The sequence below is a fragment of the Solea solea genome, chromosome 1, assembly GCF_958295425.1.
Source record: "Solea solea chromosome 1, fSolSol10.1, whole genome shotgun sequence".
In the NCBI taxonomy this organism is placed as follows: Eukaryota; Metazoa; Chordata; class Actinopteri; order Pleuronectiformes; family Soleidae; genus Solea; species Solea solea.
In genome coordinates, this window is record NC_081134.1 from 14488190 (window position 1) to 14630867 (window position 142678).

At 40.3% G+C, this 142678-nt stretch overlaps 10 protein-coding genes and 1 long non-coding RNA gene across 15 annotated transcripts in view; 3 read left to right on the forward strand and 8 right to left on the reverse strand.

Annotated features, from left to right (window-relative positions):
• Window positions 1–844: 844 nt before the first annotated feature.
• On the reverse strand, window positions 845–10192 carry LOC131456321 (uncharacterized). Its single transcript, XR_009239904.1, has 3 exons — window positions 10093–10192; window positions 6546–6665; window positions 845–1130 (listed from the first exon to the last, which is right to left on the reverse strand). It is a non-coding gene; the product is annotated as an uncharacterized LOC131456321 (long non-coding RNA).
• Window positions 10193–10245: 53 nt separating this feature from the next.
• efcab14 (EF-hand calcium binding domain 14) lies at window positions 10246–16994 on the forward strand. 2 transcript variants are annotated; one of them, XM_058624558.1, is made up of 9 exons: window positions 10246–10961; window positions 11812–11957; window positions 12069–12214; window positions 12474–12572; window positions 12680–12787; window positions 14322–14474; window positions 14574–14682; window positions 14772–14903; window positions 15444–16994. In XM_058624558.1, exons 1-9 carry the CDS (start codon window positions 10786–10788, stop codon window positions 15620–15622), a joined length of 1248 nt encoding a protein of 415 aa, XP_058480541.1. In that variant the 5' UTR covers window positions 10246–10785; the 3' UTR covers window positions 15623–16994. The 2 variants fall into 2 exon arrangements, with proteins under 2 accessions (XP_058480541.1, XP_058480533.1); XM_058624550.1 differs by having other exon boundaries at window positions 10249–10961; window positions 11809–11957.
• Window positions 16995–17551: 557 nt separating this feature from the next.
• On the reverse strand, window positions 17552–19130 carry znf830 (zinc finger protein 830). Its single transcript, XM_058624573.1, has one exon. It carries the CDS (start codon window positions 18992–18994, stop codon window positions 17957–17959), a length of 1038 nt encoding a protein of 345 aa, XP_058480556.1. The 5' UTR covers window positions 18995–19130; the 3' UTR covers window positions 17552–17956.
• A 563-nt stretch (window positions 19131–19693) lies between these two features.
• LOC131456299 (ankyrin repeat domain-containing protein 13C-like) lies at window positions 19694–30518 on the forward strand. The gene is made up of 13 exons (XM_058624536.1): window positions 19694–20465; window positions 21299–21340; window positions 21958–22062; window positions 24735–24820; window positions 25037–25082; window positions 25216–25282; window positions 25468–25612; window positions 25697–25828; window positions 27061–27222; window positions 27302–27381; window positions 27547–27645; window positions 28835–28935; window positions 29064–30518. Exons 1-13 carry the CDS (start codon window positions 20090–20092, stop codon window positions 29192–29194), a joined length of 1572 nt encoding a protein of 523 aa, XP_058480519.1. The 5' UTR covers window positions 19694–20089; the 3' UTR covers window positions 29195–30518.
• Window positions 30519–33418: 2900 nt separating this feature from the next.
• LOC131462719 (serine/arginine-rich splicing factor 11-like) lies at window positions 33419–40609 on the reverse strand. The gene is made up of 12 exons (XM_058634188.1): window positions 40309–40609; window positions 39714–39847; window positions 37138–37253; window positions 36199–36276; window positions 36063–36100; window positions 35846–35979; window positions 35680–35758; window positions 35474–35587; window positions 35305–35394; window positions 35129–35212; window positions 34558–34747; window positions 33419–34464 (listed from the first exon to the last, which is right to left on the reverse strand). The coding sequence occupies exons 1-12, from the start codon at window positions 40428–40430 to the stop codon at window positions 34276–34278; spliced, it is 1368 nt and encodes a 455-aa protein (XP_058490171.1). The 5' UTR covers window positions 40431–40609; the 3' UTR covers window positions 33419–34275.
• A 1580-nt stretch (window positions 40610–42189) lies between these two features.
• Window positions 42190–46173, forward strand: rpe65a (retinoid isomerohydrolase RPE65 a). Its single transcript, XM_058634175.1, has 14 exons — window positions 42190–42413; window positions 42691–42773; window positions 42918–43068; window positions 43265–43372; window positions 43528–43669; window positions 43768–43915; window positions 44130–44211; window positions 44303–44435; window positions 44544–44683; window positions 45023–45152; window positions 45247–45361; window positions 45456–45550; window positions 45636–45747; window positions 45845–46173. Exons 1-14 carry the CDS (start codon window positions 42205–42207, stop codon window positions 45988–45990), a joined length of 1794 nt encoding a protein of 597 aa, XP_058490158.1. The 5' UTR covers window positions 42190–42204; the 3' UTR covers window positions 45991–46173.
• Window positions 46174–47320: 1147 nt separating this feature from the next.
• Window positions 47321–51599, reverse strand: LOC131470508 (RING finger protein 11-like). Of its 3 annotated transcripts, none has more exons than XM_058646397.1 (4): window positions 51489–51599; window positions 50478–50615; window positions 49635–49804; window positions 47321–48988 (listed from the first exon to the last, which is right to left on the reverse strand). In XM_058646397.1, the coding sequence occupies exons 2-4, from the start codon at window positions 50592–50594 to the stop codon at window positions 48799–48801; spliced, it is 477 nt and encodes a 158-aa protein (XP_058502380.1). In that variant the 5' UTR covers window positions 50595–50615; window positions 51489–51599; the 3' UTR covers window positions 47321–48798. The 3 variants fall into 3 exon arrangements, with proteins under 3 accessions (XP_058502380.1, XP_058502388.1, XP_058502372.1); XM_058646405.1 differs by lacking the exon at window positions 51489–51599 and adding an exon at window positions 51067–51326; XM_058646389.1 differs by lacking the exon at window positions 51489–51599 and adding an exon at window positions 50906–51320.
• Window positions 51600–52123: 524 nt separating this feature from the next.
• LOC131458505 (voltage-dependent R-type calcium channel subunit alpha-1E-like) lies at window positions 52124–92674 on the reverse strand. 2 transcript variants are annotated; one of them, XM_058627651.1, is made up of 45 exons: window positions 92550–92674; window positions 91738–91877; window positions 82151–82254; window positions 81682–81840; window positions 78472–78662; window positions 78291–78394; window positions 78080–78195; window positions 76751–76804; window positions 75855–75926; window positions 75559–75768; window positions 75331–75443; window positions 74840–74952; window positions 74595–74726; window positions 74349–74418; window positions 73825–73942; window positions 72515–72582; window positions 71964–72031; window positions 68516–69274; window positions 67501–67781; window positions 67096–67264; window positions 66869–66998; window positions 65145–65204; window positions 64935–65041; window positions 63766–63862; window positions 63517–63677; window positions 62975–63112; window positions 62274–62475; window positions 62017–62181; window positions 60652–60762; window positions 60467–60547; window positions 60096–60218; window positions 59923–59988; window positions 59338–59429; window positions 59065–59239; window positions 58849–58976; window positions 58425–58521; window positions 58209–58314; window positions 57809–57916; window positions 57619–57719; window positions 57426–57532; window positions 57229–57328; window positions 55402–55506; window positions 54931–55066; window positions 54624–54787; window positions 52124–53973 (listed from the first exon to the last, which is right to left on the reverse strand). In XM_058627651.1, exons 1-45 carry the CDS (start codon window positions 92640–92642, stop codon window positions 53458–53460), a joined length of 6510 nt encoding a protein of 2169 aa, XP_058483634.1. In that variant the 5' UTR covers window positions 92643–92674; the 3' UTR covers window positions 52124–53457. The 2 variants fall into 2 exon arrangements, with proteins under 2 accessions (XP_058483634.1, XP_058483644.1); XM_058627661.1 differs by lacking the exon at window positions 55402–55506 and having other exon boundaries at window positions 52125–53973.
• Window positions 92675–97111: 4437 nt separating this feature from the next.
• On the reverse strand, window positions 97112–106560 carry LOC131472454 (uncharacterized). The gene is made up of 3 exons (XM_058649679.1): window positions 106244–106560; window positions 102832–103264; window positions 97112–97433 (listed from the first exon to the last, which is right to left on the reverse strand). Exons 2-3 carry the CDS (start codon window positions 103224–103226, stop codon window positions 97112–97114), a joined length of 717 nt encoding a protein of 238 aa, XP_058505662.1. The 5' UTR covers window positions 103227–103264; window positions 106244–106560.
• A 3308-nt stretch (window positions 106561–109868) lies between these two features.
• Window positions 109869–125909, reverse strand: klhl14 (kelch-like family member 14). Its single transcript, XM_058648511.1, has 9 exons — window positions 125324–125909; window positions 123567–124467; window positions 121686–121807; window positions 116110–116199; window positions 115584–115662; window positions 114827–115017; window positions 113701–113859; window positions 112626–112783; window positions 109869–111540 (listed from the first exon to the last, which is right to left on the reverse strand). Exons 2-9 carry the CDS (start codon window positions 124442–124444, stop codon window positions 111400–111402), a joined length of 1818 nt encoding a protein of 605 aa, XP_058504494.1. The 5' UTR covers window positions 124445–124467; window positions 125324–125909; the 3' UTR covers window positions 109869–111399.
• A 7341-nt stretch (window positions 125910–133250) lies between these two features.
• LOC131466190 (coiled-coil domain-containing protein 178) overlaps window positions 133251–142678 on the reverse strand; it is a 20501-nt gene continuing 11073 nt past the window's right edge. The window contains exons 17-19 of the mRNA XM_058639387.1: window positions 141209–141358; window positions 136858–136992; window positions 133251–134271 (exon numbers count right to left, since the gene is read on the reverse strand). Coding sequence (XP_058495370.1) covers window positions 134146–134271; window positions 136858–136992; window positions 141209–141358 — 411 coding nt within the window. The 3' untranslated portion in view covers window positions 133251–134145. The remainder of the gene's footprint in view (window positions 134272–136857; window positions 136993–141208; window positions 141359–142678) is intronic.

Consider the following 142678-nt stretch of genomic DNA (forward strand, 5'->3'; position numbering starts at 1 on the left):
TACATTTGATAATAGAGCAAATGTGGGAATAATTAATTCTTTTATTTTTGTTGGCACATTTCTAATTCATTTGGCTATACTTTTGAGCAAATAAATTTGAGTCCCACTAAGTTTGCTAATTACTTAAATTGCAGAAGAAATTGGACCATGTTAACCTTGAGAATCACAGATTCTTTTCCTGTTGCTGTTGTTGGAAAGCGATCCAAACACATGGTTACATGTAAATTCTTTGCACATGGTGAACAACACGAGCCAGTGATTTACAAGTTGAACAAAGTCGTCTTTGATAACAACATTTCTAAAAAAAAATGTGTTTCTGTTCAACACTGTTATCCAATTCCCTCTTTAAGATATATCCAGGTTGCTATGGAAGCCCATCTCCTGCCAAGATTTAGGTGTGGAAAAGCATTTTTTTATTATTATTATTATTATTATTATTATTGTCATTATTATTATTATTATTATTATTATTATTATTATTATTATTATTGTTCAGTTTTTCTTCTTTTTTTGTTTATTCAGGATGTCCATTTTACCGCCAAAAAAAGAAAGACATTAAAATAATTTACATGCCAGTGACCCTCTGCTACGTCACGTCTGCTGCAAACACAACCTCCACAAACTAACTGAAAAGCTTCTTCTTTGTGAGTCTGAATTCACTGCAAATAACCTCCATCACGAGCCACAGGTATTCCACAACAGGACACACTTCGTCATAGTGGGTGGTTGCGCACACATTATCAGCCCTAATCCTCTTATTTCCTTTCTCCTTTTAAAAAATGTGTCTTTCCTCTCGACCTCATCAGAGGAGGCAGTATGTCTGTCCTACATGCCGAATGGCAGCTGCTGCAAGCTCACACTTCATTTTGCGGGGGCTCCATGAAGCTCAAGGTCCAGTGAAACACAAATACAGTAACACATGCTGTAGAATATGAAGAAGAAAAAAAAAAAACAGAATATCCTTTTCCATGTGCTGCTCATCTGTATTATAGGCTGAATCGCAAAAAAGATCTGGCTGACGGAGAATGCTTTGAAGGTTTTAGTCATACCCCAATGTGCTGGTTTTCTTCTCATGCGCCTCGTCAAGGTCTCTCCCTTGTGCGCATGGATCGTAGATGCTGGGCGAGGATCTGGTACAAAGAGAATTGCAGATCAACCCCAGCTTGACAGTATATGAATACAGCCAAGCACAAAGAAACTAAACAGCACTGCCTGCACCTCAACATAAGTAAAAAGCTTATTTAATTTAGCATGAAATGAGCAGAGAGGAATTTGTGCTTGTAATCATAACTGTGCATACGTTTTCCTTTTGCTTCCTTGGCATTGTGTCAGAAAGAAGAAAGAAAAAACCCAACAACACTTTGTTATTTCATAGTCATCCTTGCTCATGCTTGCAATTGTTGTTAACAGTTAAGAGTCGTATTACAACATTTATGAAAGTGGATCTACTGAGGCACGCGGCCGTGGTTTGCAGGAGTGAGCAGGCAGACAAAGCTTCGCTGAAATGAGCGACACTGCTGAGGACGCTGCTGTGATTGTGCTTGCCAGGCATGATGGCTGCAGCATCTCATAAACAGACAACCCTCCTGTGCTTTTCATTCATTGGATATCCCACAAGCGTTCAGTCAACAGTCGAAAGAAAGAAAGAAAGAAAGAAAGAAAAAAAGAAAAAAGCAGCTCATTAACGGCTGAGACTGATAAAGGGGAGCAGGGATGGAGCAAGTCAACGGGCGAACCACAAACAAACAAATAACAGCACAGTCGGGCGTTCATAGGATGTGCGTGGTGTTGGAGACCAGCTTAAAATGTGTGTTTTCTCTCTCTCCCTCTCTCTTCCAAACACAGCTGTGTCATTCTCCGCAGCTAAGATGGCTTTCTGAAGGCATAAAAAAAAATATCTATTTCTGCCACTTCATGTTTGTTTATACAGAAAGAAATGCAGAGCAGCCCAATTTCTGTCTCTCTCTCTTACACACACACACACACACACACACACACACACACACACACACACACACTCTCACAAATGTGAAAACATCTCACAATTAAAGCTGAAACACAGCTCAAATCATTTCACAAGCCTGTGTGAGTGGGGATACAATTAGACATTAGTGCGGTGTAGTTGTAACACTCTTAATTTCTCCAATCAGGTGCAGGCGGCATTAACACTGAGCAGATGTCAGTTCAAACTCCATATGTGCAAAGTCTTTGTGAATGAAACAGGCAATTTAACAGCCAGGATCCAGATATTATGAATAATGAGTCGGACATTTTTTTTTAATTCCCATACACAACACTGACACCTTTGTGACTTAGGGTCTCCTACTAATCTCAGAAAAACTGGAATTAAAAGGTGGTTAATAAGCACATGCATCTTCCAAGTACAATTTGAATTTTATAGTTTTTTTTTAATTCATGTAACTTTTACTATGAGTACTTTAGTCTCTTCTTACTCTTTATATGACCATGGTTCTTACTGTTTTAGAACTCAGCGATGACAATCTATTTCCACCGTTTCTGTAGTGCGGCATGATGACAATATAGCTTGAATTAATTCAGTGTTGAAAATAGACTTTTACTGAAACAGCTCCCTCGTTGGGAATAGAAAAGTTCTGCACTAAACTCACTTTAAAGGTATATTTGCTGTTGCCGTTATTGTTATTTGCGGTGTCTCTATATACTGCCATTTTATACTTCTACTCCAGAAACTCTTTCATTGTGCATTTCCCGTCGTAGGTGTAGAAAACAAAGCAAAATCAACAAATAGTTTTTTTTTATTATTACTTTGACTTTAATATATCCACATCTTCTTAAATAACAGCTAAAGTAAAAAATAGACTGCAGCCACACACACACACACACACACACTGGCACACACAATCCTGTTTATGCAACTGCCAATACAACTTACAAATTACAGTGTGTGGAAAAGGATGTCACATTACCCTCCACGTCTTCGAGGAAAAAAATAACTCTGTGTGTTTACGTGAAGATGCTTTTCAAACCACTCAGTGAATAAAAGACAGATGTCAGTGACGGAGGAGAGTTTGAGAAAAACTCTACCAGACATAAAGGAGATAAAGGGAGAGATATCAAAAGTGATACGACGTCAACTTGTCAATAACTTTATAAAACTGCAGCAACGGAATAGAACAAACTCTCCGTTGCTGTTACTGACAGTAATACAGAGCTGCATCTCACAGCACAAAACACATCAGCCTTTGTCACGGATGATCTTCAGGAGGGGAAGCTGTGTAAGGTGAATGTATACGGTGAAAAAAAATCACCACTGAGGAAAAGAAATCTGGACCAAGAGTAGGATTTTTTTCAGGGTAGGAAACTGTTAATACAGTGACTTATTTTCAAAAACTCCTGTTCCACCTCATAAAATAATTATCATTGTTCTAGCCTTTTCAAAGCTCCAGATATCAATGAAACCCGTTCTCTCTCTGTCCCGCTTTAATCACTCAGATGAACAGTTTTTAATCAAATCTAGAAAACTTCAATGGATGCCCCCCCGCCCCCCCTTCAAATGCTTCGCTGCTACCCTCGCCTCCATTTTCTCTTTTACTCTGCACATCAAATGTCTCTCTCTGTTCTACTTCTATTTGCTTGTGTTGTGCTTCCGGTTTCCTTTTTATTATAAAAAGAGGGAAAACGACATTATTCCCCCCCAACAAACAGAGGAAGAAGTTACCTAGTGCTCTGAAGATATTACCAAGAAAATGAAGGGCCTATTTCACAGACATGGATTAAACTAATCCCGGTCTAATACACTGAAAAAGAGAACTTGGTCTGTCTGTCTGCGAAACCAATCCTTAAATCTCATTGAATTTAAAATGTCTGATGTTTCTGCTTTACACTCAGCTCTACTACACCATATGGGAGACCTATCAATATAAATGTTTCTTAATAGCACAAAGTCATAAACATTGACATAAACATTTAAATATGTTTTCAGTGTACAAATGTACATTAAATAATAAACTCTACATTTGGTTTGAACTCCCCATATATACATATATATATCTCACTGTCTGTCCCCCCCTTCTCACGACTTTCAGTGCTTAATATATTAATCTATTCTCTTTTATCCACCACTTCAGATTATATCAGACCTCGGCTGTATCCCTGCAGTGGCAGCCTATATACAGTTAAGTGTCGCCACAGTGTGATTTCTAGCAGAGGACAGAAAAATTGATTGTTAAGCCTTGATGTTCTTGTCCGATACGTTTTCTTCCACATTTAACTGACACTTCGACACAGTGGGGGGAATTACACATAGTTGTAGGACTTGTTGTCGTCTCCCTCTCCATCTTTTGCTTTTACACAGAAAACATTTTGCCATCTCACAATAGCCGACGTAACAATAGCTTTAATTATTAACTCACATGTGACCTCACATGCATTTTGCTGCATACACACAGCTGACAGTATGTCAGTAACTAATGTTCAGTCTGAGGCCATTATGTCACCTATTTACATGCACGTGCAATTACAGGATCTCTGCACAAGATACGGCAGGAAAGATTTGAGCAGGAAAATGATCAGCGATGACCGCTGTGCTGGATATGAACATTTACATCGCTGCCATTGTGTTGAGCCAAGCCAGAGATTTTGAGCTCATCTGTCCTTGACTCAAGCGTGGCCTTTCTGCTGCACTCAAGGATTGTTTGATGTGAGAACATTGCCCCCTGCTGATTCGCTTTCATACACTATGAGAGCCTCTACAAGCTGACTGACAGAAGACATGTGTGACGCGCTCACTCAAGTTCTGCACAACAATCATGCTTTAGCGTTGACAACTTTGTGGTTTGTTGTTGTTGTTTCTATTCTCGTGTCACTCAGGAACCAGTTCCCTGTGAGTCTCATCTGTAGCAGCAAATGTGTCACATACTGGATATGTTATTGATATTGGTTTGGACTTCACACAAGCTGAAGTGGTGGGGAAAAAAATCACACAGAATAAAGTTTGAGATGCCTAAATAATTCACAAATATCACAAATAAATATTTATTGCATGCCAGAGAGAAAATACTAATTGATGCAGAGCATCAAGGCAACAGTTATTTTCAGTGCAGCATCAAAGCCCATAAAAACCTGACTCCTTATCTTAAATATTTTATTTCATGGCATTGTTGTGGCTTTAAATATTTATGACAATTAAAAAAAAACAACAACAATCAAATTAACGTTAGAAATCTCTCGTCTCGTTTGAAATCTCAGGTAGGTTTCATCAGTAACAACTGTTTTACATCAAACGCTGCTGAATCCTGATTGGCTGATGGAAGAACGTGAGATCACCTTTGCTAACTGCGGTCCAGCATTTATTTATTGTTTTATTATTTGTTTATTTATATATTTATTTATTTATCTGTCTATACATGACACAATTGTCCAATTCAACCTGCTGGGATTGGCACCAACGCCCCCACGACCCTAATGTTGAGGATAAAGCGGTAGAAGATGGGTGAATGGATAGATGGACAATAAATCAATTCAGAAATCGAAGCTTGTTAACTGAGACCCTGTTTTACCAAAAAAAACTGTCCCAATGACTTGTCTTAATATGACATGATGTTGATTGTTACAATTGACCTTGTGTTTTTATAGGACTGCAATAACAACTAATAGAGAAATAGATTATTTTCTGTCTTAATCATTATGTTTTCTTAAAGAAAAATAAAACATTCAGCGAGAGTGCAATTCCCACCAACCCATGGTGGCTTTAACTTCTTATTGATGTTCACCAAACTGATTAATTGACCCATTGTTGCAGTCAGTGGACACAAAAAAAGACGTGTGGTTCGCTGAGCAAATGCTGCTGTAATGGAAGATACATGGGTCTGACGCTGGCTACAGAAAGAAAACATCCCAGACAAATGTGAAATGGCCAAAACCAAAAGTGAACCCCATTAATCATTGATTAACAAAACTTGTTTTCAGGACTTTAATAATAAAGGGGACAGAGATGGAGTGCCGTGAGCAATGGAAAAGGAAACTGGTGCTTTACTGTAAATTATGTGTTTCCTTATAAAGCCCCAGACAGCGGCTGTCAAAGATAAAGTTCACTAGTTCAAGTATGTGTCACAGTTCTACATGCCATGTGGATCCCATTTCATCTGTCAGCCAGTAAAGTATATATTTCACGATGAAACTCTCATGTCCAACGGTTGAGTCATCCAACATAATGGTTGAAAGATGGTGAAATTACCTGGTGAGAGGAATTGGTATTCTGACAGCTTCCCTGCCTCCAACTGACGATAAGCCCTATTCTCACCATGTCTGCCTTGTTAGAAGAAAGCCTTCAATTAGCAGTCAATTCTATTCAGCATTTCCTATCTTGCCAGTACTATTTACATTCACTGCCTAACAGTTGCAGGAATCACTTCTGCGTGGTGAGAATATGAGTAACCCTGCTGTGAACAAAGTGCAAAAACAAGTGTTCTGTAGTAATCACAGTCACAGGCCTCTAATACCTGATGCTCCCTACCATGGGCTGTAAATGTGTTCAACCACAAGTTGAAGTGTCATACTTTCGGTACCTGAAAAACTGAGACTCCAGCAAAGAGATGAAACACCTCTGATGCTTTGATTTGCAGCTTCATGCTGGTAGTGGTCTGCACACACCCTCGGTGTGATGCATGTCCCCTCACCAGGTGTTCCTATAGTGAAAAGAAAACCCACTGATTTAATTTTTATGTAATTGTCGGCTCCACATCAAATGCATTAAAAAACAGCACAGCAAATGCCTTGCGGTTTAATCCAGTCAAATAACATGGTAGGCACATAAGCCTGAGGAAGCTATAATAATATTAAATTAGTATTTGTGTGGGTGGCATCACACTTATTCTTGTGAGCTGACAAGCAATGCTTTGAGAAATTATTTTCTCAGGATAATAAAACATCAGCAGTCGGCCTCATGTCTTGCAACTCAATGACCAAGCTCAAACGGAGAAGCTGAGGAGCATCTCAATTCCTTTGCGTGTTTGTAAATTGGCCCAGTGTGACGATTTTCATTTAATGTTGTTATTAATAGCGTTGTACTAAGGTACTAATAGGGGGCAGACACATAAAAGAATGTATTTTCAAAGCCATAAGCAGACCAGTGGGAGTCTGTTTTCAATGAGAAGGAGCTAAAGGCCAGATTGCTGCCACCCCCACTTCCACTCAGCCCCTGTGTCTTGCTGGGTCAGCCCAAATGCAGTGCAGGTCAGCTGGATTTCCAGAAACCCCTGCTGGACTCGGTAACTGAGACACAAAATGTAATTGATTTTTTTTTTTTTTTTTTATGTGGCGCACTTGTAAAAATTTAATGTAAACTCCAAAACAAACTGGCTAAAAGAGCACAGTGATCTGAGGGCAAAGCTGGAGATCCAACAAGACATCGGCTAATGGTGTAAAACGGCCACAGTTTACTGAGTAATTAAGTTGGAACAGCAAATCTGTGTCATTGTTATGGTTGTATTTCTATTAATCCACAGAGTAGACATTTGTTGCAGCTCTTATTAGGGCTGACAATGTGGTTTACTTGATAAACACATTAGTAAGGTTTTTCCCAATAATAATATATCACAATTAAACAAACATATGACATGTGTTAAATAACATAGACAAAAACAGTGAGGTTGAGAACAATGAACGGTGTTCCAATGTCTTGCTAGAAATGATATCAGAACTTGTTTTCATTCACTTCAGCAGAAACTGATCATATACTATGAATTCATCATAGAGTCATAACGCCACTGAGCTAAAACTTCATACACAATGTTTTTGAAATTCCTCTCAGACAAAGCTCAGATGATGGCTATTAGACAGAAACCTTGAAAAGAAATTAATTTACAGAGAAAAATGTGAAAAGATATACCATGAATAACAAAAACCTAATCATATACCTCCACTGCTGCCCATCTGAAATTAATTGCTGAATTGTGTACTAATAACCACATCAATTTGACTGGGGAAAATCAGTCTGACAGTTGCCTAATTGCTTGTCATACACTTACATTTAATTTCAATTTCATTTTCTCCAAGTGAATTCCATTAAGGGAGTCTTTGTGTACTTGCTTGCATATAAATGATGGTGTTTATTTGGGGTTCATCTTAATTCAGACAGCTCATCTATAGGGATTTTTGCACTCGCAGCCGAAGCACTGCTCTGCAGAATAAATGGGAGGAGGTAAGGATAATTGTACGTTTCAGTGAAAAAATCCAAAAAAAAAGCTAAGATTGAACTCATAAATGGAGTATCAAATAATATATATTCTCATGACTGATGTGACAAAAACACAATATACAAAACTGTCACTTGACAGCCACCAAAGGAAATGACTACAAACACTTTTATCACAGAAGCCTAGTTTCTCCTAAAATGTCTGACAAATCTGAACCAAATTTTCAGAAGTTCTGCAAAAGAAAGTGCACGAGTGTTTCCATCGACTGCATATTGGGAGTTAGTTTGTGAAGTAAAGCAGTAGATGATGCAAAAGCAGGTCAACACTAAAGTCTAAGAAGGAGCGCCATGCGAGATTTAAAAGTGTGCGATCAATTGCTGTTTCACATCTATAAATGTAGTAATATTTGCTCTGTGGTTTTCCTTTTCCACCATTTTTTTCCAGTGCAGTGAAATGTGGAGACATTTTAGTCTCTGGATTTCTGAACATCATCCTTTTTTATTCACAGAATCGGTTTCCATTCCATCTATTTTCATTTATTTTGTTATCAATACACCAACTATCCACCCCCTCAGGCATAAAAACTTTTATGCAATATTTCAAGATAACATACTTCCCATTTCTGACACTTACATACATCCATATTTCCAGTGGACTTAAGGCACTTAAGTGCAAATAAATATGTTGTTTATCATATGTTTTTTTAAGAAATACTGATGAGGGATAAAACAAAGCCATGGTGTTTATATTATACGTATTATTTTCTTTTATCTGACCTAGTATAACAGGTAATATATATATATATATAATATTGTGACATTTTATGGAAGTATCCAGTGTCAGCCGGTCGGCATACAGGCCTAATATTTCAGTATTTGCACTGAGTATTTATTTTCTGTTTTTGCCCAGCTGTAATGGCTTTAAGTTACTTGCATAACCCCAGATCTCTGAGTAGCATGAGTAAGTGTCTCACCTTGAATGTGAGACTTGAAACGAGTGCTATGAAAGAGAACCACACCACATGCGTGGTCCACACGTGTTGAAAGATATGAAAGTTCACATATGAATGAAATGAAGATTTTTGGACCTCATGTTCACATGAAAACAATAATATATAGGGCAATTATTGATCCTCATCTTGTGTGTCGATCAGTGATTCAAGGTTTGGGTGTGGGCCTCAGACGATTTTCATTGAACATATCACATCACTGCCAGAAGTGACCCACATATGATGCTAGATTTGTTTTTAATGTTTAAATCAGAGTCTAAAAGAGACTGAGGGAAACCCACCTGGACGAGGCTGATACATGCAAATGAGCATGAAGACAGGACCAATAATCCTCATGGGGACCAAAATCTGATCCTATGGAGGAAGAACTTCATTTCTGACGAACTGGTAAAATTTATAGCTAAGATTTGAATTCTCGTAGGGATAAGGTTAGGGTTTGGTGTTAACTTGTTCTGGTTAAAGATAGACATAAGACTTTTTAAATTAAAAGTGCAGTATCCCATAGAGGTAAAAAAAATAACTCGATTAACCGATTATTAATAGATTACTAAATTAATCAACTAGTCAACTATTTTCATAATCGATTAATCAGTGTTAAGCTTTTTTCATTATCAAAAAAGATTTCTGATTGTTTCAGCTTCTTCAATGTGAATATATTCTTAATTTCTTTGCTCCAGATAACAAATAAATCATTAAAAGTGAATCATTTTGGTTTGTGGACAAAACAAGACATTCGAGAACATCATCATTTCCATGTCTGACAAACACTGATCAACATTATTTTTTAACGTTTTCGTTTAGGGCCCAAACGATTACTCGATGAATCGTGAAAATAATTCATTAATTGATAATGAAAATAATCGTTAGTTGCAGCTTTAGTATCCTTAGAGGTGGTGTGTCGTATTTTACCTCTTTGTGCTCAGGTGACCGTTGTCTCACATTCCGTCCGCGTCTGTCCGGTCTATGAGGGGAGGGCGGTGTTGAGTTGCAATCATCTGCGTCAATGTCCAAAACAGAGGAAGTTGTAGCCTCACTGCACCAATCAGCTGTGGGGATATTTGGGACGCCCTGCCTCAACAATACAGGCAGCAGCTCAGAACAGCAGCAGCTTTAAATCCTGTTATATAATTTTCACAGGTCCTGTCGATCTATTCATAGACCGTTTTGTTAGAGTCCCAAAATGAGCGACTTCGCGGCGGGTAACTTTAATCCTTGCTAAGAGGAAATGGCAGCGCCATGTTAGCTTATGTTAGCTTCTTTTAGCATAGTGCCAGATGCTAGGCGAGTTAGCTAACGTAACCGCCGGCAGCTAGTCGTTTAAAGTAGTGTTACGGAATCTTTGTGGGTGAGTCGCACCATGTCGTTGAGCTATTGAATATCTTGGGGATTAGGTGTCAGTCAACAGAAGCGACCAACCGGCACAGTCCGATGTGTTTCCTATACTCGTTACCACCGTTGCCTGGTTGACATTCAAGCTATCAGGGGGAACCTGGAGTTAGCTTAACCGCTACGTCAACAACAACATCCAGCAAACTGGAAAAAACGTTGGATTTAGTCGGGTTTAAATCGGGCTCGGCGGGTTCGCTGACCCCTCAGAAAAAGATGAAGAAGAGGAAGGAGCTGAACGCCTTGATAGGACTCGGGGACAGTAAGAGAAAGAAGACAAAAAAGGGATCGGGTCACCGCCTCCTCCGAACTGAACCGCCGGACTCGGAGTCCGAATCGAGTTCAGACGACGACGAGTTCAACAATTTGAACGGCGGAGTCAACTTTGGCAAGTCAGTGAACGGGAATACGTAGGGAATAGTCACTGATGTGTAATGTCTTTAAGTAGCTGCTCAAAACTGTAATTTCTGTAGAAAACGTCATGAACGACACATAACAAGGTTTAAAATTATTCAATGATCAATTCCTACACCCCAAAAATACCCATTGGGTAATCATACATTTATTAATGTAGTTAGTGTAAGGCACACATGCTAAACACAAGGGTTTGACAGCTCTATGTCATATGTCATGCATATGATGGAATATTAGGTCTGCAGGATATTGGGTTTATCATCACATTTGAACATTTCTTCCTTGGGCAATAACTTGCACCCCCAGAAAATGTATTCAAAATCTATTCTTTACTTTAATACAAATGCTGCTGACAGACAAACAGACAAATAAACCTCTGCCAAGGCCTCTAGGTTTCCCCAGTGTCTTTGCACTACACTTTTTGTACGGTTTTGGTTTTCTTGAACATCAAACTTTAATCCATGTCCATTCATTGTGGTGGATGACCACTGCAATCAAATAATTTCTTCCTTGGGTCACAGCCTTTGTCCTTGGATATTTTTATCCAAATCTGTACTTTTTGAGATATGCTACTCACAGACAAACAAAGCCATAAACACAATCTCCTGCACAAAATACAATAATCCATCAATAGTATGCATGAGTGTTATATCATGATGTACTGTAGTTACTGTGGTATGATTATTTTTCAGTAGTAGTCACAATCCTCATGAGATGCAACAGGCCTCTAAAAATACCTTGTTCATTCATAATAAATGAGGCTGTGGATTTGTCATGTCTAACTTACTCATGTTCCTCCTTTTTTTTTTTTTTTTTTTTCTACAGAAGAAGCTACACACAGTGCTGCAGTGTGTGCTACCCCTTGTTTTTGTTCATCATACTAGCTGCTTGTGTCATGGCCTGTGCTGGACTCATTTGGATGCAGATTGCCTTGAAAGAAGATCTTGACTCCCTAAAAGAAAAGCTGCACAGCAGTAAGACTTTCTTTTCTTCATCACAAACCAACCTTGTGACAACTATACAAAGAACACAGTCATGTGTTCTTATAACCTTGCCTTTAATATACTGTATTGTTTTTGTAACAGTGGAATCCAGCCAGAAGGTGTCCTCAAGTGAAATTCCAAAACTAAGTGACGACCTGAAAAACAAGGGCAGAAAGCTTGATGACATCGAGAATGGGGACAAGGGTTTAATTAAACTCTGGTCTAACCTAACAGAAATGAATAGAAAGGTCAGTTGTCATTGTTAAACGTAATTTTGAAACATATCGTAATGTCAAGTATAAACTAGACCTTATAATTAAAACGTGTGATATATGTGATATAGTTTGTCTCATCGGCACAGCTGTTGACAACCATTATGTTGGTTTGGAAAGTTACATGGTGATATGGTAGATTGAGAGTTGCTTGTGGACATCCTGAAGGTCCATTATGTAATAAAATGGTCAAATTACCCACCCCTACATGGTGATGGTCATTTCACTCCTGCAGATCACTTTGCTGGACTCAGCTGTGAACCACTTGAAGGCCAACTTGAAATCAGCCGCTGATTTGATTAGTCTTCCCACAACAGTTGAAGAGCTTCAAAAGGTAAAAACCACGCAACATAGAATAAACAAAGGAAGGCATAGAAACTTTCCATTAACATTCTGTTTAATTTTTTTTTCCTGGCCTCATCAAATACTTTTCTTTTCCAGAGTGTTGCCACAATTGGTAGCACACTAACAAGTGTCCAGCATGATGTGAAGACAATGCAGACTGCCCTTGAAAATGAGAAGAAAGATGATGACTTTAAAAAGACAATGGTAAAAAGCCAATGATGTTTTTTTTTTTTATTATTATTATAGTTTAGTTTTAACCCTGAACACTTATTTGGTAACACAAATAAGAAAAAGCTAAATGTGACAAAGCACAAACGGATGTGAAAAGTAAATCATAACTTGCACTCCCATGGCACAGACTGGAGTCACTGTTTGTTTATCTTGATGAATCATCTCCTAATATTGCCAAACTGGTTGTGGATGGAAAGTAAACGCACTACCATTTCTAGTATTGCCGAAGAGGTTGTGCATGGAAAGTAAACACATTTATTTGCTTTTTCATATGCAGATTTTCTTGAAATCGGGTCGAAATGTTCAAAACATTTGGATGAGACTCTATTAGCATATTATGAGTGAAATTTAGGGCTGTCTTTGAATATGTTGGCAAGTGGGTGTGTATAGTATCTCTAAACGTTTGTCACAGTGATCATCACAACAGTGCGTGCATACAGTCACCTGACTTGTTTATGGTTATGTTGTTGACTGACTTTAAGGATAGGTGTGGTCTGACCACTACAGAGTACAGAGAGGTGTTGTCTGCTTTTGTTTCCAGAAGTATAGCTTTTCATTCTATTGCTTATGTCTTTCATGATATCTCTTTAATTTTTTTTTTTACCAGGTTTGTGTGCATTCACTAATTCATTCATTGGTCAGAATGAATACATTTCCAGCCTCCAGTCACTGTGATGATAAATAAATGCAGTGAGAGTGAGAGGCAGTCGATGAGAATAGCCTTAACTCAATCTGTCAGGCTGTTTGCAACTACTAAGAAGTCAATACAGTGCGTTGGCCTATTGACAAACATCAGAGGAGAATACTATGCTATGTAGTATAGAGCAGCACAAGCTTTTGTATTCTACAAGAGCACAGACGGTGGATTTTTTCATAAGTAGATGTCAAAGTTGTATTTTTGACAGCTTGTCATTTTTTCTCCTCTATGTTCTCTGCAGACATTGATAGAAGCTGTTTTTTCTCAAAATCTCTAAATTCAGGGTCAAGTTTATTTTTATAGCACATTTTAAAAACAACCCCCATCGCCCAAAGTGCTTTACATCCTTAAATAAAGTAAATAATTGTTTGTTTGAGAAGGGGTGTGTAGGAAAACAAAGTTGTACAAAGTTGATTGGCTGAATAACTTGATTTACCAGTAGTGTACTTCACCACTGTCATCTGTTCATCAAGCACGCATGAGTTTGTACTACCTGCCAGGCTTAATTTAAAAAGGTTAAGAAGGTCTTGCCATTGTTTTAGATCTTTATAATCTTTATAGATTTTTATAATCCATGGTAAAAAAGCAACAATCTATTTTGGGTGATTAGGTGCTTTATTTTAGTAAAACTAGGTCACATGGAAGACATCTGTGGAATGTTTTCTCTATTTTATCTTTCACAAGCAAGAAAATGATATAGACCAAATAATTATGCATGCGTGTGTGTACATAAATACACTGTATTTTAAACAAGAGCTATCAAAGAGTGAACTGCAATTTGCTTCACGTCATTTTTTTTTATTGTCATAGGATGTAACGGATCTGAGGAAAGCAGTTAGCGAAGCTAACAAGACAGAGGAGCAGCACCATACGTGGACCACTGAGCAGTTCCATGTTCTCCTGTCTACAGTTGCAGATCTACGTCAGAGAGTGGAGTCGTTAGAGAGCGGCTCAAAACAAACTGTGAGTCATCCCAATACTTACTGTACATTTTTGGAGCATAGCATTCAACCCTGAGAGTAAACAATACTCTTAACACTCCATCTTCCATCTGTTTTACAGGTAAATGACGATAACGCAGCAGCCAAACAGACAGTCATGAGTGAAACTACAACAACTGAGACGGCGAAAGATGCTACTACAACCGAAGCACTGCCTGAAGATGTGCCGGGTACAGTGCAGCACAAAGCAGGCTGTCACTTGATTTTTTTCCCCCCATGTTTCAATCCTGTATTCACTCAGTACATTTTATTTTCACAGAGAAATCCACGCCACAGACTGTGCCGCTCACAAGGAGACATCCACGCTTCTTAACTTCAAAACGCTCCAAGAGGAATGCTAAGACAAGATGCCAAGACAGGATCTCCCTGCCTGGTGTCAATTCTCTGAAAGGTACACACTACTGTTATAGCTTAGCATCAATTCCAACACAATATGTGTAATTCAAATACTTTACACTGTTAAGATTTGGACCTAGATCAATAAATAACATACTAGTAACCCATATACATTGGTTTTCCCCTGAAAAAAGTGGCTCAGGGGTTAGTTGTGCTTTACAGGAACAGTATGACATTGTGGCAAATAAACCTGTTTGCTTTCTTGCCAGGGGTTAGATGACAATGTAGAAATGTGTTTGGTAAATAGGAAGCTATAGTATGGTAAGTGTCTGTTGTTGTGTGGGTTAGATGTTGTTTCTTGCTAACAAATAAAAACACACACACAACCAGCATAAAGCAGCTATACTTTTTTTTACCAGGTGGTGGTAGGTTGATTACTTTTGGACTAAGCTAGAGCTGCTTGCCCGATTGCCCTGTGTGCAGAAAAGTTGTATCATTCTCCTCATCTAACAAAGCGAACAAGTGTATTTACATTATGTACTTTTGCTTAAACCTGCTTTTTGCTTCTTTAAAAAATAACTGTTTGTGTTCACAGAGTTGGAGGACATCTTCCAGCAAGCTGGGGTTGGACAAAGTTCACTCGGATTCACTCACCAGGACCTGAGGAAAGTATTTGGAACATCACTTCCTGGTGCTCAAACTTTTGACTGCTTTGACAGTGACAGGAACCAAAGGTATTCCTTAATGGAACTGAGAGCTGCTGCTGGTTTTTGAGCACATTATCACGGACAGCAGTGAACAGTATTGAAACCCAGTCGGGTCAGGGGGGTTTGGCGTTCCCTCCCTTCCACTGTAATTGCTGCACTTTTGTGAACTGAGTATTGTATCTTACTGATGTGTGCAACAGCGCTGGCATGTCCTCCTTACTCACTCCCCCTCCCCTCGGTCTGGACCCCAGCCACAAAACGTCATCTTAAATTTGAACACCAATCTGCAGAATATCGAGCTCTCATTTTAGCAAATGTATTGGTTTGTATTCATTAACTGTAAAACGTGAGTGTTGTGAATTATGTTGGGTCCTACTGTCTACTCTCTCAAACTTGCTATTATTCTCTTTTGTTTTGTTCTTTTAAACAATTGGTTTCATCTTGATGTAACACTTTTATTTATCCATCATCTTTGGAGGCTGTGAATGTCGATCTGTTGCAGATGTCACCCATCAACACCTGGTACAACTCACATGAATCTTATTTATGGAGCTCCACGTGGAAATTTTATGAATGTTTACAAATGACTACTATCAGCAGACCTTTTGTGAGACTTTGTTTTTGTTTTTAGACAGTTTCCTAACTTGTCTGAAACACAAATCTGAGTACAAGAGTTGAGGGTTTTTGTATGCTCTTTTCTAAACTAAATCTAAAGTTGCTGTTTTTGTTGTGTGTTTTTGTTGTTTCTCAGTTAGCTGTAGTAGGGGTTGTATGTTTAGTAGTGCATCTGTTGTTTCATGCGTTGTAGGGCTTTTTTTCCCACTTGTTACAATTTTTAGGCTCACAAGATTTGAAGGGCTATAAACACTTTGAATCTACCGTAAAGAATTCTGTGGTAACTTTTGAGGCATATGTAGCAATAACAAAATGACGTAGATGATGCTTGATTGGAATTGCAGTAGACAGAATGCACACCTAGCTCAGAATTTTAACAGGTAGTACAAAAAGCACTGATTATCACTCTACTTGATTCATTTTATTCCATTTTTATGGACCTAAAATTAGTGTATTATTTACATAACATGGTTGTTATACTCAAATATTGTTGTACTCTGTAAAAAATGGTGTAAATGTTTTCAACACTAATTATCTTGTATAGGGGACTGGGTTGGCAAAATTTGCTTTACGGTCTTTATCTTAAGATTGTACATTTATTATAGTTCTGTTGTGCTTTGCATGTTGCTTACATCGTAACATGAACAAATAATTTAATCTTAACATAATCAGTGACTTGTTTTTTTTTTGCAGGACAGTGGTCAGTTGAGCTCAAAATATCAAGTAGCTTTTGGCCATTGTGACTTAAATTTTGGTTCCATATGAGATTTTATGAATGTGTTTTTTGTGTGGACACCAGGTAATAAACACACTCTTGAAAGGTTTGATCTGTGCTGATGTTTTAAGATGTGAAGCCAGAGGCCTTGTGTGGTGGTTGTTGCATGTTTTAGGAGAATGCTGCACGTCCCTGGGGCTGCACAATCAATCAGAAGTTCAACATCAGCATGCACAATATTCATATGGCAAGGACTGCTTGAACTTAGATAAATAAAAATTGTTCGTCATGGGGGTTTTGTTTGGCCATGAACTTAACTTTAAGGTAAATAAGTGTGTTTTGTTTTTTAAATGTTATTATTTTATCCAAATATGGCAGACCAGCACACTTTATTTAAATCCCTTGATCATAGTTTGTCTCTATATGTGGCCCTTTGATGGACTGGCGATCTGTCCAGGGTGTACCCCGCCTTTTGCCCCATGTCAGAAGGGATTGGTACAGCGCCGCCCTGCGAACCTCATGTGGACAATAAAGTGATAGAAGGTGGATGGATGGATATTGCAACATCATCATACCCCAACTGCTTTGTGGGCAGAGAAATGGTAAGATCTGGGAGATCTCCAGCTGATGAGATATGGTTAATCAACTGCCAAAGGAGACATTGCCATTGTATTTAAATTGTTAACATTTATTTATAATATATAGAATTTTTACAGGTAATAAAGGGTGTTTTTGTTTAAAATAACAGGATTTTTTTTGAAGTTGACAAAGATTGTTTTGCTTAATAAAAAAAACATTTTGTTCAGTGTATGAATACACTGCTGTTCATTTGGGTCTGTTAGCAGGGTATCAAAAGTAAGAAGCGTTTTAACAGGCGTTTTATTTATTGCAAGTCTTATTGTATCGCATTATTAAATGTTCTTGCATTGTACTTTCTTAACAGGGTGACATTTACAAAAATGAGGCAATGAGGTTCTTTTGCTAAATGTATTTACAGACTTATGACTTATACAAAAAATATCTCTCTTAGATGTTTTGACAACATTCTGGGGGGAAAAACGTCTCAAAACTTTATGCCAGTGCCCCTTTAGCTCTCCAATCGTGGGACAAAAGTCCCAGCAGCTCCTCTTCATCCTCCTCTTCCTCCTCCATACCCTCAGTCTCCATTAGTTCCTCCTTGATGGACACATGTTTGCTTTTCACTGCATCGCGTTTGTCTCTCAGCAGCTCAACCCTCTTGTAACACGCAATCTGTTCATCGATTTCGTCGATCTGACGTTCAAAGCGTCCCTCCTCGTCGTCCTCAGCCACGATAGCATCTGACTTGGTGTTCACCTGTCTTATCTCTTTCTGAAACTCGTCCCACTCCTTGTCCATTTGATCTTTGGGTGCGTCAACGTTGCGCACTTTGGCATCTCTCACCGGGTCGTCGAAGAAGCCCTCAGGCAGCGCCTCGGCTGTGTTTTCCTTTATTTCCACGCTCTTCTCCGGCACTTCTGCCTTGAGCACGGATCCAGAGTGGGAGATAGCGGGTGTGGATGGGATGGAGCTGTCAAAGAAATCGTCTGGCAGTCCTGCAGCTTCTGCTTTTTCAGGGGGTGCGTTTGAGGTTCCTGGCTGACCTGCCTCTTCAGCATCTGCATCATCATCCTGGTCCTCGTCATATACTCCAGCCAGAAGACTCAAACCTGCAGACTTGTGAGTAGAAACAGCTGCCTTTTCACTGGGTTTCTCGAAGAAATCTCCTGGCAGCTCTGACGCAGACTGACCCTCAGCCGTCGGTGGTTTCGACTTTTTCCCTTTAACGTCCTCGCTGTCCGTTGCTTTCCTTTTCACTGGCTGGTTCTGTGGAGTCGCTGGTTGACTCTTAGCTCCCTTCAGCTCAGCAACCTTCTCTTTATGCTGTTTTCCAAGAACATGAGCCGGCCACAGCAGCTCGGACTTCACCTGCACACTGCACAGCACACAACTGAGCTGACCCACACTGTTGTATTTAGCGAACGGAGACTCGACGCGCTTCTTTTCTGTCGTTTGTCTTTGTTTTGCTCTCATCAAACGTCGTAGTTCATCTTGGTTTACGACTTTCTTGCCTTTCTTTGAGGCCGACATGATCGAAAGGACAACAAAGTATGAGCTAGCTAGCGAGCTGCTCGCTAAACGCTGAAGAAAAATTGTGTCGCATACATATGACGTCAGGGTTGCCAAGCCTGTAGTTTTCCAGCATTAAAGGCAGCTTACACTACCCAGTTATTTAAGTCCTTTGGTTTTTCTTCGTTCTCTAATTGCATTTTACAATAAGACAAAGTTGTGTTAACATACACAATATATAGTTATGTAAATATGACGATCATTTTACAGATGCACTAAATCTCTCCTGCATGTATGACATCCATTTACTGTTCAGGGCTTATGAGTGTACAGATGAGCCACAATATTAGAAGTGGTTGTGAATTAACATGAGGTGCGTCTAAACCAAGGTAGGTAATAACCACAGTATATATATAAACCCAATAAACGGTTTAGGGTACACAGGCTATGTGTGAGACGAATCATCTCAGCTAGAGCCGTGAATTGAAATATTTTTTGCCAGTGCGCTTATTATGTTTCAGGATCCTTGATTTTCTTGTCATTATTTTACTCTCGGACAAAAAAAAACACGGTAACACGTAAAAAAAGAGGAAATTCCGCGGGAATATTGCAGACCTGGCAACCCTGGATGCTATCCACTGCACGAACGAACTTGCGTTCAAACGAGAGGGAGACGCAAGATAGTCTCGCGAGAGTATGTAGCTAGCACATAAGTTAGCTCCGCAGGTTCATTGTACAGTGTGATCTTTGCCACAAAGCCGATTGAATCTATCGAAATTTTAAAACGCGTTACAGAAATGGTAAAGACAACGATGTAGTCGTTTCACGTGTGTTATTATTTAAAGCATGTGTTAATTTAGCGCGTGTCTTTTGATATGATAAGAATTATTCTCTGTTTCCATCGCCGCGCCCATCGTATACATTTTTATTGCGGGCTAGCTGGGAGCTAATGTTGACTGGAGCCGTGCAGCAGGTGTAACGTTATTTGAACACCGCAGAATAACGAGCGAAAATCGTCACGGCGCCTGATAATATCAATCATATTTTCTTGTATTGCTTATGCCGTGTTGCTCGTAGCCTGTCTACAAACTGGTAACGTACACGACCATCGCTATCATGACAGGTGAGAAGATACGCACCATGCGAAAGGACCACAACAAACCGAACAAAAATGAAGAAGTAAGGGACGCACACGACGATACCTCAAACGAGTCCATCCCTAACGGTACAAGTAACCATTTCACATCCAACAAGGCTTTTCAAAAGTCAATCAAATCCTCCGCGCTGCAGCAGCAACAGCAGCTCAATGCAAAGAACATCAATGGGAATCCGCCATCAGTTGGTACCGTTGTCAATGACAACAACAAGAATCCTATCATTTTGTCAAGTGAGGAATTGGACTTCCCCGTTCATGAATGTGTGTTCAAGGGAGACGTGCGTCGCCTCTCCTCTCTCATCAGGACCCACAGCATCTCCCAGAAAGATGTACACGGTGAGCTCCTGTTATTTTCCCGTTGCATATTAATGTGTGGTATATAATACATTTGTTACCAGAGTTGTTAATGTTTATATACTTATCTGAACTTAATAATATTCATTGTTTTATGTTGCACTGTAACATTTTATTCCTCACTTTGCATACACTCACTGGCCACGTTTGTAGGTACACAGGATACCCATTAAAGTAGTAGGAGTGACACCTATTATGATCTTCGGCTGCTGGCCCATCTGCCTCAATGTTTGATCTTTTCTTCTGCATACCTTGGTATAATGAGTGGTTATTTGTTTGGCGGCTGCTTTTCTATAATTGAGGACCAAGTTGGTCATTGTCCTCTGGCACCAACAAGACATTTCACCCAGAGAACTGCTGCGCACTGGACCATTCTCTATTAACCATAGAGACAATGGTGCATGAAAATCTCAGTAGATCCGTTTCTGGCCCCAACAACCATGCTGCATTCAAAGTCACTACAATTCTCCACCCTGCTAATGCTCAGTTACTTTGAAAGTAAACAGGTTGTCTTGTTTACATGCCTAAATGCGTTGATTTGCTGCCATCAGATTGGATATTAACAAGCAGTTGATAAGACATTCCTAAGTGGCTGGCGAGTGAAGCTGTGGAGTGTGTGCTTTGTATTTCATACTATTCCTATTCTTTTTATAGCTGTGGTGTATGTTTTTGTATTTTATGCTTGTCTTTTAGTATTATTATTATTATTTTTTTTACTCTTTAGTATGTGGCTGGCTGCTGTAACACATGTATCCATCTGTTTTTCCACACCATCTATCGCCCCACTTATTGTTTTGATGTGGTTCTCTTCTCAGGGAATACACCTCTTCACCTGGCTCTGATGCTGGGCCACAAAGGTAAATCTGAACTTTAGTGTGATTGAATAAATGTATTGAACTTGTTTTTTTTTTTTTTGTTTTTCTTAAAAGCCAAGTTGTTTAACCAAAGCAAATAAAAACCTTGTCAGAAGATCATCTATTAGGGTTAGTTTGAGCCGTGCTTTTTTTTTTTTCTTGAGTTTTTTAACATCTACAAGAAAGGGCTTTTCTTTTAGCACAGTCATTTCCGCTATTTTTGAATTGGTGTCCAGGCTGTCCACACTCCTGCAGCACTCAGCATGTCTTTTCTGACCTCTGCACTAAGATAACAGAGAATTGGTATAATAAATGTGAGGGAAAATGCACAAAAATGTCATGCAGTGTCACCAATATATGAGCAAAGAACCTTTTGTGGAGTTTGCATTCATCTTATTGGATTCACACTGTTAATTTGGCAAGATTGCAATTGTTTAGATCAGAGGGGAAATAACAAACTAATGCCTCCTAAATAATTAAGCCCTTATGTATTAGTATATTAGTATGCCTTAATAAGTCGGGAAAATACATACATTCTTGGCTTGTCATTATGAAATTATAATAATAACATGGTCAGTGTGCGTTAACTATTATCTGCATGATTTGTCCTTTTCTTTCAGAATGCGCCCTCCTCCTGCTGGCCCATAATGCACCTGTAAAGATAAAGAATGCACAGGGATGGAGTCCTTTAGCAGAAGCCATCAGCTATGGTGACAGACAAATGAGTAAGTTAGCATTGCTCTGATTCTGTATCCTTATAATATTTTTTTCTATTATGCTTACTAATGTGTTTTTAATGAAGAATTAAATGTTTATGGTTTGCAAAACAGCAACAGTTCTATTCACTGTTGGGAGTGGTAGTCAGTATATATAAAGACGCAACTGCTGTCTGGTCAGTCCTGCTAAAAAGCTAAAGGCTGGGATTTTCTCTGAGCTGTCGTCATCCAGATGGCTGGAGCGCTGCCTGAATAATGGCTTAGTGTTAACTTACAGACCGGTCAACGTGCTGCTTTTAAATCTCACGTCCACTGAGTCAGATGACATAAAAAGCACCAGCTAATACCTCTGAGATTAATTCACTTTTTCTGCCCTTTTTGATGTGTTGTATAATTCACTGAAAGGTCGAGGGTTTAAGAATCAGTGACATCTAATAGTCAAGCTTGGGATTGCACCAAACGTAGGACTTCACCGCTCAACCCCTTTCTCTTTCCCTAGAGCATCAGGGAACTAAGGTGGCCTTCACATATTAGTAAGGATGTTGGTCATCTTTGCGCATAGTAAGCTTCTGTTTCTGTGGCCAAAAAATTCAAATGGGATGAAAGTGATAATTACCGGGATCATTTTTTAGGTGGTTGAAGAATAAGTTTTGCTCTTGAGTGAATGGTGAAGATTTTCAATTTCTTAATAGATAGAAAACAACAAACACTTGCTAAACACAGAAAGCATTTGCAACATTCATACCAATTTTGTGTTGTTTCTCATGTTTGCATAGTGCATAAACCTTGCATCAGTATGCAATATACACGTTGAACTTGTTATGATCATATTTGAAGAAAATATACCATAAAAACCTAAAGTACACATCCAATGGTTTTCATTATAAAATGTTTATACACTCATACTTGTGGTTAGAATATTAAATTATTGCCAAGATACCCTTCTAAATGTTACATTCTAGATATTTGAGCTAAAACAAAAAGATGTAGAACAGGCTAAATGACAAATAAAGAGACTGAATATTTGATAATTCATCTCCGTTTCTCTTGTGACTATTGTTGGATCACTGGTTTCAGCCGTTGCTTTGTGGCTGCATCGATAACGTCCAGTAAATCATCTGCATCCTCCTCCTATATTTCCTCTCATGGAAGTTGTGAGGCCTAGCGGTTTGAGAAATGACCCCCAACCCTTGTTAGTATGCATCTCGACTCTCCGTGCCTGGTGTGGCACTGCCGGCTTGGGACTGAGACCATGAGTTTCACTTTGAGAAGGTCACATCGCTCACAAGGGTGAAGGGGAGGCAGTGAAGCAGAGAGAGGGGGCTGGGTACATTCACACGCACACACACACACCATCAGCAAGGACATGCAAAGACAGTGAAACTCCAGTGACAGCGGGGTATTTAGGTTTAGACTTTTGGATAAATAAGATGCGGCAAACGGCTGGTGATCACTCGGTGAGGAAAATAATGTGAGCTTAGTATCAAATACTTGGATTCCAGCCTTTCCACGAAACACTGCAGTCCTGTCATCATTCATCACCTTTCGCTTTTACACGTGTGCACTATGCGTCAGCAGCTCCTTGCACTCGTTGTCTGTCTGTGTGTGTGTGTGTGTGTGTGTGTGCAGTGACGGGCTGTTTGAGTGCAGTGAGGGCCTTGTCAGCACTTCTTTCCTCAGTCCAGTATTTCCCCCTGCTCAAGATAACTAGGATAATGTGCCAGATGTTTTGATTCGTTTGGTAGCGTTAAGTGTTTGCTGGTCAGTTTGAGACAGAGAGCTGAGATTCTCTAGAGCCAATCACTGATAATACCTCGCGTATCTCTCTATCAGTGAATATCTTGAGTACTTGATTGTGGATTAAGGAGCAACAGTGTCCTGGACTGATTTATGAATAAATAAACTGTATAAGTGAAAAAAAAAAAGTCAAAGTAGTTCTTCTATCTGAGAAACAGAGTGACTTATGTGTTTATTTTTAACAAAGCCATCACAATGTTTTACTGTACAAACATCACAATGCCAATTTAGTACATTAGCCAACCCTGCTGTCCACCATTATGGGTTCTTATAATATTCTGCCTTTTTACTTATTTGTCCCTAAGTATAAACATTGTCTTAAAACTTATGGCAAGCTAAAATGAGATATTATAAACTGTGTAGATGTATCAGTTATGTGCAAGTTTTATTATACGCTTTAACAAACGATGTCAAGACGCTGAGCAGCGGTCTCGTGAGTTTTTGATTTGCAGCATGTCTTATCACCTCTACAAGGTTACAGAAAGGGAGGATATACTGTATACTGTAAGTCAGCCGCTCCACAGACAAAGCAAGCTCTCGCTTTCTTCTCACAGGGGAGCTGTAGGAGATACTCGAAACATGAACCGCATGCTGTCTGCATTTGGTAAATTAGTATCGTAACAGATTAATAATTTAAGCCAGGCTGATAAATAATAATAATAATCCTTTCGAACACTTTTCTAAACCACTTTACAAAGTGCTTCACATAAAGACTATACCATTTCATTTAAACAATTTGGATATAATAGCACAGAACAACAACAACAACAACAACCACCAGTCAATGAAAGTCATTGTAGAATAATAAGGGAAAAAACTTGCAGCAAGTGTACTCTGCACCATCCAAGTCTATAGCTGACATATCTGTTCTCTTCTTTCCTCAGTCACAGCTATACTACGGAAGTTAAAGCAGCAATCCAGGGAGAGTGTGGAGGATAAGCGGCCAAAATTACTGAAAGCTCTCAGGGAGGTGAGGATCACAGCTGGCTTCTCGTTCACAGATGTTGCCGCCACAATAAAATGCCTGTGTGCAACTGCTGTTGTTCCACACCATTATATTGTATTTAAAAAAAAAAAAAGTCTCTGCGGGCTTTGATTTTGCGCTCAATGATTTCCCACTGTAACATGCTTTTTAAAAAATTAGAATCTCTCAGTTGAATTCATTTCATTTTGAACTTTCCTGTAGCTTGGTGACTTTTATTTGGAGCTACATTGGGATTTTCAAAGCTGGGGTGAGTTTGAATTTTTCACACAAACAATCAAGTTGTTGTCTTGAAGTATGTGTCATGTGTTGACTGTGTTTTTGTCTGCTGTCAGTGGAGAAAACCGAAGTCATTAACACTAATTCACTCATTTGTGTTTTAGTGCCTTTGTTGTCCCGGATGCTGCCATCAGATGCTTGTAAAATCTACAAGCAGGGCATCAATATTAGGTAAGACTTCAAGTGCAAAGTAGTAAGTTTGTTGCTATTGAGAAAATCCTAATTCACTCTGTGTGTGTGACGCAGCTACTGGTCGCCATGGTAGACATCCAGGTCGCAGGCTCCTTTTAGGTCTAAAAAGTGGGACATGACAATTTTTTCACACGCCCCCTCTCATCTCTCTCCTCCTAATTTAGACTCGACACCACTCTCATAGACTTCACCGACATGAAATGTCAGCGCGGTGATCTTAGTTTCATTTTCAAAGGCGACGCTGCACCCTCCCAGTCCTTTGTGGTGCTGGACAATGAGGCCAAAGTGTACCAAAGAATACACCACGAGGTGAGCGTTTCACACGGTGTCGTCAGCCGTTTAGTATGAATAGCGAGAAGTAACGTTCTGTGTTTTGTTTTGTTTTCCTCCAAGGAGTCAGAGATGGAGACAGAAGAGGAGGTGGATATTCTGATGAGTAGTGACGTCTACTCTGCGACTCTGTCCACCAAGTCCATCAGTTTCTCCCGCAGTCAGATTGGCTGGCTCTTTAGAGAGGATAAAACAGTAAGGCTTATGAGAACTGTGGTTTAACTATGGAGTAATTCATGTTTTTGTTTTTTTTTCCAGAAAAAAAAGATCCATGAAATGACTGACTATGTGTGAAACAGTGTAAAACAAACAAAAGTCCGGAGTTGTTAATAAAGCAAGCAAAATCATAGGGAAACCACAGATGCAGCTAATGGCCCTGGCTCGCCACGGCACGGTTAAGGTTGCATTTCCGCGGATCACTGTACGGCTGCATAAATCTGCGCTGACTTTGTTTTACACATGTCACACACGCACACACAAACAAGTGACGAGTCTAAAGCTAGTTGTTTTCAGTGGAACTAAACCACTAGAATCAGTTAAGTAAGGGTTTGTCACTAAATACACCAGACACCTATGTTAAATATTGAGATTTTAGACATTTCCCCAGTAATTGTTGAAGATTAACCCAAGTTTTTAGGATTATTCAGTATTTTTAACTGATCTACAATTCGGCTTGATATTTGTTTCGGACGTCTCTTCCTGTGATCGCACTGTGACCAATTAGAGGCCGGCAGTCTGGTGACTTCACGCTTAGTATCTACTCTGCCTCGCCAGAGCAGGTACTAAAAAAAATGACATAGTACCAGATACTATGCTAGTAGGAATGCAACTTAACCGTGCCGTGCCGAGGCAAGTAGACCCGGTGGACACGGCATAAGTGACAGGTATATGCTAATATCAAAAAGAAATCTGTTTTATCCATTGTACTCCATTGTATAATCGTACAAGCCTGTAGTGCCGTTCATGCTCAGATGAGGGTCCAACATCAGATAACCTACTTCATGTCATATTCCATTCCAGTAGCAGCAATGTCACAAAAGGAAATCAATGACTTGTTTCCATAGTTACTGTCACCTTTTCCCCTTTGGACCAAAATGACAGCACGCCACTATCTGGACTGGGAAGTGTTGTGCTAAAGGGAGCACGCACAGTCGCTGTGTATGGTCAGTAAAGTCTGTACAGAATCAAACTACAGGCGTGGACCCTGGATAGACAAGTCGACCCAAGTCCAATACGGAATAACAAAATTTACACCACGAGGACCCTTGTCGACCTCTGTGCACACACAGAGCCAAAAAGTATCTGTGTGCGCCTTTGTCATTCCATTAAAAGTACAAATTGAATTTGTTTAATAAAATTAAATGTGGCGCTTAAGATTAAAAGTTTAACTTAGCCTGAATACCTAAGACTATTCGCTTTCTGTGCAGGAGAGAGTTGGAAACTTCCTGGCAGACTTTTACGCAGTGAACGGTCTCGTGCTGGAGTCGAGAAAACGACGCGAGCACCTCAGTGAGGAGGACATCCTGAGGAACAAGGCCATCATGGAGAGCTTAAGTAAAGGGGGCAGCATCAGTGAACAGAACTTTGAGGTGAGGAAGAGTTGATTTGACTAATAATGTTAAATGTTAAAAAAGGTGCTGTGTTGGCTAATATGTTCCCACTCTGCAGCCTGTGAGGAGGCAGTCGCTCACAGCTCCAGCCCCCAACACCATTTCTTGGGAAGAATACATCACTGCAGAGCACGGAAAGTAAGCATCTGGTCTTTTCTCCTCGTTTAATTGGTCCTTACCCCGATTAAGAATTTATCAAGGGCAGCTATAAGAAGGATTCTGTAAATGTTGAATGTGAACCACCATGGATTATTAAAAAGCAAAGTCTTCTGTGTGTTTATCTTTGTCTCTTCCCACCTCCAGGCCACCTCATCTTGGAAGAGAGCTCATGTGCAAGGAAAGCAAGAAGAACTTCAAAGCTACTGTGGCCATGAGCCAGGATTTCCCTCTAGGCATCGAGTCGTAAGTACATCCTTCCTCCTCAGATCTATGTACAAGGCTTTCTGCTCGGATTGATCCCAGGTGAGTACACTCAGATACACTTGGGATCTGCAGAAGGTGGCGAGGAGATGGAATAATTCAGATCGGATAATTGGGCCAGGTGAACATGGGGCTTTCACTGAGTGAGTGGAGGAACCCCCCCTGGTGAGATGTAAACAAAATCTATTGTATTCTATATATGTGTTTTTACTTTATTATTTAATCCAACAAAGCCTTGACATTAGCTGTGTTTGTTTTGCTGAACCTGCACTTGGTGGCTTGGATAGTGCCTCATTGTTTTTGATCAGATGAGTACATGGAGATGTTAGTATCGGACATAATTATGCCAGGTTTTTAAGGCTGATTCACAGGATTCTTGCGTACAAAACACAGAGAGTGACTTTCAATGTATGGTCATGTAAAATTATGAAAGAAAGATGTTCATGAAGAGTGACCAAAATGTGAGAAAAAGGAGCCTTTTTCTTTTAAAGGATTAAATCATGTGATACTGAGTAGAAGAGGAGGGTAGGATTCAAACAGGATGTGGTTCATAATGGGTTACAGGCAGCGCTGTAAAATGTTACTGGGACATAATGTAGTACATTGCTTTATCTCCTCTACTGAATGAACCTTAATGGAGCCAGCACTAAAACCTCATCCTTTATAATCACTAATGGTTTTTTAATGTGATTTCCCCCCCACACCCCATTTGTATTGCATGCTTTGTAATGTTAAAATATCTCCCATTTAATGTTGTTTGAATGTTAAATTTACCACCGTGCTCTCCAGAACCAGAGGAGAAGTTATTTCGTATTGCACTGCATTATCTTCTATATGAAATAATTAATGAAACTAGTATTTATGTAAGTTATTTATGAGGGGGTTTTGTCTGTGAGAATGCTGACTCGATTTCAAATATTACTCTTAATGTAGCAGTGCAGTTTTTAACAATCCTTGTAAAAGGGACATTTTAAATTAAATTGAATGGAAATTAGAGCTGCAAAAAATCTAATTATGGAACCAATAAAAAAGAGTAACAATTTTTAGTTTCCACATTCTTCTCTCTATTCACTCGGGGCCTCGATTGTGCTTTGTTTTTGTTGAGATTTCAGTAAAGAAAAGATATTTGGAAGGAAACTGCACACTGACCCACTTTCTCTGCCCCCTGCAGGTTACTGAACGTGTTGGAGGTCATTGCTCCATTCAAACACTTCAACAAGCTCCGAGAGTTTGTTCAGATGAAACTCCCGCCTGGGTTTCCAGTCAAACTGGGTGAGTGTGCGTGCATGCGTGTGTGTGTGTGTGTGCGTGCGTGTGTGTGTGTGCGTGCATGTGGCTGAAGCTTCCACAGAACGATGACAAAAAATCCCAAACATTTGTTTTTCCTTCCTCTCTTGCAGACATCCCAGTCTTCCCCACCATCACAGCCACCGTCACCTTTCAGGAATTTCGCTACGACAAATTCGACGAGTCTATTTTCTCCATCCCCGCTCAGTACAAAGAAGATCCCAGCCGCTTCCCCGACCTCTGACCTGTTAATGCAAACGGGAAAGTGTAAACCAGCGAGTGTAAATATCGGGAGAGTTGTGACAACAGCGATGAGGGATCTTTTATCATTGAGCTGGTCTTATTGATCCAGTTGTTATTATCGTTATTTGCTACTATTTTACATTTTAGCAGACGGATCCAAAGCAAGTCAATGCAAGCAGATGTTGCAGAGTGCCATCTCACATGTAATAATATGCGTGTCAGCAATGGTTTGGGTTTATTTTTTTGCTTTCATTGTGCTCGCTGTTCATCTACCGAGCAGTTCCATCTCCTGCTGCTGCCGCCGCCGCTGCTGCTGTCGTCCCCTGTGAAAGCTGTCGCAGAGTTCCGTCCGGACCCTGCGTCAGCTTTTATTTATCACACGTGATATCCATGGACCGATGACTGAATCCTCATTTTTGACACTGCACTGACGCTCACCTGTAAATAAAAACTCATCTCAAAGTCAGAAAAGAAAACTAAAAAGTAGAGCGACATCCTCAAACTGAGCTAAATATTCATTTATATATATATATTATGAACTATACATATAAATATATAGATAGATAGAAACTCAAAAAAGGAGTAACACTGTGTAGCAATACATTTCCAATACTTACGAATGTTTTTAACCAGCTGGGAGAAGGTTTAGCTTAAAAAAAGAAGAAGAAAACACATTCTCAACAGTTCAGTATTGAAGCCTTTTTCCCTGTGCAGGACGCAGTCTCCTGCGTTTTCAGGTTAGCTCACGTTACCTCTTGGCTGTCTCCATGTTTGTCGTGATAGTATGAACTCTGTGCTCAGTGTGGATGAGTAACTGTGTACTGTATTAAGGGTTGTCGTGTGTGCGTTTGTGTGCGGGAGAACCCAGATGGGAATATCAGGTAAACTGTTCTTTGTTTAATACTGCACTGATATTACGTATATTTAAGGCATGCTATGGCTGTGTTGGCCCACTGGATCACATGCATCTTTGAAGGTATATTCTCATGTTTGTTATATGATCTGCAGACTTCTCGGCATTTAGATAAAAGTGAAAACTGTAACACTAACACGTTGAACACACCTTATATTGCATATAAAATCTCTCCTTGATAATGGTCTGCCTATAAATTTCCCTCGTTTTTTTGTTGTTTTGTTTGTTTGTTTAATTCAAGGAGAGTAAACTAAGCTGTGAAGTTGATCATTGCTGGATATTTCCAAAACAATGCCCACATGGAAGTTTAATCTCATCCACTAAAGTTTTCTCTGGCTTCAGCTATTATGTACTGCAACCACACCCACTCCACATCCCTTTAAATAAAGCACCAGCATCATGTTCCAACTGATTTTGTGCAAGTATAATTGAAGGCACTTTTTAAACGGGTTGTTTTTCAGCTGTCGGATAAGTTCTCCATGTTCTACATCTACGTTAAGTGTTGTTTTTAAATCCAGTTGTCACAGACACACCTCTTTATATGATCTAAAAACAAGTTTGATGGCACACACACAACTGCAGTCACTTTGTTTTCACTGCACAATACATTTTTGAGGACACACGGTGGAGTAGTGGCTAGCACTGTTGCCTTACAGCAAAAAAGACCCAGGTTGTCAAACCAAGGCTGTGTGGGTTTTCTCCAGATTTCTTCCCACAGTCCAAAACATGCAGAGGTTAATTAGAAACTCACTATAGGTTTTATGATTGTTCATGTTGGCCCTGTGATGGGACTGGTGACCTTTCACCCCATGTCAGCTTGGATTGGCTTCAGATCCCACACGACTCTCATATGGAGCACTAGACGATGAATTAATCCATGTTTGAAATATGAAACTGCAAAGTGCTTAAAGTGTACACACACACACACACACACCACCTGTATCCCGTATTCACACGTTTAATCAAATCCGCACAAAGAGGTTTAATGGTTGTTTCTTTGGGTGATTTTCATGAAATTTCATGAAAAATCTGTTAGGTGTTTGTCATTTGAAAAAATAGATATGCAGCTTTGGAAATAGGTTAATAAACCTTAGTGCGGAAACATATTACATTTCCATGGCTCTGAAAACAACACTGACAAGTTTCAATCCTTGTGTACAGATTTTTAAAGCCTGAAGATTTCCCCTTTCCTTTCCTAATTTGAAAGCTTTGTTTGCCTATAGCCACTAGCTGACCCTTGTCTTCATTTAATCTTCATTTAATCTTCATATAGATGGTTATTCTGGAAATAGCTTCAAGGAGAAAATGTTGTTTGTTTTCAGGAGATTCCAGACATCAAATAACATTATGACTGAAACTATAAGGTAAGGTACGTTAAAACAGCAGATTCAAAAAGTCTTGCACCCAGTCGCCCCATATGCACACAGTTTTACATAAAATAACATTTCAAGCTTCAAGTCTCCTGCAGGATCAAGCACCTTGTGACACTGACTCTCATTTATAACGTAGGCCACTCCCACTTGACACATGTGCTGGCAATCACAATAATTAGCCTGCACCTGTTGGGAGTGAGCAATCAGTCAAGGAGAATTTGACACTAAAAACACAAACCAATACAAAAAAATGAAAGGTTTCTAATATATGCACAGACAAGGTTTTAACATCAGTATATAATATGGCATAAAAGACATTTAACTGTACATCAAAGATGTCCATTATAAGAGACACTTTAGGTCATAGTCAATGTTCAGTCCATGTGGTGACAAGTGTTTTAAAATAGTCAATCCAAAAGTGTTCACACCTTTAAAACCTCCAAGGATATTTTTCCAGTATCAATATACCTGAGAGAGGAAATCAGATGGTTCAATTCAAAACAAATGTCCTTTATTTAAAGAACTGCCTATTGGCATATTGGTTGAGCTGGTTTTAAAACTACTGGATGTTTCAGCGTGTCTTCTATAACATGGTTGTACCTATGGGTAGTTGGTGCAGAGCAGATTAAAGGGACAATAACAAAACATTGGCATGTACTATAATCTGACCGTCAACACATGGATGTATTTAACCTGATGGTTTTCAAAAGATGCAACACATTTGATTTTTACAAAGACACTTGTTCCTGATTGAAACTGCCACTGTGGTTGTTGAAGCCAATGTAATTATACTATAATTATACTGAATCATTGTAACAGTTTCAAATATCATCATACATGCAAATCAATTCCTATAAAAAATAAAAAATCTCATGTCTAGTCAAAAACAAGTGGAGATTAGGTCTTTTTCTGGTCTTGCTGTGTGAGCAAGTGTGTGAGGCCATGTCCCGTTCTTAGTCCTGTGTTTCTTACGTCTTTGGCACCTCAAAAGCTACATTCGTGTGCATAAGTTTTTCACTATGAGTGACAGTTGTTTCAGTAGAGCATTAAAGACGTGAATTGCAGAGGTATGATTTGGTGCAGAAACATGAATGAACTATTCAGTAGCAGCACACGTTGTTGAATTTAACCTGATTCTGAAGGTTTTATCATCGCTGTACAGTAAAAATGTCTTTATGTCATGTATACTGATGTACATCTATTACAAATCTTTATTTTAAAATCTATTGGTGTCATCCGTTTCTGTTCAATTCTCCTTGACTGACCGCTGACTCACTCACAACAGGTGCAGGTTAATTGTGGTGATTGCCAGCACACCTGTCGTGGGAGTGACCTACGTTGTAAATGAGAGTCAGCGACACAATGTTTCTGGTCTTGCTGTGTGAGCAAGTGTGTGTGAGGCCATTTCCTGTTCTTAGTCCTGTGTTTTTTACATCTTTGGCACCTCAAAAGCCACATTAGTGTGCATACGTTTTTCACTGTGAGTGACAGTGGTTTCAGTTTTATTTGATATATTGATATTATGATATTAGTGACTCACATAGGCTGCTACTTTTATCCACTCCCGTTTTCAAAAAAACCTGGTAAGGTTTCACCAAAAGAATGATACAGGCTATATTTTCCATCATTTGAACAATCAAATGGGTCTCTTGTATGGCAGCCATTTTGACGGGTCACAGTAGGAACATCACAGGTGTAAATAATCAAGATAACGACAGCTGAGTTCCATTTAACTCAGTTTCTGGATGCATCTTCTGATGAATAGAACAGAGCAATAGCGAATTTGCTCAATAACACCAGTGCTTTTCCAGCTAAAACATGTCAAAATGGCTGCTGTGCAAAAGAGCCCATTAAAATCTCTAGTTTTACACCGGGTCACCATAAACCAGACAGCTCTCTGAGTAGATTTTCATTGGAAAAAGTGACACTAAAGTCTTGGTTCTTCAAATAGGCTTTATTATAAAAAAAAAAAAAGAAATCCCTGATAAAACATCAGCACTTTTAAAGAACAAGAAACAAATGTACTAACTGTTTCCAAATAAAAAATGATGGGGAAAGAAGCCTGGGCATCACACCACAAAAATGAAAGGATACAATAATATATGAAGAGAGGAAATCACAAACCGAGGAAAGCGAAGCAAGCCTACTTCCAGTTTTACAGTCAACTCAGTAGAAGCAAAACACGCATGAATGCTTTAAAGGTCCAGTGTGTTTAGGAGGGGGGAGAAATTTAATAAACACGCCGTTTTGTTGTATAATAAATTGCTTTAAAACAAAAGCTAATAAAAGGATTGTTTAGCTTTTAATATGTATGTCAGGCAAGAGCCTTTCTTTACTTTACCCACCATCTAACAAAGCCATGTGTCCACTGCTGACCTGATAGGCAAATCAGCTGGAGTGTGTGTGTTTCACGTTCTGAAGCAGAATAGTCCACATACAAAGAAGAATGACATTCTTTCTGGTATGCAAAAGCCACCGTAGTTCAGTTACGTGTGTGTGTGTGTGTGTGTGTGTGTGTGTGTGTGTGTGTGTGTGTGTGTGTGTGTGAAAAGGGAAGAGTGAGTCCTCCATTTGTTACAATTTACAGTATCGCCACCAGATGTCACCAATTCTAACACACTGTTTCTTTAAAGCAATGTGACAAAGCCAGAGAAAGACGCCTACAGTCCAGCAAACATTCTTCACATTTTAAATTTACCCCAGTAAGAAAAACAGGTTTGGTTGGGTTTTTTTTTGTAATGCATTCGCAGCCAAAGTGGAGGGTTAACGCGCGGGGGAGAAAACAGGACAGACGTCTTAGTCGCTGACGTCCATGTCCTCTTCGCGATGATCGTCGGCGCCGTTAACTTTGGTCTGCTTAGCGCGACGTGCTGTGCTGTCGTCGCGCGAGTGAGGAGACAAAGCAGAGTCGTCCGAGTCCTTCCTGTCCTCACGCTCCTTCCCGCTGTCATAACCTTGTTCTTCTTCGTCATAGTTTCTGGTGATCTGTAGAAAAGTAAGTCACATTTTAAAATGGGGAGGGGGGGGGATTACATCTCTGGCATGATGTAGACTGTCTCAAATAAAACTTTAGCCAACCTTAACATCTCCTTTATCACCATCTGACTTCCTGTCCCACTCTTTCTCTTTCTCCTTCTCTTTCTCTTTGTCTTTGTCTTTACTTTTCTTTTTCTTGCTAGTGGAGCGTTCATGTTCTTCCCGGCCGCGCTCTTTATCACTCCTGCGGTCCCTGTCCCGCTCCTTGTCCCTTTTCTTCTCCTTCTTGTGTCTGTAGAGGAGACAAAAAGTGTGAGGTGACAGAAAAAGCCCAGGATGTATCCTGTGAAAAGTGCTCCAAGAGTAAAGACAACCACTTTAATCACATCCTTAAGGGAGTTGGTCATTTTCAACCACTCTACACATGGCATTAAATTTGGTTTACATGTTTTGAGATGGTTTTAGATGTAAGAGAGCCGAGTCCCCGCCACAGATTCATAAATCAAATTTAAATAACACTAATTTGAATATTGGAATATTGCTTATATTTCCTTTCAAATATTCTATGCTATATAAATGCAAACCATTTAAAAATGCTTAACTTGTAACTTCAAAAGCACAACATGGTTTACGGTTAATATCAAACCACAGTGACATCACATGACACACCAACCTTCGAGCAGATGGAGAAACGGAGCTTCTCTTTTTAGGGGACTTCTTGGGCGATCTGCTGTTGCTGCGACTTCTCCTGTGTCTCCTGTGGAACAGAACAAGATGTAACAAAATCGTCTCCTGACCTGGAAACATAGGACTTGGTTTAGCTATTTAACTTCTTTGTGCTGAACTCACCGGCTCACGCTGTGCGACCTCCTGGCTGTGCTGTAGCTCTTGGGTGGCGTTTTGGATCTTCTTCTCCCAGTGTCCTCTCTCTTTCTATCTCTGTAAATAAATAAAGTGTTTTAAATTTTTCTGAAAAGGATGTTCATCTCATAGAGAAGCTCTCACACAGTTACTCCACCTGGATCTGCTTTGTGATCGCCTGCTTCGGTCTCTGGAGTCGGTGTGTTTTTTGCGTGGGCTTTTGGAGCGCTTCCTGCTTCTAGACTTGGATCGCCGCCTGGACCTGCTTCGCCTGCAAACAGACAATGAAACCATTTCACTTTTTTAGTATGCTGGAAGAGCATCCCCGTGACAAGCATTCACAAAGTCAACTGAAGATTTCACCTGTGTCTTGAGCGGGATCTGGACCACCTTCTTCTGGACCTCGAACGGGAACGAGAGTGTTTCTTTTTGCTCTCCTTATCTGCCGGACAGAAAAAAAACAGATAATGTTAATACAAAGTCAAAATCCTGGCAGTTAAGGAAGTTATCTTGACTCTTGTTCACTCACTTCCAGGTTCAATCGCGGCAGAAATGAGTGACTGAGCTTCTCTGACTCTCTTCATGGCCTCTTCAATTTCCTTATTAGAGGAATCAGACTTCAGGCCTGGATTGAAGTTTAAGCTTGCCGCCAGTGGATTCAGCCTAAACGTAGGAACAGTCTTTAACTGACTCATCATTTCTTTTGAGATTTCAAACAACTTGAGCCTTTATTTATACAAACTTACTTTGGATCAGTCATGAACTTTAATAGCTGATCAGCAGCCTGTGATGAGACAGTGTAAAAATTAGGTAAGGCTTCGTATTATCAATTAAACAACAACAAAACGGATTTGCAGAAATACAATAAAACACTAGTCTCACCTGAGGATTCAAGTTGGTTCCATGAAAGCCAAATGCAGCCATTGCATCCAAGTTTGGACCAAATGGGTTCCCTCCCATCTGGAAGGAAAAAAAAGACAGTGTCTGTGTCTGATTTTTATAATTAGATTAAAAATATTGGGTGTTAAAGTGCAGAAATGATCCTGATTAGGTGTGGTTGCAGATCACCTTTCGAATTCAACTTATTACACAAAAGATGACAACAACAAATAACAACGGACACATTTCAAATGTGAAAACTAAATGATCATTAACCTACTGACTCCCTTTCAGTTTTTAAAAACAACAAAATCGACACCACAAAGATATGAACCAAGTTTGTTTTGTCAACTGCTGTTAGCATGCTGTAGACAACTCATATTTTCAAATGTTATGTGGTATGACAAACAGCCAAGCCACTGACTAACAGTTATTAATATTATCAATTCATCATATGATGATTCGCTCTATTCTTTGTCAATAGAATGACTTTTGGCCCAGGTTATGTTAAATTGGTTTAAATGAAACCAGCACTAAGGGTCAGTGAAATGTCAGCAACACACATTTTAGGATTGTTACCCCTTGAAATAAAGCTGCATTTGCTGTGTGACCTCTCAGCACAGGTGAGTATGTTAGAAATGATTACCTCCAAGTTTGATAAATCACGTCATTCGAGCAGATTTTTAGGCCCAAATCTGTAAAACTAACACTTTTTTCACAACAATTTAAGATTAATTTGAAATGTTCTCCCGTTTAATGTACAAACACTCCTATGCCATTAATTTTTCTGTTGATCTACACTAACATAAAAGGTTAGTGGTGAATAATGTAAAAAAAAATAAATTGACTATCTACTATTACATCAACTCATGAATTATTATCTCTTATTATTGCCACTTCATGCAGTGAACTTTCTAATGATCAATGAGTATAAGGTCTTACATGTGCATTTTGGATTGGGTTGGGTGTTGGAAGAAGACCTCCACCAGGCAAAATTCCTGCCACAGCATTTGCTGGCGCCATCAGTGACAAAGCTTTAGCCTCATCTGGAATGGAGCCTACAGAAAAATGAAATCGGCCATTAGGAGAAAACTTCTTCACACATTAAAAACAGACAGACATGTTGGAAAAGTCTTCACACTGCATTTCTTCAAATTAGGCTCAACAAACAGGTTACCTTACAGGTCAGAAGAGTTCCCTTGATTCAACAAAATCATTGCAGTGACTTAACTATTGCTGGAATAAATCACACTACTCCAATGAACACTGCCAAGAGTATATCACCTGCACATGTGTTTTTTAAGTCATGAACCAAACGTTAGCAAGCACAGCTGCTTCTCCAGTTGGGTGTGCCCTCAATTTTCATTTAGACGTTTACTGAAACAAGCGACTCACGTTGGCGGCTTCGCTACTAAAAGCACAGAGAAAAATCGAGATACACACAAACAAAGAGAGATTTAAGGATTTGGCAAGAACACTACACAAGCTGTCAGTGTCTACTTACCGAAACACATTTCAGAGAGTAAAGTGGTAACAAACACTAAATGGCATAAACAGATGTATGGGTAAGTAGTGTGCCATTTGTACATCATTATTCTGATATCCTTACCTGCCATCTCTGCGTCAATTACCCAAACTGGACTGAATTAGACCAGGGCTGGTCTTCCAAATTTGCCTTTTATTTCTTTTTTTTTTTCTGTTTTTAATGCTCTCATATTGCATCCATCCCCAAAACTCACATAAATATGGACGTACAATCATCACAACATATAAACAAAAAAGCACACTGGAGAGAGAAAATTCTGCAGGAGACAAAACTGTTGGGTGGAATTTTCAGCAGGGCCTGGTAAACAGGACTGGCTGAGCCAGGAAAAAGAACTGTAAAACACAACAACAAAAGAAGACCACTGTTAAAATAATTGTCGTACCAACATTGTATGATGTTGGTGGCTATCTTAGACAACTCAGGATAAAAGTGAGTTTAAATGGTTATATCAGACAAGATATTTACCAATGCCACCCCCAAAAGGTCCAGTGTGTAGAATTCAGCAGATACTGAATTCAGTATATAAAATCAACTTTTTATGTAATTATTATCATCTGTAAATTAAAACTGTCCACAGTAGGTCTTCTTTCATGCTATATTTGTTTGCCATGGGTATTTACTTTGCTGCATTATGCAACTTTAACCCTTTGTGCCAATAAATTCTACATACTAGACCTTTAATTCCCATCTTCACTCATATCTTTAACAATATGTGAAACTCTTGCCATTGAACCAAAATAACTATTGTGGTTTCAATTTAACCATTAAAAGGAATAGAGCTAGGTATACTTTCATTGTCGTTAAATCCCAATTGATATCCATGCACCAAACAAATCCAACTTCATCTTAGTCAGTCTGTTAGTTGTACTCTGTCAGTGGCTAAAGCAGCTACAAACTTTGTTGGTGTCACTGATAATCCAAAAAATATAATTTCACATCAAACCTGAAAAATGGTGTATGGAATTTTTTAAATGTGGAGCAAGTATATGTACAATAAGCGCCAGCATTTATTGTGATAAACACACATCGCCCAGTGTAACATAGTGGTTCACTGATGCTCTAAATATGAGACCATTTTGAGACCATGCTTTTTGTCTTATTATAATATATAATGACATCAAGAAAATGAAGGACATATGTTAAGGAACAAAGTTTTAGCCATAAAATTCTTGCAGTTCCATTTGGCTAAGCAGCGTTCAAAAGTGTTGCAGGATAGTGCAGAATTAGCACCCATTCAGACGGAGTCCTTGATTTCTGACCTTTAGGACTGTGTTTAAAAATAAATTGGGGGGGAAAGAGGGAAAGAGAGCAGAGAAAGAATGGAGGAGACAAAAACAAGAGGGGTGGGGCTTGAATGCTTGCTGGCCTTTGCAAATGTCTACAGTCCCCTGTTGGCAGGCAGAGGACCACTTTCATCAATGAGGGGCTGCTTTTGCCTTCTTCGCTACAAAAACCACACACGCGTGCTCACATATACACACACATACACACACACACACTCGCACAAATAACAGAGAGAAGTTTAACAGAGGACAGTCCAATGTGGGGAAAAATAAAATACATATGGTTAAGAGTTTAAAACAGTTTCAAATTTGAACTGTGCAGCCCACAAGTTGAGTTCTTAAATAGCATGTAAAAGTGATTTTGTATACTGCACTTTCTACATGTCGAGCAAGTCAATGTTTTAATGACATATGCACACCTCATCAAGAAACTTGTGGTAGTGATAATACAGCATACCAGAAATCGAAAACTAGCGGTCAGCTTCTTATGAACAATATGAGAGAAAAATAAATTACCAGTATCCTTCATTTTTATCTCATAAAGCTCATATGTACATGCCAAGGTGAGTTGACTTCACAAAGGGGAGAGGTGAAATTGTTTGGACTCTTTGGCATTACCACTTTTCAGGAGTCATGGCATTCAATAGACAAAGACTTCATGTACATAAAAAAGCAATTATGACACAAACCTTCGGCAAACGGGACCACGATCAATGCTCTGTCCACAAACACAGTGTTGGTCAGATGTTGAGAAACTCCAACAGACTCTGGCTCGTGGAACTTAACAAAGCACACCCGGGACGTCACTGGCATCTGGGAATCGCTGTTGAGGAAGAAAACAGTTTTAATGTCATTGTAGTTGATTGCTATAAACGGTGTAATATTATAGTTGACATGGAGAAATAGGTTCCACATTAACTAACATTACCTGGCTACTAAAATGAAAATGAGTAATTAACCAGGTTAAATTACAACAGTATGTAAACATAATTACAGTAAATCAAAAGGGCGGTTGCAATGCATTGAAGGTAATGATGAAGATAGTGAGAACTATCAGTCATTTAATTGTCTTGAATCCCAGCAGTCTCAGTTCAGATACTGAATTATGAAGCGATTTGAATGCAACGCTGTAGCATGAGGTACAGTATGTGTGTGTGTGTACCCTTGTTAGCCACACTAGTTAGCATGGGCCTAGGTGGCCGTACCTCTTGGTAGTTTACACGATTAACAACCCACCCAGCCCGTTATCGATTGACCCAATAAACCAGCAACCAGTAAACTCACTCTGGAGGAAATAACTTCAGCTCTTCGATGGTTCCTAAGAAGCCGAACAGCGTCCTCATCTGCTCCGATGTTGTGCTCGGCGACACGTTCGTCACCTGCACTACCTTCGTAGTGTAACTCATTTTTCTCTACTACCGGCCGTTAAAACACAAACAATAACGCAAACTTAAATTCGAGTTACGCTTATAAAATAGCTATTAACCCGGTTGTTCGTCGGTAATTGGTTTGGCTATGTGTTAAATCTCAACTACAACGACGGACTGTTGCATTTCGCCGCCATGTTGAATGACTCTTGAGCAAAATGCGCATGCGCAGTAGGGATAAAAGCAAAATTCTATTTTCTGGTCTATGTATTTATAAAACATTACAGTTTATTGATGTTCTGGTTTATTTTCGCCTCATGTGACTAATCAGTGCAAAACCAGTTTTGCATACACTGGTGCGGAAGACTAATATTATGAAGGAAGATTTTTTTTATTGCAATGAGCATCCACCAGAGGGCGCCGTACACTTGTTCAATGCATAAACAAAGTTTAGATGTGCTGGACAGTACAACTCCTTCTTTTAAAAAAAATTTTTTTTCATTTATTATTGTTATTATTCTAACATTATATTTTATTACAGTTCAGATTTCAGTCAAAAACGTCCTAATCATATAGTAATATTATGCATAATCTCAAATGGTTTCCAAAACTATTGTACCTAATTTTCTAATGTAAATTATGTAAATTTATTTCATCTACACATAACAAATACATTTGTTGTTTCTTATTTGGTCATTACAAAGCAATGCACAGGTTATCAATACTGTGGAGACCCATTATGTCTAATTGTGTTGTGTTTACGGATTCAATACAAAATACTCTTTATCACATCAAGTCAGTGCAGCTCATGAGCGGTATAATGCTTTACTAACTGTACACTGTTAACTTTGTGACTGTCAATAGTGCAGCTTTCCTTTAAACTTGAAAATGCTCAGAGTAGCGCAGCTATTGTGTGTTTGAAAGCTCTACATGGCGTCGAACAGTTTATGAGTGAATTATAAGTTATTATCAAGTGTATGTAGGTCAATTCAGTTCCACGTCACTTATAATTCAACACCTGTAAAGACTGGAAGTACCACAACTCCTTTGTATTGACTGAAATGTCAATTTTTCTTCTCTGTGTTTTACATTTTTCATTCCTGGCTGGTTTTGTTTACACATGGGAGCCAAATATAGCAAAAATCTCTTTTGCACTAACCAGTTATCAAATAAATGTGGCTAATTAAAGTCGCACCACATGCCAGAGCCCTGCCACTGACCAAACGGCATCTGACGAAACACTTTCTACTAATAGTGTTTTCTCCCAGGAGAAACAATACAGCGTTTGTCTTCAGGCTACATCGAACATAATCCCTACACCTGAGGATTAGCTCTGTAGTTGCACTGAGACAAGAAAGTTCACACAATGACTTAGCTACATTCCACCTGGTTTTGTATTGTGCAATAACACAAAGTCAAGGTTCACCATTAAAAATGATTGTTTCACATATATTTATTATATCCTCACTGTATTCCTACATTATTTATAATCATCATTTATTCTAAACATAATATTTATTGTTTTCCTGGACTTTTTTTGTTGTTAAATATTTGAATATTTTACATAGTTCCTTCTATAAATTCACCACTCGAAAAATCTTAATTGTGAATAAAATAATTTTAATCCACGTGCCCTACATATGCATCAGCATTCAAATCTACTCTACACAGCACTTGGCATTACGCAGCATGACTTGAAAAAACAATCACATGTACCATTGCGACACATGTTTCTCTGTATTTAATATTCTCCACAATAAATCCGGTTTGAGAATGGTGGTCACTGAGTCGCCCGGCAAAGGATATTGGGACAATGGGATTCTTGTTCATCGTGCAACATGATTGGCCAGGAGAGAGGTTTACAGGGCAGATTTCCATGACTGTGAGGGGGACCAGACAAATAAATACCCCAAATCCACTGAGAGATCAGAAGCCTTCAGTTCAGAAGAGACCAGAGCTTTCCCAAGAGCTGCTTTGTGTGCTGCTGCTGCTGCCACAACAAGAAATAAACATGGTCAGCCGGTGAGTTTCTCATTAATTATCATTCATTCACTGATAACCAAAGGGTTTGCACATCATAGCTGAAAATTGTGAGCATTTTAAAAAGTGACGATACAGAAAATGTTGTTTTATTTTTGAATAAACGTTTTTATCTGCTGCTGAAGGACTTTAATGTTCCCGCTGACCTCTCAGGCCTTGAACTGCAAGAACTGATCCAGCTCTTAAAGCTCTGAGCCAACAGTCTCACACTGCAACAAAGGCTGCACTGTTTGTTGACGTCTTTGCTTTGTGATGGCAGATTTGAACACCCAGCTGGTGGCTACAAAAAGATTTTTGAGACATGTGAGGAATTGTCTGAGCCTCTTCCAGCATCAGTCACAGGTTTGTTTACAAGTTTAGTATTTGTCAAACTTTATTTTTTGACATTCACACTGAAACTTACCTGTAGCACAAGCGTTTCCTTTTCAGTCTCAGAACATAAATGAAATAGGTGTCATTTATCTCTGTATTATCGATGCTATACAGGAAGGATTCCTTCATTTCTGAGGGGAAGTCTTCTCCGTTTGGGACCTGGGCTTTTTGAGGTTGGAGATGAACCTTTCTATCATCTCTTTGATGGCCAGGCACTTATGCACAAATTCGACTTCAAGAATGGTCAAGTTACCTATTACAGAAAGTGAGACTTTACAGACTACCAACTAAGTATTGACATGACTTACAATAATGCAGATTGTTGTTTTCATTTTGAACCTCTTTGTGAAAACAGTTGTTGGTTACCGTGTTGTTGTTTTTTGTTGTTTTTTTACAAACTTTCAAGATATTCTAAAATAATTTTCTGATTATAGAAAATATATCTCCCCTGTCTTTTAAAGGTTTCTCAGAACAGATGCTTATGTGCGTGCCATCACAGAGAAACGTGTGGTGATCACAGAGTTTGGCACGTTTGCATATCCTGATCCCTGCAAAAACATTTTCTCAAGGTGACTGCAAAACACTCATTATCCACCATGTTAAATGCTTCCCGAAAATCCCGAGACGCAGACATATTATATCAGCATGGGCCAAAAGCAAATGGAACTGCATCAATGCATCTATTGCCCACTTTGTCAGCCCTGTATGTATATTTTGTGTGCAGGTTTTTCTCTTACTTCAAGGGCGTGGAGGTCACAGACAACTGCCTGGTGAATGTCTACCCCGTTGGTGAGGACTTTTACGCTGTTACAGAAACCAACTACATCACTAAAGTGAATCCTGACACCTTGGAGACACTGAAGAAGGTAGAAATATACCACTGAATGTTCATATATAACAATAAAAAAACAAAACAAAACTGATCTTATCTCATTTCAAACTGTTTTGGTTTTTTTCTGTGAAGGTTGATATGTGCAACTACATCAATATTAACGGAGTGACAGCCCACCCTCATATTGAGAATGACGGCACAGTGTATAACATTGGAAACTGCATGGGGAAAGGAGCAACGCTGGCCTACAACATTGTCATGATCCCACCCACACAGAAAGGTAGGCACTAATGAGGGTATCACTGGTGTGAACAGATCCACAGAGTCTCTTGGCAAATTTTATTATTTTTTATTATTATTTAGCCCAAAGGAGGTATTGAAACTGTTCTTTTGCAATTAAATAAACCTTTTCTTTAGTATTAATGTGTATAACCATTGTAAATGAAGTGTAAAAAAAAAAGAAAAAAGGATGACACTCAACTATCACAACTTAGATAAGTCTGATCCCATCGAGAAGTCCAAGGTGGTGGTGCAGTTCCCCAGTGCTGAGAGGTTCAAGCCCGCCTACGTTCACAGGTGTGTGATTTTGTCGTGAAACCCTTTGGTGTGTTATCGATGGCCCCTTTGGTAATTTTTAATGTTGTCCCTTCACTCGTTCATTTTTCAGCTTTGGCATGTCAGAAAACTATTTTGTCTTTGTGGAGACTCCGGTGAAAATCAATCTGCTGAAATTCCTGGGTGCCTGGAGCATCCGAGGATCCAACTACATGGACTGCTTTGAGTCCAACGAGAGCCAAGGAGTAAGATGTTGCAGTAGACTGACGTCCTTTGCGATTTTAAAAGTGTCAACACCTTCGAAAATCATCGGCTCATTTCCTAACATCTCTGTTTTCGTGTACTTTTCGTAGACTTTGTTCCACATTGCCAGAAAAAACCCAGGAGAATACATTGACCTGAAGTTCAAGGGGGCGGCCATTGGCATGTTTCACCACATCAACGCCTATGAGGACCAAGGATTTATTGTTTTTGACCTGTGTGCCTGGAAAGGGTGGGTGCCCGGTTTCGTTTCGTAGTGATCCAAGTAATTTCATTGTCTATTGTCAAGCTTTCTCAACCCCTCAAACTTCTAGTAAATGATCTATCTCTACAAATACATACAATACATACTCAAAATGATTATTTCACTTTTTTAAAATCACAATAAAAGCGATGACGTTATGTTATAATCAACAAAATGTGCGATCTGTAACAGAGGAAGGATAAGAAATTAATCAATAATAATTTTATGTTTCAAAATGTCACTTGTCCTTAAGTAGACTTAACACTGCAAGTGAGACCCAGATGGAGCAGTATCCATTTTACAATAACCACTCGTTTTTTCATACAGATTTGAGTTTGTTTACAACTACCTCTGGCTGGCCAACCTGAGAGCCAACTGGGAGGAGGTGAAGAAGGCAGCGATGATAGCGCCTCAGCCAGAGGTCCGCAGATACGTTATTCCCCTGGATGTGCACAAGGTGATTCACCTGTTATACTCACACAAATCAGGACACACACATTACAATCCACCCAGTCAATGGAGTCTTATTATATGCTGTCGTCTTGATTTAGGAGGAGCAAGGCAAGAACCTCATCAGCCTCCCGTACACCACCGCCACTGCAGTGATGCACTCTGATGGGACAATCTGGCTGGAGCCTGAGGTGCTGTTCTCCGGGCCTCGCCAAGGTACCAACAGAACCATTAAAAATGTATTGTTTTTGTTGGATACAGTGGCATATTGGTTTTAACCATGAATTTTTATTTTCTAATTTTTTAATAGCTCTCGAGTTCCCTCAGATCAACTACAGCAAGTATGCAGGAAAGAATTACACATACACCTACGGTCTGGGTCTCAACCATTTCATACCAGACAGGGTAAGGCCTTCAGACGCACACTATGTGAATGAGAGTGTGTAAAGCAACTTACATTAACAACTGTTTTCTTCTGCCTTGTGTGCAGATCTGCAAGTTGAACGTAAGGACTAAGGAGACCTGGGTTTGGCAAGAGCCAGACACCTACCCCTCAGAGCCTCTGTTTGTCCAGACTCCTGATGGGGTAGATGAGGACGATGGTAAGTCAGCAGCAGTAAAAAAAAAAAAGCATCTAATTTATTTCTCTGTCATCAGTGATAGATATTAGTATTAGATAACCTTGTGCTTTACCAACAGGAGTGCTGTTGACCATTGTGGCAGCTCCCGGCTCCCAGAGACCAGCTTTTCTCCTCATCCTTAATGCCAAGGATCTGTCTGAGATAGCCAGAGCAGAAGTGGAATGTGACATTCCAGTCACCTTTCATGGGATGTACAAACCCTAACACGTTACTATCTCGCAGGACGTATTTGGCCTTTGTGGGTCAAGATGTTATATAACAATTTGAGTTTGTTAGAAGTTGTATTAGTCGAGTGTCATTGTTGGTTAAATAATAGAAATGGATTTGTTCACATGTTGTCAATGATATTTCATGGTTGGAGAAATAAAAACATCTGTTCATTGGGAAGCTGGTAAGTGTCTTTCATCTCAGGTCCAGATTTGTGTAAGTGAGTCTTTCTTCAGTTAATCCTATAGTTTTTAAATCCTATAGTTTAAAAGTTTTCCTCAACCTGATCTACATTTGGCATGTTTTCTTAAAACAAGCAAGCATTTTCCCAGATGCATCAAGTCACAATTCAGTTCAACAAACGCGAGCAATGCCATTAATCCTTCAGCCAAAATTCTTCACATATTTATGGAGCTTTAACCCAAAATCTTATTATGGTGACATTTGCAAGTGACCTTGCTGTGACCGTCCTTATTGTGCTGCTCAGTGTTGTCTTGAATCTAATCTAAAAAAGAAAGGAAAAAGGAAAGAGCGTGCACCCCTAAGCTGATTAACTTTTGAAAGAAAGAAAGAAAGAAAGGAAGCAACAAAGAAAGAGAGTGTTGTTGAATACATGCAAGTGTCCATTTGGTGTGAATGGTTTTAACTTGTGTTGTCAAGGATAAAGGAGGGTTTAACATGTTTTTATAATTACACACACAGGCTCAGATGTTCTTAACAGGCAAGTTGATTCACACGTCTTCGTCCCCAGCTGATGCAAGACCATGAAACAAAGCATGAAACAGATTGTGAGATTTTCATTTTCATTTCATGACATCAAGTAGGGGTTTTTTTCCACTTCGGTTTATTTATTTATTTTTACACAAGGGCTGGTCAGCCTTCCAAAACAAACAAGAAAGAAATAAAAAAAGGTTACAGAAAGTATTAATTTTCAGAATAATGTTAAGCAGAAAAACACAGTAAGGTAGAGGCTCAATGGAAAAACGTGATATCTCCGTTCTAACTATCACACCATGAGAGGAGTCTCACACGTTGGGACAGAGGTTTGCACAGCCACACATCAGCCCTCTGTAATAGTTACATACTTGTTGCCCTAAATTAAAATGAATGAAATTGCGAAATGTGAAGAAAGGAAAAGATAAAACACAGGTAACAAGGAATGCACAACAACATCACCACCACCACCAAACCCTTCCACAAATACAAAGAAAATAAAGCAACAAACTTCATTCATTAATGTGTAACAAAAATGTGATGGATACCTAAAAACAAAAGTCACACACGTAACACGGACTCAAAGTTTAACACTCTTGAGGGTTTTTAAAAAAAAAATAGAATAGTGTGACAGTTATAGAAATACTGAATGTGTATACAGTAAATGTAGAGCGACAGCAAACTTAAAGCTAAATTAAAAACCTTAGTTAGCTGTTCTAACTCTGTCTAGAGATTTCAAGCAAAAGAATATCACTTAAAAATCTTAAAAGTATGAAAGAAATAACAATTTCTTTATTTGTTACATCCTTATTCGCTCCGTCAAGGAGGTTGTTTTGGCCATGTTTGTGCATCTTTGAGCAGCATAACTCAAACAACATAGAGGAGAATTTTCTTGGACTTCTAAGTTATGAAATGATCATATTTTGAGTGCATGGACACTGTGGGAAACTGAGAGGCATTGGCTGAGGGCTTTCTCTATTTTAACAGCATGTAACTCCCTGTGAAGCATGACGATGATTAAGTTTCATTCTGTGCAGTTTATTCAAACAAACAAACAGTGTGTTACTTTTTATCTGAAGGTGTTGGCGGGTATAATTTACAACTTTAACAGGGCCAGGCTAATTCAAGCTCTAGCTCCCTTCTTTGTTCCCACTCTCACCCCAATTTTAAACATAAAAAGCAAATTTCACAAAAACATTGAACTTCTCCTTTAACCATGAGCAAGCCTCTGTCCCTATACTAACACATAAGACACACAAGAGTCAAAAAATAAAGCCAAAAGAGCGGAGGCTCACACTACTGTTACATCAGGCTTACTTTCGATGTGGCAAGTGACGACTGACCACTGTTTTTATCAGCCATATTAACACATTTGCATCTCAAGAGATAAGAGGAATGAAATATTGATAGTGCAAGGTTGTAAGGTACATATATTAATATATTGTTTTAGATACTGTCCTATAAGTAAAGTGCAAATTTCTGGATCAGATGAAAAGTGTGCGCAAGCATTTCTAATTTTTTGACTGACTGATTCACCCGCCTATGCACAAGTGAGCCCTTTACACTTGCTGCCAGCTATTCTACACACCCTCTGGTCAAACAATCACATTAGACATCACCATTTCATCACATCAACTAAAGGCATTTTCTCAAAGACTGGTTGAAGACAAACAACGTGTCGAGGAAGTCTTTGCTATTTCCACATAAGACTTCACATTGAATCCAACAGATTTCGAGCAACACCTCTGATCATTTTGGTCAATAACATGACTAACTGGGAATAAAAATAAAATGGTGTCAGCTGAGGGAACACCAGTGAGACACTCACTCACAAATCCCACATGCTCATTGTCACGCAGCTTCTGCACATTAAACACAACTTTGCAGGGTTGACTGTTTCTCTAATGGATGTTTAAGACCAGCTCATTTAGACTTGGAGGGGGTGTAGAAGGCCAACATCAGGTGAGTAAATTTTGAACTTTTCAAAGTGCAATACAACAGCAGACCTATTTTCTCCAGCTTCTCACACTAGTTGAGGGCAGTTGTAAGGTTTGTGTAAAGGGTTGGGACTGGAGGGGCCTTCTGTCTGATCTAAGCATGGAGGGGTGAAAAATCTGTTTCGTAAGTGGAGAGCAGGGCGGCATCCACAGGCTCCATGCAACAGGGGCAGGTGAAGGATCTCATCAGCCAGTCGTCTATACAGTCCATGTGGTAGATGTGCATACAGGGCAGGAACCGGATGGGGTCCCCATAAACAAAGTCCAGCATACAGATCACACACCTGCAAACAAGTTAAGAGCATATATACACCACCATGTACCACCACACAAATCATCAAATATCAGCACTACTGTGATACTCTTGCTCCAACATCAGTGTTGTCTAAAAGACACATTACAGTTACATGGAAGTTAAAATGTATCTTTTGAATAGGAGTTTACTTTCTGTTTTCTGTCACTGATAATTGATCATGTCAAACATTTTCTGTAAACAGCTTTGTATTGTCCATGTTACCACTTTGTATAAACTTCAGCAAACTGAACCAAAACAACTGGCTAGCCACAATATTATTAATATTACTGGCATTAGACATATGGGCACTGAGAAATGTAAAATACTTCAGCTAAGTAGGTGGTATATAATGCATCCTGAGAATGGATTGCATTGATGCATGTCAAAACTTGTGGCCACATGTGTCTCCAAACCACCTCTGAATGCGGCTTTGGTGATTGAAAGAAGAAGACACTCAGAATGCATTAGGTACATTCAGACCCACGCTCAGCACTAGCTGCATGTGTTCTACTTATACTGGATATTAATATTAAGTCTGAATATTATCTAAGATGTGTGAATGAATTTGTGTGTCTCTCCTGAACTGCAGCCTTACCCTGCATATACTTAAATTGCAATAACACAAAAATGCTTACTCTCTGATCTTTTTCTCTGAGCCATCTTTATCTCCATCATAAACACCCGTCGGGAGGTGTTGGATCAGACCAATGCGCTGAGCAATGCGTATCTGCTCCTCCTCTGTCAGCTGTGAGGCCAGACGGGCCTGACTCAGTGTGGGGTGGTACACGGGCATATGAGCCTGCTCCTGGTAGCAGAGAAAACAGAGAAAAGACAAAAATGATATCAGGTTTCTTACATGTAGACAGGCATGTGATGACATGAAACACCTGCTTTAGCACTGACAACATTTGGAGTTTTTACTTTTACCATCTTTGCCAACAATCGTCCGACATGTAGCAGAAACTTCATTCATTTGTCTATTACTGATGTGAATACACTCACCAGTCACTTTATTAGGTACAGCAGTTTGACTGCCCATTAACGCAAGTGTCGCTGTGCAGTACATTAACATTGTATAGATATATATTGAAACTCTGTTACATTAAGACTGAAGAAACATTATTGACATTGCCCAGCCCTAAACACCATCTCCCTTAAATATTGTTGCTAACCTCATCAATCCCTTTATGATCACAGAGCACCCTAACTCTGATTGTTAGCTACTTCCAGCAGATTAAAACTGTGCAATGACACAAAACTCAAATAATCTCAAAATGTTCTAAAACATTCTCAAATGGTCTCCACAGTCACCAGAGCACATTTGGGATGTGGTGAATCGGCATTGTGGATGTGCAGCCTTGACAGATGCTATGCCACGAATAATTAAGACAGTTGTAAAGGCGGGGGTTCAGTCCAAACGGAACTATAGAGGTGTAGCTAATAACGTGACAGGTGCGAGTAAAGTATATGGTTGCCACCTGATACGGTGGAGGTGGTTCCAGGTCCGTCGCGTCCCAGAAACTCGCCCTACGTGACTGGGCCTCGTGAAGCAGTGAGATGTCATCTGTTGTTTGTGACTTGAGACAGTTGCCCATGTCTTCGTGTCCCCGCTCCACCTGGGCGACGTAAACACACCAAACACAGCCTGATCTTGTTGTTGCTAAAGTTGCTCTCAGTGGCTATTGTTGGTGATTTCCTTGTACTATCCCGCAAACCACGACATTACAGTTCGGAAACATTGTATGCATGTGTTAAAAAGGTTCTGCGCGTACGCTAAAGCTTTACAACAAACGTCCAAATCTAAACTGTTTTCATGTTTACACGGACAAAACAAAACAAAGAGCTCCCTTGCTAAGGATATCAAGCGGCAGAGCTAGCCACTGTTTCGCCAGACATCGATACGTACCAGTCACGCCTTTGTATGAAACTGCAATTTTCACAAAATATCAACTTTAATGGAAACTATGACGATGAAACTGAGGAGTCTGAGAACTGGACCGAAGCGACATATCTGCCTTAGAACTTCATGAATTACATCACTCAGTATGCTTCCATGCTAGCTCTTACTTAGCTCTTTCTTTGAACAATCGACATGTTAACAGTCCTTTGGATATGACGTAGGTGTTATTATGCGCCGGTGATTGGAGTATTTCTGTGACGTTGCAGCAAGCACTTTAAGGCCCGCCCCCTTCAATGTCAACAATAACAAAACGAGGAAATGTAGACTTGTGTCAAAATGACATGTGGATGTCTATAGATCATGGATGTATTATAATAGATAGAGCACCGCCCATCAAACGTCCGCAGACAACTGACGCCTGGTTACGATGGGGTTGCCAGGTTAGGTCGAGTCATTCCCCCTGTTAAGCCACACGATTAAATTTGCTCCATTATACACTTCAGATAGTAAATGTCGCATTGAGACGACTCCATTCACATATTATTATCATCATAATTTTATTTTTCATAAACTTAAAACTGTTACTCACGTTATTAAATCGCCGTTAACACGGTCATCTTTTACATTTGCTCATACGTCCGTACGTCAAAACAGCCATCTCCTAAATGTGGAGCCCGGAGCGAGCTCAACCACATCCGGTTTCTCAAAATAAAGTGTTAAAACAAACGTGCAGAAACATCTACATGAAAATAACTTGTTCGCAAAGTAAATTTCTAATATAAAAACGTTCAGTAAAGCAAACCAGAGAAATTACAGAGGTTCTAGTTCATTATATAGGACAATAGTCATTGTTGTAATGTAACTACGTACAAATACTTTATTTTAAATTACACATGGTGCTGCCCTCTTTTAGAGTTAAAGTTATAATTACAGGCATATTCTAGGCATAACATTACACTTATCTTTTAGGAATTGAAAATGCGATATTTACGTCTCAGCCAGGCAACGCTGGCCAAGTTTTTGGTACCGGTGAAAGGTGAGCTCACTTATCACTATATTGTGGGGGAAGCTTTACTATTTAGTCTTAATTACATGAATAGAAAACACCCACTACTATGTTTCAGATTGTTAGATTTATAAGGTAAAATTCCAGTGTGAAACTCCAGTGCTTGACAGTAACAAGCTCCAGCAAACTGTATGTGGCACAACAACAACACTAACCCTATACTGAGCTATCAAATAGCATACATTTAAAAGTAAAGACATTTACAGTGGCAACTTGAGGACAGCTTTATTTTGTTATATACAGCTATTGTACACATAAAAACCCACACATTATTTGCATTCCAGGAATTTATGATACAAATCTTCATATTTTTGGTTAAGTGAGTCTCACAGAATTGGCCGTCTTCAGGCAAACAAAACACACAAATCTTAAAATAATCATCTTTAAAGATTCCCTTACCTTTAAAGCTCATGAGCTGACAGTGTTCATTTTTTTCCTCTAAATGTTACAAACAGTATACTTTCTCTGTACATTATTAGTGAGTAAAAGTAATGTTAACTTATGAAGCAAAACGTGTCATGTTGTGTCTCTAGTGTTCTCTATCATCTGCAATGGTTCGTACAATATTCACAAGGAAGAACAACTGAAAGGTCATTTGTTTTCCAATTAAGCCATGTAAAATTACTTACCGAAAAAAAAAATGTTAAACATCATTGGAAAGTTCTCAATAAAAAGGTGAAAACTGGTGAAACAAAAGTAAGTTTTGAAGCATAATAAAGAACTGTTAAAGGTTTGTGGTTTGGGGGATACTTGATTTACAAAACACAGGGTAAAATAACAAATAAGCATCTTTTCTATGTTATTCTAAAACTGTATTCATATCTCACAATTTATCATATGCAATACCAAAAAAAAAAAAACAACAATGGGGAGAATCAAGCAGTTTTCCCCAGCATATTCATTCACACTGTAAAAAAATCCAGCATTATTGAGTATTAGTATCCAAATTGTCTGGTAAAGTATCAGATCATATTTTCATGATGGCTTGTTGTATTAATCTGGTCTCCTCAATGGCAGTGGTGTGGTAATCACAATGTATTTACAAAACATGTTATTTATAAGAAAAAGTAGTTACATATTCACACACCCCACAGATAAATACTGAATTAGTTAGAAACATCTCCAGAACTGAAAATATCTTATATTGACACAAATGACATATTCTCATCCATTTATGTTTATTTATATCATTTTCTGCATCCCATGACTATTTGAAATGCATTATTACTTTCTATTATCAAGTACAAGTCAGGAAATAGACCTTATGTATTGTCAGTGTTCTGTGTGAATTGGCAACTACAGTTTCAGGAAGTATTGTTCTTCTTCATTGTTTTTTGGGTTCACATTTGACCAAACATCCATAAGAGCTCATGGCCTCAAAGCTGTGTTGTAAATAGAGTCACAATAACCTTCTCTCTGTACACTGTCGTACATCTTCCTCTTCACACCTCTCTGGGATTCTCCCTCCTCTTTCATGCTGTGACTCCTTTCCCTAGCATCTGTCGTCCTCCTCTGTGTCGCTGAGAGGATCACAGCCTGCAACTGAGGCCGTCTGTGCTAGACGTTTCCGGAAGTGTCCGTTGGGGACCTGCCAGCCAGTCCGCAAACGTGGGCGGGCAGAGCTGACGGTGTTTGAGCGTCCCAGGCTGCAGGCCACAGCTGCCTCAAAGGTCAGGGTCTCAATGGGACCAGTTGGATCTGGGCTGTGGTCGTCCTCTTGCGAGGCCAGGAAAGGCTCAGATGGGTAACGTCGAGGTGGGGACTGGTGTCGGCCAGCCTCGGCCTGCCTCTCTCCTGCTCCCTCTTTGGTCTGCCAGGTGGGCTTTCTTCGCCTCATGGTCTCTGGGCTGTCCTGTTCATCCTCATCTTCACCGACAGACACTTGTGTGCGACACACGAGTGGGGAGTAGGAGATATGAGGGCGAGAGCGGGGTTGCGATAAAGGTCGTCGGCCACTGGGAGTGCTGGACTCTGAGGTTGAGGGCACTGGACTTTCTGAGCTGTTGCCCTGAGAACAAGAGTTACTTGGAGTTTATCATTACCTGCAATAACCTCCAATTAGTTTTACCTCATTAAAACTTTTGTGCTGATAGAATATGTTCACTGAATTATATGACTAAAGGCATGTTGTGGCAAGCAATGTGAACTATAAATGAATGGTGGAGTTGAAATTTGTGAAAATGGCAATAAGTTGTCAACATCATTTGAAATAATAAAACACATTTTTATACAGCCTGCCACTTTTGATTTTGGGCCATGTACACAATATTACAGACTGTACAAAATATAAAATAATCATATTATAAAGTGCTAATGAAAATAGTTTTTTAATCCAGGCACATTTTAGACATGATATGTGCTGTGTTTTATTGTCTATTTCCTCTAAATGAGATAATTTGCAGCATTGACATAATTTGCTATAGAATAAGACCTGAAACTAGTAAATGAGACATTAATCCTTAAGAAAAATGTGACTACAGTTATAAATCACATACGAATTGGCTCATTTTCGTCAAAGCAATTGTCCTGTTCAAACTGAAGGACTATGTCCATTTTTGAATATGCAGTGATTTAGTCACAGTGTTATCTGGTCACAAAGCAATAGAGTCAGGGAGTTGCAGAGACACCCTTGCTGTCATTCAGGTTTTTCTGACCTACCTGTTTATCCTGAGCGTGTGCTCTCTCTACACTGGAGGAGCGTGACGGCTGCAAGCTTCTTTCCTCTGAGTTACAGCGAGATGTGTCTGGAGAAAGGAGGTGACAGCGCTCCTTTGATCGGCCACGCTCCCTGTCGCCCTGCTTCCAGTGTTCTGACCTAGAAACTAGACATTCAGAAAAGGGCAGAATGCAAAATTACAGAATCAAAGTAACACTATTGAAGCCATTGTATCACTGCATCAGGGGTGGTGTAATTAAGAGGTAAACCCCACAAACTATATTGGTAATAATAGATGAGTAGACAAACCAGCAGCCTTGTAGCTTTTGTGACGAGGCCGATACAACCGCTCAGGACTTTTCTCCTCCTGCCAAACACCATTCACTCGCTCATCCCCCACAGTTGACACGGAACGCTTCATGGAGCCACTTGCCACCTCGGTTTGCTTGTAAAAAAACACACACACACACACACACAGACAGAAGTGCAAACACAAAACATTAAAAACATTGATAAAATGTAGATATTCCATAAAAGTGGGGCAGTGCATGTCTTTAGCAATTCATTCTTTCTCATGCTTTTATAGACTTTGCTTCATTCTGGAGATGAAAAGAAAGAAGTTGAGGTAAAATGGCAAGGCATCAACGTTCAGGGATCACAACTTGACTCCCTGCATACCAAAAGCCGACCCAAAACCTCACTGATTTAACCTTGATATCTCATGCACGTAAGGAAAAAGAGGCACCAAAGAGGAGTCCCTGTCATGGAAGATGAGAATACCTGCGACTCTACAGCCAGACGGGGCATGGAAGAGGCCCGCACACACAGGCCCTTCCCCAGTGGAAACTCCAGTGGGGCTTCAATCCCCCTTCTGCACACGCCCACCTATGTGAGTACAGAAACAAGAGAGGAGGGCAAGGAGAGACAGAGCACCAGTCAGGCCCGTCCCTGCCACGACTGCGTCTACACACGCAGGTCCAGGTCAGGTGAGAGGAGGGCAGCCATGCCATTTCATCACTGAGGTTCATCTATCATAGCCATCATCCACTCAGAAGCCATTCCAGCCAAAAAAACGGACAGATCAACAACTAGCAACAAGAAAACTTGCTTCAAAGAAGAAGAGAAGTGTGAAAGATGGAAAGAATGATAGAGACAATAAACAGTTACAGGGAAAGATGGGATCCAAATGTAGTCATGCATATTCAAGTCTTTACAGCTACACAAACAAGAGGCAGACAGCATCTCTCCATAGGTCAAACACATTCCTCTGCACACTAATATGTGATAATTTCCCCATAATCCTGTATCATTTATCAAACAGGCGATGTAGGCCAGTAAAACCAGACAGTATACAGCGACACATCAACAACTGGACAGTCCACGTCCACTATTCCAACCTCTATGGGACTAAAACACAACCAAAGATGGGCACAGAGAGTCAGCGATGCCGTGCTGCTGCAAGGCACTGAAAGTTCATCACAGCAGGGTCATTTGTTGAAACATGCTGATAATGTTTTCCTACGGTTAAATGCTTCAGAGGGAAAATTAATTGCGATTAAAATCAGTGGTTCTCAACATTTTCACTTGTGGTAAAATGTATCCTCTAAAAATTATATACTTGAGAAGTTAAAAATCATGTTTTAGTTTAAGTGATTACAGCCTTGAATCACTGCCTCAGAGTGAAATTACTGTTATATATTTGTTTTGTTGTTGAATACTCAGTGAGCTTGCTTGAATATAAGATTGTTGTGATCAAATCTTTTGGGTCCAGAGCTGGCTCAGAGCCATTTAATATTCAAGCAAATCCGAACCAATGTTTGTTTTATAGTAATTTTACCACTGAATGAGGCAGCTAAGAAAATATTACTTTGTGGCTGAAAGGTGTGGACAGGAGTAGGACATCTCATGCAACTACATATTAAAAGTCAGGCACAGCTTCTGGTTCTGTTTACTCTGGTAAGACTTGTATACCAGCAAGCACCGGACCCCTTTCCATTTGGGCTTAAGTTCTGTTTGAAACCTTGGTGCTCACAGTGAACCAGCCCACGTTCACACTAGTTATGTGGAGCAAAGGTTCCTCCACTCGATGTCATCAACAGTGGGCATTACTCGATGCACATGTGAGGAAGTAAACAATACAGTAGCAACATGGTGGATCACAAGGAGCTCCTGTGAGCTGGAATTCATCACTGCCTAGTCTTTGTTTCCGTCGCCATTTTCACCAGCATGTCTTTCCTTCTTCCTCTCATCTACAGCTTACATTGACATGCCCACTAATGATGTTCATCCTGATGGGAATCAGATTTTCCAGTTCTGAACCAATTAATGTTCAGTGCTGAACACACTTGCAGGTTCAGAATTTGGTTTGGGAAATGAAACCGTGCTGGAGCCATGGCAGAGTGAATGGGCTATATGTTTCTGGTCCATATTTAGGAGGCAAGTTCTATATTTCTGTGACCAGATGGTCTCGACCTTATTATGGCCACTGCTCCCGCACATGTGCAGTGACATGTGACATCGGGTTGTGTGTAGATGGAGAAGGGAACCACTTCTATTAACACGGTTGTGGTATCAATGTTATATGTTTGTGTTCGCCCTCTTTCTTACCAGATTCTGCTGTTGACTGGCATCAGCGTCGGAGCTCATCGGCTGCAAAAACAGCTCCTGTGGTGAGATCGGGCTCAGTGCCACAAAGCCTCCTCTGGTCCTGTATCAGGACAGAGAAAAAGACAAAACATGAATCAAACACAGAGATGCACATAAAGAGAGTAAAGAGGCATTTTTATAGAAATGTTCACACGCACAGGGCTGAACCAGCACTGTGAGCCATCAGTGGCAGAGGCTGGGTGTTGGAGAGAATGTCCTCCGGTAGTGCAGAGGCATCCAGACGCTTAAAGATCAGGCTACTCTTCTGAAATGAGAAACAAAGGTCAACAGGTCAAATAATAGCCAGAGACTTTCACCCAAGTGGCACCAGAAACTTAATAAAGAGCCAACCTGTGCTTCTAGCTGCTGCCTCAGTTTCTTAGCCTTGTTCTGTTTGAAGTAATCCATTATCATCATCGAAGCATAGATCTTCCCCACTGTCATGTCCGTATCTGTGAGCGCAGACACATTGCATTAATTGTTACTGGTTGTCCCTCAGCTGCACACTATTTCCAAGTATTTCCTCCATAGTTACTCAGACCTTTGTTGATAGGTACCAGAAGATCCAAGTTCTTTTGGGGAAGATACGGCCAAATGATACTGATCTCTTTCTGTAGTTCACTATCCAGAGCAATACGGTCTTCACCACCTGTGACAAACAGTCACATTGAGCCACTTTGACAAACACAGCACGTCATTGATGCCATTAAAGCTGAAATCATTAGTCAGATGACTAAAATGTATTGACCATTCGCTAGACAAAATACTTTAATGTCACCCCAGGCTTTAGGAAATTGGACAGAACAGTTTATTGAACAAACAATTAATCAAATATAAGAATAATCTGTGGATAAAAAAAACAACAACAAAACATAAAAATAATCATTAGTAGCTGCTCTTGCACCCATAATGTGTGAGTCATGCTTGTTAGTAACTCTAACCTCGAGCTATTTTGATGTCCAAAGCTGTGCGGATGAGTGACATCAGAGTGGAGGTGAAGTGGACGCTCATGTCCTCGTCCACAGGCATGTTCATCAACACCAACCTCTGATGGAGACAACTACTCATTAGTTATATTCACTTCAATTCAATGTACACTTACGACACATGTATATAATTTATATTTTTTGATAGATAAGGAAGCATGTGTTTAATACCTTATAGGCAATTTTTGCAGGACATTTTTTTCCCAGGCCGAGGGGTGGTGACATGTGTGTTAACATCTCGTACATGGCTGTATAGTGGATACGACCACTTCAGACAAAAAAGAAGCATTAAATGTAATGAAATGACATCAAAACTCCCACAATTCCCATTCCATTGTCTTGCTTTTCTTATTTGGTTTTTAGAAAGATGTCATTTTCGTATTTAATTACTCACACATTTAAAAAACAAACAAAACTGTGAATTACAGATACCTTTACTACATTTTAATTAAATATGCCCACTGTATATGCTCACTGCTACATAACATTTAACACCCTTTGGCTGCCTTCTGCTGGAAAATAGTGGAACGTTACTGTTGATCAGGAAGATAAACAATTAGCCTGAACGTGACAAAATGCAGCAGTAATGTCTCACCATGCCAAACGGTCATACTCCCCCCAGATACGGACAAACTCGTCCAGGTGATGGGGTCCAAGGATTGACGAGTCTCGGGTCAGGTACTCAAAGTTATCCATAATCACAGCCACAAACAGATTTAGCATCTAAAGAGGAACATCAAAGTTAGAGGAGGAACGTAGGATGAAAAAGGAGTGAGGCAGGTATATAACTGGATTTTGTTTGAGCACTGACCAGGAATGAGCTGAAGAAGATGAAGGAGACGAAGTAGCAGTAAGCAAAGTCAGTCCCGCAGCCTCCCTCATGGTCAGGAGACATGGTGAGGGGTGCGATGGAGGGGTCAGGTTCACACTCCTGACCTGACAGACAGGAGAGCATGATCTCCTGCCAGGACTCTCCTGTCGCACTCCTGGTGGTTTCAACGCACATATAAACAGCGACAAAAGAGTATGATGAATGTTAACTCAAACTACCATGAGACGGTGAACATGTTTTTGATAAGCTCACCTGAACAGAAGCATGAGTGCACCGGAAAATGTCCTAAAATTGTTGTGCTGATTGATGTGACTCTCATCATTCAGCTTGATGTTTCCAAACACCTGCAAAAAACAGGTTGGTTTAGTGAAATTATGTCAGTGAGTCGCTATTAGCTTCCACCCTCACTGATGCTAAACTTGCTGGGATCAAGTAAAACATAAGTATATACTGAAATTACTGCATTTATTTGTATTTGTATTCAATAGTGGTGGTTCACCCATGAATAAAACTAAGTGAAGCCATTTCAGTGAGAGGTTTTTAAATTTTTTGTTGTTCCTGTGACCGACACCTGTACGTTTTTGAGGTGTGGAGGGTATATTTATTTATTTTTTAAAACAAAAATATCTTGAAGAAAGCAAAAAACAATCCTTATACAACACCACCAAATTAATACCACTCACTCAAAAATTGTATACATTTAAATATGCAGGCATATCCCGATTTTCTAATGCTACACACAGGATGAATGTTTCAGAAAGTTAGTCTTACCACAGTAAAAAGCTCAAAACCTAACATTGTTATAATTCAATAAGATTATTATTAATGTAAGGATACCTGCATTCCAATAATAGCATATATGAAGAAAAGCATAGCAATGAGAAGACACACATAGGGAAGAGCCTGTGGCAGAAGAGACAACAAAGATAGGAGGTTAGAAACCACTGTTAGGACAATAATTTATTTATTTTTCATACACTGAATAGAGAATAAATAATAATATGTCTGACCTTAAACGATTGCACAAAGGTCCACAGCAGAATACGGATGGTGTAACCCTGTCTCAGCAGCTTGATCAACCTGGCTGCTCGGAAAAGCTTCAGGAAACTCATGTTGATGTTGGTGTTCACTGACTGAGAGAGAGACACACACAAATGGTTAGAGAGAGAGTGGCAGACAGAAGGGAGAGACAGGACGTGAGACACAGATGGCAAAATTCATCACAACACGACTTAAGATGTGTCTGGAGGCAGGGATCGTAACACTCGAGGGGGAACTTGTAAAGCAAGAATGGCACATTTAAAGCGTGCCGCTTGAGTTGTTTTTGTTTTTCACTGTTCTCAACAATGTGAAAACCGACGTTGTCTTGGCAGTAAGTTACCTGTAAATCCACAATTATCTCTGTGATGCTGCCAAGGACGGTGATGAAATCAAAGATATTCCAAGTATCTCGAAAGTAGTTCTGTAGGAAAGAACACAGGGAGAAAAAAACATTATTTGTTCATGTGGAGCTGACTTAATTTCTCCTTTACTATTTGACTTTTTTTTTCAAATCACAATACTCACCACCAAACCAAACGCCAGAATTTTAAGTATACACTCCATGGAGAAGAGGACGGTGAAAGCTGTGTTCAGGTGTTTCAGGACTGTATCGTATGCCGTTGGTGCTGAATGGTACTGAAGGGAAAACAAATTCATCCGTTACGTTTCGTTTTGCTCGCTAAGATATAGCACATATAATTTTTTGTTATTTGACTATTTTCCACAGAATACCTTGAGTTTATAGAATCGTAATTGTTTGTTTCACTTCATTTCATTTTGATATGAAAACACTACTGCAGAGACCAAATGAAAATGGTTCTTTGTCTTTTATATTTTTAATTATTGTCCTGTGGTGCAGAAATAACAACTCTTCTGCAAAGTTTTGTCTTGTTTGAAGTTTCACTGAGGAAATGCGTGGTCTTTGCTGTCAGGTCTGGTGTCAATCAAACACCGAAGACAAGTATAAATAAAGGGGAGCGCTGTGACAAGGATTGTCTGCTTGTTTTATCATTGAAAGGTGTTCATTTTGTGTTAATTTTCGTGCCTCCAGTCTCATACGTGGTTGTTCTGATAATAACCTTTTTTTCAAGTATATTTGAACACGCCTATAATAAATAAATCATAGTAAGCAAAGTGGGTGCTGAGATCTCAGAGTGTAATGGCATGATCTATGTTGACAAGCTGACTAATAAGACAAATAAATGACCTGATCCGGTTTATACTTCCAAGCAAGTGCACCCAAAACATCACTCCTAATCCTTCACTGCACTGAAAAACTGTGAGCATGTACAACAACAAGAACAATAGGTCAAAGAACTTTGTTAATCATCTAACTAATGTGTTTCACTGAAATGAGACATTTTTTATAACCTGAATCATCCCTTGAGACTTTTGCCACATTGCTACCTCTTTGAAGGGATGCAACTATACAACAAAGAGCTTGTTGAAAAGCAGCATTGTATGAAGTATGTTAATAATAGTCATAAAAATATAGGCAATAAAAGTTCATACTGTAGGTGTTAGATAATAACTGTCAATATAAAAGTCAGGATAAAAGATAAAAGGTAACTAAATAAATAATATATGAATAGACAAAGTCACAAGAATGCCAGTAAGAAGATGCCATGGATTCTCCTCAGACAGGCCATTCCAAAGTTGAGGGAACCTGGCAGCTAAAGCTCGGTCTAATCTGAATTTGAGCCTCACAGAAATCTAAAAAGTGAAACTCAATTTTAGACATGATCAAATGCATGAGGACGTAAGTCATTTTAGGCCAGTAACAGCAGATCAGTTCATTGTCAGCTGTTATTCGTCAGTGTTGGTGCTATAGAGTGAAAGCATATTAAACCAAAGGTTCAGCTCTACAGTAAAGACAATGTGCTTCCTTACTTTCATCATGAGGACCACAGTGTTGAGGGCGATCATGACGAGCACTGTGTACTCAAACGAGGGCGATGCCACAAAGTGCCACAGTCTGTACTGGAAGGTTTGTCGGTTCTGGGGCATGAAGCGGGTCATCGGTTTGGCACTGATGGCAAAGTCGATGCACGCCCTCTGATGGAGAGAAATGGTGATCCATGATCCTTACTTGAACACAAAAGACCATATATAATTCATCTGTGAGTGCGTGTTTCACCGCGCCACACCTCGTTCTTCTCCAGACTGCACTCCTGAATCATCTTATCACCCTGCTCCTGGAAGGTGATGATGATCAGAGCCACGAAGATGTTGACAAAGAAGAACGGAAAGACCACAAAGTAAACTACGTAGAAAGCTGACATCTCCATTCGATTTCCCCGACTTGGCCCCATGTTCTCCTCTGTTACATCAGTTGAGTGCTGCAGGACCCTAGCAGTGGAAAAGTCAGTTAGAAACTGTGGGGAAATGGGTCTTTCCAGGGATGTTTCCAGGTTCTTCCCAGAGAACCCAGAGTGGAGGGGAAAACTGAATCGTTTTGAATATTGTGATTTATTTATTTCAGAATTCTGATATGACAGAAACAGCTATTAGCAGTTGCCAATTCATCTCAAAATGGAAGGTCTGCTTATCAGAGTTATCTGTAATACAGGGTTTTAGAAGACATTTTGCAGTTTCCTTTGAAGCATTTTAATATGAAGGTTTTCCATTTGTGCTGTGTCTTGGCCCACCATTTTATTTTATTTTATTACAGCACTAGCTCAGAGAACACTGAGAAAGCAAAGACAAAAAACACTTGGTCTGATTGTGCACAAAAACAAAACATTCTGTTATGTGCCACTGTCCCATTCAATTTAGATACACATCAGACTGACTGACATGCGATGTGCATTGATTTTGGAATAAAGGTCTTGGATTAAAGTATACTTACTGAGGCCATCCCTCTCCTGTTGAGACAGTGAAAAGCGTGAGCAGGGCCCAGCAGATGTTGTCGTAATGAAACTCGTGCCTCTTCCACTCTCTCCTCTTCACCTCCTTTTTGTCTCTGCTGTAGTCGATGTAGTAGCCTCTGCGGGGGAACAGAGCAGCACATTGGGCCATTGTTTTCACTTCACTCTCCGATTAAACTGCCAATTTTAATGAAGAGGAATATATTACATCTATTATTACAATACATGTTCACGCTACACTTTATACTTATGACTGGTGAGTCTGAGCTCTTTGTATAGTGAGCTTTTTTTCATCAGGACATTTAGTCAACAAGTCAGGGTGGCTGTGGTTCAGTGGTTGAGCGGGCTGTCTTCTAACTGTAAGGTCTGGGATTTGATCCCTGCCTCCACTAGTCTCCATGCCAATGTGTTCATGGGCAAGAAACCTACACTCAAGCTACTCCTGACAACTGCACCAGCAGTGTGTGAATGGTATGACAGATGTGTGATAGAAGTGCTTCATTATGTGTTAATATTCACTTACTGGCATTCCTTCTCCGAATTCATGGAGCTGTCAGTGCAAAAGAAGAACTTCCCCTTAAACAGCTGCACCGCAATGACGGCAAAGATGAACATGAAGAGCTGGTACACGATGAGGATGTTGAAGACGTTCTTCAGTGATGTGACGACGCAGTCAAAAACAGCCTGCGAAGAAGGAACACAAGAATTATGGCCGAGAAAATCAGGTCCATGAGTTAAACACTGGAATACTGGCGAGAGGCCGATGTCATACCTTGAGTTTAGGAAGTCTTTTGATTGTTTTAAGCGGTCGCAGGACTCTCAGAACTCTGAGAGACTTTATTGTCTTGATATCTCTGCCTTTGTTGTTTCTGTGAACATTGAAATTCAGTCTTTAGGAGCATAGCTGTGGCCTTAAGGTAACACATGAGGACACACAGCAAAGACACATTTAGGAAAAAAACACAGTGAAACCAAAATATCAACAAAAAAAGTGCATATGAAAAAAACCCACAATGAAACACAGAACTGCACATTGAGTGTGTCTGTATGGAGCCCAGCAGGGATCAAAAGTTTTTTTTTTTTATATATACCTTTCCTTATTTACCTTGAGCACTTTTGCACTTTGCATGTCATTAATTCATGGTAAGGGTGTTAGGTTATTGTTGGTGAAACTTAATGCGGGCAATTAACGCCATAGCAATACAAAATAATTATCATATATGGAGGATAATAATCAGGAAACTTGAGTTCATATAATGGATAAGAAAGCAGTAAAGTGACCTTTTACTGTTGAAAAGTTATCAAAGATTTCACCCATGATACCGGTCAGGCTCTGCAGTAGAATATAAAACATGTTAAGTACAAAAGAAGAGGAAAATAAAATACACGAAAATGAAAGAAACGTGAAATATGGGAGAGGTGCATGTGACACGTTTACATTTAGTGTGACTGAAATGTTTACCCCATCACATTCCTGGTAGCCCCAATAGTGACACAAATCCCAGGAACAACAGAGAAAAAAAGTTGAGAGATCAGAGGATCACAGCTATATTCACAACAGAGAAATTAACATGTATAGTAGTACAGTCCTGCTGTACATTACAACGCACGCTGATTTATCAGAAACACTAAAGCTGTGAAAGACAACAGAAAAAAGAAACACATCATCGACATCAGTCATGACACCCATGTATAAAATTCCACCTTTTCCTCTTGTTTCAGTCTGAACATAAGTCTGTGTTACACACTCTGCACGGCCATGCACGGAGCTGCCTTCACAGAGACAGAGAAGCAGGCGGCCTTCATGTTTGTTTAGCGACTGCAATAAGTGCCTTTGAGTGAAGGTTGTTTATAACAATACCGTTTGCTCAGAAAACGATTTACTGCAGTGAGTCAGTCATTAGTCATCCACAGGCAGCACTACACAGTACAGTGACTCACGTTAGAGCAAAAGCAATCAGAGCTCCCACCACCACGATGAAGTCCAGTATGTTCCACATGTCTCGGAAATAAGAGCCGTCGTGAAGAATGAGACCCTGGTCTATCATCTGGAGGACAAACACACCCGTGTTCAAGGACATGCAAAGAGAACGCGTAACATTTTTTTCAGTGTGTCACAGGTGTTTTCCAAGACTTGTTTCATTGGCCTACCTTAATGATCATTTCAAAGGTGAACACTCCGGTGAAGACGTAGTCAAAATAACGGAGGACCTGCATTTATCACGAAAAAGAAAAGAAAAAATCGAATTTAAATAAAACAGTGCAATACAAATAGACACAATTTGGAAACACATGCTCAACATAATACACACTAATAGTCCTTTTTTTTAGCTTCAGCAGCAACTTCTGTTATTAGCATACAAATCCATATATTTTCTCTCATTATACTAACAGATATTCACACAATATACATGGATTATCAGTAGCAGGATATGAAGCACCTAATTTGGCTATTCCACTGCCACTCACTGTCTATTTCAGGCAGGACACTGTTGTCCGCAGTCAATCATTCACACTCTAATCCCTGAAGTGAAATAACACTTCTTAACTCATTTCTTGCCACACCAATGCTGCCTTACACTGCTAGCATTAGTAAATCTTTCTAGATCAGTTTTTTTTTTATTTTTTGAATTAAGAATAAATGGTAAATGATCTGTATTAATATAGTGCTTTTCTAGTCTTGATGACTCAAACTCAAAGCTGCTTTACACTCCAGTTTTTACCATTCACACCCATTCACTCACACTTTCATACAGCGCATCTAAGTGCAGCACATGTTCTAGCACTCATCTTTCATATCCATTCACACACTGCCGGAGCAGGAGCAACCCTCATCGAACCCGCAACCTTCAAGTTGAAAGACGACTCGCTCTACCGCTACCGTCGCCCAAGTCTTCACAGGCTGAATCCATGCATTTATAAACAGTGTAGGACAAAACACAGTTCTCCAATTTCCTATGTAATCCTGCCAGATGTAAAGGACTACACGGGAAATTAAGTACTACACTTCTACTCTCAGTATATATTGGGAAAACGCAAAACTCAAAATAAAAGCTCCGTAGTGCCAGGATTGCTCCAATGTTTGCTTCCTGTTATAAATATACTGGGATTATTTACTTTATGAGTGACTTTCCTCTTTTCTCTCATTCATGTTACAGGGGAAATACAGAGTAGATTTTAGTCATGTGATTCATCAACTTTACTCTTGACACTTTGGACAATACTGAGTGATGAAAATCTGAGCAGACAGAACTGCTGATTCCCTTCTTGTATGTGTGTGAAACTAAATGTGTCATGACACTTTGTTGCTGGCACAATTTTATGTCAACTTCAAACCTGTAAAATGTGTGTGTGCCTTTCTTTTATGACGTATTCATTTTTAACAATGAATACATTTGTGGATTCTATTTTTCTGGCAGACTTTGCTTTGTTGAGGACGATGACTGAGGAATTATTTGATAAGAGTTCAAACAGACAGTATATACATTTAAATGAATGGAATTAACTGGTTACTTGACATTTGCTGCACTTCTACAGGAAAGCGGTTATTAACTTTTGCAATTTGCCTTTGCGCATGATAAATCCAGTGTTAAATAACAACATTAGATAGATACGTTTTAGAAAGTTACGGAAATGTTTGGACGCAGCCTAACACTAAACTAAACTCTGATATATTCAACCATCCAGTGAGTAGCTTTGATAAACTTAATCCTAAAGGTGCCCTCATGCTTCAAATCTGAAGGTCTCTCCTAACACTATGACAGAAATGATTCACACCCATTTCAGTACTTTTTTCACTTCAGCAAAGCCTGAGAGTAAATGAGTGATTTTATCTTCTATTTCTCACTATTTGGAGAGACGTATCTGGATCTCACCTTGTTTCTGTCTGAGTTGGTGCACACAGGATCCTCAGCCGCCAGTGCAATGCTGCTCGCCACAATCACAAGCAGGATGGTCATCTCAAAGTAGCGTAGAGTGACCACATAGTGGCAAATCCTTCTGATGCTGTGGACCAAAAGAGAGGGTGTTTAATTCTTGCTTGATGAATGGCAGTAAAAATAGGAAAATTAACATTTTATCATCTGGGATTTAATGGCTTTACGGGTTGGACGCCTTGAAGATGAACATGCTGTCAGGGGCAACAGGTTTGGGTGGAATTGGAGGTTCCTCCTCCTCCTCCTCCTCATCCTCCTCCGTCTCCTCCTCCTCCTCCTCCTCCTCCTCCCTCCGTCTCTGCTCAGACTGGTAAGCCTCCAGCTCTTTACTGTTCACTGAAACAGTGACAGAGGTGCAAAAGGAGAAATAAAAAAAACAATGTTTCAGCCACTAAGACAGAGAACAATGTGAGTCACCAGAACAATGGATTCATCAAAAAAAGACAAGTGCATGTGTGGCACTCGGATGTCAGAAACACCCACACGTAGTGATGATACAAAGCGACACAGACACTATATCCCACTTCATGATGCACAGTAAAGAGTGTGTTGGCAGTGGGAAGTGAACACACCTGTCATCGGGGTGAGCTCCAGCAGCGGTTGTGCAGACATCTCGATGACAACACTTCCCTCCAGGTTGGACTTACTGTGTTTGACGGAGACTGGGCAGTGTTCAGACACCATGGCACTCACGGTATACTCAGTGGCCTCTAAGGCCGGCTCCACTGGGATGTTTTGACACAGGGACTCGTGCTGGTCTGTGTGTTTGCCTTCATCGTGCTCTGACCAGGTGCAGTCAAGAAGTGGCTCACACTGAGGAGGATCAGGGATTTCTGAGCCGGGAACAACGGCTCTGACATAGGACAGAAAACAAAATGTTTCACTTAACCACTGCACCACAGAGCAGTGGTGATATTCTATTGAATTGTAGTACATTTTTATGTTATTTGTTATATTATTTAGATAAGGTAAGACTTCAATATCCCCAAAGGGAAATTTTCTTTGCAGCAGTAATCAATATTAAGATAAAAATCATTACAACACAGATAGACAGACAAATTCAAATGGATACAAACAGCACAGGTGAATGCTGTTATAATTAATTACAATTCACAAATTAGTTAAATGGCTGACATGGCTCTTTGGGGAGGTTAAACCTCTGTCTGGAAGGGAGCATATGAAATTCAGCATGTTGCAAATGCTGAGGGTCAGAAACAATAGAGTGACTTTTTGAGATGGCTCTTGCTTCATACAAGATTTGTGGGTTCCCAACCAGTGACTTCACAGGACAGTTTGTTCAATTTGTTCCAGTTTTTGAGACTTAGAGTGCCAAATCTGCAAAGCATGAGGATTTTTTGTCTCCGACTCCTCCCTTGGAGACATATTATAATTGGATTTCTTTACAGCCAGTTTGGAGAGTGTGTGGAGGACTGTGAGCAATGAAAAAGCAATGTTTTGAGGTAGAAAGAAAAAGAAAAAATATCTATTTGGGTACTAAATAGAGACATTATACAGCAATTATATTAGAATTCATGCAGAAGTGGGGTTGCCACGAAGCCTGTAAATTGATAAATACACAAGCCTTACCTTCTGCATTCTTCTCCAACTTCTGCATATGGATTGACGATGCACGTTTCACTGTCGTCTTGGACGGACCCTCCTTCTTCCTCTGCTTTCACTCTTTCCTCTCTTTCATCCCTCTCATCCAGTATCTTCCTCTCCTGGCTGAACGAGCGTGTCACTTGTGGCACCTCATGGGGCGACTGAGCACAGTCCAGACTCTTGACTTCAGTGCGAGCCTCACGGTGCCGGTGGCGTCTGTGTCGGGCCCCTTCCTCCGGGCCCTGACTGGGCCTGAACTTGCGGGCCATCCTGTGCCTGCCCCCACCTGTAGTCCGGTGGTTAGCTCCTCCAGTTTTCTCCTCATTCAGGTTTACCAGCGGCTCAGCCGAAGGAGGCTCAGGGATGGGGATAGAGATGGACATTGGGGGCTCAGGGAGAGGCATCCCAACTGACATGGGAGACTCAGGTATGTGACCTGGACTCACCTCTGGGGAAATGGCAGGTACATGGGCGTTAGTGGGAGTTTCAGCGGTGTCCTCTGTAGGGCTGGCAAACAGCTCCTCTCTGCTCGCCATCTGGCGGCGTTTGCGTAGCTGGTTGGCTCTCTGCTCCCACACTGACATGTTAACTTTTCTCCTCCTCTCACGGCGGTTGGCGAAGGCATTGGAGCCATTGAGAGGCTGTTCATCTGCAGCTGGTGTCACAATCTCGGGTTCCTCTGGGAAATTTGGACGACCTCTGTGTATCGCCCGTTTCCTGTACAGGTAGGGTCTTCTTCGCCCACTAAGAAGCACAATATACTTCACATCACTGTCAGGCTAACAGTTAAGGAATTTTTGACAAGAAACATCACAACTAGCATGTGCATTCAGCATACCAGTCATATCAAAAACATAAAAGAAACACATAAAATAAAAGCTCAAAGAAAAGGACAGGCCTTTTCTGTGATTTTATATTTTTTACTTGATAAGTAACACAAACAAATCCCATGGGAAAAACCAAGTTAAAAAGTACAAATGCATCAAAAAACTCAAAAATCTATTAGAATACCTGAAGGGTAAAGGGCAGATCAAAGGAAAAAAACAAAACCCACAAGTACCAAAGAGGGAAATGTGCAGGATTAAAGAAGAAATAGTTTAATATCTAAAAAACAAACCAAAAAAAAACAAGCTCAATAATTGAGTAGGAAAACGCAAGAAAAATTGTATGTGACAAAGATTCATACAATCATACTTACTGGTATTCAGATTCTTTTGTTGTCCATGTAATCAATGAGTGATTATTTGAAAACAAGACATTAGTGTTTTACACCATAGACAAAACATTTGTGGTGACACAGAACAAAATACTGGTTTTGAGGGTCTGAAATCTTCGTGTTTTTATTATGTGTAAATATGTGATTTGAAGGCCCAGTGTGTATGAGCAAATTACATCTAATGGTGGAGCTGCAAAGAGCAACAAGGGAGGACTCGTTCACTCATCCCTCCCTTTCCCCAGAAAACTATAGCGGCCACCCTTCGACTCTATCTGCCTTATCCTTCTTCTTTTTTGTTTCAGGCATATATGAGGGCACAGACTTAGAAACATGGTGAAGCAAAATGGCGGCCTTTGAAAAAGATGCCACAAGTTCAAAGAAAAGCCTTTGTTTTAAGCCTCCAAACCAAATGATTTTTATTTCAAATGTTGGTATGTTGTATGTAGAATATTCAACAACACACTGGACCTTTAAGGTCCACTGACTTTTATGGCCTTCATTGTTGACTAGTTCTTATCACTTCTCACATTGTGTGTCCTTGAACACAGCATTTTGGTCCGTGTCACATAACAGGCATAAAACAAGACAATGTGATGAGACCATCAAAACACTGTAATGCACGTTAATATCAGCACCTTGATAGCTGCAACACATACAAGACTAACATTCAAATATGTCACGGACGAATGATACATTCAGAGTCAACATAGAGGGTAAAAATTCACAGACACAATCTGTTACTTTGTTTTTAGGGATTGTGAAGAACCTGCTATCACGGACTTCTCCAGTCCTGTTTTCACTGGTTAGCACATCCTGATGTATATTTCTGTTTTCATTTCCTGCCTGAAGGCAGCTATTGATCTTTCTGAATATTCATTTCATCCATTCATCATCTACTGCTTTATCATCCACATGAGGGTCGCCAATAAAGGCGGGGTGCACCCTGGACAGGTCATCTTTAATCAAATTGCAGAGACTTAAACCATTTTGAACTCACAGTCGAACAGCCAGGGCAACATTTGTGGCAAAAAATAATTTTCATTATAATGAGAATTGAAATGAACAATTATTTGAAACATTGTCCTCAGAAATATTTTTCTGGCTGGAGAAGGTGTGTTGAATCCTCCTTTTGCATGTCACTACAAAAATGGACAGGAGGGAGCAAAAGGGGCAACAAGGAGTGAGTCTAATGTGGAGTCCCAACGATGATAAAAAAAAAATCCTGCTGTTAATTTTAATATAAGTTTGACGAGGGGGAAAAAAAGCTGATAAAAACACTGTGGTGATTAATTGCAAGCTTCAAGTCTCTGCAAGTTGTTTTTCACACAAATAAGTGGCCACCTGGAGAGCAGGAACAGCACATTCACGGGTCTATTAAAGAGTATTTTGTGGAAAACAATATATAAAATACAGTCATGCAAAAATAATAAATACATTCCTACAAAAAAGGCAGGTCAGTCAATTCAGGCCACTAATGCCCCCAGTGTCACAGTATTACAAAAGCTCAGTGCTAATCAGACAAAGTAGGGAGGCTTCACTAAAATCTGACACACTCCAAAGTGTGCTTCCTCCCAGCAGAGTGACACACTGAGCTCCCAACTGTTCCCAATATCCTCTGAAAAATGCCTCCTCCTCCTCCCCCTGACTATCTGGATCATTAGACCTATGGGAAGGCCACCAGGTCACTAAGAGGAGCAGAGAAGTCATTAAACAAAAGAGGCTACTCGATTCCAGTCATATAGGTCAAGGCAGTTACAGAAGGTGTCTGCAGTTAAGCTGCTGACCGCAACAGGTCATGCTTTTCAATCAAGCACATTTAACACACATTCATCACTGTGTCGTGTCATCAATGCCTTAGACATGCTGTTCTGTCTTTTGTTTTGCATTCACCATGCAGCTGAGGAAACAGAGGAGCATAAAGTCTGCTACACTGATTCATAGAGAGTCCACAATCAATTCAGTCTATCGGCTCAGTGGTATCTCCTCCAGTAACAGAGGCAGCATCATGATCAGATTCAGGATCACCATTCATTTTATCACAACATCCATATGATAAGTAAATCCTAGTTTGATTGCACTATAAGAAAAACTCATCAGTCCAAGTCAAATTATCTATTTGTTCAAGAGGAAAGCCTGTACACTTGACTACTAGGATTTACTTGTGTGTTGTGAACCCTCGGGCGTATCTCCAGTTTAAACTATCCACTAATAACTTACTCTGAGATCAAGCCGTCTCTGCCTCTGGAATATCTCTGATTGAAGAACTCCTCTTCCTCTTCTTCATCCTGAGACAGACAAAGACAAATGTATGATTTTACACAGTAGGTTCAGTTTGATTGGGGTGTCTTTTTTAACAAGGGCCAGATTTGATAATGTTAAGATTAAGACCCTTTTTTTAACAGTAAAACTGACATACAGATGCACTGTTTTGTAATAATTTAAAAGTTCATTGTCACAATTATCAATTTGAACACATGTATCTGATAAATAATACATAAAAAAACACAGAGCTGCCGAGGGCCACAAAATCTGACCGAGGGCTGGACTTTGGACATGCCTGTCTTAAGTAGTGCTGTGCAAAGGTTTTTAAGAAAATTATGAAGATTTTAAATCAGAAGTACAGAAGCTGTTGAGTTTGAAGGATGTGAGCCTTTGTTTGACAGCAGAGATTCACATCACAATCATAAACACTGCATCTACAACATAAAAGTTTTACCGGTACAAACTTCAACATAATGAATCAGTGAGAAGACAAAAATGTTGCAGACCTTTGTCAGTTCCTGCGCGTTGGCCAGATTATCCACAGCGATGGCCAAGAAGACATTTAGCAGTGTGTCTGACAGGAAGGCAGTTAAGAACACAAACACACACACTCACACATACTGTGCACATACTGTATGTAGATTTGACTCCCCTGTCTCTTACATGACTACATATGGATACACTTTATTGATAAAGCTTTTGAGGAGAAATAGTTTTTTATGGACTTGCATCTTTTGAATTTTCTAGTATATGAAGCTCTTGGTGTAGCATCCCTGGCTGAATAATGGTCTGGCTCCTTTATTGATGGTTCGGAATGCTTTATTGAAAACTTAATTCACTCCAAATATGCCGTTAAATTATCCTAACTAATAATAACTTCATTATTAATGATATGTTTCCTTGTAAAAGAGTTAACTGTGCATAACTCACACATAGGATGATGCTAATTAAGTAATAAGTAAGTGATGCTACTAGCATAACATTCACATTCACATGAAACTCTATAAAGTACTAACTGAGATTAAAGAAGAAAGATTAACTCAAAACACACATAATACCAAATAAAACATATACAGACCTTGTGCCCTTGTCACCCAGGTGCTAAAATAAACCATGAAAGGTGCTTGAGACTCCGTTTGCACCTTGATTGGCACTAACTCTCGTTTTTTCTTCTACTTCTTGTATTTTGGCCTTTCAAAATAAAAGCATCACTTTTGCACGTATGACCTAGCACAATAAAAGTAAGACAACATTAATGTCGTTTACACTTGGTTCTTGGTTATTATAGTAATCACTATTAACTATTCAATATAGTAATTAATAAAGGCATGCAGATGCAGTATTTTTGAGAGAAAGGATGCAGCTCTGTGTTTTGTTTTAGTTTTACATTTGTGGTTGTACTGTTCATAGAATAACTGAAGTATAACTTGCTTGTATTCTGGATAATTGCACTGGTCAGATGGTTAATTATTGTATACATATATGTATATATTCTATCATTGTGTTAATGGTTTGTGTATACTTTTGAGCGTACCTTTGCATATCTTATATCTTGGTGCCTGTAATGGATGACCTTGGACTTCTGCCTTGTACAGACATGTATACGATTAAATTTGATTTCATTTGTTCAGAAAATGGTAAAAGCAGTGACTATTGAAAAGGTCCCTGAATATTTTACTCAGGTAATGTGTTTGTTGAATTTTTACTTTTACTTTTACAGTGAAATTCAGTAGCATATCTATTTAGACACCACGCAAACATGTTCAGAAGCTAGATCAGCGCTCTCCAGTCACATTTGAGGACTAAACAAGGATACAGTTTCCAAACAGTGTGAGGACAATGAAGTAGATGGATGACCACATGCCATACTGCACACCTCCCTGTGAGCGAATCCCGTTGTACATGACCTCGTTCCAGTCCTCACCTGTCAGAATCTGAAGGAAAATGCACACGACAAGCTGCGTAAATAATTATATTGCTCATATTAGACCCAAGATAAAACTGGCCTAAAATACACCAAAACATAATCTCTATCTACAAAGATGAAGATATGCTTTTAAAAAATGGCAGCAAGATGTATAATTACTATGTGTGCTGATCAAAACACTCTTTCACAGTGCAGTTGGTTTTGTAGCAGATCTGATGTGGGCTTGTTCACGTTTCACTTGTCTGATATTCATGTGCGCATATGTGAGCATGAATGTGTGGGATGATAGCGGAGGCAGGGGGTGGAGAGCGAGTTAGCAGAGTTGTTTAATCCGCGCCTGGGGTGAGAAATATCCCAGGGTGCAATGTGTCATGGAGGAGCAGACAGAATGAGGGGATCTGTGGGAGCCAAACCTGAAACACTGTCATGATGGCAGCTGGAAACGTATCAAAATTGGTGGGAGTGTATTCTTCAAAGATGAACCTAGAGGGGAGGCACAGAGAAAACAGGGTCAGATATGACCAAGGAAGAACAGGAGATGGAGGAAGAGGAGGAGGCCACCGCTATTTTCATCCAGACGTGTCATTTCCTCTCAGTTTTATTAAATAATCCGTTGAAGGAACTGATGCTCAGTTTTGACATGGTAAATCTTTACTTACCTTCCTCCGAAAAGCTGCATCCCCAGTAGAGCAAACACCACAGTGAAGAGGAAAAGAAGAAACAGCAGGCTGATGATGGACTTCATGGAACTCATGAGGGACACAACCAAGTTCCTGAGGGAGGCCCAGTACCTGACAGAAAATGAAATGACACGGCACGCTTTTTGTGTCTTTTTTCACCAATTATCTACAAAAAGGTACACATTGATATAGTATGGTCTCAAAATTATAGTTGTCACACTTACTTTGTGATCTTAAAAATCCTCAGAAGTCTCAGAGCCCGAAGAACACTGATACCAAACGACATGCCAGGTCTGAAGAAACCCCAAACCACCTCAAAGATGCTGCCAACAATAACCTGTAAAACATAATTAAAGCACTGGTGGATGTGGCCTTGTGGCCAAATTATGACTAGCACTATCTCATTAACACTGGCTGGAGGATATAATGTTACACCTTGAGCAAAACCACTCAGCTAGGAGGTTGACATCATGTTTTAAGAGGACTCAACCCCATTTTTCACTTTCTTTTGTTGAGCTGTGCTTCATTTTCCCTAACTGTAGGACTAAAATCTTTTTATGCCTCACCAATTCAAACAGCATTGAGATATGATAAGGGCATTTACATCCTTAGAATAAAATAAAAACAGAGAAGAGGAGAAATAATTCAATGATATATCACAAATCCTCACATTCTTATATGAAAGATAACTAGTTTGAGAGATGAAGGACCTCACCCCGCAGTCGAAGCAGTTGAAAGATGAATGAAAGTAGAGCCGGAAACCCAGACCATACATTTTCAAAAACATCTCAGCCAAAAACAGCCCCAGGAAAACGAACTCTGCATAGTCTGGTGGTTGTAAAACAACAAAAAAAGGAGAATGATCAAGGCAGCACTCCATTTATCAGACATGAAATTTTAGCATTAAACCACAGAGAACAATCTAAGAACGTGAAGCACCCACAGAGGAAGATGGTCAGCCAGTCGGGCTGGTTGTGGTGGACGATGGCCACACAGATGGTGTTCAGAGCCACCAGACTGAGCACCATCAGGTAGAAAGTATCTGTCTTCACCATGCGGCGGATGGAGATGCGTAACATGCGCTCTTTGCGACGCATGTAGGCAGCAGGACCGCGGCGGCCGCTGCGGAAGTTCATCCTTGAACGCGACATGTCTGAGAAAAGAGAAAGGTAATAAGGTGTAGTCAAACAAAGATGGAATATACAATAAAGGCAAATCATTTTACATCGATTCACTTACTGTCTATATACTTTGCGTCATCCCCGGGTGCTCCTCTTCTTGCACCGGTCTTCTTACTCCCTCTCTTTAAAACTAAAAAAAATGATGAGCAAAAATAAGTTTCAAAAGAATATACAGTATCTGCAAGTATACGTACAAAAATTATGAAATTAACAGATGCATATGTAATGGAAAATTGTCTTAACTGGTTTAACCCTCAAATACCTTTTTACTTTACCTTTTATAATTTGTGCTTAGATTCAGACAATATCTCTTTTTTGATATCAGTGCCAGTTTGAACCAGCTCTACACAATTGTGTTTCCTTCCTTCAAGGACAGAAGATAAACACACCCTTCGTTGTCTCATAGGACTATAATAGAAAGATGTCTTTACAGACTCCTTGTCATTCTCTCCTACAGACTGCGTACGTTCTGTGTGACAGTTTGTCCTCTTTCACAAATATTAAACTCATAAAAGACAAAGAATTTCCAAAAACACACTGATAAATACAGCTGTCTTAGAAGACTTCAAAAGGTCTCATTTATTATTATACAGATAATTGGCCAAGTTATTGCAAGACTTCTTAGTAACCATTTATTAGCTATTATTATTATGATAATTATTATTGTTTTTTTTGGTCTGTTTCACCATTGAGACTTAATAATATGACATTGATATACCGTACTCTTAAGCATTGTTGCCATGGTTACTTTCAGTTTAATATATTCCATTGTGCACAATAATTCATTGAAAAGTTGTCACATAGATAAGACATTTTATTTGTAGGACTAAAATGTTATTAGATATGTGTGTATTTTCTGTGGTACAACCTCTGCAAAAGGAATTTTAGATACAGTTATAAATAGCAGTGTTACAGATACAGGTGTTAGCTGTAGGTGTGAAGGTGTGAACTCACCATCCAACGGTGATCTCCCTGAATTTTTATTCTCCTCTGCAAGCATCACCTCCTCTGTAATGAAATGGAACTAGAAGTTACTGTATACACAGGCTTAAACTGTGTGTTGTTTTTATTAAGGTCAACATTTTAAATAATCAGACATGATTATTCAGTACACATGTCAATGAAGCTTTTTATTTTTAATTCATATTCGTTTACAAGAGCTGAGGCCAAACTGATGTAAGCACATCATGCTCTGGAGGCCAGTGTGACCTTCTTCACAGAAAGAGCTCTTCTTCTCTCACTATCTATCTTTCTATCTCTCTCCCTTCCCACACTCTCCCACATCTGTGCACATTAACTATGCATGGCTTTCTCACATACATGCATGAAAACACAAAACACATGGAAATGTGAGTGCGCAGATTTACTGTACATGTGCACACATTTAAGTCAGTGAGTCAGTGTCACCTTTTCCTCACCCTCTGCCGATGTGGGAGTCTAGAGATGTAGATTCCCGTGTGTGTGCGTGCGTAGTATCCGTCTCAAAATGTGGAACATAATTGAAAAGATGGATATTTTGGGAAATATGTTCATACACCTTTCTTTGTAGGGTCAGTACAGAATCCGTTACCACAAAAAGCTTAGCATAAAGACTAAAACCTAACCTGGCTCTGTCCACATTGTGTATTAAAGCTGCAGTTTGTACATTTTGATGGTGTTTTTGATTAGTGTTATGATTCTGCCTCTGTTCGGTCTTCATGAACAGAAAGGATGTAACGTTATTTGTATCCTCCATCTGAAAACTGGCTCTGTCAAGCAATACTATCAGACCTATCTGAGGGAGCATTTGTGTGTATGCACCAGCAGCGCAGGAACAGGCAGGGACACAAAGTACACACAGTGAGTTTAGGGACACACGGTGATGTAGTGGCTGGTCTGACCAAGGGGCTTTCTGCATGTAGTTTGCATGTTCTGCCTGTGTGCACATAAGTTTTCTCCTGGTTTCTCCCACAGTCTAAAAACATGTAAAAGTTAATTGGACCCTGTGTCAGTTGGGATTGGCTCCAGTGGCTCCCACAATCCTCATTTGGAGGATAAAGCGGTAGACAATGAATGAATGAATGAATGAGTTTACTAAAATATAATCACAAGTTATATAATATTATAACTTGTGATTGGATGAAGAACAGATCACTCTTTACGACATATTCACAGAATATTCTGAAGGGGTTAACAGTCTTTGTTCTAGTCACTGTAAATAACAAATCCTGCCTGTATATATCTGCATGCAGCTAAAAAATAAGTTTGTCTCTAAATATGTAAAAATGTTCTGCTGCCCAGTACCTGCCCTGTCTATCCAGGCACGGTAGCCGTTCAGTTCTCTTTCCACTTGCTGTTGGCGGCGAAGCTTCATGAAGGCCCGCCGGTTTTCCACCCTCTCTCTCTCCTTGGCAAATTCTCTGAAGACGAGAGCATGAAAATAGATTTTGTTTTCCAGAAAACAGGACGAAACATACAGCATATACGTACATAATATGGGAAAAGTGTTACTCACCCAGACAAGACTCCCAACACCAGGTTCAGGACAAAGAATGAGCCAATGATGATGAGAGGAATAAAGTATATCCAGTTCCATGTGGCACCCAAGGCATCATTGGTCTGGAATCCACAACAATCACTAATTGATTATAGTAATCAGTGTGATTTTGTTGTTGTGTTGAATAGTTAATGCTCACATTGTAAAGAACAGCTGTCCATCCCTCCATGGTGATACACTGGAAGACCGTGAGCACAGCGAACAGGATGTTGTCAAACTGCGTGATGCCGTCATTGGGCCCGATCCAAGTGTCGTTGCAGTCGTACCTCTCCGGACACTTCCTCACTCCACATGCAAAAGCCAGTTCTGACGAGTCAACAGTCTCATTTTCTACAAAAAGAAAGAGGCATGTAGTAAATGTTACAGTCTTCTGGTGATGTACTGTATGCTTAATATCGAGACTAATGTGTATTACTCTGGGTGCCAAGGTTCACCGCCAATGACTGACCCATCCCATTCCATATTAATTAAATCAGCTCCATACGCAGAATCTACACTACAAGCTGCCATGCTGTATGTGGTATACATTAACTCCTCACACCCCAGTTATTTCCTGTCTAATCAAACCATCTGGTATCAATCACAACACAAATATCAATCCCAAACGTTGAATCCTTAAAGGAATCAGACATTTTGGAGAAATACACTTATTTGCTTTACCTTGTGAGACTAAGATGAGAAAAGTGATATACTGTAAGTGTCATTTCAAATAGGAAGCTAATGCGATCTTGTTTGATTAAAACTTAACATGTTTGGTGAAAACCAAAAGTCAACAGTGTGCCTTTGACAGGATTTCATTAACCCTAAGTGCCAACGTGGCACGGATCCGTGCCGCAGGTGGTAAATTGCCCCTTTGTCTATCCTGGAAAGAATTTTCTGTCTTCTGTCATTTTCTGCAGCATAAATGCTCTGTGTTCTAAGGGTTAATAACCAAAGAACCAAAGTATCCAGTGGGTGGATCGTGTTGCCTTGGTACAGAGCCAGGTGCTAAGCAAAGCCAACCTTCTGCTGTCGTATTTTCAATGTATGTATTCACATGTGAGTGAGAGGATTCCTGTCAGTGCACAGAATTATTGTCTGTGTTTGTTATGCACTTGTCCATTCTGTATTGGATGAAATGACATATTTAAAGCCTCCACCACTTCACATAACATATCTTACATTCTTAAATTTTTGAGCTTTACTCTACAGACTAATGTATATGTGGTTAGTAAGTTGGGGCTAAGTCATACTCTACATGTCCATGTGTGTGCAGAACTTTTCTAGAGTCCAGTTGGTGGTGAGCACTTTTTTTTTCCTTTGGTCACAAGAGACAACAAAGACAACGCTTACCACTGAAACTTGCTCGAGGTTATATAAGGAAACCTGCCAGTAACCCACACATGTACAAGTCAGCGCTCAAAGAATATGTGGATACACAAATGTGGGCAACTTCCTGGTGAGAAATCTCCACTTGTCATCACCCCCTGGGTTTTTACTTCTTTGTTTCTGGTTTTCCTCTTTTATTTTGAAGTTTCTCCTTGTGTGTACGTTGTTAAGTTTCACTTCCTGTCCTGTCTTCCCTCCTAATGTGTTTCACCTGTGTCTCATTAGTTGCACCTGTGCTTGATTGGCCCTGCCTCTCCCCAGTGTCTTCAAGGTATTTTTTTCTGTTTGTGTTTTTTTGTTAGTTTGTTAACTTTTGCACACTTTTTCAACCTGCATTTGGGTCCCTAATTTTTTGTAAAACATAACACCACTACTGAAATGAAGTATAAGATTGAGATAGTGGATGCGTGAAATGCTAGACTGTCGTTGAAGTATGAACAAAACCATGGAATTACAAAGGGCTCTCCACGGACACGGAATGTGGTAAGTTTAATTAGGATCCCCTTATTAACTACTGCATTGCAGCTACTATTCTCTATTGGGGCTACAAAAAAACACTATATTATTCAATGATCACAGATAAGACAACACACACAAACTACTTGTAATTAATGTAGAATAATTAGTTAGAATTCATTGATTGACTTTGATCTTCATGTAAAATGTCTTTTAACTGCATGTCTGGTGGCATATTAGTGTCTGTCAATGATATTTCTGATAAGTGCAAGTCATTTCTTCCATATGATCTTAAAGCACAGCATAGAACAATGCACATTGTAAAATCTCTAGTTCTGTGATCTTGTCTTGTGTAACAGCAAAACTGCTGGGGCAAAAGCCAATATGTGATAGTATTAAAGCCTGAATTACTATTGTAATAGATTTTTTAGTCTGAAAACTCTTTCAACTTTCCATCTTAACAATGATTTTAAGATGGGAAGGTGGAGATGTTGGTGAAGGCTCTCAGTCATCCATGTCATACTGTTTTTCAGTTGTTAGCTGTGGGCAACTGGACTTGTTTGAGTTAAGTTGAATACGTTTCACCTTTCATCCAAGAGGCTTCTTCAGTTCTGACTAACTAGTGGCTGATACCGGTCTAGAGAGTCGTTAAGTTGAACAATGCAGATCGTTCACCTCTCGTAGTTTCAGGTTGTTGGTTTCACCTACTATTTTGTGGGTGTTGGTCTTAACTGCTGTGTTTGCTTGTTGATTCTTTTTGGAAGAGAGCTCAGGACAGCATTGCATGTGGCTGATAGTTGGTGTCTTAGTCCACCTCCTCTGTCGAGTGATGGTTTCTCCAGGTTAACAAAGATGGCTTCCCTTCACTCCTCTTTCAAACAATCTGTCTTCCCTGGCCAGAATGTGAACATTCTTATCCTCAAAAGAGTGGCCCTTTTCCTTAAGATGTAGGTGGATGGATTGTTTTTCTGTACCCACAGTTATTCTAAGTTTCAGTTATAAGATAAGAGCATAATTTCCAGTCCTAACTAGTCCTAACATTTGTAAAACAAATGTGGTGCAGTTGAACCTGAACAGGTTGTAAACACAGATTTGATGTAAAGAGAACAAAGGAGTGTAATAATCTGAAGGGGATCCTTTAAACTTTAAAGATTTTGGGGGACCTTAACAGAAATCTGGTATTTCAGCTTTACATGCTGTCAACTTATTCAGGTTTTGAATCACAATCCATCTTCCTGTTGTTCCGGGGCGACGGCAGTAAATACCATGGCGTGGCATGTGATTACAGAGTAGTTGTTGACTAATTAAGCCAGGAGCAACTCTAATGATACATCTGAGCTCACAGCTGCTGTAAACTGTGGAAGGTTTCACTTCCTCAAAGACAAACATTTACCCCTTCTGTTTGAGATCATATATTTGATGTAGCTGAAGGCAAATCAGTTATGGTAGGTATGCTTTATGTCTGGTTGATGGTCTGCCCTCGCGTTACAAGAGGAAGAGACTGTTGTGTGGCTGTGGATCGTACCGAGAATGTCGGCAGACGGCAGGCAGGTGTGGTGAAGCTTCCCGCTGTAGAACTCCAGACCAATGATGGCAAACATGAGGATGGCGAAGAACAACAAAAGGCCAATCTGGAGCAGTGGGATCATGGCTTTCATGATGGACTTCAGCACAATCTGGAGGCCTATAAAAGATGCCCCGTTAAAGACTTACAAAACAATAACATGATCAAATTCTTGACTATCCATTTCTGGTTCAAAGGTCCTGAGATGATCATGATGATTAACAACAACGAAGCGACACTGTGTCTGAACATTGTGGGAACACAGAGTAAATAGGGCCTTTTTACATCACTGACTCATTTGAAATGCCAGCACTGATGACGAGGGAAAACATCTAAATATAAGGAGGAGAATGACTAATGGTTGTGTGCCGCAATATATCAGTTTGTTTGACCTTGACGGTGCCACACAAGAGGACAGTATATGACTCACTGGGGATCCCAGAGACAAGTTTGAGAGGTCTCAGCACTCGAACAGCCCTCAGCGTCCGAAGGTCAACTGGGATGTTCATGTGGGCACCAGCAGTGGCCAGGATCCTGGTGGAGAACAAACACACAAACACATACAGTACAGCGTAGTTGATTTTAGGTTTGACACTGTGATGCGAAAAGAAAAAGACATAGAGAAAATGCATCAGGGACATGTAAAATAGGCTAAACCTGGTGCAAAGCCTCTTCTTCTATATGCTTTGTAAATTAAATCACAAACACAGGAGAAATGATGCAACTCAAGTACAGTTGTGGGGAAGAATTGTTATTTTTATTTAATTTTGAGAGCCAGCGTTTACTATCCAGAAGAAGATACAGTAGTTGATACCAACCAAAGATTTCGCCATAGACGTCTGTGTAATATGCTATTAATTTCCATACAATACTGTGCAATGTGAGGGTCTGTGCAATACTGAGATTAGTTATGTTATTTCTTTCCTATTTAATGTAACTGTGTGGTATTTGACTGTGATGTATGCAGCGTTATACCCCAAAACACCCAAACCAAATTTCCCCATGGGGACAATAAAGTGTATTCTATCATATAATTATAACGTGATCACAGTCAGTTGTGCACCCAGTATGCAGCACGACATACTGTATTTATGTAGTACACCAGACTTACATGGTGAGAGACTAAGAATGCACAGTGAATTCACCTGGCAGGCATCTCTACTCACATCTGCCCACGCTCATATTGATGTCCCTCCACCTACACACAAACCCTGAAAAACAGCATCCGGATCAACCAACAAACAATCGCTTATACCAACGATCACCAGAAATCCCATTTCAATGTTTCTTACAGCAACGGCGAAAACATAATTGTGTTATTTCTGCTCAAGCAAGGATAACAAAACTCAAGTGTGACACAATAATTCCCCATAAAAGAGACAAATTTCATTTACATTTTTCCATCGAAATAAGCCAAGTCAATTTGGTGACCCACACTACTAATGCTTTCACCGATGAGAGGGTCAGCATCCACAGCCGTGTAATGTTTGAAGTGATCTGTAAAAATGATCCTGAAAGTCAAAATTAGGTTCCACCTCTCTCCCTCTTTTACATGCACAGCGCTATGAAATATACAAACTCATAAAATCTTTGGATGGCATTGGGAAGTGTGAGTGTGTGTGTGTGTGTGTGTGTGTGAGCGGGGAGGTATTAAGCACACGGCAGAAACTCAAGTGTGAGCCCACGCAGAATCTCTCCTGAAAGCAGTGGGAGGGAGCGAGGCAAAGAGAGCGAGTGAATGAGTGAGGTCATATTCAAGCAGATTCATGCAGATAAACCTGAAAAATGCTGTTCAAAGTGCTGAAAGCTCAGCGTCCAATGCGACATGTTCACGTCTTGCTTCTGCACACAGGCGACCGCAGATGCAGAGGTGGAGCAGCATAACATCAAAGTAAATGATGTGAAATAATACATACTAATGAACACAGACAAAGCATTTAGTTATTCTGTGGCAGTGAGTGATTCTTTTCCTGTTCCACCTCCTCCCTCTCCTGCCACAGTGATTGCAGGCCACTCCCAGATGACACGTTACACCTGTTCCTCATTATCTCAGCTCAGTATAAAGGCTCCACTCACCAGATGTACTTGTTAGTTGACATGCAAGCCTCCTAGCATTCTGTCTCCTTGGGTTCTCTAGCAGTTTACCTTCTTAGTTATTTGTTCTTTCTTAAATCCTGTCATTCTGAAACGTTTGCCTTGTCTGACTGACTCCTGATTTGCCACAGTAATCAGTTGATTTTTGCCCTTTTATATACTTTTTTAGGGCAAAGGAGTAAAGGCTAGTGATGGTGAGATGAAGCCTCATGAGGCATTGAACCACTTGAGCCAATTGGTTCGAGAAAGGGTTCATTTCTCGAAGCTTCATGTGCACACGAAACCACCTACTGGCCAAGTGTATAATCACAGGCAGCTGTATCTGAACCACATAATGTGTGATGAATTGAATTGTTGTGTCTGTTTAGAAATGACTATGAATTACAAAAAATGTATGACCAAATAATTTCTGTTTAATACATTGTTTGAATGTATTGTGTGTGTATATCTTCCCAAAATGGTAATATCATAATATGGCAGGTTGTGCAATGTTTTTTCTGAAAATGGCATCGGCGTAATCAGGCAGAGGACAATGAAAGTGCTTGTGGAACTAGGAAAAGGGCACAGATTATGCTTGTGTAACTTGGACAATGATGAGCCTCGCTGGCTCCATCCTATATCACCTATCCTACTCTCCTCACTCTCCTAAATCTCTCTCTCTCCCTCTCTCCCTAAACTCTCCAAACTATCTCCAAACTATATAAACGCTATCCAAACTGTAGTATCCAAACTCTCCAAACTATCCAAACTCTCAACTGACCGCAACTCTCCTTCAAAAACATTTTGAATGGAGCCTGAGGGGTCTATATAGCTGTAAAACCTCGCGCAAAATCTGAACCACTTCACGAAGCAATCACGTGGTACAGCCGGGCAGCGAGGCTTCGGACGTCATCATTTTTGGCTCCTCCCCTAAATGAAGCAAGCCTCGATACGCGCATCGCGGAAACGCCCCCTCCCCTACTCGGCACACGCTTCGAAGCCTCGAAACGGAACGTCACATCACTAGTAAAGGCTCTTTCACCATGTGTCCTGAGTCTTTTCTAATAAGTGACTGAGGGAAAGACTGACTGTCAGACAAAGAGATGACAGAGTGGAGGCGCGGCAGTGACAGTCTGTGGAAATGCTCTTAAAATCAAACACACTAACAAAAACTCAAGTCGGCACTTTGAGCACAAGAATTCATTGGGGGCTCCGTCAACATGAAAGAAAATATACTGTCTGCTTGTGGAAGGGCATGAATCATCCTTAAACACATTGTGATAGTTTTCTCCAGTTCTCCAGCATAGATGCCATATGCACTATAAAATAAATATAATTAATTCCTAAATAATAGGCTGGCAAGTTTACAGAGGCATTTCGGGAACAAAACCTTCCACTGGGCAATTTTGACAGCAGTAAGAACATGCAGTGACCATAAATAAAGATAAAGACCATAAAGGATATCCTAAACTATAAAGAGTTACAACTATACATCAAAACAGTAAGATTTAGTAAGGATTAGACAAATATTATAAGAAATGCATATAATGCTAAAGTCACATGCCAATACCATAGAGTGGGTGGTTATATGAGGTTCTACAGGGTTCAATGTAAACCTGCAGTAACTTCATATCAAATTCAGTCATTTTTGTAAATTTTGAGTGCAAATGTAGAGCAAATACACAGTTTTAATGATAAAACCTGATTAAAGGGCAGTTTCACCCATTTTTTCCCAAATGAAGAATAAACTTAAAATCATTACGATGCTGCTGTGTTTGTTTAATTCACATATTTTTTTCAGATCTTTTACTCATAAAACTGGACAGAAACGCACTAAAAAGCAGAGTAGGGCTTCTATTTTCTTTGAAGGAAGTGACTTTGACGTTGACTTTTTGTCAATCCTAACTTCCTCTGTTGCGTGAATGAGACATGTATCTCAGTTCCACTGTCTGATGACCGAATAACACATTTATCTCTGGAAATTAGTATAAAAAAAAGAAAGAAAGAAAAGGTATATTTTTTGGGTGAAGTGGCCCTTTAAGTAAAGCATGACATTGAGTCAGAAATAGTCTTAACATAGAGCGTTTTCATATCTTTATCGCCTCTAAATATGCATATTTCCCTTTTGATTATTCTTGTTTTATTATTATTTAAAAGAAACTGCCTCGTGTGAATCATTCCGTCTAGCTACATTTGCCATGCCGTGTTTATCCACATTATGCCAAACACCTGACAAATAATCCAGTTTTGTGGGAGTAAAATGTAATTTTAAAGAATTCCTCCTGACAGGCAGAAAAATATAACAAGCCCATAGCAATACTGTTATCATCACTTCAGCACAGCTATTAGTAAAATAACTAAACAAACATTATGAAATAACTGCACATAGTGTCACTCTTCTGATTAAACTCTGTAACAATCTAGCCCGGATTTGATGCTCATAGTGACTCTCATCTCTTCCTCGTTGGCTTTTTAAGTGAAGCACTGTTGCACAGTATTGTGCCAAACTGGCTGAGGAGAGGGTGAATTCATTACATGCATCGAATGCAGCCTCTCCCACACACCTCCACCTACACAAAGAACACCACGAAAAACTACAGTAATCAGCAGCATCACATTGCTCACATTTCAGCACCCGCTCTGCATATGGTAATACATGGCTAAATCAACATCAACATAACGCATTAACAAATTAATGCCTTTGACTTAAATTGAGAAAAACACTAACAATGCATCTAATGGGCGCATCAATAATGTTCTGGTGATTTGGGACTGCAGAAAAAGGCATTTGCTCATTAGAATAAATGGCTGGTTGTATGTTTTCCCAAAGAAAACCCACCTGGGACCATGGGCTATTGTTTATTCCACTCAATTATACAAGCAAAGTGAAGCTAGTAAAACTGCAGCTGTCCTCCAAGCACAAAAACACTGTTGTGATGAGATTTTGTTCATATCTTAGTTCCTGAAGTCGATGAAACGTTTGGAAAATTGCATTTGTAATTTAACTATCAGTTTTGTTGGTTTGGTGCTTATCATTTCCAATGGGGTTTCCATGCAATCAAAGGAGATGAAACTACAATCCCAGCGGAAGCAACACACTATCTCACAGTTAAACACACAGTTGGAGTAAGAAATGGGAAAAGTTTGCAAATGACTGAGGCTCAAACTTCCAGGGCCACCATGCCATCCCTCTGCAGCCCTTTCTGGGCTTTCATTTGTCGCCACGGTTCAAACGCAGCACCACATCGGTGCTCACTCTGGTCTTGCATCGCTCTGCATAAGCCTTTTTTTCTTGGCAGTAGCTTTCCCAAAAAATGTTGTTCGTTTGCAACCAACACCTGCTGTTGGGACTTTTTCTGCCATAACTTTGCTGCAACTGTCTCGTTGGATTTAGCAAGCTAGCATAAGCTGTGGTGTTTTCTTATGAGCATGCAGGATTACTGCATGAAGAAGAGTACACAATCTAATTATTTAATTTGCACCGTTCAAAATGATTGGATGGTGTTTGTACAGGCCTGACTGACATTTTTTACTTTTTTTGTGACAATGCATTAATTAATTGGTTACAATCATGTCGTGAGGGCAATTTTAAGCAATACAGTAAAAAATGCTCCAGAAAACGATCTCATGCCCTATCTTTAGGACCATCTATCACAATAGCACTATGTTAATCAGCTTTTAGGAAACAGCCAGGCTATTAATCCCATCCAGCTATGTAGCTTCCATACTCTTCACTCTAAGCTTGGTCACTTTCATAGTCAGCTGATGAGTGTTCTTTGATTTCTGACGGTACATTTGTGAGTCAAGTGGCAAAGTGGCAAAGTTATTTTGTCAATAGTTAGCTCACATGGTACATGTACTGTTGTATGTACACAAAATGTAGGACTTCATATATACTAGGACTGTGTTGTTAGAGTCAAGCATACAGTAGGAGGAGGTGTAACAGTTGTCTAATGTGCAGTGTTTGTGCACAGTACTTGAAGGTGATTTTCATGCAATAAAGAATGCAGAGGAGGCGCGACACTTCTGTAAAATGTTTTTTTTTTTTACCTCATGGCCACTTAAAGTTAATCTGGCCGCAGCCACATTCACATTTAATGTTACAGACATTGGCATCTTTGTGCCAGATGGCAAATGAATCACTCCCGACTCCCACCCAGTTGTATTATTCATTCTGTCTAAAGAGCAACCATTTTAGTAAAGTATCACACTTTGCAGAGGGACAGCGCACTGACTGAGGCGAAAAGGGAAAGGTGACATCCTTCACGCAACATGGGAAACTAACACACACGCACACACACATGCAGAGACTGAGCGGGCACAGCTGGGTTCAGCCATATCTAACAACATGAGGGCAACAGGATCTCCAGCAGTAACATGTGCCTTATTAATGGAATAACGAGTACACACTCATGCTCAAGTCATTTGAGAGACATTTTATTGCCAGTCAAAGCGTCAGATCCACCTGTATCAATCTGTTTGCCCCGGGATATAATTGACCATTTTAGGAATCCCACTAATTACTTTAGTTTGTGGATGAGTTGTTCTAGCAGGGGTCTTTTTTGCTACACACTCTTAACTCAGATTAAGAATTTTAATTGAGCTCAGTGTCCCAGCAGATTTGCTGTTAGCGATTCATTAATATGATATGGAACGAATGCCGCCAGCGCTGGCCCAGTGGCCTCGATTTCATTCCCAACTGGCCCCGATGACACATATGTGTTTTCTTTTAAGTCTGACTTACTTGTACTGAGCCACCAAGTGAGAGGGAGTCTGTCTATCTGTCTGTCTGTCTGTGTGTGTGTTTGTATGTGTGTGTGTGTGTGTGAGAGAGAGAGAGAGAGAGGGTAGGAGAGATTGGGAAAGTAACATATGTGTGACCAGAAAATATGTCAGATTGAAGGCAGGAAACCAGGTCATCAGTTACCATTTCCAGCTGTGGCTGGAATTGGGTGAGTTGATCTTTGGGCTGCACGGTGACGACTTTTAGTGCATTTTTATAAAAGTCAGTGACAAGACTGATGTAGAAAGACTTCAAGTTTCAACAGCTGAGCTTAGAGAAGCAACAGAAAAGCCACATTTTGAGTTTAGGTGCACACATTGTCAATGCCTGGTCTTTCATTATTAACCACTGACATACACACTTTAAAATATTTACCAATGTCTTTTTGTGCTAAATGTGCATGAATTAACGACTACAACGCAAGCCACAGCTAACCAGCAATTAGCTCTGTGGACTTCATCAAAAATGTTGCCCTACTTTCCATTAACATCCAGTGTATAATATTTACTTTGGCTAACATTGAATATTCTTCCCCTTAGGTATATTTATATACCTATGGGTAGTACCTAAGTGTATGATAACTTTTATATTTACTTTTGAGGGCTACTTGTTGCTACAGCAGCCTGAACTGCACAAACCAGCCCAAGCTTGGATTTCACATTTTGAAATGGAAGCTAATTATGCAAACAAGGAGGGCTGACATATTTTCTGGTATGCAAAGGCCACCATAGTTCTTTGACACTTGAGCAATCTGCAGTCACACATTTTTAGATGTCACTAATCCTTGCACAGAGGACATTCTCTGTCAATGACTAACCTTTTTTATAGGGACAGTGATTGGGTTGTTTCATGAAATTTGATTGACTGACAAAATGTTTTACAGGTTGCATCCTGGAGATGTTTCCTGAATAATTCTGTTTTTGTGGAAATTTAGTGGTGATCTGGGAACAGCAAAGCTGCTCAGCGTGTAGTGCGGCTTTTAAGTGTGTGTCCTTTTTTATGTAACAGGCAAATCGAGAAAGTGCAAGACAGAAAGAAAAATAAGAGAAATACAGATTGAGGGAAAGATGTGGGTGTCAGGTTAAAATGAGATGTCAACATGCCAACAGCAATCTTCCGGAATACTGAAAACTGTGCATGTAGCCAAACAGCACACCAGCGTTCAGCAATCCATAACTTATGCATAAACAATCCACTTAATCTAATCTCACAGGGAACAAAAGAACAAAACATTTATTTCTTTCCCCATTATTTACTCCATCTCTTCACCCCTCCCTGTTTCCTGTCTTTCTCTTTACCATGCGTCCATTCTCTCTTTGCATAACATCTCTCGCGCTGCATTCACATTTAACTCACAGAGGTCCTGGAGGCGAACTGAGGCAGGTTTTAGACACAACTGCCAATCCACTTATCCACCCACCTATTACTGACTGCAGAGCCTGACTGTGCCATGGAAACACACATTTTCCTGCATTTATGTTTTCTCTGCCCGTGCATACACGCGGCGTGTAAATGCACACGCTCGTATTGAAGGGAATCACATCAGTGTATCAACAATAACGACCACCCGGCAAGGTCAGCCATCGCTAACCATGTTTCAATAATGTCAGACATGAGGTAGAACACGCAGGAAATAAAAATCCTCTCCACTGCATGCATGGAGGAATACTGATAAGCGTCGACACAAGGAGAGTCGCATGCATGAATGCACCAACATAACTTGACAATCAGTGTCTGAAATTAATCATTTGGTTCACTGGTCACAGCCTGGTAAAGTGAAAATGAAAACTGTCTAATTGCTGAACATTCATTTAAAACTTTTGCTTTTTACAGTCATACAGTCAGTCAAGTTTGTAATTCATCACGGAGTTCAACCATATTCAAAATGAAAATAGGACTATTGGAGGCATGCGTCACATACACATACACATTCACACTGTTTTATATTAAAAGCCTATTTTGCTGACCTTTTGACTACAGCTAACAACTTATATTTCTCATGTGGGCAGTGTGACACTGTTACCAAAAGGCTGACAGTACTTATTTATTTTTGTGGTCAACAAATAGTATAATGAATCCATCCTGCTAATGAGCCTCTGAGCCACAGAGCTCGGTTGTTGTCCAAAAACACATTAAAAGCAAACTAATGAGCCACATTGTTGTACTGGGTGACATGTCCCTTCCTTATCTTGAGCATGAGCACCGTGGTTTATTTTTGACTCGGTGCCATGCGCTGCACACCGTAGAACACAACCAGAGTGCCATCTGTGTATTAGCCCGTGCTTGAAAATAGTCTGACTATTTGTCCTGCTTGCTGGACATTGATGGTAATCACAGTTCAATAACAGAGCTTAAGGTGAAACAACATTGCATTTAACATTTAACATTTAAGTCATTTATTTTGGCCTCTACCAACTCCAGTGAGGAATATCTGGCTCTTAAACTTCTAAATACATCACTATGTTCGCCTGCAAGTCTTTAACTGTGTCTGTCAGTGGTTTGAGGCTGTGCAGGTATAGTGAACTTTTTTTTTTCTATGTCATTATTCACATCTGTGCATTTCCAACTGAAAAAGAAACGGACGTCTATTAATAAACATCAAGACAAATAGGACAATAAATTGGAGAAAAGCGTTTACCCTTTACCGGGCAAGGAATAGGAGTATCTTAGAATCAGGTGGATTTTCACCCAGCCAATCAGCAGAGATTGTGACATTTGGGCCAACACTACTCTTGTAAGCTCAATTATGATTAAGCTACTTCTGACAAATGTAATATCAAAACTGTGGAGAAATAAGGTGCTAGAACTCAAACTCCTGGCGTTATGGAAATGTATCAAGTCATTGGTTTTCATTATGGAATTAAAAATTATATTACTTCTGGTAATATAATTATATTTTTCCATAAGTGACTGATCCTGGTTGAGGTGGATTTCATTTACATTAATTAACTGATCTACTGGGTATCTGGGTACTAGGTCTATCAATCGCAAATGATCAAAAATTATTCAGAAATTATATGATGGACTGTTCTCAAGAAACGCCAACTCATTTCTAGTTTCGGCTAAAAACGTAATAGATGTTAAGGTGTCATATTACAGTTTTCAGACACACACACACAACCAGTGGACTGTTGTTATGGAGACTGGCAGATGTCACTCACCCACTAAGCACAACTATAAAGTCCATGACATTCCAGCCGTTCCTCAGGTAAGAACCTTTATGGAGAACAAAACCAAGAGCCAACAGCTTGATCCCCGCCTCAAAGCAGAAGATCCCAATAAAGTATGGCTCTGTCTTCTCCTGTGGGGAATAATAGAGCACAAGGAAATGTATGAGTAATAATAAAGCAACAGGTTGTCAGCATCTCAAGGCTTCGAAACAGGACTTTGTTTTACAATTGGAGGACTACCTTAATTTTTATATAGTCTATGCTCTGTAGGGACAAGAAGCTGAAGTGAGCAAACTATTATAAAGGGCCTATATAATATCTCACTATTGGGTTTTTTTTCTCCATAAAATTCAATATTTGCAGACCATCATAAATCAGGACCAACAGGTGCATTGCAAGAGATTTTTGGTTGTCACCAAATAAACTTACAGAATCTTATGATTTTTGTGTGCATATATTTAAAAATGCATGTTTATCCTCATCTTATCTTATTTGTTTTCAATATCATGCATGAAATTACTTCCATTATCTCTTGCACACATTCACTCTTGTCACAGTTTAACTTGGGTCTTGATAGTCATTTTTATGTCCCTAAATAAACAGTTGGGGGAGGGGAAACCGGTAAACATTAAATTCCTTATCCGAATCGTCATGGCTGCGTGTACAGCAGGGGTGAAAAACACATAGACCCAATGTCATAGCAGGTTATATATGAGGGGAAACAGTGATGGAAGACATATTTAATGAGGTCATTTCTCTGGAACATGTGCTGTGAGTTAACAAAGCCCAGATTATGTCCTCACCAGTCTTTTTGCCATGGGGGTCTTGTCCTCTCCGGGGAGGTGCTGCTCCAGCGCCAGGACGACACAGTTGGCGGTGATGGTGGCCAGGATCATGTACTCAAATGGTGTAAAGACCACAAAGTTAAGGAGGTTTCTTTCATCAGAACACAAGTGGCACGTAAATCAAACAAATAAGGATGAACTGTGACGGCGACAGTATCTCAAAAATCAAGACAATATACCATGCATGGATACATGCAGTAGTTCTATATGCTATAACATGCATACAAGATATTTATGTCCAACACAGTAAATGTATTTTATGTACATATACTGCATATCTATGACTATTTTAAAATAAATGTGTCTGTGGTGCAGTGGGCGGGGGAAAAAAAAGTCTAAATGCATGGATGATTGTATGACAAATGACTTGTAGCATGGCTTGTATTCTCTGCTATACTGGAAGCAGTCTTTTAGAGAGATAGCAGTATCCATGGCAACCTGCTTTTAAAAGTGCTTTTCATGAAAAGAAAAAGAGCAGGTGAGGGAGGGAGAGAGTAAATTGAGCAAGAGAAGTCACCTTGGCCTGACACAGACTTCCTCTGAACTCCTGTCAGCATCCACAGCTCACAAAACAACATACCTTACGATACATACACGGCGATATCCAACAGTTTCCTTGTTTTTCTTTTTTCCACAACATTGACATGTCTCTTTGCTATTAAAGATAAGCACCAAATGTTTATGCTTTAACTCGGATTTGAATTTAAAGTTTCACAAATCAGGTTTTTTGAAATTATCTTGTCTAATGCTCAGGAAATCAAACAGGCAACAAATAAAAGGTTATTTTTGGTAAATACATTATATAGAAAGGCTTGAACACCAAGTTTGAACAGAATTGTAATCAACAGCGGATTATTACAAACAGAGGACCCGTCCATTCCACCCTTCCTTTCCAAAGCACATCAGGGAATTACAGTGGCCTTTAGTTAAAAAATTTTTTTTTTTTTTTCTTTTTTGTTTGCACAGAAAGCTTCTGTGCTGCCTGGGCTGCTATAACCATGGCAGCACAAAACAGAAGCCTCTATACACATAAAAGCCTATTCTAAGGCTAAGAAAACTATTTTTTATTAACTATACTGATGAGTAGTACATTCAATTTCAGACCATAAACCACACCTAAATTACACAGTGGACACAATGGAGTACAACGTTTTGGGCCATATAAAGTTTTTTACTGTATTGCTTAAAATCCTCTTCACAACCCGATTGTAACCAATTAATTAATGCATTGTCGCAGTAACCTGTAAAAACACCTTCCAATCATACTAAGCAGCCCGAACTGGATTGTGATGATTTACTCCCACATCATCATATTTGGGAGGCAGTATTTTTGAGGGTCTCATGGTGAGAGAGCGTGCACCATGGTCATGTCTCTCTCTCTCTCTGTCTTTCGCAGTCCAACTGGACAAGGCAGATAGCTCAGTTACAGCTCAATGTCTCTTCACAGCAGAGATGTTGCCACCGTTGCCATGTGCTCTCTTTGTACAGTAAATAATATCAAAAACAATACAGTGTGAATGAGAACGGCTGCATGTAAAAACTGTGTCCTGAGAGAGACTTAATTTCTGCTTTGGAGACTCACAAAACTGCATAATGAGATCAAATCTGCAATCCATGTTTTAGAGACGCTGGGCTAATTAATAAATAGAGCAACAGAAGAATAACTAGGACAATTTCTTAATCAATGAATCAGTTGTGTCAGACAGTTTTCTGTGTGTTCACTGACACATGCCTGCATAGACACCACATGTGGCTACATACATGTGATTATACTGTCCCAACACCGGTCTGTGCTGTGACTTTCAGGCTCTTGGAGTTCCCATGAGGGAGCTGCCCGTTGTTATTAATTTTCCTGCTATGAGTGAAATGGGGTCACTGACTCACAGAGGAGAGCTCAGATAGAGCCCTCTGGGACACTGTCTCACATTGAAAGGTCCACACTTCTGCCATTGCCGTTCCTGTCTACTATGGAACATCTATCTGTTACCATGCATGTACACGCGATTGTGCATGTCGCTGACCATTTACTATAAAAATGACATACAATGCTCTTTAAGCATCGTCCACACCGTGCTGTCGACTATCGTCTGTTTTAATCACATCCACATTTGAATGAAGCTCCAAAGTGAAAATAAATGATGTTAATATTTACTGAAAAAAAAAACCCAGGGCTTTTTAACTCACAATTATTGTGTTTTTTTATAATTATTTACTGTTGACTAGTAGTATTTTGCTGGTGCAACTTACAGGTCTGTTGCTGTGGTCCAATAACTTGAACGTTGACTTTGGTCTAAGTGTGTAACTAAGTGTGTGATAATTGTACCTTTCTAATAGGTTGGTACAGCAAAAATAAAACAAAAAGTTGCTCGACATACATAAAAAAATAACTACAATTGGCAAAACACAACTCAATTTAATAAATTTTTACTAAAGTTAACTAAGTTTTACTAAAGTTACTAAAGTTATATGGTGTTTATTTTAATATAACTTGGTAATTGGAATGTTTAAAATAACCCAATTAATTTAGGTGTGTTTCCAATTTGTCCCACTATTTTCTTTTTTCCAGTCTAAATTCAAATTCAAGTAAATATTATTGCTTTGAATTTTTTTTTCTCTTGCCATCTCAGAACACAAACACTAACTGCAAATCTCAGGGTCTCACACAGTCAATACTCTGACATGTGTTGCTTTTACAGCCCACGAACCACCACTGTACTACTGGCCAGCTCTCTCCCACATACTTCTGCCTCTATAATACCGACAGCCACATTACCGCGCTACCAGTGCGGCCAGCTAGTCTTGACCAACACAGCCCCACTCCCACACACCCACAGAGCCTGTGGTTAGATAACAGTGGGAGACTGGCACACTGCTTTGGAGGGGGTGTAAGACAGGAGGAGCAGTGGGTAGATATGGCAACTGAGTGATGTTGTTGAAGTGATTACGCCATGAAAACAGTAAAACATGCACAGTATACCAGGAAATCACTTAACAAGCAAACCAGTGAATAAAGTCATTAAAAATGGACAAGCATGCTGATTAGTGTTTCTCAGTATAGCCGTGTTAAGATATTGTGTCGCCCGGCGTCAACAGCAACATTGCGCTAGTAAATCAAGATGGCCGCAATTAAGTTGGAGTATGAGTAATAAAACAAACAGGCGTGCACTGCATGTTTCAGAAGAGAATTCCTCTGCTTAACTCTCTTATGACCATCAAGATAATGAGGCTGCCTGGATTTATACTGATTTTATGGCTGTAGAATTGTCAAAAAGTGTTCAACGACTGAGTGATTCTGCTCCTTTCTGCTCCGTTTTCCAAGATTACTTTTACTTTCGATATCTGGATGTTATTCAACCGTTTAGGAATAAGCTGACGTCACAAACGTGCAACGCGCTGGTGAACCTCGTCTGTGATTGGACGGTCGTTCCGTGGAAATCCTGAGGAAATGAGGGTCATTTCTTGGCTCTACACATACAAAAGCTCCCTCAGTCACGTCTGATAGTATTGCTTGACATTTTCAGATGTCATTGTCTATATTTTGAGATAGAGGACGCAGCATACAAATAATGTAAAAAAAAAATAATATCACCAAAGATTACACTGCAGCTTTAAGTAAACAATAGCTCTATTGATTTGACGTGTAATAAGGGAAAGTGGTTTCATGGTATATGCCCGCAATATATACTTCTTCTGCAATAAAATGACTTTCCTTGTCATATTATCTTAGATCTGCAGAAGTTCAATGGAGAGACATAAAGTGTTGGCTGCTGCAGCAGGAAGCAGAGAAGTGTTGCCTGGTGGATCTGAACCGACACCTACTCATGGCCAGGTTCATATTTCAATGAGCACTAAGGCAGCAGAGATGTGCCCACATACCTCCCCCACAGCAGTGAGCACTGGTGCTTCTAATGATCACCACATGCTAACTTTCTGTCTTCTGCCAGCACTGGGTCACATGGGAGTGCCCACAGATGAATCAAATGCAGGTTATAAACCAGTATGAAGAGGTTAAATTAAGCTAAGCAGAGAAATCAATTAGAGATAGAGGATATTCACTCAGCTGATGTAGCTATAACACAAGTCATGGTTATATATGACTAAGTAAAGTGAACAAGGGGGATGCAAGACAGCTATACCTGCACAAGAAATCATGTGGCCAGTTATTACAAATCATGCAAAAGGTGTGAGTACTTTTTTTTTTAGAAAATGCTGCAGGGCTGGGCGGTCATTCAATAACAATTATCGCAATACAATTTATCATCCAGTATCAGTAAGACAAATGTTTAATACGGTAAAATGTCCAGGCCTTGTGCAAACACGTGAGACGTCGTCAAAACTTTCACTCTGCAGCCAGAATGTAAATCTTTATCTGACATTTATCGCGATAATTATTGACATTGGCTTGTATGAAACTTTTTTTTTAATCGTTTAAAATGCAGCTCATCACACGCTGCCTGTCGCTGTCCATGGTGCTGAACTCACATCTGAACGTTCCCTCTGGAACGAAAGTAGCCTATCATTTAAAAAGGCACAAAACAACTTAACACATGACTCTTAACGCTCTTTATGGAAGGATATGGCCATTCAATGATCCTCCTTGCGTATTTCCTGAGGCAGTTGTCCTCTGCGAATATGAAGAGCGACCTGTTGACGGTGAGGCAGTTCTGCCGATGGGGGACGGGGTTGTACAGAGCCATTGTCCGGGCCCGCTGCGCCTTGGCTTGTTTCATGGAAGCGGTCAGTGCCGCCGCCGCCTGGTCCTGCGCGTCCCCACTGGGCTCCAGGTCCCCGTCCCCGGAGTCCACCGTGCTGGGAACGGACTCGTCTCCAAACCGAGCCATTCTAAAAAAACAAAAGAGGTGAGGAGACGCTCGGCTTAGAGTATTTCACCACTGCAGGGTGACTTCTAACAAAGAGGAAACGTGCAGTGGAGCTGTGCGGGGAATGGTCCACCTTCAATCCGCGGACAGCTTTTCAAGCACCAAGATTCCACCCAAAAAAGTTGCCGATTCCTATCACTCCATATCCACAGGAGAAAACCACATCATTCAGCACACAGACTGCAAAACACTCAGCATCTCTGTCATCCCATCGGTTTAACAGCGCGTAATGGACAACTTTTAATTTGAGCGCGTCTCTTAACTCAGGCTACAGATGAGGACAAAAATCCACCGAGGGTTTTTTTTTTTTCTCCCCCCTACGTTTCAATTTCTGACAAATCTGACAAACCGGCAGCAGCGTGACAAACTATTGCGCGCTCATCAGATGGAGATATCCGAGGAAAGAGTTGGTAAAGTTTACGCATTTTCTGGATCCATTCAACTTGATTTTTAGAAGAAAAAAAGGCTCTCGTTCAAACGAAGCCCGTTAAACCAACGCCTGAACTTCTTCTCTGTGGAAAGTGTAGCAAGAGACTCGCGTGAATCGTACACTCTTATCTCCTGCAGGAAAAATGATCACGCATAAGCAGTGGCAGTCCCCTCCCGCAGTATTACATTTCATGTTGGCAATTTTCAAAATGCATCTGAATGAAAGCTGCTGGAGAGGAGGGACATATATTTTTGTTTCCATAGCAATTACAGTTTGCTGGGTATGAACAAAAACATTTATTTAAAAAAAAGAAAGAAAAAGCCAGCCTATATACAGTAGGCTGTGTGGGTATGTGGCTCAAAAAACAATTATATAAAGATGTTTGTGGGAAGAGAAGGGGGAGTAAAATACATGTATCACTAAATTATAAAGGCTGAGAAATGTGCAACAAGTATGTGGTTATGAGACAAGCGAGTAGAATATATAGAAGAAACGTATAGAGGAGCTCTTATATGAGTGACTCATTTGCAACACTATATATCATAGTCACGAAACATCCCCATTTATTGTATTATCACTAATTGAGGCATGCACATACTATAAAAACATTTGAAAGTAGGCCATTGTTCTAATATTGGAGTGAAAGGAGTAAAAATAGAGCATGAAATAGATCTTATAGTGCTGCTCCCTTTTAGAGGGAGAGGGAAAGAAAGCAGGGTCTTTTTCACACTCAGTGTCACAAGTGAGACCTCATTAGGCAACTGGGCCCTCTCGCTCCATCTGCTGCTCTCTCTCTTCCCCACTGTTTCCTGAAGATGACCACTTCAGCCCCCACAGACATGATATTCTTCAGCCTTTTTTTTTTTTTTTTTTTCTTTAATGCCCAAAGCTGCTGCTTGTCACAAATAAAAAATCAACAACATCATCAGTCCACGCAGAAATCCTGACCTATAATGGGGACTGGGACTGATAGACCTTACTAATGCAGGTATGACACAGACTAGCAGCGAGTGAGGGCTCAGATGGGGGATTGTGAAAGCAATCCAAGAGAGAGTGACAATTGTATGCCTTGGCAAACAAGTCAAAATCTCAGGGAGATGAAAAAAGCCATTTAACAGGATCTATGAATAAGTCCCATGTGAGCTCTTGAAACTCCGGCATAATTCTGTTACTTTCTTCTTCCTAATGTGCATGAAGAATGAATACAGGAGAGCAACGGAAGACTATCGTCACCTATTGAGTGGACGATGTAAAAATAGCAGCATGATTAAATCAGCATGTAATATGCAGAGTTTAATGAGAGTTAATGTACTTGTACTGTAAGTATCTGTGCGGTGTATTAAAAATATTGCACATTCAGTCTCACATAAGTACTCTAACAAGAAAAAGTCATCTACTTGTATGTTGCCTGATGACAATATTGGTCCATCTCCGCAAACAGTAGGCTACGTGTGTGTGTGTGTGTGTGTGTGTGTGTGTGTGTGTCTTGAGCTCTCTCTTTGCTGTTGTTTCCATAGCGACATAGCTCTCTTGCATTCCTGCTCAGTTCTTTTCATTTCTGCCAACAAAAGCCATGTTGCACAATGGAGCAACCTCTTCCTACAGAAATATGTTTCTCTCATTGTGCATGTTCACACACACACACACACAGACATAAACACACAAGGTCAACACACATCTACACAGAGGAGATGAACTGGCTGCTTTACAGCACCGTTGCTACACAGATGATCCATGCTGCTGCACAGATGACCAGGTGTAGTCTCATTTTGGAGTGTTTGCTTTTGTTGTTCTGCTTTTGTTCAAAGCCTACTCACTCAAATGTGGCTCTAAATAGCTGTTAGTATAAAAGCAGCAGAGAGACTTGTGTGAATTTGCCGCCCGAACCAAACTTTGAATGAGCCTGAGCGGAAAGAGCAGTCCTCAGGTGAGTAGTATATAAGGGAAGCACTTTTAGCAGAAACACACATATTTGTGTCTATAGTTTAGGAAGCGAAAAAAAAAAAAAGAACATAATCAGAAATACCATATTGGAAGCAGGCGCAGGTGACATGCACTGTGAGTTAAAACGTTAATGGGTGTACTTGGAGCCAGAACTCTGAAGAGCATTTATATAATTGTAGACAGGCTTTCACCCAACACTGACTCGAGTGGTTTTAGCATTTTATTTTCCTCTCTGTTCCCTAGCAACAGACATCCTCTAGTACTGAGTTATGTCAGTTTGATTCGACCAATAACTGCTGCTTTTATAGCGCGGCAGATTGATGCTGGCTCACCTTGAAACATTCGTTTCAGAGCAAACAGGGCATCATTTGTAAGCGCCATCAAATGTCTAAATGTTCACTTTCAATTCATGACCTTAAAAAGGAAGTTTGAGAGTAGGGGGGGGAACACAAACAAATTTGCACTCAAATGTATTCAATTACAATATGTGAATTTCTCATTTCTGAACAGCCCCCTACAGTCAAATAAATGTGATTAAGATTCAGTTATCTTCATAAATCCTGTTTAGTATTTTGTAAGCACGCTAAACTGTGTCCAGACTCTAACACCTGCCTCCCTGCTGCTTCTACTTTGGTTCCCTAGCATCCCCTAATGGACAAACAAGCACAATGCATGTACAGTACTCTGAAATCAATGTTTTCCCCATTCAAGGTCCTCTTGTTCATATTATTAGACTAATGCTCATTCTGACAACATTTGCATGTTGCAAATAAAAAAAAAATACAACAACTCTGGCATCTAGTCACTTTAGTGTGTTCCTGTACATGTGAGGAAAGATATGGAAAACAGGAGAGGACGTCATGAAAGTGGACATGGTGTGGGTGGAAGAGGAGGAGGAGGAGGAGGAGGTACAAAAGGGTATAGAGGAATCAGAGGATGGGGGATGGCTTGTTGGTGGGTGGAGGGTCATGTTGATGGAGTACCACTCCACATTCAAGTGGAGGGAAGCAGGTAATCAGAGTGATGTGGCTCCTAAGTTCAAAGGTTCACAAACAAGCACCATCAGCTTCACCATTAATAACGCAATCCGGCGTCTGATTTCACTAAACCACAGCCAATAATGATGAACAGACATGAGCGATAAAAAAACTGATCAGCTGATGATGCATGACAGCAGCAGGATCTGATTCATTGGTGGAAGTGGAACTATCACCGCTTGCAACAAAGGCATTGGCATATTACGAGTGTGTATCTAAGCAACAAAACAACAATTAGAAGTTGTTTCACACAATCACTGGCCATCATTCTGGACCCTTGAGTTTTCGGTACTCTACATTAAATTCATATTGCACCCACTGATCAACATTGGATTGGTGGTCGTAAAACACCAACAAAGACAAGGAAGGACATTGCTAACAAGTTGAATGTGAATGTAAAATTGGAGCTTTTCAAAGAAAATGAATTCATTACGTTCTTCCTTTTCTTTCAGCTTCTCCCTTTAGGGGTCGCCACGCCTCTCCCTTGTGTCTCAGTTCCTCCTGCCTGGCAGCTCCATCTTCAACATCCTTTGTCCAATATAATCACTTTCCTCCTCCTCCTCCTCCTCCTCCTCCTCCTCCTCCTCCTCCTCCTCTGCACGTGACCAAACCATCTCAACCGTAACTCTCTTACTTTATTTCCAAACCGTTAAACCTGAGCTGTCCCTCAAATATGCACATTTCAATCATTTCAACTCAATACATTTATATGACCTATAAAAAAAATCCACAATGTGAATTATATTTGTTTAAACGAGCAGACTCAAAGTAACATGCATCTCACATGTAGGATATTCATCCTGTCACACGACTAAAACAGTTTTTTATCAAGCAGTTCCGCTTAAGTTTAATCACAGTAAGGTGTATACACTGACGGACACTAAATCTTCCTCACTGGCTAGCAGTTCACTTCAGATTTTTGCCATTTCACAATGTTATAGCTGTTTAAGGTGCATTACAATGCAATACTTAATTACATTACAGAACTGAAAGCACAGCAGTGTGGATCACATACACAAAGTACGAGAGTGTATTTTGATTCAAATCAGGCAAGATCAAAGTGCCTATAAGCGCCTGCTCCGGCTGATGAGGTTTAAAGTATTGTTACTGCAGTTCTACGCACCTGTCTCTGAAGGTATGCCTTTGTTTTTTTGATTAAACTTTATGTAAAAATGTTTTTTTGACCATTTGGGGTCCTGTTGTAAGCAGCCTCCTACTGGAAGACACCAGCTGTCAATCACTCTGGGGTCATATGTGTGGTGCTATTAAAGAAGACCTGGAACTAACAATCAAGACCATTAACTCCTCAGTAAAATGTGTACTACAGTATAAATCAAGTGATTAGGTGGCTCACTTTCCCTAGAACTCCAGTCAATCTGAGTTATATTTGCAAGTCGCCCCCTGGTGGCTAACTGCTACTTCTGTCCTACTTCCTAGGCTTCACTTTACAAAGTCCATTTTTATATCCAGTCTATGGTCAATAACAAAAACATCTATCAGACAGACACTGGATCCAACATATCGATCAGTGCAGCTTGACAGAAAAATGTATTCTGGGTCTAAAGAAGGAAATGCACAGACATGCGTTTGGCCGCGTTCCATTTCCAGTCCATCCCTCCTGTTATTATGCATGCTTTACAGCAGGTCTTACTGAGACACATACATGGAACAGTGCCATCATCTCTGATTACAACTGTGCCTTTTGTGTAAAAATGGCCGGCAGGTTGACAGAAATAAACAATTTTAAAATGAAAATGACATCTCTGACTTCCCAGGATGCTTCTGGAATGGACCCAGAAGGCAGGTTGAAAAGTTATACTGCACATATACAGCGCAGTATATGTGCACTCTTTCACCCTCACACTTTCATCCTCCCCCACAGAGATTAAGCATCTTTACAAGTACAATTTAAAAGGACTCTGTCGCCTCTGAATCTCTTTTATACTTACTCCCACTCTTTCCTGCGGGCCTGAGGCGTGCTCTGAATTTTGTGAGCCTGGTGGGCCATGATGATGTCCTTCTGCTCCACAAGTCCCCCGCGCCGCCGCAGCATGCAGTGGGGGCTCAGAGACCCCGAACCCTGGTCAGAGCCCTCTTCCTGACCGTAAGGCACATCGAAGCTGGCTGCTCGCGGGGGGAGCGCCAGGTAGTCAGGGACAGTGTGAGGAACCTGAAGAGAACATGAGCGAGTTCCCTGAGTGAGGCCGTGACGGGCTGTGGGACTGGGTTTCTTCCAGGCCTCAGGCTCTGGGAGAGACAGAGTGGATTGGACGTGTGTCTCCGCTGCAGAGTGGAGGCTGTGAGCTGGTGTGAGGCAGAGGGACTGGTCTGAACTGGTGAGCATCTCGACGGATTTTTGAGGTTGCCGGTTTCAGCATACTGCTGCAAATGAAACAAAGAACATAGGAGACACTTAAAAGATACCAAGACAATAATGCACTATATGCTGCTCATAAAACATTCATTTCATCTATATAAGCCTCTGTCAGTGTGGCTGAGTCGTGCTCCAGATTCAAATATCTCAACAACTTTTGAATGGACTGCCTTGAACTTCAGACATATATGACTTTGAAAGCCTCAGAATGCATCTTTAATATGTCCTTTAGGCAAACCTTATAGGCGTAATGAAAGCTAGAATGTTTCCAAAAGCAGAGTGAATGGTCGAACCAGTCTGAGCAGAGCAGAAGCATATAATGACATATTTTCTAGTAGTGACCAAGGATCTTTAAACTCATTTAAGAATTTCAGCAGCTTCATCACCTGAAAAATTCAAAAATGCTCCAAGAGGCCACCTGTTATAATGTTTCTGCTGTGTCTGATCTTTATATAAGCATTTTCAATGTAATAATGCCAATATGTTAATGTTAGCTTTAAGTCAATTCAAGTCAACTTTATTTCTAGAGCACATAAAAAAACAACCATTGAACAAAGTAAAACAGACATAATAGGATAGTAAAAGGGTACATACTACAGAGAAGTGTAGCTCAAAGCATTGCAGTAGTAAAATGCAGCATCACAGAACTTGCACGTGTTTCCGTAAACTCAGTCTTTGTTTTCTCTGTGCAACAAAATACAATGGGGTACATTTTTTTTTACAGTAAAACTAAGTTATTGAGTTTAATAAAAACGTAGGATAGTATACTTTCCTTTTCCTACAAACATTTCAGCCTGAATGCAGAGTTACAAAGGGAAGGCCACTGCTTGTCTGCACTTCTTCCCTAAATGATCGTCTCAGCCAGATCTTTGCTGCCACTGTGTTTGACTGGAAGAACAAAAGCTCTGAGGAGCAGCAGACGTGCAAAAAATAGACCCGTGATTGTAATTTTCTGCAGACTTCGACTTTGTACAGAAAAGATTTTTTTGTATAACCAACAAAGAGACGTTCTGATGCCTCATTCCACTGACATGCTTTGTTTCCAGAATACTAAACACAACATAACGTGTTGTTTTTGCCATGGACGTGCACAGAAAGACCCCAGGTGGTGCATGTGCATCTTTTTGAAAGATAGTTTTCAGTTTTTTAATCTGGATTCAAGTGGAAAGGGAACTTGGCTTGTGACTGGAAGGTTACTGGTTCAAGTCCCTACCAGGTGCCCCTTGAGCAAAGTACCCAATCCCCATTGCTCACTATCAATTGTACACTCTATATTGACCCCAGCCATGAACGCTACATCCAGTGTACTCCTAGTGCTGGTCCAAAACCTGCATAAATGGATGGGTTGCATCATCACAGTGGCAACTCTGTGACAGGGAGAAGTTGAAAGACAAAAGAAGTGTGTAATCCTGCCCAAATATTGCATTTATGTTGTAATTGTAAGAAAGCAGTTGTTTTTATACAATCATTTTATAGAAACGTGATTGGTTTGAGCATTTGCAGATTTGGGGATTAGGAAATTGGACACTCTAAATGAACCGTCGTTTACCCCATATTTTGCCCAATGTCAGCTGGGATTCTCACGACCTTGATGTGGAGGATAAAGCTGTAGAAGATGAGTGCGTGATTGGTTTGAAACATGGTTTGTGTAATAAATAAATAAATAAATATCTAAATTAAAGTTGTTTTTCCAATGCAAGGCTTGTTTTTATTTTCATTTGTCCATTAAAAATGAGGAGCCACACGGTTGGTGTCGCGGTTAGCACTCTTGCCTTTGCAGCAAGAAGACTCGGGTTCGAGCCCCAGTTGGAACTTTCTGCATGGAGTTTGCATGTTCTCCCCGGTATCCTCCCACAGTAGGTGTGATTGTGAGAGTGAATGGTTGTTTGTCTCTATATGTGGCCCTGTGATGGACTGGCAAACTGGCCAGGGGTGCTGAGATCGGCACAGCGCCCCCCACTGTGGAGGATAAAGCGGTAGAAAATGGAATGGATGGAATTAAAAATGATGAGAGGGTGCCCTTCTTTCACTTAAGTCCCTGCCCCCTTAATTGTCTGCACGCCACTGGTTGCTGCTGTAATTATCCAGAGTAATTGTCGTGAGAGACAAACAAGGTTCTATGCTGTGAGCCGGGGCCGAGAGGAAGATGACTGAGTGTGGGAGAGGCAGAGGCACGGTGACTCACTCAGCAGCAGCAACAGCAGCAGCAGCAGCAGCAGCATGACTCCTGCCCCTCACATATAGACTGTGCAGAGTCTGAGCTCAACTCTCTGCCCCTAAAAGCAGCACAGCGCGCGTCTGAGAGCCGCGAGAGGGAGCAAGGTCAGCGCGCGCATTTACACGCGTGGCTTGATGGCGACTCCTGCTGCTCGCGGGGCGGGCTGACGCTCGTTTTAGCACAGACGCGCAAGTTCACGTGCACATGCCCTTTAATGCCAGAAATAAAATGCTGCCTGAAATAAAAATAATAAAGGCATTTGTATCATCAAACACACTTGGATGACATCCAGGGTGGAGCTATGACGTCTGGTTCACTTATTTAAAAGAATTTAAAAAATGACATGGATGAATTTGCTTTAACAGCATCAAACAGCCTCCTGTTGCTGCGTGGCTTGTCTAATTTGTTAAAGTTAAAACACTTGCTTTTCAATTTCAAATTCAAATGTTGCATCTCTGGATCTCCGCTTTAATTAGACTCACTGGAAGAACAGGCAGCCCGTGTTCTTCAGAAGCAGGACGCTAATCACCATTTATTTGGCTGCACAGTCTCCAGCCTGCTAATTGGAGGAGATGTTTTTTCTTTGATTCCTTCGGAGTTAAGTGCTCAGGTCTACAAGCAAGTGGAGAAATAAAAGAAAACAGCCTAGGAAGAGATGATTAAGATTCCCCAGTGTTCTCCAGAGAATGGGGATCCATGCAGAGCTCGCGACAGGAAGCAATCATTTCAATTAAGTCATGTAACGATGAATTAAATTGACAGGTTTTACCTTGAGGTGCCGCGCGCTCCTTCATCGCCACAGTGACCAGATACAGGTGGATCCCGTCACGCAGCCCTCTCACCTCAGTCCAAGTTTAGAGGTCTGAGGATGGCTTCTCGTTGGATTCCTTGGGTGATGATTGCCGCTGCACGGCTATAAATACCGCTGGGTGGCTGCGAGCCAGGAGAGTGTGGCTCACAGGAACGTAAACAGGCATGGGGACAAGGAGAGAGGCATGGAAATCATCCTCATCATGTTCACGGTGGCAGATTATGAGTCACTCTGTGTGGTGTGGCTCACAGTGAATGGCCGATGGCTTCATTTAAAAAAAAAAAAGGAAAGGGAAAAAAGACTTAATTAAAACTGTGCATGTTCCTCAGAGGGAGATGAAATGAGTTTTTAAGTGAATCAATGCAACAGGTCTGAAACGACAGCAGCACTGTGTGTGTGTGTGTGTGTGTGTGAGCACCAGATGCTCTGACCACTAGATGGTGGACTATAGCCACGCACACAGCAGGTGAGGAAGAGGAGAAGCATTGAGATTAATGGAGAAAGCACAAACAAGAACATCAATGTGGAGGTTACCTTGATCTCCATTCGTACTATTATTTGAATAGGAATGTATTTACTGTATAGGTCGCCTCATGCAGTGGTTCTCAAATCCATCCATTGAAACTTTGATGGTTGTTTGTCTCTATATGTGTCCCTGTGGTGGACTGCATGGCGACCATGTGGAAGATAAAAGGGCAGAAGATGGATGGACGTGTGTGTGTGTCCAGTCTTGAAGAAGCCTCTTAGATGAGAGGTGAAATTGTGAACCATCTTCAAACTCTAGCAAGTCCATTTGCCTACAACTAACCTTCACGGGTCTCAGGTGTTGGTATAATCTTGAAATGAGACCGGGGGACACAGTTCAGCAAACTAATATAAAGGGGAGACAGTATTTTGCTTTTGAACTACGTCTGCTTTCTGTCCTCAGCTGTCTGTCACAGTGTAACACATTCTGGACCGAGTGACCAAAATAATAATAATGTCAGTAAATGTTAAAGTTTTTCTCCAGCAACTCTCCTTCTCATCCGTCACACTCTTGCTAAAACAAGAAGATTCGAACCAAAGACCTAATCAAGTCTTAAACTTTTGATGTAATTAGTTTGTACAAATTAAACCCATTAATACATGTTTTGTAGTCATTTTCCTTAACATTGTTGGTCTTTCTCTTCACCACACACTGGTGTTTACCTAGGTATCAGTTTCATCAATGTTCAGTTACACACGTCCTGACTCATCTGGTAGCTCTTCCTCCTCCTCCTCCTCCTCCTCCTCCTCTTCATGTTTCACCTGCTGCATCTTTTGGCTTCATCCTCAATATCCACAATAACATATTGTCTTCAGTGAGTTCGACGTATAAGACTCGAGTGACAGATAAATAGACCCAGGGCTCTTCAGACAACATTCACACATAAACCCCCTGAAGCCCATGGGCTAATGATGCCTCTGTGTGTGCGTAGATAATGAAAAGGTCAGTCGTGTTCATTTTAAAGCGATCCTTGTTATTCCCCGAGCTCTGAATAGGTGTCAGCATCGAGACCGAGAGCCCTGTAGAAACCATCTGCTGCCACCAATGCTGAAAGGTAAATGAAGACTTCAAAATCACACAGACACACAGACAGTCTGTGTTCCTTTGCCCATACATCTTCATTTTTATTTATTTTTTTACCCTGGAATGACTTTGTTTTAATGATGATGATGTTATTCTTTCATCGCCCACTATCCCCTCAGCTGGTGTGTTCAGTCTAGTTCTTTTTGTCAAGAAAACTTCAGATTTGAAGGCCCAATAAGTAACATTTTTAAGGGTTCATGGGCAGAAACTGAACGCACAGGTGTGCGTATTCACTATTAAGTCTTGAATGTGTACTTTAAGAGCCTCTTGTGCCGCCATGTTTCCACAGCAGCCCCAGCAGATGTGTATTTCTTATTTAGCAGTGACAGCTTATATGTAAACAAGGCCCTCATGTGTTAATAAAACAAAGAAGGAGGACGAAACGGCAGAAAGAGTGGTTCACTTGAGGAACAGAGAGAGGTGCTAACATCCTATTAACATCCTTTCCGTTCTGCAAACGCCACTGTACTCATGTAACACACCTGGGGAAATTTCAATGTGCCGTCTCGCCTTTAGATGTCACACATTTTCTCCACACTGGACCTTGAAATATATCACTTTTAAGACAGGTTTCTGAGGAGAATGTGACACACTCACACAACGACGTCTCCATGTAGTTTATAATGTGAATTAGAAATGGATTTATATCATCGAACAGAGTCATCTTTATGGGAAAATGAAGCGGTATTATCCTCTAGGCACATGGCAAACTGAAGAGAAACTGCTGTGGCTGAAGGAATGTAACACAGAATAAACCATCAGGTGTGTGTATGTGTTGGGGGGACGTGCATGCTGTTCGTCGCATGAGACAGTTGGTAGTAAATGGTTGGCAAATCAAATCTGGTCTGGCATGAGCGGCTGCCCCGAGGATAAACATGAGATCTGGTCTGAACGTTTACTGGCTCACATTTTACAGACTCCTGCTCCGTGTAATGCTGTTTGAATTTTCCGAGGCTGACGGAGACGGGTGCTGTTGTTTACGTCAGTCAGTCTATGAAGAGGTTGAAGAAGTGAACTCTGCGAGTTTAATCAGTCCCGTATACTGAAATCACTGTACTGTGATCCAGACAAAGTAAAGGTGGGGGAGTGTTAATAAGTACATTTCATCAAATGCTGATTTGTGTCATTCTTTTATTATTCTGCCACTTAAAGATCCAGTATGTGAGAATTAGTGACATCTAATGGTGAGACTGCAAAACGGTGGTGTGAGAGTCTTGCTTTAACGCAACAAAAACCAAACTATTATTTTATTTTAGAGCAATTATACACTCATATACATATTTATGAGTATAGTTTATTCAAATTCTGCTAATCAACCTTCCTTTAAAATAGACACTGGACCTTTTAATACACATAAATATTAGCATAAATATAAGTTCAATCTCGTGAGGGTCGAGAGGCTGCTGGTGCTGGTGACAAAGGGCGAAAATACCCGAAACCCAGGTCCTTTCGCTGCAAGGCAACATTACTAACCACTACTCCGCTGTGTGACTGATTATGTTCATCTACAGCGCTACCAATTTTGTGAGAACGTGAGAACAGGGTCCCACGGAAATAGTCTGCAACGAAGCTGCAGCATTAAAAAACTGTTAATGATTAAATAAATTAAAAACATTGGTGGATGAGATTGTAGGTCCCTAAACACCCTCTACTTTGACACCTATTTTGTGACTGGACTTCATTCTACCAAATTCATTCCGTTATTCTTTCTATGATTCTTTGAAGGCCAGTTTCCCACTGAACTGGGTTTTAAAAATATCTGTTCAGGGACAATACAGTTGCACATTGAAGGGCAGTGACATATCACAGGAAACACATACAAAAGTCAAATTCAGCGTTAAACTACAAGCATCAAATTTAGTCACAATGATTCACAATTAATGTTAATGAAGCCACTGTTCTGTCTGAAATATTGTGGGGAAAAAACAAAAAACTAAAAAGACATTTTAATCATCAAGAGTCAATTTATTTTCATATTCTAAAATTCAAAGGACATAACAGGATTTGAGAATAAATCCAAGGTTGAGTGCACAAAAATGTTTCACTGCAAGCGATTATGTACAAGAATGAAATCAACAAATCTGTACAGAATTCAACAGGTACTGCATTAATATTTAGAGTCGACTTTTTGAACCTAATAACGTAGACTAGACTGGACTTAGATTCATTTGTAGTAAAGGTATTATTATTTTTTTCAAACACATCACATTAATTCATTTACATTTTTAGTGAACTTTTGTTTTTTTTTGCTGAATTATAAGTTCACTTTTAGTGCATTAAGGATCACTTGATGTTTGTTGGTTTTTCACCCATTAAAGATTATATCCCGTCGAGCTAATGCTACACGGCCTCATAAACGGACCTGTTAACATTAACCGGCAAAGGGAGAGCAAAACCAAACAAACATCGTCCCCATCTGTTTGCCCAAACGTGCCACCCATTAATACATTGGCTAGCAATTACAATTTGATTGTACCATCATCGTATAATTAACGTGAACATTAGTGCGTCATATGAACATTAAAAGTCTATGGTAAATCCTTAAATTGTTTGACTTGCAGCACAAAGAATAGCTGCCATAAACATTTGGCAAGATTTTTTTTTTTTTCTTCTGTCAAGCAGGTAACCTGTAAGGAACTCTCTGTTCAACAAGTTATACAGAAACACGACTTTAACCAGCATGGAAATTATTATGACAACTAGTTAAATATTAGGGCCGGGTGATACAAACACATCCTCGTAAAGATCATTGTGTAATACATTTTTTTTTTTGTCGGTGTGGTTGCGTATATTGCTTGAACCTTGGGGTATTTGCTTGCGGGTCCTAGTTCCTCACATCTGTTGTCAGAGCAATTTGTTTTAGACGGAAATCTGTTAATTTTCAGACAAAGACGACAACCAAACAGTCGCGTATTTGTCAACAAGGTAGGTTCGTGATGCGTCAGAGAAAAGCGAGTGGTAATATGAGTAATAGTTCATTGATTTTGAGCCACTTTTGATCATCACAAGCGATGTAACTCACCCAGCCCTACTTTAACTCGACCCCCCCGTGACGCTTCTCTCCTCCCAGTGTCAGTCCATGAATCAACACAGCATTCTGCTGGAAATATTCCTCTACTGAATACAAGATACAATGGATTTGAAAGCTATAATTCAGTTCAACACTATGCGTGCTATAGAAGAGAAGGCAAAAAACACTCACTATCAGTTTTTAAAGAAAACTCAAATATGAAATTGACCATTTCTCATAACACCGATGAGTTTAAATACATGAGTTACACAATTTTCTTTTCTGTTCTTTTGTTTTTTTTTCCTTCCAAACCTTCAGTAGGGAATAACGAAAGTGCTCTTGGTCAAACCTGTAAAAAAATAATTTATACACTCCCTTGTCATCTCACCGGAGGGTTTGTCACAAAATGGTTGACAACTGTTTTGCTTATTGATGGTCCTCCCCCCAGTCTCTCCGCAGCTTCTTGCCCTCACCGCCCGTTGGTTGGATTAGTTGTCATTTGTTAAAAGGAAGGCAGGCGGGCAGAATGACGGTGGAACAGGCTGGGCCCGCTAAAGGCTCCGCCACCTCTCCCTCCAACTCTGTCCATGTTCCTTTCTCTGGGCTGTAGCAGATGGTAGAAGACTTATAGGCTCCCTGAGGAAAACAAAAATAAAGTCATTCTCGTCATTACTCTTAATGCTGTTTGGATTTGTAACCAGGGGCGGGGGGCCGGGGGGGGGGGGGGGGGGGGGGGGATGTGATCAAAAAGCAGGGGAAATTTTAATGTAAAAGTCTGCAGATTTTTTGAATACTTTGTTAACAAAGTCCATACAAAGCTTAAGGATTTTGAAGTGCGCCACACTGTTGCAGTGGAGAGACATGATTCTTCATTACAAGACCGCATGGGCTCTTAATGTTTTTTGATTTAATGTCACATTCACCGGCCTGATGCAGTACAATAAGCACCAATGTATGTTCATTCACACCTAAAAATAGGTTTCTAAAATTAAAGTAGTGGGCTGTTTTAATAAATTACTAAGTTTGTAACTGTGAATGAAATGTCATGTGACACTTAGAGACAGACTCTAAGCCTTGCTGGCTTCACATCCACAAGTCCTGTGGACAAAAACTGGATTTGGAATGCTGACAATCATTATATACGTGAAGCATGTGACTCAAGCGCTCACTGAAGATCCAGTTTAGAGTTAAGTGGTGCGCTCAGGAGAAAGGAACACCTCTAAATGAACAAGAATGCCACATTTTCATCATGTTTTAGGTTTCACTATTGCACTTCTAACCACACCATAACACTGCTGGCACCAGTGTGGAGATTTAACACCACCAGCTGTTTATCTTGATGAACCAACTCCTAATATTCACATAATGGTGTGGAAAAGTGGAGGGAAATGTGTAAAAATGAGTAATAAATGAGCAGATTCTCTCACAGTAAGAGAAAACATGTGCAACACTTGGATGAAACAGAAGTACGGTGAGTTTACCACCATTCGGGTAATAAGTGTGATTGAAAGAAGTATCAGGGTAATTTCTGAATGAGTCAGTGTTGTAGATGACGTATTATATGATTTGGAACAATACAGTTATATTTGTACACCGTGTCTGAGATATGCAGGGAGAAGAATGATGTATTTCATTTTCTGTGTAAGTTACATTAGCAAGACCGAGAACTAGGAAAAGTCACAAACGTGAAAAAACGTGTACTATAAAAATAAATAAAGTACCATGCTCCAGCTGTAACCTCCCACGAGGAAGATGCTTTCATCCAGAACTGCACAGCCCGGCCCACTGCGGCCCTCCAGGATGGGTGTCTGCAGGATGTTCCACTGGTCAGCTTTGGGGTCATAACACTCTACCAACATCACGTCTAGATGAGAGAAACCTGTGAGAGCGCGAGGACAACTGTGTTAGAATAATGCCGTTTGTGCATCTTAACATGTCAGTAGTAAATCAGTTGTTTGACTATAAAAACCCTAAAATATTTTTCTTCTAACTCGCACGTGAACCGAAACATGTCTGCCATAATAAAAAACACTTTGGGCTATCTATGTGCTTTCTTCTGTTTTATCAGGGGGTGGGGGATTATGGGTAAAACCAAGTCATGTGACCATGTCACAGCCACAATATGCAATTAAAGGTCCAGTGAGTATGAAGTAGTGACATCTAACAGTGAGACAAGTGGGGGACTCCGTTGCTCACCCTGATGACGAAAATCTGATGACCTTTGCATACCAGAGAGGATGTAGACCACTCTCACACTGTCTCGACTGTTTCCTCATTAGTTTGTGAATTAGGTTTATGTGGGCAGCATATATAATATTACAAGAATAACATCATTATTGAAAGCAAAGACGATCACCTGTAACCTGTGATTAGTAGGACTTTATTCTCAAAAGGTTTGTCTATTTATGCTGCTGAAGAAACACGCTGGCACAAAATGGTGGCCTACAAAAAGCAAGGCCTTTTTCTGAATTATCGTTCATGGAAAAGGATTTCTTTCCTCAGGCTTTTATTTTGAAGTGATACTCCAAACATACTTATTACCATATTAAATGTCTCCCAATAACCACTCCTAAATGTTACAGAGTGAACCTTTAAATACGGTCTTAACCACTTTCATCTGGATGCTTTCATGTCTCTCAGGGACTCCAAAGCCTTATTTGATTAAAACTACATGATCCTGCTTTTCAAATGTAGCTGGACCAAACAGACAAAACAAACAAACAAACAAACAAACAAACAAAAAGATCAATCTGAAAACCCTTTTCCGTTGATTTCCTGAAACGCTCGAGCACTTACCTTTCAAATGGTTTCCACCAATAGCATATAGGCGGTCATTCATTCCTGCCAGGGCATGAATAGCGCGCTTTGTGTTCATATCCTGTTTCCGAGCCCACACATCCATTACGGGGTCGTAACAGTAGAGCCAGGACACATACTCTCCATTGTGAACTCCTCCTGCAACAAGTAACCACACGATTATGTCTATAAAACCTGTGCTGAAATACATGGAGCACTGTAGATGCACTGTAGATGCCGAAATGACATGTATCTGTACACTGATCTGCAAAAGTCATGCTTTCCTTTATTATTTATTACAAATGCCAGGTGACAAATGACCTACAAACTATAACTATCTGCGTATATTCATACTAAACAGAAGAACACGCTTACAGAAAAGCTTATTGGCTCTTTTTGAACCAGAACCTTTGTTGCTGGCTTAACATTTTTATTTTAATAGTGCGTCATAGTTAATGGTGCCTCCTCCAGTCAGCGCTATTCAAGCACAGAGCTGGCGCCTTTGTTCCCTTCTTTCAGTTTTACACTGTAATCACCGCCGTGGTGAATAATCCAGCACACTAGTCACGTCATAAAGTTCACCAGTGATTCACTGATAGTCAGCTCTTGGAAGGGGGGGGGGGGGGATATTGATTAATGACTCTCTGCGTTAGTGTGATAAATCTTTGACTGAACATAAAGATGTCATAGATTTGTACATTTTACAATAATGGTAAGAAAAATAAGCGTAACAATACCCTGAAACTCCATTGGTTACAGCATTTTGTAAATTATGTTCCCATTTAGAGGGAAAAAGACGATGAAACACAGCACAGGTGAGCAGACACCGGAGTGATTGACAGCTGGTATTGTCCAATAGGAGCCTGGTTGCAGTTGATGTTTGTAAATAACCTTAAAATGGCACCGGTCATTTTATGACAAGGCTTCAAAATCAGATTCTTATAAGTTACTAGTACAGCCGTCAAACACATGCAATAATGCCTTATGAAAAGATGTTGAATTATCGTATGACAATCAGACAATGACTTTTCAGCTGATAAATAGAGGCTACGCGTTGCACATCCGGCACATTATTTTTCCAAAGAAGAACAAATGTGATTGAGCGAGCGTCAGCTTCTCTTCTGACCTGATATGTAGATCTTGCCATTATGTATAGCTCCTGCGTGGGCAGCCAGCGGCTGAGGCAGAGACGACACATAGTTCCACTCGTTAGTCTCCAGGTTGTAGGACTCCACGCTGGAGAGGTAGCCCGTCTCGTTCCGACCGCCAATCACGTACAGGTGCTTCTCCAGGCGGCAGGCGAAGAAACTGGCTCTCCTGAGGAGCGGGTGTCAAACAGACAACATCATTAAAGTGGCAATGACAAGGTTTTCTGAGTGGAAAGGAAATTATTTGGGGGAAAAAGATCATAATTAAGACTCTCCATCTCTCGCTCTCTTTAGTTTAACAGTTGAGGTGTGAAGAGTTACATGTTTGTCAGGTGTGACCAGCTGTTAAACACCACAGCAATGATATTTATTCATTTATCTATTTAGCATAAGAAATGTTTTTTTTTTTTACTACAGTTACTATAAATACTGTACATTTTGCTTAAACTGTGCACAATATGAAAAAAAAAACCTTGTCATTTCAAAAGTCTTTTCTTATTTCCCTCCATTTATAGGACAAAACAATCAGTTTACAATTTACAAACAATGATTAGTTTGCAAAGACTGCTAAAAATTCCATCCTATGATGCTTATACCTACTTGCCGCCCATTGGAAACCTTGCATTTGGAGAACATTGAACAAAAACACTGATCCAACGGAAAATATCATTTAAAACCTTAATACATATGAATGCATGAATAGACGAAACCACATCCAAATACAAGTAGACTCACCTCTCTTGCATGGGGGGCAACTGTATCCAACTGTTAAATCTGGGGTCATAGCGGCTGACAAAATGAGTGCTGTGCTTTCCTGCAAGAACAGACACAAACCAATATTAGAAAAGAAAAGTACTTCATTAAGTTCAGGTTCATTTAGCAAAGTCTTGAATGTTCTCTGATAATGTATGTTGCTAAATAAACCCTGCTGATTCCATCACGCGTAGCTCACTGAAACTGGGCTGTTGTATTTTATTCCACAGAAAAAGCACCATTAACACGTCCAAACCACAAACACAAACATTTGAGTCTTGATAACTGTTTTCTGTGCCTATTATTGACTAGAGAGTGCTGTGTGTCCACTTAGAGCTGACCTGGTTGCAGAATGAGTGTTTGAAACGCTCTCTGTGAAAGTGCTACATTGGCTCTGATGGGGTTCCATGGCTAAAACTGCTCACTACGCACAGTAAACACTGGCAATTTTTTGCTGTGTGAAGTCAGTCAGGGAAAGCGAGACGTTCAGTCAGTGGTGTTACGTTACCATTGGGGTTCCACTGGTCTTCTCCACCCAGCAGCATCAGGAAGTTCTCCACCTCCACCACGCAGTGATGAGCGCTGTTGTAAGGCATTACTAGGAGAGACAGGAAAATCAAAGGTGTTAGATGTATAAGAGTAACTATAATACATAAAGTCAGCGTCAGGAAAAGAAATCTGGCCATTTAACAACTATATTTGAGGGTATAATTGTATAATACAATATCACTGCCACCTGTACTATGGACAAGCCTCACTAGACTTAGGTTTAATCTAATAATAAGTCTAATAAAAATAACACTTCCCCCTTTAACACCAAAACGTATCGCAGAAGACACGTTTGCGCAAAATTCCATCTGTTTCTGAAAGATGAGAAGTTGCAAATCAAAGCCAACGTGTGCTTATTTTGGTACATAAAGAAAAAAACTCAAACAAATGTTACATTCAATATGTTTTGTACTGTTCAAAATTTCCCATTTGACACACAAAAGCTGGTGTTCATGTATGTTACGTGCCAGGGTGCCGTGTGAGACATCCTTTTTCCTGTGTGTGCTGTGTGCTTTGTGGGTCCGCCCATTCTGCTTGTTCCACAGGTGCCTCCAATTCAGCAATCAAGCTGTGGACTTAAAAAGCTGTGGAACAGCTGGAATGGTGCTTGCTTTCTTTGGGGCCATGTGAGCTTGCAAGCCGCTGAGGGTATTTTTTGGGGGGGTTTGTTTTTTTTACTGTTTGGGAAGCTGTTTGTGTGTGTGTACTCCATTCAACCTTTTTTTCTAATTACCAATGGTACATGTGATACTTTCACTCGTGGAAAAAGGGTGCATTTTTTTTACTTTTGTGGTTTAAGTTTGGTTTGATCTGGCTGTTTAAGTGAATGGTGTCTTTCTCTCTGCTGTAGGCCAATCGGCTACTTTTGGAGCAGCTCATTTTAAATTTAACATTATGCTTATTCATTGTAAATAATCTTTTCTGTTTTTCCCTGCCTTTCTTCTTTTAAAATATCCAGAGGTTTTGTTTTTACCTTTTTACTCCCCGCATCCCCTGGACTTTACGGGGACCACAGTGTTTTTTTTTAAATAAAACTTTTTGTTTTTCTTCATTTTAAATACTCTGAAAAGTTATTCTGGAAAAATAGGCAAAAGCACTTACTCACAAGACATTCTCTGGTGCTTTTATGGTTAAAATAAGCAACAACAAAAAAAGTTCAGATGGACAATTTGGGGCTTAGATGTTAAGGGGTTAAATAAAAAAGAACCCACTGATCCACATTGTCTAGATTTAATTCTACCACCTTAGTTTATTTGATCATTACATTTGCGTCCCACAAATTCAACGACACATGTACACCTGTCAGTTTATTAGATAAACATTGCTAAAAGTAATGGAGTCTAAAACAACAGTCCTGCAACAAATCCCGCCTTAATGATGGATATAATGTTTAGTTTTTATTGAAACCATCTTTTTTTTGTGTTTTTTTTTTTGGAAAAGCTGTTGATTCATCTTTGTGGTCATATTGTCAGGCTGCGTTCGTGATGACACTAAACGGAACAATCACACATGGACAGATGTGGCTATTATTTGGTCTTCATATTAATGAGCGCGGGCTAAATAACAGACATATTTTTGTATAATGCAATATAGTTCAGCTGGCATCACAAACTACAGCCTCCGAAATCATCCCACAGTCGAGTGAGCACCTCTCTTAAACAACTGCAATAAAAACTGAACATTAAAACCTTTATGAAGGATGATTTATGGCGTTATAGCTGAATGTATCAAATAAGCTGGCGCCTGAATGTGTGTGTGTGTGTGCTGACAGGAAAAGTTACATCTGTCCTAAAACGAACAACTTTATCAATGAATTTTTATTCTTAAATTAATTGAATCAACAACAACAATAATAATAATAAACAGTACACCCACATCTCAAGTAGAGGTCGACTGATGTGGGTTTTTCCTGTGGCTTATGATATTAGTGATATCAAATTATAACTAAATGTTTAATATTGTCAAATAATCATTTGGATCATAGACTGTATATAATATAATAAATGGGCACATGTTACCTCAGCTTAGTCAATCAGCAAGGAAGAATATACTGAAAAGCCTCCAGGGGGCGACTATGCTGGTTGCAAAAAGAACTTAGTTTGAACAGAAGTCGATGGGAAAATGAGCTTCCACTTCTTTAAATGATGTATCCATTAAACAATTCATGATAAAGTACAGTGCATATGAGTGGACGCCAGTGTGACTGACAGCTGGTATTGTCCAATAAGACCTCTCATCTTTGCCAAACCTCAACATGGCATGATTTCTGAGCTTTAAATCAAACTTCAGATTCTTATGGGTGATGTCAAGACCGGGGGCCAATTGTTCAATATCTTAGCAACATGTATCTGTAAGTGTTTACAGAACAAAAATGTGAAAGTGTCCCTCTAACTAACCTCTATTGTTTCACAATGTGGAACAGCATTTAAACATTTCACAATAAAAAAGGGTTCATGTTATTAGAAAGTCTACACAATATTATCTCTTCTCTAGTGCTTTTTCATGTGACATCTGGTACCGAATTTAGGTTTCCCCCACTCATTCTATCTAGCATTAATATATGCCAAAGCAGCTATTAATCAACTACATCCTATAATACGAATGAGATGACACTGTACATCATCTTTGCACAAGTTATCATAAACTGCTACGGGCCCTCAGACGGAGCAGGACCCCTCATGGATAATATTCCCTCTTGTGTCTATGTTTTTGTGTTCCCCCCTTCTCTTCCTCCATCTTTTTTTTTTTTTGGTGAAGTGACCCCATTGAGATGTAGAGAAATGGTCTTAGGTGACAGTCATAATGAACATGATCGTGTTCACTCAATAAATCTCAGGCCCGGTGCTTTTTGAGCACAAATCAGTGGAATGTTAAAGCCCACCTGTCTGTCTCCATCAGTCATTTCCACTGTCACCTCTCCACCGCCTGATGGATCACAGTTGCAGCAAAATTAGACAGCCTTGAATCTCATTTCTTTCCTATTGGTCTCCCCCTGCAATCTCACTCTGGCGGGCTGACATGTGCCGGTCCTCTCCATGGGAGGGGAGTCTCAGAAGGGAACTAATACCACATACGCTAAACACAGATTTATCTTGAATGAGGTGGGGGGGATTAGGCTGTTTGCCTCTGGTGCACCTCAAAGACAAGTGCCATATGACTGGCAAATTCCCTTACATGCTATTTACATTATCATTCAGTCAGCAGTATATAGGACATGGACGGGTGGCTTCTTATTTGATGTCTAGTGAATTGCACTCATACCAAAAATCATCTCGTGCCCACGTGAAAAGGAGATTATCGCTTTACAGTATGTTGCAGGCGACAGTGTGAGGACATTTTGCTTCTACAGGTGCCACAGATACAGGTGAGCAGTGGCATAAATAAACACAAGGCTCCACTATCCGTAAAATAAAACATGATATATATATTTAATATACAGTATATCATGATATATTCTGAATTATAATCTATAAAAAAGAGTACTACACATTTGCCCCAAATTTTCCACTAAGCCCAGAGGTGAGCAGCCATAGGAGGGCAGGATGAGCACGTCCTCCATGAGATGGACGCCATCACTCCAGTCTACAGTGAGCTGCAGGGCTCACTAGAGGGAGTCAGAAACCTCTGCATAGAGGCACATTTGGGGTCGCTTGAATGACTCCACAGCTAATGCACCACTGCTGCTCCAGCTCTGACGTGCTTTTTTTTACCACCATTACAATTGCGTCCCACTGAGCTGCATTCCTTTGTTCCAGGCCACGCTGTGTGGCCGACGTCCATTTCCGAGCGTGACACTTTCATATCAGGACGTGGCGAAGGAGAGGAAGAGAACAGTCCAGGGTCTGTGGCTGAGGCAGTGCCTGCCTTTGTCTCGTGTTTGTCCACGCTGCCGTGGGTACACTAGATGGCAAACTTTCCACTAGAATCACCCGGCAGGAGCAGCAGCAGCAGCTACATCTCACACTGAGAGAGATCAGATTCTCCCCAAATTGTGTTGATGAATGTCTTAATCAAAGGCTGTCCCTCTCAGGTTTCGCCTCATTGAAAAGTTATGATTGAATGTTAATAATCTTCTATTCCACGTCCATTGTGTGGACTACATCAGGTGGTCATTGATGTGTTAAGGGATGATTTTGCAGTTTTGTCCTTCCACTTGGCCACGGACCATTTGAGTGTTAACTTTTTAGTTTTGAGTGATGGAAATCCCTATTGACCTTTTGCTTTCTGCAGTTTATACCCAGGAGTGTGACTTTAATGAGAAAATGACAATATAAACACCAGTGAGCTTCGGGCTGTTGTGTATGCATGCCTCCTTTTAATGGAATGCACCCCAAATGATTTAGACAAACAGGAGTGTACAACAAAAACAAGATGACTGCCAACAAATGCTATTTGAGCACAAAAAGGAACCAGTTCCAGCAAAGGCTGCTGCTGAATTTAAGACCCAACAACAGAAACATCACACCTGAATTAAGAGCTCGTGCCACACAGTGAGAAAATAAACTGCACAGTGCCGAGCTGACAGAAAACAGACCTGTAATGTGTATAAATGGAAAGAGGCTGCTGAGATATCACTCCAGCCCAAACAAAAGGACAAAAACTCGATATGTCCAGCAATGATGATGCAAAGGACAAATATAGTTTGCTATTAGCTCGCGTTTGACCTTTGCAATATGGCAACATTGTGGTGAGCCTCAAAAGGTCAAGGAAGACAGAGAGAAGACAGGGAAAGGTATAGGTGTGTTGTGTCGGGATGTGTTTCTAAATTCCCAAAGGATTACGATGTGTTCTCCATAGATATTGTTTCCCCTTTTGAACAGAATAATTATTTTCTGTGAACTTGTGGCATCTTGTTTTCATTATAATATCATGAAATCAATATAACAAAATAGCCTGACAAAAATACCCCTACAGGTTTTGGGATACCTCTTTATTTTCTGTTATTACCACTATTATTTTTTGTTTAGTCCATTACAATCACCTATCTATTGATTATTTGTATAAGCAATACAGCTGCTGTCTTCCTGACCTTATCTGTTGGCATTTACTTCACCTGATACAAACCTGATATCAATAGTGACACCAGGTCAACAGGTTAATCCCGTGCTGTGTATTAGTATGGATCGGTGTAATTCGATGCTGCACATTGATGAATGTGCGCAAACAATCAAGCTAAATTTTAAATGGCGATGAGATGTCATTCATTATAGCACTAGCTCTGCCACAATAGATCATTACACTCAAGTAAATCTCATCATGCATCCTGCCAGCATATTTCAGCAAAAACAAGAGAAACCGGGCATGAAGCTCCACAGTGCTGTAAAGTCACGCTCTGATTCAAAACTTATATTAAAAGTGATAGTGATACATTATTACCTGAAGGATTTAGGGAACTCCTTCCACTCATTTTCGGTGGAAATTAACCTGTGTTAAAGTCATCCATAGGAACAACTACTTCTCATCATAAAATCCACTAACACACGATGCCCCGGGTTAAAAGAGGAAAAAGGAGGGAGCAACGCTTTTGGTACTCACTTGTGAGGATCTTCCATGTCTTTTTCTCGTCGTCATAGTACTGGACCAAATTGCTGGGGAGACGATCGGGTCCAGGAGGCAAACCACCCACCAGTAACAGCATTCTCTTACTGGAACGGATTCTGTAATGTCAAAAGTGTGGGTGTGTTGACAAGTGTTTGGAAAGAGGAGAAAGAAAACAGGTATCAAGCCTTGACATAAAACATCCAAAGGCTAAAATTAACAAAAACCTGCAACCTCTGAATCCTTTATTTACATCATTCATTTGACATTATTAACAGAGTGTGTTTTAATTGTTCACTTAGTGTGTGAAAAATAAAATAAATGCATGGTTAGATACGTATCGCATCCTTGTCCGACTACAACCACAGAAGTTGAGACTATACAATTAGGCAACGTGCGTCCATGTTCATTATAATTAACCAAAAAAAAATTGCTCTCCACCGCACTTATCCTTTTGATGTGTTATTGAACAATTATTGCACTCTAAATATATCTTTTCAATTAGCTGTGAAGCGAGGACAATCCTGCAGGGTGCCACGCTGGAGGCTAACGGCACAATTGACTACATAAACCTGCCTATACGACGTCTCCGTTTCATTGGCTGCAGTGATTCATGTGACATCACTGGGCCAGTCATGAGATATTTCCCACTGTTTGTATATGATGTATAACCTAAAAGCTGCACACTTTACTCTACATTAATGCCCATTATCTGGCTCCTAATGGATTTCAACACAAGTCCACCAATTAATCACAATATACTGTAAAAAGATTAAGAGTAGCTGGCCTTTATATCCAGACACATTTTTTCCTCCAGTTTCATATTTTACTTTTTAATGCATGGCTAAATCACCATTGTCTCGGTAGGTTCTTCCTGCTACTGGCCCACTCAGAAGTGTTTGGGGGTTATTCATATGCAAATGAGCCCCTGGACATAGATAATAATGATTAATTGAGAGGAGAGAAACGGTGGCATGTGAAACTAATTATGAGGATTCCTGATTCCCTGCTCATTTAGGTCCATATGTGGGAATAGATATGTTAGTGGGATAATAGAGGAAGAGATACGTGTAAAATAATTCTACTTTGACCTGATAGCATTATTTAAATATCTGAATACAGATGCCCACACTGAAAACAATTTTTCCTGACTCGACCAACAGACTACAGTCAGCTGACGACAGCACTAACCAGTCAACTTGGTGACAACACAGACAAGCCCCTCAAAGTGCTCATCGGGACAAACAGGAAAGCAAACCATCCATGGTCTGCTTTTTGTGAGAGTGAGACACAAGCCTCTAACCTGAATAACATAACATTGCCATTTAAAAAAGAAAAAAATGTTATGCAACACTTTTTCCTATATATCCCACCTGGATATACTTTTACTTTTATACTAGATTTCCATTGACTGTGTTATATTCCTGTTTGTCTGGGCCTTGTACTTACATCATAATTGTTATGTAATTGCCATGTAATTCTGGTATAAATCTAATTATATCATTTCAAAATTGAATTCACGAGAGTTCCCACAAATCAAATTCATAACTTTCATCTGGTTTGTTGCGTCTTGTCTGCACAGATTAGAGAGCAATTACACAGATGCGTGAGGAAATAAAAGAGGGTTTTTTTTCCCCCCCTTCACCAAAACATAAGGTAACATTGTAATTACGAATACAGTGTAGCATCAACCCTTCTGACAGCTGGGTAATATTTTACAGGAAGAACCCCCCTCTGCTGTCATTACCTGTGCCTCAGAGTGCCTCACACCTCTCACTGACCACCCACACAAGCACTGGGACCAAACATTGAGTGAGTGGGAATTTAATTTAATCACCTTACATCCATCTTGGATGTTTGTGTTTGTCTTGTGCTTACCTGCTGGCCATAGTCTGCCTGCAGTGCTGCCTGAAGGGCATCAGGTGGTAGTTCATGGCATCCAGGAGTAGTTTCTGGCACACAGGGTCACTCCTCATGAAGTCAACAGACTGCACCCTCTCCACCAGCTCTGGGGCAGGTATGAGGGCGAAACGCAGCCTCTTCATAAGGTCTGGTGCATAGTGCATGCGAGTCTCCCGGTCATGCTCCAGCCAGAGGACTGACATCTGGAAGAGAGCCAGCTCTGACTCCACCGGGGGTGGCAGAGCATCTAGCATGGCACACATCTCCTCAAAGTTCAGCAGAAGCACATCCTCCACCAGGTACTTGTTGGCCAGCTTCTTGGTCTCATCGAGTCCATGGAGCGCTGCAATCTTGCAGATCTGCTTATAGTTCTGCACGGAGATCTGGTCGTTGAGGAACTGCACGCTGAGCTTAGTAATCTGGGGGACGTTGAGGATCTTGCTGACTGACAGCACCTCTTCCACTGTGTCCAGGGAAAGAGTCACGTTGGCAGTGTAGAGGTACTCCAGCACTAATCGCAGTCCAATGGAGGAGCAGCCTTGGAGTACCAGGTTGTTGATGGGCCTGGCACTGGGAGTCACCAGCTTGTCATCAGGAGAAGATGATGGGGTCCCACTGCTGCCCTGGTCCCCTTTGCTCCCCTCATTGTTGATCACATTATGGGAGGCGAAGAGGGATCTGAAATACTGGGAGCAGGACGCCAGCACAGCTTTGTGGCAGTGGAACTGCTGTCCCTGGGCAGTGAGAGTCACATCACAGAAAAGCTGTTTCCTCCATAAGAGATTGAGCCCGTGCAGCAGGGTGTCACTGTGTGTTGGGTCAAAGGTGGATGTTCTATCACCCGATCTGGACATGACTTCCTGACTGTGAACGCCACCTAGGCAACAAATAAACCATGCAAGCCATTTACCTCAGGTCATTTATTTGCACAACACTACATGCAGCCCTACGGATGCTTTCACTCAACTGTCACAATAGGAATAAACGATTTCTTGAATAAGTTATTGAATAGAACGCGCGTCCATCCAGCAGGGTAGAACCGGTGCCACGTCAGGCGGCGACAACCTACATCCACCAGCACCAGCACCACCGCCGCCGCCGCCACTGCCGCGGATGCAGCCGCTTTCAACTTCGCGCTGTGGTCGTAAAGCAGCAAACAAAAACGCAGTAGTTCCCACAGCGTGCCACTCTTATTCATTCTCAACCCGAGCACCGGATGATCTTAATGGAGGCTGAGGTGTGAAGGGCGCAGTCAAAACAAAACAGCCAGGAGGATACGGACGGAGATGCTGCTGCAGCTCGGTGGCGCGGCTGAAGTTGTCGGATGAGGGGGGAAAAAAGGAGACGGACAACATGCAGCATTCAGCCAACACTTATCCCCTCTCCTATCTCCCTGCACACCCACACAACGAGGACATTACACACGGCATAGATTTACGGAGTCGTACGAAAGCAATTAGTTTGTCTGAGTGCAAGCCGAGCAGCAGCGGCACGTTTTCGCTTTTAGTCGACCCGAGAGTTACGCGGACGTGAGTACCGAAAAAAAATATTCCGAGCAATGCAGAAGTTACATGTAACATGCATGCCTAATGTTTCCAGTAGCGGCACAAAGGCTATTTTAAGGTGCGTAATGTGCGCAAACTTGGCACAAGCGTGTTGCAACGTTGTCGCCAGATCCACTAAAAGCGCCTGTCACAACTAAATGATGTGAGCAGTTTGCCTGAGAAACTTACCTGACTTCAGCTCTTCACCAAAAAAACACCCACAGAAAGTAAGCTTCAGGTTTCCAATAATTTTCCTTTGTTCTCCTTTTGTAAGAAATGTCCTTTCTCCTTTTAAAAGTCTATGGTCGCTGGTGGTGCCTTAAAATAACCATGGAGTCCCAACTCTTAAAGTCACTATTTCAGGTTATTTGTTGACGTTGATCATTTGTTCTTCTGAATTAACAAGAAGTGTGTGAGTGTGTGAGAGGGAGCTGTGCTTTCTGCAAGAGAAGAAGAAGAAGAAATATACGTGTGACAAATTATGCTACCAAGAAACAACACATCATTATCCTTGGGCCTGGGGCTCAGTGAGTCGTAACGAGAGTAATAGGAAATCCACGGTTGGGGAGAGAAACGGTCGTGCATGGCCGGTGGAGAGAGACCATGCAGGGGTATGGATGCTGGAGAGACTCGCAAAATTATGGCTCAAGGCTATTGTAAAAACTGTCGAGCGTAAATGACTGCGATTTCAAACATCTATGGAAGAAAGAAAAGAGAAAGGGGGGAGAAAACCGAGTCTTTCCCTCGCTGTTATAGAGAGAACCGTCAAGTTTTAGTGCGCATTGCTAATTAGTCAATTTCTCTCTGCCTTCACAGCCCGACGACTTTGCTGCTGAGCTGAAACTGCTAATTTCTGGGACCAGCCTTTTTTTGGCTGTGAACTGGATGGATGAATGGCTTGTCTCGCACAAATGACAAAAAGCCCCTGCCTTAATCTCCATCGCCAAAATAACCCCTCATCTCATTCTGCTCCTGCTAGTCCTTCAAAAGAAGGTGCACAAACTCAAGTCTTTGCATAGAGTGTATTATAAACACTACATCATGTCCTTACAATGTTTATCATGTTTAATTAAAGCACATAACCCCCCCCCCCCCCATAATAAAAAAAAAGCTCTACACACACACACCCACACCCACACAACCAAAGTGATGGAAAGTTACGAAACAACATGCAGGAAAATGGAAGTTGCACACAGTATATACAGTGTTTGGATGCACTATTATCTCATCTGGTGCAGTTCATTGTTTCATGACCTGCAGGCCCAGCTGCAGGCCTGTAAACACAAAAGGGCTGAAACCCAATACAACATCCATCAGTGCACAGTAGTGTGGTGTAGCTATGTGAAAGTCCAGTTTGTAGATTTGGATTTCACATACCTCCATGTTTCCTCCACCAAAGCCCAGACTACCCATGAACAACTGCATCGCAAACAAGTCATAAACTGAAAGTCATCTTCTCAGATTAATGCATGTGTGACATTTTAAAGCCTTGCTATCAAGACATGTTCACATGCAATTAAATTAGGAGTGTGGCCTTGCACATTAGGGAATTAAGAGAATGCAATCCTGATTATTAGATAATTGCAGGATGGAAAACAACTGCCAATCAAACAATTTTAGACATGACTTATTAGGACAGAATAAGCTGTCAATTAAATAAAGAGCTCAGTTAGAGTAAAAAAAAAAACGAAGAAAAAAAAAACCCAACTTGCATGCAGGACTCCCGTGGGACCAGAAGTGACAGATACCTCACAAGTTATGAAATGACAGATAAGGATAAATGGGTTTGTTCATGTACTATGAAATAGAGCCACACCGTGCTATACTTGAAGCAATAACAGGCCACATATAGGCAGCTTTTATAACATCGCTGGGCATATATAACTTGCCGTCCTGCTAACGTGTGAGGCGACTGATTAGTGCGCCGCGTCTCAAACAATTATCACCACTCAAGGAAAACTTCAAGACTCGAGCATTAATTAGTGGTTTCTTTGAAACCACCGAGAAAGCAGTTTATGTATTGATGACGGATATTATAATTGTGTGGCCTCTCGTTTTGTGAGGCACTTGCCACTACGAGGCATCACAGCGCTTCACTGTATTTCACTCCGGAGTCGCACACTGTTATCGTTAGCAGCTCTCTGTTAGCACTACATTACCCGAGTCTCCAGCGAGCTATTCTAACGCAATAAAATGACCATTTCTAACTCTTTCAGCTCTTTGTAGCAACTCAGTCTCCTGAGGCCACTGGTCTTCAGATTGCAGGGCGTTTATGGTTGTAAGTTGTTGCAGTGTGCAAAAGGAGGGAGGGAAGGGGGGGGGGTCATCAGATAAGAGAGGAATTCTAGACTAATTAAACCCTTTGAGACAAAGAATCACACTACAGTGATTTACAACCCTCTGTACCAGTTAACCCAACTCATATTTATCTGTCATATTACTCAGATACCATATCTACCACTAAAAACAAGGTGGGATATTTTTTTTTGCATCCTGATATTATAGAGACACAAGTGGAGACGTTGTTAAAGTAAATAACAACACTTAAACGACATTTAAAAGAAAGGCGGGTTCACACAGACACATTATCAGTTTCCAACGAGATTAAAGGGTTCACAAAGATCCCAGTCTTTCTCTCCAAACGGTGCAGTGATGCAGTACGATTGTTCCTTTAACCTCGGATACTACACAACTTTCTTTGTAGTGCTCACGGTATACCACATTTCCTTTATTGTTTACAGCGCTGCAATTTTGTGCATAAAAGAACCCCCCCCCCCCCCCCAAAAAAAAACAAAGCAAAATGAACTGTAGCCATTATTACAGCCTTGGAAAAAAAAAGAAAACGATTAAAGAGCAAACATTTAATCTAATCAGTGCAATGACAGAAAAAAAACAACGAGAGGCTCCAAAGTTGTGAATACCAAAGTCTACCAGGCATAATTCCTCTTTGCTGGCTGCTGCAGAGGGGGTATGCTAAGATAGAAAGTATTATTTTCCTAAATGGAAGGTGTCAGATGGTCACGGAAATGTGATCGGCTGTTCAAGATCACTGCTTCCCATCTGCAATTTGTGACGTGTGAAAGATTCAGCCCAAATGTGCTCACCAAGCGTAAATCCTCAGCACTTTTTCTTATCATGGAAAAGCAAGATAACCAGCTGTTTACAGATCAGAGAACATATCATATTAATATCATGGAGAGGGTGATATCATCTTGTTTGTAAAATATTTTTTGTTAACTAAGTGTGGTGTGGTAAAGCATCCTCTAAAAGTGAAAGCTGGAATCTGTGTTTTTAATAAAAATGTATTTTGTGTATTTTAAAGCCCTTTTCTTGTTAGAATAAAATGTTAAGAGGAAGAAAAGCTCTGCATGGAGCCACTGGAATAAGACTGAATTAATAGTGTACGATATAACAAATGACAACGCTTTCGGTATAGTTACATTTACATTAAAGGACCAGTATGTTTTAACACAAGCAGGATTATCTCAGTAAACTCTGACTTTACCTGTCTGTACCAATGGTTGTTTCAGTTTATCATAATCATTATGAGAGGGTTTCAACTGTACTTTATCGTGGTGAATTACGAACCCTGTTATCTGGATTAAAACATTTAATTTGACATAATATTCTGATTATTGGACTGATTAGCAATCGCTTGTCATCTCGGATCAAACTTAGTCAGAGATGATTCATAAAACATCCGCTGTGTAATAAAGTGGAAGCACTTATATTTGCCATTCAGGGAGTATGGGAGGCCTGCTGTTTTAAACCCCCAGATCCCCACACATGGTGTAGCCACCACAGACACGGCTCAGAGAGTCAGCCGGCAGCCGGGAGGTGAGCGGAGAGGAACAGGCGGTGTCCCCTCCAGAGTGAGCATGGGAGTGTGTGTGTGTGTGTGTGTGTGTGTGTACAGGACTCATGTGTGTGGCATTCTCAAATGACAAAAGGATACCAGTTGTGCTGCTCAGGTGGGAGGAGGTATGATGGTGATGTGGAGACTCACCTGAGGGGAGAGTCTGAAATGTTGGGACTATAGGGCTGTAGTGGACATCAGGAGACGTGTGAAGGCCGCAGGAGGCCAGTGTGCTGTTGTTGAGGTTTGGGGGCTGGAGGGAGAGGGGTGGTGGTGGTGGGGGGGGGGGGGGGTTGGTGCTGTTGCGCAGTCTCCCCAGCGTGATGCATCTACCTTCAGGGTGGCAGCAGGCGTGGAGTGGGATGCGATGGAGCGAGCACAAGCTCAGTGGCGCGGTCACCTAGGGACGCTGAAGCTGCTGTAGCAGGACTGATAGTTATTTCTTGGGAGAATTGCAAGATGAGCCCCATTGTATTAGCAAAACCCTTCTACCTAAAACTGTATCAGTGCTCCCATGTCTTTAAAGTTGGGGTTCAAAATATCTGACACGATTCTGAAAGGCAAGTTTTAGGTTTAGCATCAGGAATGTAATGTTTAAAGGTCACGTGTGTAAGATTTAGGTGATATTGCTGCCAAATTTGGAGGAAATGGAATATGGGATAAATATAATGATGTTTGTTTGTTTTTTAATGTACAATCACCTGAATGTATGTAATGTTGTTTTTATTACCACAGAATTACCACCATGTTGGACCACCTTTAAACACATCAGAGTAACAGTATGGTAATGTTATGATAATTATTTTAATAAGGAAGTAATAACATGGCAATATTATCTTATTTCTACAGTAACAACCAAGTAAAAGCTTAATATTAATGAATAATAAAAAAAATCATTGTTATGATCAGGCTGGACATTGCATGGAAAACATTCTAATGAACATACCATTACCATGTTATTACTCTACTCTAATATAAAGTGTTACCATTCTGGTCTAATGTCCCAAACATAGTCAATTAATATTGTCCATTAATTCTAAACTAAACATTTCATTCACAGTCGCATCTGAAGTAAATTTAAGTTAAACTTCAGTGAACTCTTTTGGCAACGGCTAAGGCAGCAAATTATTCCATACTGATTTGAAATTTCCCGACATTAAGCTTTTTAATTTCCGAGCCGCAACTTTTGTGTTGCGACTGTTTGAGTCGTATCTTTTTCGAAAATTCTCTGTGTCTAATATGGTCAGCACTCCCAATTATTCACTCCACTGACAAGTGAAACAAATGGGACCAACCAGTGCATTCTGTATTATCTACACCCCTTGGATTCCCTGACAATAATTAATACAATGGCAAGCTGCTGGTACCAGCCTCGACGACATGAGCTCAACAACATAAGCTCTCTCTCTCTCTCTCTCTCTCTCTCGCGCTCTCTGTCTCTTTCGCTCTCCCAAGAACTCTTGAGAGGAAATAACATCCAGCAGTGAGGTCATATACATCACGGCCGCGAGCCGCCGGGTCAACTCATGCCACTGTCTGGGAGCCTAGATCAGAAAACGGGGTCCTTATGTCGAGTGCTGTTAACATTATCGGGTTATTACTCACATCATTACACCATGACTATAAGGTGCAGGGAATATGTCACGAGTAATATGGATGTAGTCCTGACCACAGAGATATAGCACACAGGCTCTAACAGCACACACTGTCCCATATTTATCAGGAAAGTTCATTAATATGCCACATAATCTTACTGAGGCAGCAGTGCTGCTATGGTCACACACCATTATGTAGGGTTACTTTATTTCCTCATAATACAGATTAACAGGAAAACAGCATTACTAACATATATAAATAGTATATATATATATATATATATATATATACTGTATGTAAGTGGTGTCGGGAGATTTAGGTGTATATTTTCCAAAAGAACATTAGTCTCATGATAAAATTGAATAAATACAGACGTTTGTTGTTGTTTTTTACTTTAACACTTAACTGACCAATTCTTTTTAAAGAGTTGTCATGTAATAATACTAACCCCCCTCTTATTTTAGCCTGTGAGGATATTAACAGGTTTTTTTTTAATTATAGAGGCACACATTTCCCCCAAAACATCCATTAAAGGAATGCCATGCTAATTTTAAATCCTCGCAGCAGGCACTGGCATCAACAGAAGAAAAGCGGATGAGTTTCTCTTTAACAGCTGTAATTTGTGTTTTCCAATCACCATGCTGATTTCTGCTCATTATACTCTGGTTTCACACCGGTAAGTGAGAAAAGTTTGGATTGATTGACTCTAATTAACTAAAAAATGTTCCAAGCCACGGATTTATTATCATGCTAGCTAGCCACAAATGTCAGAGACTTTCACAAATTATTATCCTGTTAAGATAAATATCTTTGGAATCAAATGAGTGTGAAAACACAAGGAACATGCATTGTTATACTGATGGGTTTGTTTGGCATGTTTTCGGCGGAGTTCCGCACCGAAGGATCACCTGGGCAAACACTGTTCCAGTGTATTGTTAAGCCGTACAGTATGACTGAGTGACAGATGCTGTAGTTGCCTCAACTTTAAAGGAACATACTCCCCGATAACTTTGCTGTAGTGTGTGAATTCTGTTGGGAATAAACAGCAGATAATGTTTAAAATGATTGCATCAAAATGAGAAAAAAAAAAACCAACAACATTCTGTGTGAGATAAAAGATATTAATGGTTACCAGGGCAGAACTGACTGGTGCTTTCTATGTTAACAGAAGTGCTGTTTCCTCTTGTGTTTTCCAGAACCTGGCAGCGTCTCCCTCATTGATATTTTAGACACAGTAGCACCTCTTTCTCTCTCGCCACTCACATTCTTTCCTTGACTCCATCAGCTCCATTGCTCAACTCTTCACTTTCTCATGAACAAAGGCAGGACAGTTGGAGTGGTCACCTCCATTTTCCAGTTTATTTTGTTGTTCGGGGGAGGGGGGGCGGGTTTTCTTCTTCTTCTTTTAAAAAAATCCTGAGGCAGAATTTTTGGTCAGCTACAGAACGTTGCTCTGACTCACTTGGCTTCACATCAACAATCACAAGTGATCGCTGGAGTGAATCCAAACGAAACGGGGCCCATCGCCTGCGTGGTGTTGCCAGGCTGAGAATCATGCTGCCTGTAAATCAGATTTCCCCAACATGTTTATTGAAAAACACTGTATATGCCTCCATACAAAACTATGGATAAAAGCACATAAAGTTTGAAAGAATACAACAGCACACTAAGCAAAGCCTTTCACTGTGTCTTCAAAACGACTCTGGCCTTTCATCTGCGTTTCCACAGTTCACCCTCTTTTAAAGTTGCAGCAGTTAGGTGCATGTGTCCACTCTGAGGCTCGCCTGCAGATAAATGTGATGACGTCTAGTTGTAGCTCTCTTTCATTTATTTAGGGGGATTGATTGGACGCTAGGAGCGTAGATTAATGCGTTGGGGCGGCTCTTTCTTTTGAGATATTGCCATATAGTCACTAAAGAATATGAGACAGACGGAACATTTTTCTCTTCAAGGTGCTCTCAGAGCTCGAGGGGCATCATTGCTTTATCAGCAGTCAATATGAGGCATCGCCTTAGTGTGCATACAGTATGTCACAAAACTATAGTACTACATGACATCTATACCTCTGTCTCTGCCCTTTCCTTGTATGTATATATATATATATAGTTGACACTGTAAGTAGCACTGATCTTTAATTGGATTAAATGATACAACCGCTCTTAGATGACAAAGTGGACCATGTTGCTGTCAATAAAGTGTGTTCAGGGTTGTGTTGACCATGCTGCCCCCTTCTGTCACCACTAGTAGGAGAGGCATCCAGCAAATCACCAAAATAACAGCGTCTCTATCAACCACACACAGACAGAAGAGCAGTCTTAAAGCACCAATAACAACACTAGAACGATAAAGAATGTCAATATCACGCTTTTTCAAGTCTTTCAAGACCTATATGACCACTGTTAATTAAATATTCTTTCCTTTAATATGATAAATACCAACAATCATTCAAACACTGATCCTTACTTCACCCTACACCCTTTTTAAACACTGAATTATTTTACCTAAAGCACCTAACAATGACTTTGCCGTCATTTCCATTCTGTTACATTTTTGCTGCCCATACAGTATATTTTATTTCCTTATTTAATCATGTTTTAATATATATATATTTTTTTTTAAATACTTCTTTTCCCCATCATGAGAATGTTAATTAATCTGCTCACATTTAGACAAAGTTCTGTTCGGCTCCATACACTTCCACACAACTTTTAAAAGTCTATATAGAGCAGACATTAGCGTCGTCTGCCATTAGTATGACATTGTACACAACATGATGAAACAAAAAAAATCAATTTTGCACAAGTACTAGATGTGATTCGGTTAAGATTCCAAATTGAAAACAGTGTTTCCCCGGGGTTCTTTAGAAAAGCCAGTGGATAGTGCACACACAACATCCTTTTGTGCACACTATTTACCCCTGGATTGCTTCAGGCTAATGTCTCAATAATTTTCACTCCTTTCTCAGGTCCTTCCCACAAAGGACTTAACTAATGATCCATGGACAAAATGAAGCATTTAAATTTATTCATTAATCATTCATCTCCAGCTCATTGAAAATGCTAAACTTCCACAAAATTAAGATTGAATATTGAAAAGTGATTGAGGGAGACAGCTCTCAGGGAATGTGGAGAGAGTGGAGTGGAGGAGCACACGGCGTGGTTACAAAAACAGCGTCTTCTCGCAGACAGTGGTCTTCATGGCCATGGTCAAGGTGGGCAAGGTGCACTAAGTGCTAGTTAAGGTCATAGGGTTTCACTAGTTGTAATTAGATCTCGGAATCTGGAGAAGCGTAGAATTTCTGTCAACACTGCCTGTAATTATTCTCTTTTCCAATTAATGGTGACATAGATTAATTATCTGATGAGGCAAAGCCAATTGCAATCATTCACCCAGCTAAAATTAGATCAGTCCTGACAGCAGCATGAAAGTCACCTGTTTCATTGTTATGGATTTGCTGCAAGTAAAGAGGGGGGGAATAGTGAAGCGTGCTAGGGTAAGTAAGTTGTCTGGTACAGGTGAATGTCCAATTACAGTGCCACGTGAAAGTGAGGGCATCTAGTCATCTCGATCCAGCAGCATCTGGACCGGCTTGTTTGTTCACCCCGACATCATGACTGGTAGTAGAGTCATCTGTCAAGGAATGCAGGAAGGCAGAGATGAGCTGGATTTCTTCTGACAACTCCTCCTGTTTGAATACGTGGCACACACACACACACACACACACACACACACACAGAAATAGAAAGAGCCTAATTAAGAAAGTGCAGTTTTTGTTAAAAGGCAATAAATGTCTGGGAGTCCGTGCACGTCCCACAGCTGTGAGAGGAAAGGTACCATCTTGTGCTTATTTTTATGTGGAAGGAAGAAGAAGGGGGCTCCTGGTGAACCATGTCCAGGTTCAGTGCTCTTCTGTTTTAAAAACCTCAGCATCCAGTTTTTCTATTAAACTGCCTGGCACTGTCAACCAGCTTGGGAATCTGAACCGGCCTAGCCATGCAGAAATTCTCTGACTAACAATTATATCAGAAACAGGATCTTGGATTACTGTCCCCTGGGACTGGGGCAGTGGGCGTCTGCTCCAATCATTACTGGCCATTCAACAAGGCTCTGCACTGCTCTCCGCTGTTAGCCATTGTCAATTATGCCATCCCTGGTGTAAACTCGAAGAACACAAAGCTGAACTGCCAGTTCTGGCAGGAGTGTAACAGGATGACAGCCCGCTTCCCCCTCCAACCCCCACCCACCCCACTCTACTCCACCCCCCAACCACTAACACCCACCCACCAACCCTAGGGTTCCCCCGGCCTTCCTCCCCTCAAGATACTTTTGAGCAAACTGCCACTTGGCTTCTGGATCTAGCACGCCGTAGCCGTGTAAGTGCTAACCTGACCTCGCTTATGTTCTGCCTGTGAGGTTAAGTGGATATGATGGATTAGTACAGGCCTCATCAGGATTCACCCCGGTTTAACTCCAGCTACATTTGGCATCCCTTCTGTTGATGTGTTCATTTATTTCTTATAAACTGATCGTGAACAATGTTTGTGCTCCCACTGAGTTGAAGGTGGAGAATTTCCTGCATGGAAAACAAAAGGCTTCTTTCCTGTCATTGTTGGTGACTCTCTATTACTGAGCACTACACCTTTACAACAATATTTAAGGTGAGACGTATACAAATCTAAAATGACTGTAGTTTGCAGGAAATCTTCGATTCCAATTCATGGAAAATGTGAGCAAAAACAAAAAAGTCGAGTTGATATTTTAGCGTCCTCTGCTTCCCGAAATGGCTCGTCCTCACTGTGGCAGAACAAACTGTTGGTGCACTCCTTCATGGATCACATTCAAGGTTCCCATATTTAGGTAATCATGCACATTGTGTGTTTACGCATGCTCATAACCTCATAAAGGTTTTCTTTTTTTTTTTAAACTCAAAATGGGGTCTGTGTGTGTGTGTGTGTAGACCCTGGGCCGGACTGCTCATGAGGAGCCTGTTTAAAGTGAATGCTGCCTGCTCTGATGGACCCAGTGCTGAGCTGTGACGGGTGACGGTGTGGTGCGCTTGAATACACCAGCTCTTTTGTCCTTCACACTCTGCAGCTCGATGATAGCTCCTCCCCCTTGTGCCCCACTCCTCCCTGCCTTGAGCTGTGATCTGCCGGGGCCTTTTGAGGCTGGGCTGCCGAGACATGGCTGCTCCTTGTAATGTCTGTAGCAGACCTATCAAAAAAACATGTCAGCCACCACAGGAGGAGGAACTGAGAGGGAAGCCACTTAATAGTATTTGCACTAGGTACTCCCTGGAAAACCTCTAATCGCATTTTTGAGCATATTTTGCCTCCAGCATGTGATAAAGTCAGAAAGAATATTTATATATTTTTTTCCTTTGGCGAACAACAAATTAAACAACCAAAACAAAGAAGGAAGTGTACAGAATCATAGCTGGCTATGAGGTTAGGATGCCCTGCGGTTATTAAAGAGGAAAAAAAAAAGTGATCCATATTATGGTTGCATGCTTCCCGGCTCCACTGTAATGCTGGACAGAACATTTCATAAAGATTCATCACTGTCCCTCTGTCCGCTTTGACCTCATCTCACGTCACAGCAGAGATTAGACACCGATTATCCTCTAATTGAAGATCCTTACTTCTCAACCTTGCAGAATAGGCTGCGACTCGTCTCCGAGGCAGACAGAAGGTTACTCTCTTCACCAAAAAAAAAAAAAGGAGCTGTAATACCGACATCGACCATGTGCATTTCACTCACTCTGAAATAGACGTTAAAGTCAAAAGGCTAACTCCCTAAAGAGAGAACAGGTTCAGACGTTAACGCAACGTGACTAAACACAATGTGTTGTGTGTGTGTGTGTATATAGAGTTATCTAGAAAGGCAGAGCTAAGCCAAGACATGGGGTCACTGCATAGGCACTCGCAAAGACACATCATCCATCACATCACGTCTGTGATCTCATGAGTGAATGTATAGACTGTAATGTAAGACTGGCATCTTTAACTCCACCATAGCACAGAGTCTCGGAGCCTCAGTAGGTGTGTGCTCGACTGCCATCGCCTTGCAAAGAAGACGTGAGGCAACTGCCGAGCCGGATGAGGCTCAAACTAAACTGAGTATAGCATGAAGTTACAGTCTTATGCAAAGGAGCATGCTCCCATCCGGCAGGAAACGTAGACAAGGATAAATGTCGAATAAAGGGCCTTTCAAATGAAAAGTGATGGCTTGTGCAGTTTCCTGCCTGTTTTACATGTATATGTACAAATACCTGGGCTGTTTTTATTTTCTGGTTGGTCTCTTGAGAGCGAGCCTGGCACCGATCCAGTTCAGCCCGGCTGTAGAGGTTGCGTTGTTTGAAGTATTTCACCAAAGCTTTGTGCATCCTCTTCTGCAACAAAGAGAGCTAGGGGGAGAGAAGGCAGAGAAAAGGAATTGGTAAGGCAGGAGAGGAAATTAATGGCAGTGTTCAAGAAGAATGATGGAGGGGAATAGAGAAAGCAGTCAATAGCCCATTCTGCAGTACACGGGCCTGACAGGAATTTCACAGTCTCTTGGTTTCTCTGCCCACTCGTGTGCACTCATCAGAATCCAGTCACATCTGGCTGCCAGGATGGGGGGTTAATTTTCTCTAAATGCTTCAGCAGTTTTGTTCTAGCCGAGGCAAACTCTGTGACTGCAAAGCTGATGAGTAAAATATTTCTACTTCACCCAGTTTAACTTTATACCAATCCCCTCAAGACATATTTTACACATACACACAGAGTCATGAACCCCCCACTGAAACCAGAAATTATTCCTAGTCTCTCGGAAAGACATGCTGCTTGCTTTATTATTTGAACACAGTTTCAAGCAAAGAGGTTTAAATTCTGATAGATGCCATTGCTTTTCTTCCCCCTCCATCTCTCCACTCTCCCTACAAAGCTTATCATTGCTCGGCAATGTGTTCCCCAGTGCATTGAAAACTAAAGCGAATTAGCTCAGTCATCAGCTCCTGAAGGAAAGACAATAACAAGAATGCTCTTTATGGTGCGCCCTGTTAAAAGCCAGGACATGAAAGCCTCCACATAAACAAAGCAACGCTTACATGTACAGTACATGCAAGAGCATTTCTATAAGCGGTGCACAACAAACAAACAAGTGCTATCAGATGATAGATAGACAGATTATGCTTTCTTTTCTTTTTTTTCAAAGAGAGAATTTTGCAAATGTTGGATTTTATACTTGTTGAATTTCGATGAATTTGGGTCCTTCATTGACCTCCTTTTATACTGGCTCAAAATATGACTCTACATTATTTTCAAATATTGCATCAGTCATATGAAGTGGGTCTTGATTGGCTAATTAATAAAGAGAGCATACTTGTTCCACTGCAAATATAAAAAGGTTCTGTATTTATGTAACTTTAGTTTATAAGTTGAATTATCTGCATCTGAATATTAATATACAGTGTGCTTATCCCAACATACATCATGCATTTACTGTGTGTTTGTGTCTAATGATGCTTTCCATTTCCTTCTATCAAGACATGTTTATGATGGACAGTAGCACTACGTGTGGCTTAAACATCATAGTGACACAAGTAGTGAGAGTGAAAAATAATTTCTGCTGAAAATTCCACAATGTAGAATATCATCCTGCTGGATTATTATTGCTGATATATTACTGTATTCAAAGCATGTTACTGTCTCACTGTTGGGCAGTTCAGTCCATACAGGTTCACCTGTTGTACCTGTACCTGCAATGTTACTTTCCACCACTGACTTAATATTGAACATTAAAAATGAGAATCAACTCCTGGTTGTGTCACAAAGGTTTGGGAAATGAAATGAAATGTGAAACTTGGTGACATTTCACATCACAGGACAGTAACAATATGGTAATAGTGTGATAGAGAGTAATATTATGGTAATGCAGGCTTATTTCTATAGTAATCACCAAGTCACAGCATGGCAGTGATCATGGGAAATGGAAATGACATGGCATTACTCTAATATTATCTCCATATTGCCACACTATTTACACTGTTATTGACAAACTGGAAATAGCGTTGGAAATAGAAATTACCATATTACTGCCTCCTTATTAAAAAAAAACAAAAAAACGATGACCATACTATTTTTAGAGTTTTATTATCTTTCATTATTTTATATGGTTTCTGTATCTCTTGAGACAAGGAAGAAAAATACCATAACCATAGAAATAATCATGTAATTGAATATGTAAGAATCATCTTTATCACATTTTATATCAGTATATTTTTATTTATTTTTATATATTTATATTTTATTTTGTATAGATTTAAATGATGAAAAATGACACATATCATCTCTGATCTATTAAATTATCCTAACAATGTTAACGGTGAGTTGTTAAGGGCGACCCTATTGTGTATTATGTGTATTAACCGAAAGATACACTCTATGTGCAAACATTATAAGGACACTTGGAAATTTAAAGAGGAAAGAAGAGCACTGGAATCCTCCCGTATAAATCAGATTAAATGCGATAGGCCTGCCTCAACGTTTTCACAAACATTGTTGATTATAAGCTTGTTAGAAAAAAAACAACTAAATTTAGGCATGAAACACTTGCCGAGAGGCTGCTGCTGTAGAAGTGTAGAGTTGAAACAAACAAAAATGGTGAAGGCTGAATCCAGAGTAAAAGAAAATCAGGCTTTGATCATGAGCGTGGAAAATCCTGTCCACAGGATTTTATTTTTGCATGCATTTCTCACTTGATAACATTCATGCAGTTAGATGAGGAATTGCTCAAGTAAAGGTATTAGCCATTTGGGGGGTGGGGGGTGGGGGAATAAATAAATAATATGTCTTTTTTTCACTGCAGGAGCAATGTGGCTTCTTTCTGGTGTTATGGTTGTCATGTGTGGATCTATTCCACTGAAACCATGTCAGAAACTATAAAGATTAGAGAATAAAATGCTGCTGAGGTGTCTCCCTCAGCTAGTCAACACCTCCGATGCTTTTGTTATTTGTCTCTTTAGTCTGATCTTAAACTGAATTTGCCTCTGAACCCTAACAACCGCAGTGGTGAGCAGAGGCACATTTGTAACACAACGATAATGAAACGTTTCACCTCTGATCACCTTAAAGAAACTATAATCAGAAAAAAAAATTAAAATTATGGCATGTGCATGTACCATCAACCACTTGCTTTACTCCCCTTGGTGGCAAAACTACATAGTTATCATTACATTATGTCACATCCATCATCCTCCTCCACTCAAGTTATCTAATCATTATTAGATTGCTGCAGTAACCTCCTCACTGGTCCCCAAGCTGAAACCCTCTTTAAATTACTGCCCATGCAAAGAAGAGTCATCTTGTGCTACGGAGAATAACATGGGGAAAAAGGTTATACTATGTGTACGAAATTTATTCAAATAAGACAATTAAATGACCATGTGTCATCAGATTTTGGGGACAAATGTTGGAGTTTTGGTCTGTTGCACCACCCACCACCTTTGACCGATGACACTTCAGGATACAGGACGCCAGCAGGGAGCAGGGAGCTGCTAAGATTTGGAATTGCTGAATGTTACTACACCTTCAAAAACATATCCATCAGAGGAGAATCAAGTGTTTGCAGTGGAAATATGTTAAAATATAGCCAGCTGAAGGCTAGTGTGGATACTTTTCTCGTTGAATTGGGAGTTAAAAAGGGGGAACATCAGCCAAGATTGGCTAATACTGTCACATATACTTTGTTGATGGATATTTAAAGTATGTTTTAAATGTTTTTACCGTCTCCATGTCTGGTTTCATGTGATGATTTTCCACTTCTGCTCTATAGCAAACTTTTATTGTCAATCTCTGTCTGTTGCTGACAAGTTAAAATGAAGCAAACAGGTTAAATTTTTATTAAAAAAATGAAATAAAACGGACAGTGGGACAATTACGTGTGTGTATGTGCATGAACACATTGTAAGGTCGGGTTTTGAAACAGGGGAGGCTCATTTCAGGTCCAGTTATTTATACATAAACTCTGCAAACGTACAACTAGAGTGGTAATTAAGTAAAACTGAAATGCTATAATAGTGTTTTTATTCACAGTGTATATGTACAAACAAAAATGAGCTATACAGCCTAGAGAATAACGCACAACGACCAGCTATCTGTCTACGGACTTCCATCCCAAAATCCACACCGGTGTATGTTTTCTGCAGCGCTGCCAATCAAAAACTGACTCCGCCTTTCAGACAGTTCCTCCAATCATCATGCAGAAGCCCAGCTTCTGTGCCCGCCCACTTCTCCACTGATTCCCAGAGAAGCTGAGCTTCAGTGGAAGTGATGTTTTCGACGCATTTGTCCAATCACTGTCAAGCCTTTACTGTGCTATCCCATAGAGAAGGTTTTAATGCGGAGGCTGCTACGGGAATACGAAAATCACGTAAGATGATTCTGCTGATTAGCTGATTCTGAACTAGTTCAGAAACACGTTCCAATCGTGTTCTAGTGCGCGCTTAGTTTTGAAATGGAAATACAACAAAGTACATATTTGACGGCTTTTTAGAGCAATCGCCCCGGTGTTTACATAGTTTGTACATACACTACATCGCCTTTGAAATAATCTACACATAGCAATGGTTATACATACATTACCTGTGTGTAATAATGAAAAGATCTATGCTCGTGGTTCTTGTTGCTAAGTGCTGATGCTGCCTCTTGTTTGGCCTCCATGAGAATCTTCTTAAGACCTTTGTACTCTGTTGCCAGCTGTTTGTTCTCCTTCAGTGCAATTTCCAGTGCTTCCTATACACACGCACACACACACATGAAATCAAAAAGTTTAAGTTCAACAGTGCCAGTAAACAACATGTTCACCGCAGCATCTAAATAACCATAGAAACGGCACATTATTATCATAACTACACTAGTGTCACTTAAGTTTGCTTTTTAATCTCAGCACCTGACTGCATTGATTACTGTGGTGCTAAAAACATGACTCAGCATCCTGCTGGGACTGAAAGAATATAGCTCATATTTATATTGACATTAACCCAGAGAGCATATTTACACTAACGTGCATCAATCACCCAATGATAATGATCTGATGTATCTGACTGGGGTATCATTACACGTCACTAGTGTACTAAAAAATGACAAGGGCTGGAAAAAGGCAGCTCCCACAGTGTGTGTAGTTTTTTAATAGAGGTTTGTTTAGGCTTACACTTGCATTCACTCCCAGAGACTGGGTCAAGACTGGGAGATTTATTCGCCAAATGAGTTTGCTGAAATCGTTTGAGTCTTTTACTCAAGATAAATGAAATAATGCATGCGTAAAATAAAGCTGTAATTCATTTATTAAACTTAAATCTCCTGGAAATGGCTGATTTATTGAATCAAAATAGTCAGAAACATTATACCATGCACAAATTATGCTATTTTGTTATATTGTGTCGTGATTTATAGTGAACTGGGTCACAATAGTTTCTCATCTTTAAAAAGTGGGAGAGGTTTGTAAAACATTGGTTCTGTGAAACAGTGAAATTCCAAGTTTATGACATAATGCATTTATTTTCCTTTGTGTCCATACTCTGTTGCATCTATCACGTCCGATAAGTTTCAACACAGTGTGACAAACACTAAATAGTCCGAGCACAATTGAAATCTGTTTGCTTCTCCCTCATCAGTAACACCAGTGATTGTTGGCCTGAACTCATGGCCCGGCCTTGGCTTTCAGCAAACACTGCTTAGGGGAATTATACAAAGGAAAATACAAATTAAATTAAATAAATGGCTGGTGCACACTGGTAGCTTTATATCGACCTTTATATAGTCCGACACAGCTACTTAAGAACAACTACTGAGGCAACATGATGTACAGTTCAGTTCTGAAACAGATAATGGATGAAACCACAGGACACTATAGTCATGAAGTCGCACATGTGCAAGTCTCAAGTCTTAACCTTCAAGTCTCAAGCAAGATCAAGACAAGTCGAGTCCCTGCTATGAATATAGAAGATAGTCCACATTTAGAAAGAGTTTTATCCGTAACAGAAACACTATATTACTCATACAATGTGAGGACTGCTTCAAAATAGAAGATATAATCAACATCAATAAAATGAA

What these genes read in the sequence shown, in the direction of transcription:
- efcab14 (XM_058624550.1), top strand. Translation starts at nt 10,786, where the DNA reads ATGAAGAAGAGGAAGGAGCTGAACGCCTTGATAGGACTCGGGGACAGT. An exon ending in AAAAGAAAAGCTGCACAGCA is followed by an intron (nt 11,958 to 12,068) that starts GTAAGACTTTCT and finishes TTTTTGTAACAG; the next exon opens with TGGAATCCAGCCAGAAGGTG. An exon ending in TGGTGTCAATTCTCTGAAAG is followed by an intron (nt 14,904 to 15,443) that starts GTACACACTACT and finishes TTGTGTTCACAG; the next exon opens with AGTTGGAGGACATCTTCCAG.
- znf830 (XM_058624573.1), bottom strand. Translation starts at nt 18,994, where the DNA reads ATGTCGGCCTCAAAGAAAGGCAAGAAAGTCGTAAACCAAGATGAACTA.
- LOC131456299 (XM_058624536.1), top strand. Translation starts at nt 20,090, where the DNA reads ATGACAGGTGAGAAGATACGCACCATGCGAAAGGACCACAACAAACCG. An exon ending in TACTGAAAGCTCTCAGGGAG is followed by an intron (nt 24,821 to 25,036) that starts GTGAGGATCACA and finishes ACTTTCCTGTAG; the next exon opens with CTTGGTGACTTTTATTTGGA. An exon ending in TCAGTGAACAGAACTTTGAG is followed by an intron (nt 27,223 to 27,301) that starts GTGAGGAAGAGT and finishes CCCACTCTGCAG; the next exon opens with CCTGTGAGGAGGCAGTCGCT.
- LOC131462719 (XM_058634188.1), bottom strand. Translation starts at nt 40,430, where the DNA reads ATGAGTTACACTACGAAGGTAGTGCAGGTGACGAACGTGTCGCCGAGC. An exon ending in CTGAAGTTATTTCCTCCAGA is followed by an intron (nt 39,848 to 40,308) that starts GTGAGTTTACTG and finishes CTTCCTCAACAG; the next exon opens with CGATTCCCAGATGCCAGTGA. An exon ending in TGCCGCGATTGAACCTGGAA is followed by an intron (nt 35,759 to 35,845) that starts GTGAGTGAACAA and finishes TCTGTCCGGCAG; the next exon opens with ATAAGGAGAGCAAAAAGAAA.
- rpe65a (XM_058634175.1), top strand. Translation starts at nt 42,205, where the DNA reads ATGGGATTCTTGTTCATCGTGCAACATGATTGGCCAGGAGAGAGGTTT. An exon ending in TCTTCCAGCATCAGTCACAG is followed by an intron (nt 42,774 to 42,917) that starts GTTTGTTTACAA and finishes GATGCTATACAG; the next exon opens with GAAGGATTCCTTCATTTCTG. An exon ending in TTCCCCTGGATGTGCACAAG is followed by an intron (nt 45,153 to 45,246) that starts GTGATTCACCTG and finishes GTCTTGATTTAG; the next exon opens with GAGGAGCAAGGCAAGAACCT.
- LOC131470508 (XM_058646397.1), bottom strand. Translation starts at nt 50,594, where the DNA reads ATGGGCAACTGTCTCAAGTCACAAACAACAGATGACATCTCACTGCTT. An exon ending in AACCACCTCCACCGTATCAG is followed by an intron (nt 49,805 to 50,477) that starts GTGGCAACCATA and finishes CTCTGCTACCAG; the next exon opens with GAGCAGGCTCATATGCCCGT. An exon ending in TCAGAGAAAAAGATCAGAGA is followed by an intron (nt 48,989 to 49,634) that starts GTAAGCATTTTT and finishes ACTTGTTTGCAG; the next exon opens with GTGTGTGATCTGTATGCTGG.
- LOC131458505 (XM_058627651.1), bottom strand. Translation starts at nt 92,642, where the DNA reads ATGATCCTGGCCACCATCACCGCCAACTGTGTCGTCCTGGCGCTGGAG. An exon ending in TGACGCAAAGTATATAGACA is followed by an intron (nt 75,769 to 75,854) that starts GTAAGTGAATCG and finishes CTCTTTTCTCAG; the next exon opens with ACATGTCGCGTTCAAGGATG. An exon ending in CCATCATGACAGTGTTTCAG is followed by an intron (nt 73,943 to 74,348) that starts GTTTGGCTCCCA and finishes ATTTTCCTTCAG; the next exon opens with ATTCTGACAGGTGAGGACTG.
- LOC131472454 (XM_058649679.1), bottom strand. Translation starts at nt 103,226, where the DNA reads ATGCTCACCAGTTCAGACCAGTCCCTCTGCCTCACACCAGCTCACAGC. An exon ending in GCCCGCAGGAAAGAGTGGGA is followed by an intron (nt 97,434 to 102,831) that starts GTAAGTATAAAA and finishes TTGTTTTTTTAG; the next exon opens with AATGGCTCGGTTTGGAGACG.
- klhl14 (XM_058648511.1), bottom strand. Translation starts at nt 124,444, where the DNA reads ATGTCCAGATCGGGTGATAGAACATCCACCTTTGACCCAACACACAGT. An exon ending in GACATGGAAGATCCTCACAA is followed by an intron (nt 116,200 to 121,685) that starts GTGAGTACCAAA and finishes TGTCTCTCCTAG; the next exon opens with TAATGCCTTACAACAGCGCT. An exon ending in AGACCAGTGGAACCCCAATG is followed by an intron (nt 115,663 to 116,109) that starts GTAACGTAACAC and finishes CTGTTCTTGCAG; the next exon opens with GAAAGCACAGCACTCATTTT.